Here is a 144,179-nt window from a genome sequence, read left to right on the forward strand (position 1 = left end):
GGCGGGCAGGAGGCGCATTGGGCAACTCGGGACTGGGAACGAGGGGCTAGGAGAAACAGGGGGGACACAAAGAGGCAGACGTCAGTCTCTCCACCTAGAGGGGCTCCTCTAGAGACAGGTCTAACACTGGCAGAGGACGAACTTGGCCTCTCGGCCCAATGCAGCTGTCAACATCGGACGCTGCCTTTAGAGCAGACAGGAGCACGTTTCATAAATTTGTGCTGTCTCGGCAGAGGGAAAGCACCAGAAAGCATTTTGATCCAAATAAAGAGATTTCTTCAGAAATCTGTCCTTGTGAAGTTGGAATCTCTGGGATGTGCTGTGCCTGAGCAGGCCCTGTTGCTCAACATTCTCCCTCGCACCAATACTTGCAGTTAATATTTACTGGACACACATTCAGTGGCTTCCAAGCACCAAACTTGCTTTGAAAGGTATGTGCCCCACACTGTCATGGACTCTGGGGAATAAAAAGTAAAAATGAGACATATTGCCTGCTCTCAAGAGCACACGTAGCCTTGTAAGTGTTCCTGGAGTACAGGAAAAGTCAGTCCCGCTACTTCTTGGGAAACTAAATTTGAAGGAAAAAAAAAACAAGACTCCCAAGTATTCATTATTAAAGTGGAATTGAAACTAGGGGTATCTCACAATGGATTTAATCTTAAAAAGTAGGGCTTCCCTGGTGGCGCAGTGGTTGAGAATCTGCCTGCCAATGCAGGGGACACGGGTTCGAGCCCTGGTCTGGGAAGATCCCACATGCCGTGGAGCAGCTGGGCCCGTGAGCCACAACTACTGAGCCTGCGCGTCTGGAGCCTGTGCTCCGCAACAAGAGAGGCCGCGATGGTGAGAGGCCCACGCACCACGATGAAGAGTGGCCCCCACTTGCCGCAACTAGAGAAAGCCCTCGCACAGAAACGAAGACCCAACACAGCCATAAATTAATTAATTAATTAATTAATTAATTAATTTAAAAAAATATATATATATCAGATACGTCTCAGTGCAGGTGAAATACTACATAATCCTAAACCTGAAGGAATATGTGCATTTTATGTCTTCCTTGGTCATCCCATATAAATTGTACATTCCATTCCTAATCCCCTTCATTTGTATTCTTAATGCTTAGCACTCTCTAAAATGTCTTTTTTTTTTTTTTTTTGGTTATTTCCTCCTTCTCCACTAAAATGTCAGTTCTGTGAGGGCAGGGCTGAAAGTTTTTTTGCTTTGCTGCTGTTGCTGTATACTGAGAACCTGAAACAGTACTTAGCAGTAGGTGTTCAATAAATATTTACTGAATGACTGCAACTAACAAGCATTGGATATTTTAAATAATTACTTATTTTTAAAGTGAATCCATTTCTTTTTTAAAAAAACTTGTAAATTTCCTCTGCAAATATGATCTTCTAAACACTGATTTAGATATTATTTTAGATGACTGAGTGATGTCCTCTGAATGAACAAACAAATAACTAAATGTGGAATCCAAAGGACTTCATTCTTAGTTAAGAAGTCTATTATATGGATTTCTGAAAAATGAACTAATTGCATTGCTTAATATTCAGTACAACTCACTATTCATTATTCTGAGGCTTTTTTTGTTTTAATACCTTCACTTACCATGAAACCTTCGACATAGCTCACACACACACAAAAAATACCCGTTCAGAAAGGAAATCAGGGACTTCTCTGGTGGCTCAGTGGTTAAGAATCTGCCTGCCAGTGCAGGGGACACGGCTTCAAGCCCTGGTCCAGGAAGATCCCACATGCTACGGAGCAACTAAGCCCGTGCACCACAACTACTGAGCCCGCATTCTAGAGCCCGCGAGCCACAACTACTGAACCCGCATGCCACAACTACTGAAGCCTGCACGCCTAGAGCCCATGCTCCGCAACAAGAGAAGCCACTGCAATGAGAAGCCCGTGCACCTCGACAAAGAGTAGCCCCCACTCGCCGCAACTAGAGAAAGCCTGAGCGCAACAACGAAGACCTAACGCAGCCAAAAATAAATAAATAATAAAATAAATAAATTTTTTTTAAAAAGGGAATCCAATGGATAAAATTTTATTTTATTTTTGATTCTTTTTTTTTTTTGAAGCATAATTGACTTACAACACATGTTAGTTCCAGGTGCACAACATAGTGATTTGATATTTCTACACATCTCAAAATGATCATCACCAGTGAGTAGAATTTTAAACAGACCTTTCTTTACTTGCCCCAGTAGTACCTCCAATCCACATGTTCACAGTAAACATTCAGGTATCTGCAAACTTCTCACCCCCTTCCTGAAACCAAAAAGTGGCAAATTATATTAAGCTTCATTTCCCCATTATCCGGTGAAGATTGGAGATTGTCTTCTGCCAGACTGTAAAGATAACTTTCCTTTCTGCACAGAGGCACCTTCCTGAATGTACTCCTGCAGGGAGGCCATTCTTTTTGATTCTTTAGGCTCCATCTGTTTAGAGATAATTTGTCTTCTCTATGTCCTTAGCAAGAATGATTGGGGTTGGGAGTTGGGAGTTCTCTGAGTGTCCCGGATACCAGTTAGCACCTAACTTCCCTCCATGGTGGACTTCCCTGGTGGTCCAGTGGTTAAGACTCTGTGCTTCCACTGCAGGGGGCACAGGTTCGATCCCTGGTGGGTGAACTAAGATCCCTGCATGCTGCTCGGCGCCACCAAAAAAAAAAAAAAAAAAATTTCCCTCCACGCTTTTACCAGCTTGTGCCTATCTTATTCTTTTCCACCTTGTCATTTGTCTTCCCTGCACTTAACAAAGTTCTGTATCTGACACCATCATCATCTACATGGAGAATACCACCAAGAGGATCTAGAATAGTGGAGAAGAGTATCAGATCTAGAGCCAGGCTACCTGGAGTTGAATTCCAACTTCAGTACTCACTAGCTGTGAGAACTTGGGCAAGTTACTTACCTGTTCTGCAATAGTGCATGCCTCGTTAGATTGTTGTTGTGAGGATTAAGTGAGTAAATAACACCTCGAACATGGTTTAGGCATTCTTAGTTACAGTTATTGAGATAGTCTACTATAGTGGTTAAGGGTCCAGGCTCCAGAGCCAAATGACCTGGATTCAAATCCTAGCTTTTTGACTTACTAGTTGCATGACTCATATCTCCTCAAAGTCATGTCTCATTCTCGTGTTATCTTAGATTTGATCCCATCTTGTCTATTTAAACCTGCTTGGATTGTCCTGGAGCTACTCCAAGCTCTTTTAGACTGAATTTATGGTGGTAAAGTCCCTCTCCGGAAGATGATCTGAGGATGTCCCTAAAGGGCAGTATGCAATGGCATATACTAATTACCCTTAACCTCACAAGAGGGAGATTTCTTATCATCAGAAGTGGCCAACAGTTGAATGGACCACCATGTGACATATCTAGACAAGAGTTAGATGAAATCTGTGTTGGACTAGGTATGTTGTGGATAAGATTCCCAAACTCCATGGAAAAGTGAAATATGTTAGATCTAAGATTTCTTCTGACTTTCAGTTTCTATGATTTATGAAAAGTAAGATATTTCCAATGAAAGGATTTGACAAAATTTGTATGCCTCTTTCAGCAAAGTTCCATAAAGTAATAAATGGAGTACAGAAAGGGGAAAACTCAACAGTATCTCTTTGTATTATCATTCTAATCTCTTAACCTTGCCTCCTGTCTCTTGAGGCTTCAGTGGTAGATACTTATGTACCAATTTAGGCATGAATCATACTTTATATCATATGTTTGGATATATAACATAACACGAACCTTTATCTCTGCCAGAGAGGACAGTACTGAGAACAGCACTTAACTGGGAGTCAAGATGAGTCTGAGCTACATTATGGATGTGAAATGCCAAGTTAGACCAATTTGAGTGAGTAATAGTTCAGTGATATGAGATCTGAATGACACCCAGGAGCCAAGGTCCAAGATACTATTAAGAGTGATGTGGCTAAAAAAAAAAAAAAAAAAAAAAAAAAAGAGTGATGTGGCTATTCCTGAGTAAATGTTTCCTGAAGTCTAAGAGGGTAAGATACAAATCAGAACAAGGTCCCTAGATATAAAATCCATGTTTCATGGAGAGGGGTAAATTTTAGCAGCATTGTTTTCAGTTGGCACCACTATTACCATGTCTGTTCACCTGAGCGGCCAAGGCAATGCTGTTCTACTCTGTGGAAATGTTAAGTTGGGAATAGAGGCATGGAGGAAGCTGGAAATCAGAATCCTCCCATGGTGTACTTTTCCCCCCATTGAAGTGATTTATCTGTATCTATATGTTACATTCCTAGAAAAAGAATCCTAAGGATTTTCCCTTATGTGTGTTTTTGTCTTGCTTCCTCTTGGTCCATGATGCCAGTTAAGTTCATCAGCACAATGAAACCAAACTGACAGGATAGGAGCAGATTATTCTGCCATTTTTCTAGATCTTTGAGTTACACACCTAATCTAGGGCTGATCACTCCACATTTTAACTGCCCGGGAGGTTCACAATTCTCCCAGCTCTGTGATCATCAATGACTTCGAATTTACCAATGTAACCATGCTTCAACATCAGTTATAAACCAGGCAATGACTATGAAGCAATGCCTAGTAAGGATTTGACATTTGGGCCTCTTTTTGGCATTGTTGATGTTCCTGAGAGCATCAGCCAGGACATTCATGCCTACCACTGCAGTGGCACGCAAAGATGGTGGAAACCATGTGTACATTTTTGTGCAGATGTGCTAGGGATTTAATTCTGAAGTGGAAAGAGTGTTCCGCCCTAAAACATCTCCATGGATTTAATAAATTAGATCCTGCCTCTCCTAATCTGGCTTAAAATTTGCCTATTGAGTGATTTAAGTATAACCAATGTCAAATCACACTAAATTATCCATATTATATCTTGTTCCTATTCCCTTTACCTGAATGAATTTATCAGATTTGGCGTGTTGGTTTTAAAGATGGTGAGATTCATAGCAACAAATTTAAAGAAGAGATTTCCATTCACACATTTACCCCTGATGGCTCCCCTACCCCCAGCCATAGTCATTTGAGCTTATTTTGTTTGTTTTTTAATGTTAAGGGAGCATTTTGTGCTCAGGAAAACAAAACAAAACATGGTTACTTGTGTTTAAATCAATACAAAATTTATTAAAGTTGCTAATTTCAAATTTCAATCTCAGCTTCAGTGACATCATGTAGGTAGTGTGAAATTGACCATAATGGGAATATGTACACAGTGAAACTGGCAAATGCTACATCTACCAATGCACCACTGCTAAAAATCTAACAAAACAAATCACCAAAGTATTTTAAACACTACTTACAAACTTAATAAGTCCAAAATTTTTGATTAAAACAAATTTTCTTAAACAGTGAAATACTGTTTGCAAAGCAACTCTTTTACAGCTGTGAGATTATATATATATATGTCTTTGTCACCACCCCTCACCCTGTTCCTGGCACAGATCTCCTAAAACCCTTGTAATTTCCTAATTGACAAGAGCACTAGGAACATCTTTTGTTTTAATATTTGGTCTTTGACCCTCGTTCCTAACACAGAGTTGATAAATCCATTGGAATTTCCCGGGTGATAGCAGTGTCATTAGTCACTTTTAATGAGGTAACTCTTGGTGGGCTACTGGATGGGGGCTGGCCACCAGAAAGACCAAGCCATGATTAGAAGCTTGGACTTTTCAGCCTCACTTCCCATTGTCCAGAGAGGAGAGAGGGGCTGGAAATGAAATTAATGATCAATCATGCCTACATGATGAAGCGTCCATAAAAATCCCAAAAGTACTGGGTTAGGAGAGTTTCTCTAACACCTGGTAAACACCTGCAGGTATGGAAGAGTGGTGCTCCTGGAGAAAACATGGAAGCTCCACATCCTTTCCCACATACCTTGCCCTATGCATCTCTTCCATCTTGATGTTCATCTGTATCCTTTATCTTATCCTTTTATAATAAACCAATAAACAGTAAGTAAACTGCTTTCCTCAGTTCTGTGAGCTGCTCCAGCAAATTAATCGAAACCAAAGATGGGGTCATGGGAACCTTGATTTATAGTCAATCAATTGGTCAGAAGCACAGGAGACAACCTGGACTTGCAATTGTCATCCGAAGTGGGGAGAGGAGCAGTTCTGTGGGACTGAGATCTTCACCTGTGGGATCTGATGCTATCTCCAGGTAGATAGTGTCAAAATTGAGTTGAATTGTTGGACACTCAGAGGGTGTCACAGAATTGCTTGACATGGAAAAAAATCCCACACATCTGGTGTTGGAAGTGTTGTCAGTGTGATAGTAGTGTCGGAGTAAAGAAGAAACACATGGGAGGAAGAGTTTTCCCTATACAGAGCTTTCCAATAAAAATACTACAAGTGGGGGACTTTGCTGGCGGTCCAGTGGTTAAGATTCCATGCTTCCACAGCAGGGGGCACAGGTTTGATTCCTGGTCAGGGAACTAAGATCCTGCATGCTGTGCGGATCAGCCAAAAATAAATACATAAACAAACAAACAAAAGGACCAAAAAAAACTACAAGTGGAATAGCAATTAAACATAAATTAAAATCACAAGTCTAGTAAGTCAGATTCTCTAATATATCAGGGTCTCTTAGCCATTCATACATTTAAACTAACAAAATTCATACTGACTATTATGATTACAAAAACATTACCAAAAATATTATATTATGATTTCTTCATTTTCTTGTAAAGTAAGCAAAAAAAATTAATAAACAGAAACCTCAATTAAATAGAGTTGGGAGACCAGCAGGGGGGCGCTCTCACACCCTGCAGCAACAGCAGAGCGGAACAGGAAGAAGAAAGACGCCTTTCCTGACAAGGACTCAGCCAATGAAAAGCCACGGACTCTTTGTCTACTATAGCCCTCCCAACTTCTTTCTCCCCTCGATAAAAGCATTCTCCTTTCCTTACCGCACAGGGAACTTGCATGTGGCTCGCCATGGTTGCAGACCCTGAATTGCGATTCTCTGCTGATCTGAATAAACCCATCTTTGCTGGAAAAATATCTAGCAGTCTATTTGTTTCAGGCCAACAAGTCATGCAAACAAAGCTCAATTCAGTCCACTTTGTGAGACCAATACCATCTGGGTCCTCTTCCTTGCCTGTCTCTGGCTAAACTTCCCAAGGTCAATAGGAGACAACCTCGGATCCAACCCTGTCATCTGAGAAAATTCCCACACTATCAGTTTTTGATAAATCAGTCATTTATGGGAAATCAGTCTCTTAGTCCTTAATTTTGTCTTCCTGAGGGCACGTGCGAAAGATTCTCCATTTTATCTCCTCCAGTTCTATTTTGGACTGGAATTCTTTCACACTGCCATAGCAAGTCAAATTCCTCATGTCCACGCTTGGGAGGGTGAGGTCTCTAAGACAGTGCCCCCTTTGGTCAGGAGTGGTGAAGGAGCTGGGCATGGCTGAGTGTACAGAGTGGAGACAATAACTAGAGCAGAGGAGGACTGGCAGAGCAGAAAGTAAATCACACCACATTAATCCTCTCAGTGCAGCCAGGATGCCATGTGCATGTTTATCATGCAATCGTCCTCATGAGATCATGAGATTTGCTCTCCATATTCTCTCAATTAGGCCTAACTACCCATCCTTTAGGGTCCAAGTCAGCTCAGTTCCCACCTCCTTCCTTAGTCTCTCTCCATGACTGGAGCCCCTACAGACCTCTCTCTCTTCTGACCTCGTAGCACTATTAGAGCCACTCGCCGAACTCTTCCTGGCAATGTTACTTAACTTCCCTTTGAATATTTTATCCCTTTTCTGGATTTGAGCTTGCTAAAGCCAGGGACTGTATCACATAGTATCTTATTTTATAACTCCCTCAGTACTTAAAAAGGCTTTTTACTTGGCAGTTCATGCCGTACAGAATCACTTGCACCTAACTTGGTAAACGCTTTTAGATAGCAGTGACTAACATTAGAAGATAGCCGGCTCCATTATTGTAAAATTTTTAAATTTAATCTATATTACACATTAAATCATGCCTTCTCTCCTTCTAAAATGTAACTAAACACAGTTTAAATTTAATTTTACATAGTTGGCCACAATTGTGCATGCCTAGTGTTGTATCCTATAGCCTTAGAGTGGGAATGAAGTAAGACCTTGGTAAGGTTTTGTGAAATGTGAAATAAAATAGATTCACTTATGTCAAGGGGTTTTAAAATGGAGCCAGGAGGCCATTAAAGAGGTGAACCTCACACACGGATGGAACCATGGACTTTTGAATTGGGCCAAACCACAAATATTCCAAGGACTTTGCAAGAACACCTGAAACTTGTCACAGTCATGGACCGGACTTTCCCCTCCCTCTAGTGTTAGCCTTAGCACTCAAACCTGTTTAGTCAACACTAGCTTCTGCCTCCAACTACAATTAAAATTCTTTGTAATAGAAATCTCCCGTCTTTGCCTTTAAAAGCTCCTGACTTTTACTCCCCAGCAGGACGCTGTTTAGGTTGCTACCAGAATCTATGTGACCTGAATTACAATCCTTTGATCCCCAAATCAGTTCCTTCCAAGACACAAATTCTAAACTTTCTGAAAAGATATCTCAGTTCCAAAAGACTGGTAACTCTTCTGTCACCCCCTCCAGCTCCTCAAGTCTGTCCTCCACACTTCCCCCCATCTCCCTCCTTCTTTTCCTCTTCCCTTGCTGAACTCTCTTTTTACTCCCCAAACCCTGAGGCCCCCCTTGATCCTCCACCCCCAACCTCTTTCATTCAGCCAATTCAAACTCACAGGTTTAGGGAATTCCCTGATGGTCCAGTGGTTAGGACTCCGCAGTTCCACTACAGGGGGCACGGGTTCGATCCCTGGTCAGAGAACTAAGATCCTGCAAGCTGTGCAGTGCGGCCAAAAAATAAATACATAAATAAATAGACAAACTCATATGTTTAAATTGAAACCCAATAATGAGGGCACCCTTTTAAATCTAATTTACGTAATTGGGACTAAGGTAGAATTGCTAGCTATAGCCAAAGAGCTTTCCAAGCTTACTGAGAACCCTCACCATTTTGCAAAGGAATTTAACATTGTCATTCAAATCTATGACCTTGTGTTTCCTGATCTTTATCAATTTTGAGGGAAGGCAGGCCCAACTTTGGATGCCTAAAGCTGGCTGGAATCATCCTTTAGAGGATCTTCAAGGTATCATGCCAGCTGACAGCTCTGAAGCCCAAGAAATAGCAAAATCTTTACATGAAGCCATTCCTTGGGCCTTCCCAAAACCTGTTGATTGGAATAAAATCAAAGCATGCACTCAAGGACTAACAAACCTGTGCATGACTATTACAACAGACTTGAAATTGTTTTTAAGGAAAATCCTGGACTTGTAACGGAGCAGGACCCTATGGGGCCTTCCCAGGACAGGCCTTCCCCCATATCCTCTGCTTTAGCTTGTCTCTGAAGTACCTAGATAATAGTATTTTTTTTTCTTAGAGTTCATCTCCATTTATTTCAACATTACATGTTTAATGATGACTTCAACATTATATCTGCAGTTTTAATATAAACTTAAGTAGGCTTTAATTTTTTTAAATAATTATCTATAGAACTACTTTTAGGCAGGCAAAATATGTTCAGTGATTTTTTAATCCTCAGCCATTGTCTTATTGCTCATTTTATCAAATTAATCCTTCCTGTCCCAAAGAAAATTAAGAGATCACTTTTATCTATAAATTGGGGGATGAGTTATAAAGTTTTTGTATATTATATGTTACATACATATATACAATATACATATGCATTTTATATATGTGTGTATATATGTAAAGTATCCTCCAGTTTTACAAATTTTTAGTTACAAGTCCTAAGAGGGATAGAATATATAGAGACTACTTATTAAATCTTATTTGGGAATTGCTGAAATAGAATGTTACCATATTTGCCTCCTAATAACAACAAACACCATAAAACATAACTCAGTCAATAAATGGAATTCAATGAAAAATTTAAATATTCTTACAAACCACAGAGACTGTAAATGCCAAAGAAAATCTGATGTCTATTTAGGTCAACTAAATAAACATTTTTCAGTAAATCTACAGATAAAGAAGATTTCAGACTGAATGAAAAAAAAAACCATTTGGAGGAAATTTATCTTTAAGTTCAAAAGTCACAAAATTAATCAACTGTATCAAAAATTAAGTTCAACACATTTCTTAACAAACACAAAGAATTCCATACAAGAAACTGATTATAAAATTCTGACAGGACTTCCCTGGTGGTCCAGTGGTTAGGACTCCACGCTCCGAACGCAGGGGGTCACGGGTTCGACCCCTGGTCGGGGAAGATCCCACATGCCACATGGCAAGGCCCCCAAAAATAAATAATTAAAAAAATTTTTTAAATACAGAGAAAGTAAGGAAAAGAAAAATGAAAAATAATAAGGTCTAATGAATAGTAAATATTATATAAATGAAAGCAAATAAATCATTTATTGCAATAATTTAAAAAAAGAATTCCAAAGGAACAAGACAGGGGCTATTTTAATACCAGGCTGCCCGGCAGCAGCAACGGGTCTTCCTGTTCTCATACAGGAGACAAACTGCCCTCCCTCCACCTCCAAAACTTACACACCACACCTGCACAGCCTGCAAGAGAGAAACTGAGTCATAAGGGAGCAGGGTCATCAACCTGATGACCATCAGAAGAAATGAGGCAGAGGTCTAGTTAAAACACAGAGGAGCAACACGTACAGAAAGCTAAGACATGCCACAAAGTCAACAAAATGAGGCTTCAGAGCAGTGCAAAAATGATTTTCGTGTGCTCCAGAATACTCAGCTCCAGCCAGGCTTGCTCAGGTGCCAGGTCACGATAGTACCACCACTGAATATGCCCACATGCAGGGACATCAGAACTTAAAAGAAATCCTCTAGGAATGCCTACTGGTGATCTCCTACAGCTGACTTCTCAGAGGGGAATTGAAACAGCAAGTCTGATACGGTCTCTGCGACGGTCTCTGTGCTTTAAATCACAGTCATTAAGGAAAGGTGGGGGAGCAGGTGTGTTGCCACTTATATCTCTAAGCAGAGCGTGTGGCCCGTTTTCTTGTTCCACTGGGAGTATGCCTACGATTGTCCTTTGTTTTGTAGCTTGGCTGTCCCTATTAAACGAGGACAACCCTGCATGACTAATTTCCACCCCGTCAGTCACAGAGGCCGCTGGAGATCCACGGGGCAGACCCATCATCACTGGAGGTTTTTTTTTTTTTTTTTTTTTTAAAGAATTATTTATTTATTTATTTTTGGCTGTGTTGGGTCTTCGTTTCTGTGCGAGGGCTTTCTCTAGTTGTGGCAAGCGGGGGCCACTCTTCAACGCGGTGCGCGGGCCTCTCACCATCGCGGCCTCTCTTGTTGCGGAGCACAGGCTCCAGACGCGCAGGCTCAGTAATTGTGGCTCACGGGCCTAGTTGCTCCGCGGCATGTGGGATCCTCCCAGACCAGGGCTCAAACCCGCGTCCCCTGCATTGGCAGGCGGACTCTCAACCACTGCGCCACCAGGGAAGCCCATCACTGGAGGTTTTAAACGTCAAGCCGAAGAAGGACCCAACCTTGCTGTGTGGATATAATAATATCCCCCTCACCTACAGCGCTCACAAAATCCTATAAAGCAGTCATTCACAAAGCCAGCTGTCCTCCAACGTGATAAACTGGGACCAAAATGGGAGAATGTCGCTTCTTTGTCAACACAGACACCTTTCACAAACGCTTCTGCCAGTTGCTCACAGATAACGGCTCCAGCAGGCTCTTCCCGGCACCGCCGCTGCCACGCTAGCCACGCGCACCAAGAACCAGCCGGCCCAGGAGGGTCCCTGAGGCTGTCGGTTGTGTCGTAGGGGAAGTATTTTTGCTGCAGTCATCTGAGTTAGAAGAGGTGGAAGCTGGAGTCATGGGAACAGAATTATTGCTATTACCAGCGCAAGATTTTGACTTATTTATGTTCTTAGGTTTTCGTTTCCTCGTTTGAAGTCCCTCTTTTTTCATAGCAAGTGGCCAAGGCACCCCGTGAAGTTTCATGTAGAGTCCACAAGCGTTGCACACAGGTTCACCCTCGGCGTTTCTGCGCCACAAAGTGGTGGTTGTGGTGTGACAGTTGGCACAGGACAATCCAAGCCAGCGGGAGGAAGGCTGGTTATTATAAATAAGAGGTCCCTTGAGAGAAAAACCTTGAAGTGTAATTAGGTTGACCTTCCTGGACCAAAGTGTGCTCCATCCAATACGTAAGATTCTAGATAATAGTGTTTGATGCACATTTCCTGAGTTGTTTTGCAGCTGTGAACCCCCCTTCCCACACCAAATGGAAGAACTACTTGATGACCATGAGCACATATAGCCCCAGGCCTCCTGGAGCCTAAGGACTGATAATGTTAACCCCTGTGACACCACCCTGCTGCCTCACCATCAGCCAATCAGAGAACTGTGCACAAGCTGATCACGTGCCCTGCGACCCACCCCTCTCCTGGCCTTTAAAAGTGCTTTGCCTAAATCATTTGGTGAGCTCGAGGCTTTTCAGGGCATGAGCCACCTCATCTCCTTGCATGGCCTTGCAATAAACTGTTCTCTGCTCCAAACTCCGACATTTCAGTTTGTTTGGCCTTACTGTGCGTTGGGCACATGAACTTGTATTAACAGACTCTCTTTCGGTGCAGAGTTCACTAAGGTGGTCTTTAACTCCATGTTTAGAAGTGGCCCAGAAGAAGATCTCACAATTCTAGTAAAGCGAGCCCAACTTATTTGGGGAACCATGGCAACTCCTGATTTGGTTAATTTGGCAAACCGATTGGGCCGGACTATTCAAAATTCAAATAAACGAGAGGCCACTAAAATCATAAACTTACTGCTTCAACAGCTATCAAACTCCTCCCAGAGGCTTCAACAAACTAAATCAAAGCCTTCAGACTCTAAAAATATCTGCCATTTGTGTAAGAAACGTGGCCATTGGAAAAAGAATTGCCTTAAACTAAAACACTTTAAATAATCCTCCCGTGTTAAGCCTTCAGCTTCTCTTATGGACTGAGCTTGCTCTGAGGACAAACAAGGGGTTTTCCAGTCCTTCCCCTTAATCATCTGGGTGAAACTTCCCTTATGATTGGAAATGAGCTCCTTGTCTTAACTGACACTGGAGCCACACTTTCTGTGCTCAGTCCCACCAATCCCAAACAACCCCTTCCTCAGAGCACTGAGATAATTCAAATGGTGAGAATATCTAGGAAACCCCCAATAGTTTATAAATCCCCTCCCTTCCCTTTCCAACTGGGCTCCCTCCAGGACAATCATTCCTTCCTATTGGTTGGTTCTTCTCCTGTCAACTTCCTAGAATGAGACTTTTGAGAGAAGTCATCTCTTTTTCTCAAAAGGGGGAAATTATTCTTGAGATTGACTCAGTTCCCTCAACAACTCCTGGCACTCCAAGCTCCTCAACCCTATTAGCAGTTTTTGCCCTTAGGACAAGCTTGGAAGATAACATAAACTTAAAACTCCCCAAAGAAATCCCTGAGACATTCTGGGGAAAATCCACAGCTGACATTGGGTGGATTCATTCAGCTCCCCCAATTCAAATTCAAATTGACCCTGGTAAGCTCTTCCAAGCATTAATCAATATTCTTTAAATCCTGAGGCCTTAGCAGGAATTCAACCAATCACAGAGGAATATAAGACACAAGGCCCCATAGTTCCTTGCACCAGTCCTTGTATTACACCCATTCTCCCTATTAAGAAACCCCAAGGAAGACGAGGGAGATTTGTCCAAGATTTGAGGGCTAGTTAGAACATCGTTACCCCTCATCATCTGACCATCCCTAACTCTCATACGCTTTTAATAGCAATACCTACAGAGAGTAAATTTTTCACCATAATAGACCTCTGTAGTGCCTTTTTCAGCATCCCTATGGAATCTGAAAGTCAATTTTTATTTGCTTTCACGTGGGAAGGGCAACTCTACACCTGGCTCTAGGGAAAGCCCTTCCTACTTTTCACAGATCCTAAAAATGGATTTAGTAGATGTCATTTTTTTCCACAAAGGTCTATCTACCCTCTTACAGTATGTTGATGAACTTCTCTGTTCCTCTTCTAAGGAAGCAAGTGAGCAAAGTAGCATCAGTCTCCTCAAGCCATTAGCAGCTAAAGTTCATTAGGTCTCTAAGGAGAAATTAGAAGTTGTTCAAATGCAGGTCAAATACCTAGGGTACTGATCTCAGATCAAGGACTCCTTTTAGACCCTCATAGGATCCGGTGTCTTACATTTCCAGTAGCCACAGACCAAAAGACAACTTCAAGGGTTTTGGAATCTGGCTGGATACTATGGGAACTGCATACCTGATTTTTCCTTAATTGCCCACTCTCTTTATACACTGCTCAAAGCTGAAAGACCAGATCCCTTAGATTGGGAAGGAAATGTCTTTATGACTCTCCAAAACCTGAAAAGCAGACTTCTCAGACCACCTGCTTCAGGTCATCCTAATTACCAGCTTCCTTTTTCCCTCTTTGTGTACAAAAGGGAGGGGAGTGCCTTAGGTGTGCTTACTCAAAGGCACAGCAGGTCAACACCACCCCTTGGCTATTGCAGTCAACAATTAGACCCTGTAGCCAGAGGTGTTTTCCCATGCCTGAGAGCTATTTCAGCGGCAGCAGCAGCTTTTACAAAATCAACTGAGGAAATAGTTATGGGCTGTCCACTTATCATCTGTGTTCCCCATCAATTCTTAATCACACTCTGCCTTTCTATAAGCCGTCTCACCTCGTATGAAATATTGTGACTAACTTCTCACATAACCCTTTCCTACTGCAACAACCTTAACCCTGCAAGCCTTCTCCCTTTACCTACCGATGAAACTCCTCATGGCTGTTTGACCCTGCCTGATCAGTTATTAATCCTTGGAGCTGACTTACAAGAAACCCGTATTGCTAATACTGAAATTTAAGTTTACCAATGGTTCTTATTTGAAAAATGACAAAGGAAAATATTGTGCCGGGTATGCAATCACCTCTTCCTTTGAAGTAATTGAGGAAGCTCCACTGACCACTGCTACTTCAGCTGGCATGCAGAACTCCAGGCTTTAACTGAGCTTGCACCCTAGCAGAAGGTAAAACTGTGAATATCTATATAGACAGTCACTTTGTGGTAGTTTCTGACCTTGGCACTTTTGAAACAAAGAGGATTCTTGACCTCAGGCAGGAAACCAGATTAAGAATGGAAATTGGGTGAATGAGTTGTTGGAATCAATCCAACTTCCATCTGTCCTAGTCATCGTTAAGGTGCCTGGGCATTCAGAATTAAATTCAGATAAAACCAAAGGAAATAATTTGGCTGATGAGGCTGCAAGAATAGCTGTCTTATGAGCCACCCAACCTGAAACGGTTATATTAAAGTTTGACTACATTCTGAAAGAGGATCTAATGGAAATGATCAAAGAAGCCCAAACTAAGGCACGGCATAAAGTCTTTATTGGGCTGATAATGGCTGTATTTTTAGCCCATTAACTAATTTATAGTATGGCCCCAAAAGAAGACCTGTCTTGCCAGAGTCCATGTAAAGACCCCTGATGGAAATGACGCATCAGATGACCCACTGGGCCATGAGAAATGAGACAATACTGTTGGGAAAATATTTTTAAGGCCTCCAAGGAGGCACAATTAACTTGTACTGTACATCCTTTAAAAAAACCCAGAGAAACTATCCAAACTGCCCCTGGATATTTTGATTTCCCTAAAGGGCCTTTTAAGGTATAAAAGGCTATACATTTGTTCTTGTTATGATTTGCATGTTTCCTCATTGGATTGAAGCATTCCCTTACTGGCAGGCTACTGCCTCAGCAGTTTCAAAAATATTGTTGGAAAATGTTATACCCACATGGGGTGTGCCCTCAGAACTGCATAGTGACCAGGGAATACATTTTACCCGCCATGCTATGAAACAAGTCTGTGAGGTTTGGCCTATTCTACAATGTTTTCATTGTACTTAGCACCCTCAGTCCTCTGGACTGATGGAAAGAAAAAATGGCATTGTTAAGACTCAAGTGGCAAAATTTATGCAGACCTTAAAATGGCTTGGCCTAAGGCACTTCCTTTGGTCCTTTCAATCTGAGAACTACCCCTTTTGGGAAATACAGTCTGTCACCACTTGAAGTCATTACTGGTGACCTATGCATTTGTCTCTCTCTGCTCTTGATATAGTCAACTAGTTAAAGGAGACATGCTTCAATATTGCAACGGACTAATCAGAGCCTTAGATAAAAAACATACCCTGGTAGAACAATCTTTCCACAGTGTGCTCCTGGGACACAAGGCAACAAACATCACATTCGATAAGCAGGTGGTTTTGTCTACCTGTAAAGACATCTTCAAAAAGATTCTTTTTTTTTTTTAAAGTTAAAAAAATTAAAAAAATTTTTTTTTCAAAAAGATTCTTTACAACCTAGATGGAAAGGACCATTTCAGGTACTCTGAACTAATTCTTGTCCTGCAAAGCTTGAAGGTGTTGAGTCTTGGATTCATGTTTCTCTTTTTTATTTTTTTGGGGCACGCCACACAGCTTTCCTGACCAGGGATTGAACCCAGGCCCCAGGATTGGAAGCACGGAGTCCTAACCACTGGACCACCAGGGAATTCCCATGTTTCTCATTTTCAAAAGGCTCCAGTGCCCAGCTGGACTTGTGAACTGACTAGAGAATTAAAATGAAAATTAACTAGGAAGTGAAGCCGACAACATCCGATGCTGACAGCTTTCCCATGATTCAGGACCAGGCCTCTATATACATACACACTGCTCTAACCTCATTACTAAGCCTTTCATAATTGTCCTGCTCTATTGTACTGATAAATTTACTGAGTTTGTTTGTTTTTTTTTTTCTTTTTTTGGTTGCATCAGGTCTTAGTTGTGGCACGCAGGATCTTTCCTTGTGGTGCACAGGCTCTTCGTTGTGGTGTGTGGGCTTCTCTCTAGTTGTGGTATGTGGGCTCCAGAGTGCACAGGCTCAGAACTTGCGGTGCACTGGCTCTCTAGTTGTGGCACATGGGTTCCAGAGCATGTGGGCTCTGTAGTTGTGGTGCAAGGGCTTAGTTGCCCCGGCACGTGGGATCTTAGTTCCCTGACCAGGGATTGAACACACGTCCCCTGCCTTGAAAGGCAGATTCTTAACCACTGGACCGCCAGGGAATTCTCTTTATTGAGGTTAATACTAATTCAACATTCTTGCTAAGGAAATCCTACTCAGTTGGCTGGTGGTTTCAGAATATCACTTAACGACTTCCTTTATTATGTCCAAGATGGTGACTAGTCAGCATTTGGTTGGAATTTGTTTAATGTTAGCTGAAGTTTTTACCTTCCGAGGGTACTTTTTTGGCAAATGGGAAGAGAATATTCTAGTGAACTATTCCCAAACTATAGTAACTGGAGGACATCTCTCTGAGTGCTGGGTATGTTTCCAAGGCCACAATCATCCAGATCTAAGGACACTCTAGTTATACCCATCACCAATTTCTCCTTGGTTCCCAATGCTACGATAGATTTTCAGCACTCGGCCCTTAAAATTGTCTGCAGAGTAAAACTATATGATCGGTGTCTCCACTTTGTTTTTGTTTGACCCTGCCACAAAACATTTCTCTAAAGCCCTATTCCTTTAACATTCCAACTGCCTGGATCCTCTCTCTTTTTCCTTTACCTCTGGCATGAAGCAAATGGCTGACCAAAATTTGTAAGAAATGTGATCTCACAAGTCTACGTCAAGCTTTTTGTTGCACTGGGGCCGGATGATTGTCGGCTGACCCCTTAATAGGCTGTAATGGCTGCACGGATCCACGGCTAGAACGTATCCCTAAGTTCATAACCTGTCAGTGGAAACGTGAATAACCACTCTTGACTGGGTACGCCTTTGTATGTGATTACAAAGGAGAACCATGGGCTTATGAATGTCTAGACAGCTGGCATATGACAGGACAATGCCTTTTGTGATACCATAGCATTTCACTTCAAGTTCTTGTTAAAGAAAAAAATGCAGCCATAATCTCATAGATCTAGATTTAATACCCCATATACTCTCCATTGATTACCACTGTGAAAGGATTTGTTCCTTGGACTGGTGCAGTCCATACTGACCTGTTGAACCACAGCTAAATTAACAAATTCTGCCACTTGAGGCTTGGCTCAACAGCAGTGATCCCTGGATTCCCTAGTGAGGGTTGTACTTCATTATCTCCTTGCAGAACAGGGCAGCGTCTGTGCCCTAGCCAACACCTCCTGCTGCAACTAGATGAACACTTCTGGTGAATGTGAATTAGAACTCAAAAAAATTAGGAAAACAGCACAAAACCTCTCTGTTCCCTATCAATGTTTTCAGCTGGCTGTCTTCAGCTATAGGCACTTAGATAAGATCAGGACTTCAAATATTATTTAAGATTATTATAAGAATTTTGCTATGTGTGCTTGTATTTAAACTTCTTATGCTACTCCTCACTCAGACCTGCTCCAAAACTTCTACAAACACCAAGATTGTAGTCTCTGAATGGACTGAAATGTTAGTAAGTCTTATTCACTTGAACATTCGGGTAACTTGATGAAATTCCTGGATGATGAAATTGCCTAAAGTCATTTCCTGAATGCCTCCCTGTGGCTCAGATGTGGCCTAATCCTTAGGACACCACTCCTTGACGTGGCTATTTAATCAGAGATTAAAAATTCCCCCGGAGATGGGATCTGGTTTTCTGGGAGGCGTCCAGTCCATCCCAGTGATGTGAGACAAAGCATATCTGTAAGTTGATCAGTGATGCTTTCAGAGACAAATCTGGATCAAAAGGGGAAAATATGAAATGTGAAATAAAATGGATTCACTTATGTCAAGGGGTTTTAAAATGGAGCCAGGAGGCCATTAAGGAGGTGGATCTTATGCACATCCTCACCCAGTTAAACCATGAACTGGGCCAAACCACAAGTATGCCAAGGGCTCTGCAAAAACCCCTGAAACTTGTCACGATAGTGGACTTTACACTCCTGTAGTGATAGCCTCAGTAAATCACTAGAGGGAAAAGTGACTAATGCAGACTTCCCCTTTCTGCCTTTAAAAGCCCCTGACTTTTACTCCCTAGCAGGGTACTGTTTGTGTTGCTACCTAAGTCTGTGTGCCCCCAATTGCAACTTTTTGGTCTCAAATAAACACTTTTTTTCTTGATTGTTTCCTCCCAGGTTTATTTAGTTTGACAGTTTGCAGAGCGTAGCAAACGAGAACAAGTCCAAGAAAATAGGGGTGAGATACCTTAGAATGCAGCCTGAAATCTCTTCTGCGAGAGTAATCTTTGAGCAAGGAAAATTTGTTGGCTTAAGAATTATTCAAATTGGGTTTCTTATGTCACAAATTATTTTTTTAAATTAATTTATTTTATTTATTTATTTTTGGCTGCCTTGGGTCTTCCTTGCTGCGCGCGGGCTTTCTCCCGTTGTGGTGAGCGGGGGCTACTCTTCGTTGCCGTGCGCGGGCTTCTCATTGTGGTGGCTTCTCTTGTTGCAGAGCACAGGCTCTAGGCACGCGGGCTCAGTAGTTGTGGCTCGCAGGCTGTAGAGCGCAGGCTCAGTAGTTGTGGTGCACGGGCTTAGTTGCTGCGTGGCATGTGGGATCTTCCTGGACCAGGAATTGAACCTGTGTCCCCTGCATCGGCAGGCAGATTCTTAACCACTGTGCCACCAGGGAAGTCCGTTGCATATTATCATGTTGTAAAATAATGAGTGTTACTCTTGGGCACAGCACACACAACTTCCTGAATTAATAATCTAATCTATTATACACTTTAGAAGAACTCATAATGCTTGTATTGTACTTTATAGTTTACAAGTCCTTTCATCTATTATCTTGTTTAATCCTCACAATACTGATATCAGCCCCATTTAGCAGCTAAGGAAGCTGAAGCTCAAAGATGTAGAAATCTTCCTCCAGGTTGCACTCTGACAAGGGAGGACTTGAATATAGCCCCTGGCCCTCAGGTGCCAGGGTTGTGCCCAACTGATGAAGTCTCTTGATAAGTTTTTTGCATATCTGGGAGCTTTGTTTTAAAAAAATGAAAAAAATACCTTCTTATCTTTAGCAAGTGCCCTGCATTGGTCTGAATGGTTTTTGTACTCCAGTCTCATTAGAGTTGGGGGATTTAGTTTCTTTTGCTGACCCTTGATATAGTTCTTTAGGGAATTAATTTCTCTGGCATTGTGAACTGCTTTCTTCAATACCAATTTCTTTCTTCTATCACTAATTTCTGTAAAAAGATAAAGAAATGATGACTTTTGTATTTGTGAAATGTATTTCTGAAGACTTTTTTAAGTTGGAGACATCTACTTCTGAGAAAAAACATTCGAATAAAATAATTACCCAAGTAAAACATGAAGTTTTAATAAAATCAGTAAAAACAGCTACAATTTACTAAGTACCTACCACAAACTCTCAGACTATAAGATCCTTGGGGGCAGGTACCTATCTGCCCTCAGTACCCAGAACAGTACCAGGCACAGAATAGGTGCTCAAGAAATATCAGTGCATATAATAAATTGATGCCAGGCACAATGCAAAGAGCTTTATATGCATATCATTTAATTCTGTTAAAAAACAAAATTCAGCCAAGTAGATCTGAACATCGAATTGGCTTTATTAGGCAATTCATGACCTGGGCAGCATCCCACCTGGCAAGTAGAAGGGCACTCCAGGCTTGTACAAAATGGAAGGCTTTTATAGGAAGAAGGGTGCGGAAAGGGAGCTATTGGCAAAAGAAAAAAAGGGCTGTTTTTAGGCCAGGATATCTTATTTTGTGGTCGGGGGGGTGGGGGGAGAGAAAGTCAAGGTTTTCATTATGCAGATTGCCTCTTCTTCCTCTGAGGGATGAAGAGGGCCTACATGGCAAATTACCTTATTGGTGCTGACCAGAAAATTCCAGACTGGTTGATTAAGACTGCATTTCTGGTAAAGATGGAAACTGCAATTACATTAGGTATTAAATCTAAGCTTGGCATCATGGGCTTTAGTATAAGTGATGCCATTTGGGGTCTGTGGGTTTTCTCTGTAACAATTCCAACTCCTCCCTCCTCCACCGTATACACACAAACACACAACTTAATGAAATAGGTATCTTTATCCCATTTTGCAGATGAAGAAACTGATACTAAGAGAGATCAAGTAATTTATTCAGGGACACATGGCTGATAACTAAATGGTCTCTCTGACTCCAAACTCTTAACCAGGATTCTATGAATGGAACAAAGCTGGAATGGCACAGATCAGAATATTCCATCTCCAGGGTAATATCTCAGTAGGCTCATTCACACCAGTGGACTTCAAATAGGTGTTGGGTTGCTGTATGTTAAAAGGTAATTTATAATAATATACCTATAGAAACAGTAATATATTTTCTATATATATACATTTGATTCTTGTTATTGTGGTAGTTATGTTGTATAAAGTGGCCCTGAACACTGAATTAACAGATATTGAGCCACTGTTCTTAGGGAGAATACAGGGTTAGGTTCCTGTGAGCCTTTGGTCACAGCATTTTTGTCAACCAATCAATATATAATCTTCTTTTATGTGTGTTTCAGTTTAAAGAAACATATTTAATATACGTTGTTGATTCATTAATGTTGAACTCACAGCCGACAGAGCTATAACTCATTATTGAACAAGGCTGATCTAACACACACAAGGCACATCACAGCCTTCTTGCTGCTTAGAAACACAAGACAGCACTTTAGCACTATGCTTGGGGGGCATTCTAAACAGTGAAATCAATGAAAAAAAAAAAAGAGGTGACACTATAAGGACCAGGAAAAGGACACACATGGTATGAGAGCTGAAATAAGAAGGCAGAGAGCTGCCTTATTGCACCCCAGCTGGGGATGTGCACATCAAGGAGACTCAGATTTTTTGCTGCTCTGTGCATGTTTGGGGATGATTGTGAAAGCGCCACAGTATTGATTATTGGATAACAAATAAATTTTAGTGAGTAGGAGAATTTGCAAATATGGAATCCGTGAGTAATGAGGATCTACTCTATATATGTGCTTAATATTTTCAAAGCCCTTTAAACAGCCATAGGTTAGGCACATTATTTAGCTCCATTTAAGAGGTTGTAAAACTGGGTGAATTAACCATAGAAATCGACTTGTTCCTATGTCATACATACAGTCAGTTTCATAGGCATGTGGCCTCTACACTCACACAAGTGCCAAACCTCTTCCCCCACCAAAGGGTCCCACTTGGTCTAATGTTCTGCTGTCACCATCTTGAAGTTCTCAGTGGTTTTTCAACAAGGGTCCCTGCCTTTTCATTTTGCTCTGGGTCCCACAAATTATGTAGCTGTTCCTGATCACATAGCAAGTAAACAGGTTAATAACTGGGGGGACAAAAATACTATATATTTATCCAACTGAACAAAAAAAATTTTTTTACAGTGCCTAATTAATATATTAAAGTTACCATTTATGGAGATTTGGTTGTACTAAGTTCTTGATAATGTATTAGCTCATTTAATCCTTATGACCCTCTGTAATTTGGATATTTCCATTAAATATATAAGGAAACTGAGGCCCAGAGAAGGTAACTTAACCAAGGTCATACAGTTAGCATAGCGTGAACAGGAATCAAATCTTTTTTTTTTTTTTAATAAACTTATTTTTTTTGCTGTGTTGGGTCTTCGTTGCTGCGGGCTTTCTCTAGTTGCGGTGAGCGAGGGCTACTCTTCATTGCGATGCGCGGGCTTCTCATTGCAGTGGCTTCTCTTGCCACAGAGCACGGGCTCTAGGCACGCAGGCTTCAGTAGTTGTAGCACGCAGCCTCGGTGGTTGTGACTCATGGGCTCTAGAGTGCAGGCTCAGTAGTTGTGGTGCACAGGCTTAGTTGCTCCACGGCGTGTGGGATCTTCCCAGACCAGGGCTCGAACCCGTGTCCCCTGCGTTGGCAGGCGGATTCTTAACCACTGTGCCAGCAGGGAAGTCCCTGGAATCAAGTCTTTTTGACTTCAAATCACATGCTTTTACCATTAGACTCTTGCTGTGTCTAATTTTAGTTGGCTTCAGTTTTCAGGCGATTTGTAATAAGGGTTTGATTTTGTGATCTTCTTAGTGAATCTGTGACTAAGACATCTACATTTCATTTGCAGTAAATCTAATAGGCATTTAACAAAATATAAATTAGCTCAAAAGTACATAAGAGGGGTTTCCCTGGTGGCGCAGTGGTTAAGAATCCGTCTGCCAATGCAGGGGACACGAGTTTGAGCCCTGGTCCAGGAAGATTCCATATGCCACGGAGCAACTAAGCCCATGTGCCACAACTACTGAGCCTGTGCTCTAGAGCCCGTGAGCCACAACTACTGAGTCTGAGTGCCACAACTACTGAGCCCACATGCCTAGCTGGTGCTCCACAACAAGAGAAGCCACTGCAATGAGAAGCCTGTGCACTGCAACGAAGAGTAGCCCCCGCTCACCGCAACTAGAGAAAGCCTGTGCACAGCAACAAAGACCCAACGCAGCCAAAAATAAATAAATAAATAAATTTATTAAAAATTTATTAAAAAAAAAAGTATTTGATTTCAACATGAGTCTTGTATTCTATTTATAAATTGAGTTATTTTCGTATAAAGAATGATCATCCTTATTTTTTCTGAAATTAGTGTTCGGTTAACCCAAGTTGAAAAGACTAAACACCTCTGGTAGTATATTTACAAGTCCTTTAAATATTTTAAATTTCCTTTGCAAATTTAGCATATCTGATTTTTAAGCACTTTAAATGCCTAAAAAGACAAATTTACAGGCCTAACAAGCAAAATCTTCCTAAATAGTTAATAAGACTTATACATTTTAAAATTTGTTTTAACCATAGCCAGTTTGATGTCTTCTGTACTTTTTTTTGGCTGTGCCACGTGGCTTGTGGGATCTTAGTGCCCTGACCAGGGATTGAACCTGCACCCTGGCAGTGGAAGCACGGAGTCCTAACCAGTGGATTTCCTATACTTTTTATAGTAAAATACCTTTGGATATTTACTGGGAAAGAAACATCCAAAAATGTTAATTTGGTTGTCTCTGGATCACAAGTGATTTTAATTTTTCTACCTTATACTTTTCTGTATTTTCTTCATTTCCTACAATAAATACATATTATTTTTATAATCAGGAAAAGCAACAAAAGTTCCTAAAAGCAAGAATCAATGCATAGTATCACGTTAAAATCCAAAATATATTCTCTTACTGTATCCTCTTTTTTTGGCCTTTTTTTTCCCCTGAGGAAATATCAAGACCTTAGAAAGCAATAAGAAATGGAGAGAGGTTGGGGGAGGGGGCACAGTGGTGGTGGTATTTGCAGGAGGAGAAATACCTGACTGAGGTAATCACCTGATAAAGTAACTGGAGGTGCTGGTAAATACCTGATTGTGAATCTTGGCTTCAAGGTCAAGCAGGCAATTGATAGTATTTTTTTCATTTGTCAGCAGGACAGCAAGAATCACTTGACGATTAGTTTGTCAGCATAATGGCATCTGTAAACAGAACCAGTGAAATAATTAAAAAACTTAAAGCAGACAAACATCTCCTGGAGGAGATAAACGAAAGGCGTGAATCCAACTGCTTGGTGGAAAGAAGCAATCAAGTCAGCTTACTGAGAGTTCAAAAGAGGCATTTCAATGGTGCCTACAAGTCCCTTACTCATGCCCAAATCAAAGAAACTGTTCCTGACAGTGGCAGGAGCTCTTGGGTCAAACTGAGTCCCCTTGTTCACAAGGAGAAAAGGCACTTTCCACTAAAAAGTAAGATGTTGTGGTAGGATTCCTACCCAATCGACAGGAGGAATCCAGAAATAAACTTAGGAGTTATTTCTGGGGTTGAAAGAGGTTCATATGTATTGCTCTGGGATAGTTGAAAGGCAATCTGTCTGAAGTTAAAAGCATCAGTAAACTAGGCTAGTTGATGTGAGATCTACTACAGACCAGAGATTCTCATATTCTTGTGCTTACAGGATCCCAGAGTCCATCTTCAGGCTGGCTCATTCAATAGGCTCTAGTTTGGGCCCTGGAATCTGCATTCTCAGCAGGCTAAGGTGATTCTGATGCTGATGGCCTGAAAACTGTATTTTGAGAAAACTCCAGAGGCCTCCTCTATCATCAATTTCTGTTGCCTCTGCAAAGGTTTCATGTGCAAAATTGAGATAAAATGGAAATGATTTTGATGACAAATATCAAACAAAAAGCCCTGAGAAACAATAAAATGTGGAGGGAGTTTGGGGTAGGGGTGTGTGTGGTGGTGGTATTACCTTGCAGGGGGCAGAAGAGGAACTGGTAAATACCTTAGCTGTGAATACTTGTTTCTAAGTCAAGATAAGCAATTGATGGTATTTTTTTCCATTTATTTGGAAAAAAAAAAAAAAGAGTATAATTATGTTAAATACAACCAACAAATTATTAAGTTAGATAAGAAACAAAAGAATTGCCATACTGGAAATTTAACTTCTTTGATGAGGGGGCTGTGACTTTACACTTGCTCCACACTCTTTGTACGTGGGGTAGAGAGGGCAATGCAGCATGGCCTGGAAAACTGATGTTTTAAAGCTAATCTGTAACAGCCATGTTTTTATTTTACTCAAAAAGTAACTCTTTTACAAGGAGGAATGCCTTTAGTGTTCCTAATTCTAAGAGAATCTGCACAATTTCAGCCATAAAAAAGAATGAAATAATGCCATTTGCAGCAACATGAATGGACTAGAGATTATCATACCAAGTGAAGTAAGTCAGAAAGAGAAAGACAAATACCATATGACATCACTTATATGTGGAATCTAAAATACAACAGAAATGAACCTATCTACAAAACAGAAACAGACTCACAGGTATATTGAAGCTCTCTCTTCAATCTTCCAGTTGTAGATATGGAGGCCAAAAGAGGGACAGTCTTACTTAAACTTGCCTTAAAAACAGAAGACTTGGTGTCTTAGTTAGTTTGGGCTGCTATAACACATTACCAGAGACTGCGTGGCTTAAACAACATTTATTTCTCACAGTCTGGAAGCTGAAAGTCTGAGATCAGGGTGCCAACATGATTGGGTTCTTGGAGTGCCCTCTTCCTGGTTTTCAGAGGGCTGTTTTCTTGCTGTGTCCTCACATGACAGAAACAGCTACTTTGGTCTCTTCCTATAAGGGCACTAATCCTATTCTGAGGACTCCACTCTCATGACTTAATTACCTCTCAAAGGCCCCACCTCCAAATACCATCACATTGGACCTAGGGTTTCAGCATAAGAATTTGGAGGAGCACAAACCTTCAGCCCATTGCACTTGGGTTCAAGCTCTGCCTCTGCCATTGAGAAGTCTCATGCTTTTACTCATTTAGTGTCTCTAAACCTTACTTTCTGCATCTGTGAAACAGTATTTATCCTCTCTGCCTTCAGCGTTATTTTGGAACTATGAAATGTATTATAAGATATGTGACAAATACTTATTTTTTATTTTTCAGATAACACCATATTTGGATAAAGTGCATCTACAGAGACACATAGAAATAGAATCTCTTTGATCCTTCTTCAATGTCTGTCTCAATTATTTACAAATATTAATTATAAAAGAAGCCAAAGAAAACTATTCACTAGATCACCAAGAAAACATTGTCACATAAAACATATTACACCTTCATTCCATTCCATCATTTAGACTTAGATGTTTTGAAAGAGGATTTGAGTTATTAAATATACTTTCAAAGATGGATGACCTAAAAGTTCACTTTACAGCGATCTTTTCTTTACTAATCTAAAATGTTTAGTTTATATTGTTTCTTTTCTTTTCTTTCCTTTTTTAGGGTTTTGGGTGTTTTAATTTTCTTCTTAATTCTTTTTAAAAAAATTTTTAATTGAAGTATAGTTGATTTTCAATATCATGTAAGTTTCAGGTGTATAGCACAGCAATTCAGTTATATATAAATATATATATATTCTTTTTCAGATTCTTTTCCCTTATATGTTATTACATAATACTGAGTATAGTTCCCTGTGTTATACAGTAGGTCCTTACTGGTTATCTATTTTATACATAGTATACATAATAGTGTGTATATGTTAATCCCAGCCTCCTAATTTATCCCTCCTCCCACCTTCCAGAGTTTATATTGTTCCTGTAAATCAGTGGAATGTGTTGACCAACCCCATTAATCAAGTTGAAGGCTAAAGTTTCTCAAAGTTAACGCTTGCTTCTATTACTTAATTACATTAACTTACTCTGTTAGAGCTATGATTTTGATAATTTGAGTAAGTACATACTTGAGAAGGTAATAGAAGGTGCCTACAGAGTCTTTCATCGTATGTCGTTGCCCATCCCCGAAGTGGGCATTGCTTGAATCATCTGGTGGCCAAATCCTATTTGGTTACTATCACCTCTGTGTCACTGCTGCTTGGACATCAGACTAATTTTCAAATTTTAACCTGGCTTGTGTTGTTTTCCATAATTTGCATTAATTGCCATTCCATTCCTATTAAGAGCCTATTCCATACAGCAAGCTGAGCACAGCGGGGCCTGGAACCCAGCCGTTTCTTGGCATTTGTCTTTATACCAGTGAAATATTCACCTTTTATTTGGTTGCCCTTTGCCTCCATAGAAAGCTCAGATTCATAAGCCAAAACATTTTAATACTGGAAGGGAGATGGATCAGTCATCTGGCCTAAAACCCTATCTCAGCTAGGACTACCAGGGCACAGTGTGGATGAGATTCATCAGCTCTGAGGGCATGTAAAAGAAGCCAGACCCATAGCTGAGTTTTTGTTTTTCAAGAAAACAGTGTCAAGAGCTGTGAAGGGTTAGCCTGCCACAGTTTCATGGGTATTGACAGAAGACATAAGACCCCTGATTCTGAGGTAAAGGACTTATTACTCGGAGCCCAGCAAGTAGCACAAACCTCATGTTCCTGTCGGTTCCTCTTGCCTTCCCCTCCATCCTCCTTTCCCTAAAATCCACGGCACAATATGGAGCTGTCCAGATAGACGCCACACACACAGAGGTTCTGCCTCACCGATAGACCACTGAGTTCAAGAGACCCAAACTTTGCCTGGTGGAGGACATTCTCTTTATTATACTGGCCAGTAAATAAACCTGCCCTTTTATCCAGTGGGGACATTATCTCTGTCTACCAAGGCCCTTGGCAATACAAACACCCTTGAAGAGATAGTCTGGAACAAAAGCTATCGGTGCCTCTGGCACAAGACTGCAGAAATGTGAGAGACCTGGGCAAGGAGAATGATCTCCCAACACCTAGCCACCCAAATAAAGGCTACAAATATAGCACCAACCATTCTTTGGCTCAATCTAGGATGAATCATAGGAGATAAACACACAGTAAATGAGTGTCCGGTTGAGTATAATACACTTAACGACCTTTCTAACCTCATTGCAATCCCCACTACCTCCTCCCCCCACATTTCTGGTTTCATGGAACTACTTGTGCTTTTCTGCCTTATTCTGTCAACCCCTCTTATTCTGTTCACTTGGCGAACTTTAGTTTAACTGTACAGTAGTCTCCCCACCCCGCCATCCATGGTTTCACTATCCACAGTTTCAGTTACTTGTGGTCAAACATGGCCTGAAAATATTAAATGGAAAATTGCAGAAATAAACAATTCATCAGCTTTACATTTCGCACTGTTCTGAGTAGCTTGATGAAATCTCACACTGTCCTGCTCCATCCCACCTGGGACGTGAATCATCCCTTTGTCCAGCGTATGCTGCCCATTTCTCTCTTAGGAGCCAACCTAGTAGCTGTCTCAGTATCACAGTGCTATGTTCAAGTAACCCTTATTTTACTTAATAAATGGCCCCAAAGCACAAGAAGTGCTTCCGTTTAGTGAAAAGGTGAAAATTCTTGACTTAATAAGGAAAGGAAAAAAATCATTTGCTGGGGTTGCTAAGATCTACAGTAAGAATGATTCTTCTGTGAAATCTTGAAGATGGAAAAAAATTTGGGCTAGCTTTGCTGTCACACCTCAAACTGCAAAAGTTATGGCCACAGTGTGTGATAAGCGCTTAGTTAAGTTGAAAAAGGCATTAAATTTGTACAATAAGACATTTTGAGAGAGTCCACATTCACATAACTTTTATTACAGTATATTGTTATAATTGTTCTATTTTATTATTATTGTTAATCTCTTACTGTACCTAATTTATAAATTAAACTTTATCATAGGTATGTATGTGTCAAGGAGGAAGAAATTTTCCTCTACTCTTCTAGGCAATTCTGGCTGGTCTAAGAATTAAATTGACATGAGACAGACTAGCAGGAGAAAATCAAACATTTTAATAACATGTATACCTGGGTGAGACCCAGGGAAACTGAGTAACTTGCCTGAATGGCTGAAGCCATTACCTAAAATACATCTCCAGCTAAAGACTAAAGAGGACGTTGTGGGTAGTGGTTTGGGACTTCAAATGGGAGGAAGGAATTCACATGGAGATGGAGAAGGTCCTCTAGCTAAATTCTTTTAGGCAGATAGGGGGAAGGTCAGAGGTTCTTCTTGAGTTCTTTGGGACTTGATTGTTTTCAGCTTGAAATAATCCACTTGCCAAAGAGATACATTTTGGGGTGGCAAATTTTGCTCCCCTCAGACATATAGGGAAAATAGTATATATAGGGTTCTGTGTTATCCTCAGTTTCAGGCATCCACTGGGGGTCTTGGAACTTGTCCCTGTAGATAATGGGGAACTACTATAGTTTCAATACCACCCCCTTCAGGGACCTCCCTGGTGGTCCAGTGGTTAAGACTCTGTGCTTCCACTGCAGGGGGCACGGGTTTGATCCCTGGTCAGGGAACTAAGATCCTACATGCTGCGTGGTGTGCCCCCCAATTTTTTAAAATAAATAAATAAATACCACTTCCTTCTGGAAGCCTTCCCGCCTCCACCCCCTTTCCCTTGTTAATGAAAATGTTGCCTGCCATATCAGTAAACAAAGGATGTTGCAACCATCAAGCCATCACATTACATCTGCCCTATGGTGAGCCCTGAGGGAACTCAGGATTGAAACAGGATGCACACCATCAAGCCAGCAGCCACCGCAGCCACCCCCCAGCGGTACAACCTGAAGAAGCTTAGGATGTGAAAGCATGGGATACTGGCCCCAAACAGCTGAGGTGCATATCAAAGGAATCTCAGCCTTCACTGTCCCTGTCTATACAATGAAGGCCTTTACTTCCTTAAACTATTTTTGGGAGTAAACTTTCTGGATGTTGTGAACGTTGCATCCTTTGCACTCTCTTGTGGGGACACGTCTTGAATTTTATGGTTTGAGTTGCTATTAACCTACTACTCATCAATGGCCAGATGATGGATCCTTTAAATTGGAGAAACTTCTAAACTGGTAAGTTTTTAGAGAGCTCTCATTATGAACAGCTGTTTTACTGGTACCTCTAAAAAGACAAAGTTAGAAGGTGGATTAAAAAAAAAATAATGGCTAACCTTAAGAACTCCCTTAATTTAAAACAAACAAGAAAAATAACTGATTTCGGAAGCCTTAATTGTCTCAGCTTCCCCTCAATGGGTCTTATGGATGCTAATAAAAACTTTGATTAATTAATGTTAATTAGGTTGATTAACAAGGGAATAGGAAGCAGCTGAGGGGAAAGTCAAGTGACTTCTTCCTAACAAGGTAGAAATTTTAATAGGACTCATCCCAACAGGATGGGCATCTTTTATTTTTTTGAATTTTATTTTATTTATTTTTTACACGCAGGCTCTTATTAGTTATCTATTTTATACATATCAGTGTATATATGTCAATCCCAAACTCCCAATTCATCCCACCCCCCCCAATGCCCCCACCCCACTCCACCCCCGCTTTCCCCCATGGTGTCCATACGTTTGTTCTCTACATCTGTGTCTCTATTTCTGCCCTGCAAACTGGTTCATCTGTACCATTTTTCTAGGTTCCACATATATGCGTTAATATACGATATTTGTTTTTCTTTTTCTGACTTACTTCACTCTGTATGACAGTCTCTAGGTCCATCCACGTCTCTACAAATGACCCAGTTTCGTTCCTTTTTATGGCTGAGCAATATTCCATTGTATATATGTACCACAACTTCTTTATCCATTTGTCTGTTGATGGGCATTTAGGTTGCTTCCATGTCCTGGCTATTGTAAATAGTGCTGCAATGAACATTCGGGTGCATGTCTCTTTTTGAATTACGGTTTTCTCTGGGTATATGCCCAGTAGTGGGATTGCTGGGTCATATGGTAGTTCTATTTTTAGTTTATTAAGGAACCTCCATACTGTTCTCCATAGTGGCTGTATCAATTTACATTCCCACCAACAGTGCAAGAGGGTTCCCTTTTCTCCACACCCTCTCCAGCATCTGTTGGATGTCCAGGATGGACATCTTTAGATGGTTATTAAGAAATGGAATAAATAAAAATGACATTAATGGGATTAAAACAAAGGTTTTAATACAACACCACCTGTAACAGGGAAGAGCCAATTTTGACTCTTGGGATCTGTTTCTTTGACTTTAACCTTTGCTTTTCGTTGCTTTTGTTATTATAATCATACATAGTGGCCTGCCTCAGGGAACACTGCCCCTCCGCCTGAATGTTAAACTAAAGTGCCTTTGTTCAGTTCACAGGGAGGCAGTCTGACCCTGCCCGCCTGTGAATGGCTGCAGAAAAGAAGGAATTAACACATTCCCCAGTGCTGGCCAAGCCAGGCAAAACTAATGGCCTTTTTACTTTACTTCCTCATCTCCTCCCCCTCTCTGTTCTATAAAAGAAACTGGCATCCAAACCCCGATAAGATGGTTATTTTGCGACATTAGTCTGCCATCTTCTTGTTCTGCTGGCTTTCCGAAGAATAAAGTCGTATTCCTTGCCTCAACGCCTCCTCTCTGATTTATTGGCCTGTGTGGTGAGCAAAGTGAGCCTGGACTCGGTAACACACCTAGGACTGAATGGGCCAAAGGGATCCCCTGGTGATTCCCCCAACATTAAAGGGCCTCGAACAAGTCTGCTCTATTTCCCCCAATTAAAAAAATTTTTTTAAGCCTGCAAGAAAATTACACTGAGATACCTGACCAGTAATTGCTTGGAGACAGTTAGGATAATAAATCAAGTTAAAGACTGACAAAATGGCCTGAGTCCCTTGGCTCAGTCCCTCACTGGGGATCTCAAAGTCTTTTATACAAAAATGGGTAAAATGGCTGGGGATAAAAAGTAAGTTTCTGAGACTTCTTGTTTCAGAAGATTTGTTGATGGGATCCTAATCAAGGCTAAAATTAAAGGTATAAGAGTTGATAGAATTGAGATGACAGTTTATAAAAATTGGTATATTTGGGACTTCCCTGGTGGCACAGTGGTTAAGAATCCGCTTGCCAATGCAGGGGACACAGGTTCGAGCCCTGGTCCGGGAAGATCCCACATGCCGCGGAGCAACTAAGCCCGTGCGCCACAACTACTGAGCCTGCGCCCTAGAGCCTGTGAGCCACAACTAGTGAGCCCTCGTGCCACAACTACTGAAGCCTGTGTGCCTAGAGCCCGTGCTCCGCAAGAGAAGCCCCCACTCGCCGCAACTAGAGAAAGCCCGCGTGCAGCAACGAAGACCCAACACAGCCAAAAATAAATAAATACAAATAAATTTTTTAAAAAAATTGGTATATTTGAATGGACTTTATACAAGATGGTTAGATCTCTTTTGCCTAATTAGATTGTGGGATTGAAACTGTGCCCCTCAGATTGGGACTTGAACCCGTGTCGGGACTCAAACCCGGCCAAAACCCTGATTGGGACTTGAACCCACGGTCTTTTAATTAGAATCACTCACCTGGTGTCTGGACTTACTGAAGCTCAGGTTCTTTTTGTCTCAGCACAGAAGGAATTCAGCAAGAGGCAAAGTGATAGGCAAGAAGTAGATTTATTAATATAGGACACTTGTAAGAGATGCAAGCGGGCAGGCGAGGGAGCTCTGCCCTGAGGATTAAGTGGGCTACAATTTTATAGTCAAAGGAAAGGGAGAGGGGAAAAGATCACCTTCTTCGAGTAGACATGAGGCTTACATCATTAGTTCCTCCTTCGTATCAGGCTGGAGAGTGTCTGACCCTATGAGGTCAAACTAGAATTATCAGTAGAAAGGTGGTGACATTGTTCTTCCACATAATGGCCTGGGGCATATCTTGTGCTTTTATTTATGGCTTTATAGTTAAGCAAGGCTGCTTCCTTCCACAACGTTCCAATAGCTTTCTTGAGTGATCATTAACTTACAGGGGTCTCTCAAAGTTTTCCTAGGTTTCCCTCTCTATGTATAGTCCCCTACTGGGACTTCTACGACTACCTGTATAACTATCCTACTCTATCCCTATCAGGAAAGGCATTATGTCTCACTAGGGAATGCTTCCCCTGCCTGGTATTATAAGACAGGGCACATAAATCTGCTGCTCAGGCAATATTAATTAAACATACTAAAGGAAACCAATAGGGTTACCTGAGCCCACACAGTATAAAATAAAAAATGGGGGCTAATATTCAGGGGCTAATAAAAGCAATAATGAAGGGTTTTTTTTTTTTCTCTTTTTGCCCCTAGGGTAAATTGCTAGGCCCACTCAGAAAGAGGGCCTTTGTTGTATGTCTTGCACAAACTTTTGAAAGCATGATAAATTGAACCCTAAAGTTCTAAAACATAGAACTCTTGATATCCAGTTTAGTTGGAAATCTCTCTCTTTTTTTCTGATATAAAAAAAAGCAAATTAAAGAAAATGTAGTTGGGACTTCCCTGGTGGCGCAGTAAGAATCCGCCTGCCAGTGCAGGGGACACAGGTTTGATTCCTGGTCCAGGAAGGTCCCGCATGCCACGAAGCAACTAAGCCCATGTGCCACAACTACTGAGCCTGCGGCTTTAGAGCCCATGTGCCACAACTACTGAAGCCTGTGAGCCTAGAGCCCGTGTTCCACAAAAAGAGAAGCCACCACAATGAGAAACCCGTACACCACAACAAAGAGTAGCCCCTGCTCGCCACAACTAGAGAAAGCCCGCCTGTAGCAACGAAGACCCAACACAGCCAAAAAAAAAAAAAAAAGAATGATACTATCCCATCTGATTCTTACTAGAATAAAAAAAAGATGAGAGCTGGAATAAGAAATGTTTTCTTTAGGGAGTTCCCTGGTAGTCTAGTGGTTGGGATTTGGTGCTTTCAGTGCGGAGGCCCGGCTTCGATCCCTGGTCAGGGAACCATCCTGCATGCCGTGCAGGATGGCCAAAATACAAAAACAAATAAATTAATACAAATTGAGAGAAAACAAGAAAAAAAATAGAAATTAAGAAAAAAACGGTTTAAAAAAGCTTTAAAAAAAATGTTTCCTTTAGTATGGCAGGTCACCATATGCATATGGGGGAGAAGCTCTTTTTGCCTTTCAGCTGGGGAACAGCTCCTAGAGAATGCAAAAAGAGTTGCTTTTCCAGACCAAGCGAGTTTATTCCTATTTTTCAAAAGATTTAATGTTAGAAAATCCTTGAGTAGTATTTAATATGCTTATAGGTTAGAGGAGAAAAATATGCATCTCAAAAAAATAATAAACTCAGTGAAGACGTACATATTATCCAATATCCATTTCAAAGAGTAGATTGAAAGATAAAATACTGGACTTCTCAACTGCAATCAGTTGGACTTACTGCCTCCATTCACTTATTTATTTTATTTTTTATATGTGATAGGTAAATAGACTCTTTTTTTTAAAATAAATTTATTTATTTATTTTTTGGCTGTGTTGGGTCTTCGTTTCTGTGTGAGGGCTTTCTCCAGTTGTGGTGAGCAGGGGCCACTCTTCATCGCGTTGCGCAGGCCTCTCACTGTCGCAGCCTCTCGTTGCAGAGCACGGCTCCAGACGCGCAGGCTCAGTAGTTGTGGCTCACGGGCCTAGTTGCTCCGTGGCATGTGGGATCCTCCCAGACCAGGGCTCGAACCCGTGTCCCCTGCATTGGCAGGCAGACTCTCAACCACTGCGCCACCAGGGAAGTCCTCCCTTATTTATTTATTCACGAATTTTTCTTCCAGTTTTGTTGAGATATCATTGACATACAGCACTGAAAAAGTTTAAGGTGTACAGCATAATGATTTGACTTACATACATCATGAAGTGATTATCACAGTAAGTTTAGTGAATGTCTATCATCTCATATAGATACAAAATTAAATAGAAAAAAATTTTTTCTTGTGATGAGAACTTTTAGGATTTACTCTCTTAAACACTAACATGTAGGGGCGGAGTCAAGATGGCGGACTAGGAGGACGTGGAATTTGTGTCTCCGCACAACTAGGGCACCTACCAGGCACCGGAGGGGGACCACGGACACCTAAGGGATTGGGAGTAACCCCCAGCGACAGGGTAGGATGTGGGGCATGGGGGGAGTGAAGGCGGAGGAGAAGTGGAGGCAGGACGGGACTGGCATCCCTGAGGGGTAGCTGGGGGAGGGGAAGGGATCCCACACCCGAAGGGGGAAATTGGGGAACCATTGGGAGGGCAGAGGATCAAAAGGGAGCGTGGACATGTTTCCCCTGCCCACTTGGGCCCCCAGGAACCTGCTGAGATACCGGGCCTGATCCTCTGCCCACCTAGGCCCCCTCCAGCCATGCGGGTCCTGAGGGAGTGGGAGGGAGGGAAGGGGGAGCAAAAGTAAAGGCCGGACCTCCAGGACCTACACTCCTGAGGGGTGGCTGGGGGAGGGGAGGTGTTCTGACACCCAGTGGGACCCACCCATGGTTAGGGGTCCAAAGGGGATGAGGGAGACCCTGGGGGAGACTGTGTGGGGGGCATGGAGGAATGGAAGGGAAAGCGGCCAATGCTTTCCCTGTCCACTTAGGCACCAGGGAGTCTGTTGGGCTCCCGGGCCTAATTCTCTGCCCTCGGTGCCTCCCTCCTGCCGCCCAGAGCCCGAGCCCCGCCCCTATACCCCACCCAGGGCCCTACCTCTACACTCAGAGACCCCCTCTGAGACCCCCTCCAACCGCACTGGGCCTAAACCACACCCACACACCCTCACCCAGGGCCCTACCTCCAAACTCCGGAACTCCACACTCCAGAGGCCCTCCTTTGGACATGCTGCCTCTCCCCTTCAGCCCAGGTGCTAAGCAGAGGCATCGCCTAGGCCCCGCCCCCAAGGCCTTTTCCCGGTGCCTGGGTCCTGAGCCTAGGCCCCGCCCCACACTCAAACGTCACCGCCCCACTCGCCTAGGTTCCGCCCCACCCTAAACCCCGCCCCTGCCTAAGTTCCACCCCCACCCCTAAACTCCGCCCCCATAGCCAAGGGTGTTTTTTTTTTTCTTTTTTCCTCTTTTAGGTTAGGGTTCTGTTTTACCTTGTTGATTCATTGTTGTTGATTCATTTATATTTTTATTTTTCCTAATAAATCTTTTATTTTTCTAATTTTATTTTATTCTTTACACTTTGTTATTGTTCTCTCCTTTTGGCTTGTTCCCCCTGTCCCCCCCTCCCCCTTTTTTTGCTTTTATCTGTTGTGGTTTTATTTTACCTTGTTGCAGTTGTTTCAATTATATTTTTATTTTTCCTAATATATTTTTGATCTTTCCAATTTTATTTTGTTTTTTATTCTTTGATATTGTACTGCTCCCTTTTTTCTTTTTTTCTTTTTTTTTGCCACTCCACACAGGTTGCAGGATCTTGGTTCCCAGGCTGGAGGTCAGGCCTGAGCTCCTGTGGTGGGAGCTCTGTGTCCAAACGCTGGACTAACAGAGAACCTCAGACCCCAGGGAATATTAATCAGAGTGAGGCCTCCCAGAGGTCCTCAGCTCAGCACCAAGACCTGGCTCTATCCAACTGGCTGCAAACTCCAGTGCCGGACGCCTCACGCCAAACAACCAGTAAGACAGGAATACAGCCCCACCCAGCAAAAAAAAAAAAAAGAAACGACAAAAAAATATGTTACAGACGAAGGAGCAAGGTAAAAACCTACAAGACCAAATAAATGAAGAAGAAATAGGCAAACTACCTGAAAAAGGATTCAGAGTAATGATAGTAAAGATGATCCAAGATTTCGGAAACAGAATGGAGAAAATACAAGAAACATTTAACAAGGATCTAGAAGAACTGAAGGGCAAACAAACAGTGATGAACAACACAATACTGAAATTAAAAATACTCAAGAAGAAATCAATAGCAGATAACTGAGGCAGAAGAACGGATAAGTGACCTGGAAGATAAAATGGTGGAAATAACTGCCAGGGATCAGAATAAAGAAAAAAGAATGAAAAGAATCGAGGACAGTCTCAAAACCTCTGGGACAACATTAAACGTACCAACATTCGAATTATAGGGGTCCCAGAAGAAGAAGAGAAAAAGAAAGGGTCTGAGAAAATATTTGAAGAGATTATAGTGGAAAAGTTCCCTAACATGGGAAAGGAAATAGTTAATCAAGTCCAGGAAGTGAAGAGAGAACCATACAGGATAAACCCAAAGAGAAACACGCTGAGACACATATTAATCAAACTATCAAAAATTAAATACAAAGAAAAAATATTAAAAGCAGCAAGGGAAAAGCAACAAATAACATACAAGGGAATCCCCATAAGGTTAACAGCTGATCTTTCAGCAGAAACTCTGCAAGCCAGAAGGGAGTGGCAGGACATATTTAAAGTGATGAAGGGGAAAAAACTACAACCAAGATTACTCTACCCAGCAAGGATCTCATTCAGATTCGACAGAGAAATTAAAACCTTTACAGACAAGCATAAGTTAAGGGAATTCAGCACCACCAAACCAGCTTTACAACAAATGCCAAAGGAACTTCTCTAGGCAGGAAACACAATAGAAGGAAAAGACCTACAAAAACAAACCCAAAACAATTAAGAAAATGGTAATAGGAACATACATATCGATAATTACCTTAAATGTAAATGGATTAAATGCTCCACCCAAAAGACACAGACTGGCTGAATGGATACAAAAACAAGACCCGTATATATGCTGTCTACAAGAGACCCACTTCAGACCTAGGGATACATACAGACTAAAAGTGAGGGGATGGAAAAAGATATTCCATGCAAATGGAAATCAAAAGAAAGCTGGAGTAGCAATTCTCAAATCAGACAAAATAGACTTTAAAATAAAGACTATTACAAGAGACAAAGAAGGACACTACATAATGATCAAGGGATCAATCCAAGAAGAAGATATAACAATTGTAAATATTTATGCACCCAACATAGGAGCACCTCAACACATAAGGCAAATGCTAACAGCCATAAAAGGGGAAATCACAGTAACACAATCATAGTAGGGGACTTTAACACCACACTTTCACCAATGGACAGATGATCCAAAATGAAAATAAATAAGGAAACACAAGCTTTAAAAGACACATTAGACAAGAGGGACTTAATTGATATTTATAGAACATTCCATTCAAAAACAACAGAATATACTTTCTTCTCAAGTGCTCATGGAACATTCTCCAGGCTAGACCATATCTTGGGTCACAAATCAAGCCTTGGTGAATTTGAGAAAATTGAAATCGTATCAAATATCTTTTCTGACCACAACACTATGAGACTAGATATCAATTACAGGAAAAACTGTAAAAGTACAAACACATGGAGGCTAAACAATACACTACTAAATAACCAAGAGATCACTGAAGAAATCAAAGAGGAAATAAAAAATACCTAGAAACAAATGACAATGAAAACACGACGACCCAAAACTTATGGGAGGCAGCAAAAGCAGTTCTAAGAGGGAAGTTTATAGCAATACTATCCTACCTCAAGAAACAAGAAACATCTCAAATAAACAACCTAACCTTACACCTAAAGCAATTAGAGAAAGAAGAACCAAAAAATCCCAAAGTTAGCAGAAGAAAAGAAATCATAAAGATCAGATCAGAAATAAATGAAAAAGAAATGAAGGAAACGATAGCAAAGATCAATAAAACTAAAAGCTGGTTTTTGAGAAGATAAACAAAATTGATAAACCATTAGCCAGACTCATCAAGAAAAAGAGGGAAAAGACTCAAATCAATAGAATTAGCAATGAAAAAGGAGAAATTACAGCAGACACTGCAGAAACACAAAAGATCATGAGAGATTACTACAAGCAACTATATGCCAATAAAATGGACAATCTGGAAGAAATGGACAAATTCTTAGAAATGCACAACCTTCCGAGACTGAACCAGGAAGAAATACAAAATATGAACAGACCAATCGCAAGCACTGAAATTGAAACTGTGATTAAAAATCTTCCAACAAACAAAACCCAATGACCAGATGACTTCACAGGCGAATTCTATCAAACATTTAGACAAGAGCTAACACCTATCCTTCTCAAACTCTTCCAAAATATAGCAGAGGGAGGAGCACTCCCAAACTCATTCTATGAGGCCATCATCACCCTGATACCAAAACCAGAGAAAGATGTCACAAAAAAAGAAAACTACAGGCCAATATCACAGATGAACATAGATGAAAAATCCTCAACAAAATACTAGCAAACAGAATCCAACAGCACATTAAAAGGATCATATACCATGATCAAGTGGGGTTTATCCCAGGGATGCAAGGATTCTTCAATATATGCAAATCAATCAATGTGATACACCATATTAACAATTTGAAGGATAAAAACCATATGATAATCTCAATAGATGCAGAAAAAGTTTTTGACAAAATTCAACACCCATTTATGATAAAAACTCTCCAGAAAGTGGGCATAGAGGGGACCTACCTCAACATAATAAAGGTCATATACAACAAACCCACAGCCAACATTGTTCTCAATGGTGAAAAACTGAAACCATTTCCTCTAAGATCAGGAACAAGACAAGGATGTCCACTCTCGCCACTATTGTTCAAAATAGTTTTGGAAGTTTTAGCCACAGCAATCAGAGTAGAAAAAGAAATAAAAGGAATCCAAATCGGAAAAGAAGAAGTAAAACTGTCACTGTTTGCAGATGACATGATACTATACATAGAGAATCCTAAAGATGCTACCAGAAAACTACTAGAGCTAATCAATGAATTTGGTAGAGTAGCAGGATACAAAATTAGTGTACAGAAATCTCTTGTATTCCTATACACTAATGATGAAAAATGTGAAAGAGAAATTAAGGAAACACTCCCATTTACCATTGCAACAAAAAGAATAAAATACCTAGGAATAAACCTACCTAAGGAGACGAAAGACCTGTAAGCAGAAAACTGTAAGACACTGATGAAAGAAATCAAAGATGACACAAACAGATGGAGAGGTATATCATGTTCTTGGATTGGAGGAATCAACACTGTGAAAATGACTATACTACACAAAGCAATCTACAGATTCAGTGCAATCCTAATCAAACTACCAATGGTATTTTTCACAGAACTAGAAGAAAAAAATTCATAATTTGTATGGAAACACAAAAGACCCCGAATAGCCAAAGCAATCTTGAGAAAGAAAAACAGAGCTGGAGGAATCAGGCTCCCAGACTTCAGACTATATTACAAAGCTACAGTAATCAAGACAATATGGTACTGGCACAGAAACAGAAATATAGGTCAAGGGAACAGGATAGAAAGCCCAGAGATAAACCCATGCACATATGGTCACCTTATCTTTGACAAAGGAGGCAAGAGTATACAATGGAGAAAAGACAGCCTCTTCAATAACTCATGCTGGGAAAACTGGACAGCTACATGTAAAAGAATGAAATTAGAACACTTTCTAACACCATACACAAAAATAAAGTCAAAATGGATTAAAGACCTAAATGTAAGGCCAGACACTATAAAACTCTTAGAGGAAAACACAGGCAGAACACTCTATGACATAAATCACAGCAAGATCCTTTTTGACCCACCTCCTAGAGAAATGGAAATAAAAACAAAAATAAACAAATGGGACCTAATGAAACTCAAAAGCTTTTGCACAGCAAAGGAAACCATAAACAAGACGAAAAGACAACCCTCAGAATGGGAGAAAATATTTGCAAACGAAGCAACTGACAAAGGATTAATCTCCAAAATATACAAGCAGCTCATGCAGCTCAATATCAAAAGAACAACCAACCCAATCCAAAAAAATAGGCAGAAGACCTAAATAGACATTTCTCCAAAGAAGATATACAGATTGCCAACAAACACATGAAAGGATGCTCAATGTCACTAATCGTTAGAGAAATGCAAATCAGAACTACAATGAGGTATCCCCTCACACAGGTCAGAATGGCCATCATCAAAAAATCTACAAACAGTAAATGCTGGAGAGGGTGTGGAGAAAAGGGAACCCTCTTGCACTGTTGTTGGGAATGTAAACTGATACAGCCACTATGGAGAACAGCATGGAGGTTCCTTAAAAAACTAAAAATAGAATTACCATATGATCCAGCAATCCCACTACTGGGCATATACCCTGCGAAAACCATAACTCAAAAAGAGTCATGTACCACAATGTTCACTGCAGCTCTATTTACAATAGCCAGGTCATGGAAGCAACCTAAATGCCCATCGACAGATGAATGGATAAAGAAGATGTGGCACATATATACGATGGAATATTACTCAGCCATAAAAAGAAACGAAATTGAGTTATTTGTAGTGAGGTGGATGGACCTAGAGTCTGTCGTGCAGAGTGAAGTAAGTCCGAAAGAGAAAAACAAATACTGTATGCTAACACATATATATGGAATCTAAAAAGAAAATGGTTCTGATGAACCTAGGGGCAGGACAGGAATAAAGATGCAGACGTAGAGAATGGACTTGAGGACACGGGGAGGCGGAAGGGTAAGCTGGGAAGAAGTGAGAGAGTAGCATTGATATATATACACTACCAAATGTAAAATAGATAGCTAGTGGGAAGCAGCTGCATAGCACAGGGAGATCAGCTCGGTGCTTTGTGACCACCTAGAGGGGTGGGATAGGGAAGGTGGGAGGGAGACGCAAGAGTGAGGAGATATGGGGATATATGTATGCATATAGCTGATTCACTTTGTTATACAGCAGAAACTAACACATCATTGCAAAGCAATTATACTCCAATAAAGATGTTAGAGCAAAACAAAACAAAACAAAACTAACACGTATAACATACAACAGTGTTCATTATATTTATTATGTTGTACATTACATCTCTAGTACTTATTTATCTTATAACTGGAAGTTTTTACCGCTTGACTGCCTTCATCCACTTCCCCCTCCCCGCACACCCACCTCTGGCAACCACAAATACGGTCTGTTTTTCTCTGAGTTTGTTTGTTTTTGAAGTATAATTGACCTACAACACTATGTTAGTTCCTGTTACGTTACACATCACAGTGTTGTCTATACATTTCAAACTGATCACCACGATGTCTAGTTATGATATGGCACAAAACAAAGATACTACATAGTTACTTACTATATTCCCCACACTGTACAACTCATACCTGTGACTCATTTATTCTGGAATTTGAAGTTTTCACCTCTTAGTCTCCCTACCTTATTTTTTTCCTCCCCCAACTCCCTCCCCTCAGGCTACCACTTGTTTGTTCTCTGTATCTATAATTGTTTGTTTTATATTTGTTCATTTTTTTTTTAAGATTCCACATATAAGTGAAATCATACAGTACTTGTCTTCCTTTGTGAGTTGATGACTATTTTTAGTGTTATGTTTGGATTCCTTTCTCTTTTTTGTTTGTATATTATAGATTTTTGGTTTGTGGTTACCATGAGGTTTATGTACATGTGACTCTACATGTGACTGTTTTAAGTTGCTGATTTCTTAAGTTCAAATGCATGTTAACAACTCTGCATTTTTACTCCACTCCCCCCAATGTTTACTATCTTTGACATGTATTTTTTTTGTTTTGTATACTCCTTAAATATTGAGGATATAGATGATTTTACTACTTTTGTCCTTTAACCTCCCTTTATACATGATTGATTTACTACCTTTACTGTGTATTTGCCTTTACCAATGAGCTTTTTCCTTTTGTAACTTTCACGTTTCTAGCTGTGGCCTTTTCTTTTTCATTTAGAGAAGTCCCTTTAGCATTTCTTGTAAAGCCGGTTTGGTGGTGCTGAAGTCCTTCAGCTTTTGCTTGTCTGCAAAACTTGATCTATCAAATCTGAATGAAAGCCTTGCCAGGTAGAGTGTTCTTGGTTATAGGTTTTTCCCTTTCATTGTTTTGAATATATCATGCCACTCTGTTCTGGCCTGCAGTTTCTGCTGAAAAGTCAACTGATAGCTTTATGGGAGTTCCCTTGTAGTATGTAACTTGTAGATTTTCCCTTGATGCTTTTTTTTTTAAAACACTGATTTCTTCCTTCCTCCTTCCCTCCCTCCCTTCTATGTTTTAGACACGCTGCACAGCATGAGCAATCAGATCCCCACCAGGGATTGAACCCATGCCCCCTGCAGTGGAAGCATGGAGTCTTAACCACTGGACTGCCAGGGAAGTCCCTCCCTTGATGCTTTTAATATTCTCTTTTTATCTTTAATTTTTGTCATTTTAATTACAATGTGTCTTAGTGTGGTCCTCTTTGGGCTGATCCTGTTTGAGACTCTGCTTCCTGGACCTGGATGTCTGTTTCCTTTCTCAAGTTAGGGAATTTTTTAGCTATTATGTCTTCAAATATGATCTTTGCTCTTGTTCTCTCCCTTCTCCTTCTGGGACCCCTATAATGTGAATGTTAGTATGCCTGATGTTGTCCCAGAGGTCTCTTTAAACTGTCCTCATTTCTTTTTATTCTTTTTTCTGTTCAGCATCAGTGATTTCCACTGTCTTCCAGCTTGCTGACTCATTCCTCCGTATCATTTAATCTGTTGATTCCTTCTAGTGCATTTTTCATTTTAGTTATTGTATCCTTTATCTCTGTTTGGTTCTTCTTTATATTTTCTAACTCTTTGTTAAAAACTTCTAACATCTCATTCTGTTCGTACAATCTCCTCCTGAGTGCTTTGAACATCTTTACGATCATTAACTTGAACGTTTTATCAGATATATTGCCTATCTCCACTTCACTTAGTTCTTCTGGGGTTTTATCTTGCTACTTTGTTTGGAACATATTCCTCTGTTACCTCATTTTGCCTAATTTGCTGTTTTTATTTCCGTGTATTTGGTAGATTGGTTACATTTCCTGACTTTGGAGAATTGGCCTTTCATAGGAGACATCCTATGCATCTCAGCAGCACACTCCCCTCTGGTCACCAGAGCTATATGCTCTAGGGGTGCCCCCTATGTGGGCTGTGTGGGTCCTTCTGTTGTGGCAGGCTGAGTACTGTGGGAGGTCTGGTAGTGTGGCTGGCCCCCGGTCTGGTTGGTTGACAGATGCTGGTTAGCAGGGCCAGGTCATGAAGTGCTTGCTGCCGAGTCCCAGGGGTCACAGGGCTAGTGCTGGCCCACTAGTGGGTGGAGCTAGGTTCTGGGATTGGTGGTCGTGGGGCTGAGGTTCCCAGATCTAGTGTCAGCCTCCTGGTGGATGGGCTGGTTCCTGACATGGCTGGTTGTGGGTTCTGGGGTGTCCCAAAGCTGGTGCTGACTTGCTGGTGAGTTGGGCTAGATCCTGGAGCGGTTGGCTGAGGGGCCCAAGGTTTCTCTGAGCTGGTGTCAGCCTGCTGGTGGGTAAGCTGGATCCCGGGGCTGCTGGATGAGGGGCCCAAGATGTCACAGAGCTGGTGCTGGCCTGCTGGTGGGTGGGCTGGGTCCTGACATGGGCTGGGCTAAGGGGCTGCAGTGGTCCTGGGCCTGGTGTCTGCATGCCTGTGGGGGAAGCCAGGTCTTGGGGCTAGTGCTGGCCCGCTGCTGGGCGGAGCTGTGTCCCAGGATCTCTGGCTGCAGGCCCTGGGGGTCCCAGGGTTGGTAAGATGGTCCATTGGTGGACGGGGCCCAGGCTGCAGCCCAGGTGATCGCGGGGCTGATGCACATCCACTGGTGGATGAGGCTGGTCCAGGGCCTAGCACTGGTGGGCAGGGCCATGTCCCAGGGTGACTGTGGGCTCAACGTGTCTGAAGACAGCAGGCCAGCTGGTGGGTGGGGCAGCATCTTCCCCCAGCTGGTTCTTTGGGCTGAGGTGTCCAGTACTGGTGCTGACAGGCTTGTGGGCAGGGCCAGGTCCCGGCGCTAATAAACTTGAAGGAGGATTCCAAAATGGCACTTGCCAGCACCAGTGTCCACGTGGTAGAAGCAGCTCCACAAAATTTTCTGCTGCAATTATTTACGTCCCCAGAGTGAGCTCCAGGTGCTTCCTGCCTCTTGGGGAGGCTCTCCAAGATCAGCAGGTGGGTCTGACCCAGGCTCCTTTCAAATCACTGCTTCTGCCCGGGGTCCTGGAGTGTGTGAGATTTTGTGTGCGCCCTTTAAGGGTGGAGTCTCTATTTCCCACAGCCCTCTGGGTCTCCAGAAAGTAAGCCCCCGTGGCCTTCAAAGCCAAACATTCTGGGGGCTCAACTTCTTGGTGTAGAACACCCGGGCCTGGGGAGCTTGATGTGGGGCTCAGGCCCGTCACTCCTTGAGAAAAACCTCTGCAGTTGTAATCATCCTCCCATTCATGAGTCACCTACCTGGGCATATGAGTCTTGACTATACCACGTCTCCGTCCTTCCTACCTGTCTCATTGCTGTTCCTTCTTTAGTTGCAGAAGATCTTTTCTGCTGGTCTTCTGCACTTTCTCATCAACAGTTACTCTGTAAATAGTTGTAATTTTGTGTGCCCACGAGAGGAGGTGAGCTCAGGGTCTTCCTACTCTGCCATCCCGGCCCCTCCTCAGAGACCTTCTCCATTCACTTATTTAAAAGATATGTGAGAGCATATGATATTGCAAACCTTGTTGCAAGACATGTAGAAGATGCAAAAACAAAAAAAGTATTTGTCCTCAAAAGGTTTGCAATCCCTGGAGGTGAAAAACATAAAGTAACCCTAGTAAAAAGGAGTTATGTGTTATAATGTCATCAGACTGGTTTTACAGTACTTCATTCTTCCTTTATTATAGTACTTCTCACATTGCTTAGAAATTTGTCCACTTGTCTATCTTCTTTAGTAAACTATGAACTGAAGGCCAGAACCATATCTTATTCCTCTCTGTAGCCTACGGACCTAGATTAATGGGTAACCTAGAGGAGGAGCAATAACTATTTGTGTAAAATGAAAGAAACTGATGAATAAATGAAGAAAATGGGTAAGCAATTTAGAGGGCAAGGATCATGTCTGGCTGGGGTGATTGCGTAGGGTGAAGTCATTTAAGTTGGATCTTAAAGGATTTAAAGGTGAGAGTCTGAGAAAGGGAATGGGAGCAGGAGGAGGTAGGAAACAGGCAAAAGAAATATAGAGTTGAAAGAGAGATCAGAAGTCCAGTTTTAATATAACCTCCCATTAAATGTGGGAATTTCATCTGTCATGATGCTGATAAGTGGTTAAGTATCTCATAAAGCGTTCTATTGTGCTTCTTAGATAGTCTAGTTTGATTTGGACAATCTGCCCTAGAACTAGTTTTGATTATTCTATAAATGAATTCATTTCAAAGTATTGAAGATTATGTAAAATCACTTGGCTTTTTAGGAAGTTAACTTATTTCTCTGGCAGGTACTTTTTCCAGTATTTGCTGCTTATATAATTTAACAAAATTAAATACTCATGTTTTGGTATGGATTGCAATACCTTGTAAACTACACATAAGATTTTTTCTAAAAAATTGTGGTAAAGTACACATAACATAAAATTTACCATCTCAAGAATTTTTAAGGGTATAGTTTAATGGCTTCAAGCACATTCATACTGTTGTGCTACTATCACCACCATCCACTGGACTCTTTTCATACCAGAGATTTTTAAAACGTAAAAATATAAAATATTATTGCATGCAAAAAAGTCAGATACATTTTTAATAGAGCTATGTACATTTTAAACATGTGACAAAAGTCAGACTGGAACTTAAAACCAATTTATTAACTAAACTGTGGGGCTTGGTATTTAATGGTCATTGCACGAACCATGGGCCTTATAAGTCAAAATCTAAGATTAATATAAAAACCTTGCACATTTTTCTCTTAAAATGAGAGATAATTCAAAGTACTAAAAGTTCAATTTTGCAAACCCAGAAAAGATAAGATTTCTGATAGTATAAGAAACTAGACGCTCTCCTTTCACTGGATAAATCCTGTGGGAAATCAAACAGGTGGTAAAGGATCAAACTTTAGCCTATTCCATGCCATCACAGTAGCACTTATTTCTTACCTGTGGGAGCCACCCTTGCCAGAAGAAATGGTTTCAGTTCATTTGGTGGTTCTATTTAACAGGGCAAAGTAAGAAGCAGTGGTATTTCCCAATCTCCTGCTAGGACTCCGTTAATTGAAAAGCAGTGCAAGGTAGAATTAGAACCCAGGGTTTTAGGATCTAAGCCCAGTTTTACTTCTAAGAAAAATATTTCTCTAAAATTATAATCCCGATACAATGGCTTCTTCAGTTCAGACTCTTCATCAGAACATTTATTTTTCTCAAACAGTGCCCTCTGCAGTTGATTTTGTTATGAAGCTATTTCGGGAGCAGGTACTGAAGCTTGGGAAATAGTTTCAATGCGTTCTGTGTTGTCACTTCTATAACTTCCTCCACTGAGATCCCTTTCACCTGGGCAATATATTCTGCTGAAATGGAAATGTTTTGGGGCTCATTCCGTACCTGAGACAGACAAAGCAGACATTAATCAAACATGACACTCAAGAGAAGCAATCCTTGAAGACTGTAGATAAAAGAGATGAAAATGAGTTGGTAAAAAGAACTGATGAGCACTTTTTTTTTTTTAATGGGGGTGAGGCGAAGCTGAGGAAAAGGCCCTGAGCTTCAGCTTGAAAGCTAAGGCTACAACATTAACTGTAAGTCTATGCTGCTCCTGAAAAGAGCCCTGGGGTATTACCAGTCGAGGTCCCAGCACCTAGCATATGAAGCAGTCTGCACAAAGTGGACACTTGGTGACCTGCCTGACTGATGAATTAACTGTCCTTTGGTTTGTTCCTCAAGTGAGTGCTTGCAAAGGTTGCTTGGCCATTTCACCTCACAGGCTACATTACAGTTTGACTCAAGTAATGCCATGGCGTCTGGAAGACTACATAGATTATGTAGTCATATTTCACTGATTTTAAGATGCATTTCTCCCCTAACTTAACATCTCTGAAATTGATATATATTTTACTGACATTCAGTGGCATGTGAAAGTATAATTGGTAGTGTTTTTTTCCTTAATGGTCACAAAACAGTGGTACATCTACAATCAGTGGCATTTAGATTTGATGAAATATATTGTTTTTATTATTAAGTTATCTACTCAGGATGATAATGTTCAGAGGAATAAGATAACTGTTAAGGTTAAAAAATAACCTTGATAATGTAGCCTAAGAAAACAATGAAAAATGTGCACCAAGATTTAGGTTCAAGGACATTCATCATAGTGTTTATAATATAGTTGACCCCTGAAAAACATGGTTTTGAACTGTGTGGGTCCACTTATACATGGGTTTTTTTTCAATAAATACTACAGTACTACACAATCCAAGCGTGGTTGAATCTGTGAATGCAGAACCATGAAAATGAGGGCTGAATCCGCAGATCCAAAACTGCAGACGTGGAGGGTGGACAGACATGTATTTTCCATGGTATGGGGTGGGGGTGGGGGGGTGGGAAGGGTGTTGGTACCCCTAAGCGCTTCTTGTTCAAGGGTCAACTGTACTGTGTTGGAAACAAACAACCTAAATGACAGTATCAAGTTAAATATATTGTGGCACATTCACACACTAAAATTTATATACTTATTAAACACGATGAGGAGAAGTATATTTATTGACATTTACATGTGTTCACCACATAAAAGCAAGTTATGAAATGATGTGTTGAGGCTAATCCTGTTTTTATGAAAAAAATATTATGTGTACATATATGGACATAAAAAAGTGTGGAAGGACATAAGCACTTTCATTTATTTAGTGCTTGTTGTAGGCAAGGTTTTGTTCTAAGGTTTTCATGGAATTTCTCATTTAATCCTCACAATAACTCTGTTAGATAGGTACTATTATTATTAGCATCCCTTTTTTACAGATAAGAAGGGATCCTAAACAGTGAGTAAGTAGCCCAGCTGAGGTTTAAACCTGTGCAACCTGACATCAGAGTTTATGCTTTTAACCACTATACTATAGTGGTAACCTTTCAGTGGTAGATGGTTCTATTTTCTTATGATTTTCTGGGTTTTCTATTTTTCTAGAACAAACACATTTTACTTAACAAAAAGCATATTCAGTTTTTTTTTTAAATTTTTACTTTTTGGCTGAGCTGTGCGGCATGCAGGATCTTAGTTCCCCGACCAGGGATTGAACCCGTGCCTGTGTACTTCCTCTGCAGTGGACGTGCAGAGTTCTAATCACTGGACCGCCAGGGAATTCCTCAGTTTTAAAATTCATTTATTCAATAAATGTTTTTGAGTACCTACTATGTGTAAGGCACTATGCCAGAAACCCACAATTTATATCAAATCATCTAAATACAAACATAAAACTGAGTTATAAGAGCATTTGAAATTCATTTCTGTTTAGGGTGAAAAAGTAGGTCTTTTTCATCCTATTTCACACTAACCAGGAAGGCAATTTTGTACCATTCTGTCCTACACTCAAACAAGAAAATAAATGTGGTTATAATCCTCTATTCTCTCATTCCTCTTCTATATTCTTACAAGAGCTGATTTATAAAATTATGTAACTAATTGGACATTAATTAGCAAAATAATCATAGTTTATTAACAATTACATCGCTACTGCTCCCAAACCTCTTACTCTCAAGTGCCAGTCCTCTGAATCTGGGAGGCATGGAGACAGCTCTGATGGGCAGTCAGGGGCACTTAGTAAGCTACACAGTGGTAGGTGATTGTAATAGGCACTACTGTCTTCCTTTCAGATAATTATAATTTATAATGGTAGCAATATTTAAAATATGATTCTTTGTGGCCTACAATAACAAAATGCACAGCAAAGATCACATTAATAAATCTATGACTATATCAATACATCCTTGTACTGAAAGAAATTGAGGCTTATTTTAACATGCTAATTAAAAGAAGAAAAACATTTATTGAGCATCTACTATATACCAGACACACTAGGCACTTTCATATACATTACTTCATTTAATCCCCACTGTAATACTTCAAAGTATTTTACTATTATTTTACCTATATTTTATAAATGTAGAAACAGTTTCAGAGAGATTAAGGAACTTGTCCAAAGTTACACAGCTAATTGGTATCAGAGACAGGATTTGAATCCAGGCCTTTCTGACTCTAGACACTAAGCTTTTTACTATACTGGTCTGGATTTCAATATTACATAAATTAGGACATGACCCATATCAAATAATATTCTTTGTAGCACAACAGTCATATTTACAAAAGACTTGAAATTAAGTCAATATAACCTTTCAACCTAGCATTAAAGTAGGATCCCATTGTATTTGCACTGGAATGAGAAACACAGCTAAACTGAAAATAGTTCAAATAAAAGATACAATCTAAATAATGTAGAAATCAGAAAATCATTTACCTTTTTTTCTGGTCCTAGTGCAGGTGAATCTGTTTCCAAGCAAATCGAAGTTAAAGGCAACTGTTTCACAAGCTTCTGCTTCTTAGAGAAAAGAGAAAGCTAGTAAGTTTAAAACATGAGAAGTAAAGATTAAATAAGGAGCATTAAACCCACATGTCAATGCATACTACTCTGCAAGAATCTAAAATTCATGCTTTAATACTCAATTAATAAATGTTCACTATGTTCTCATCATTCTACATTAATGGTTAGATTTAAGAAGAAACATTCTTTGCCAAAAATTATCTGAAGCCTCTAGGAACCCAAAGAGTAGTAACCAAGAGCAAAAAATGAGGTAACATCCAGCAAGAACCCAAACATCTGATATCATATGCCTACTGAAAGATCCAAGGAAGAGTGACTTCCTTGGTGGCACAGTGGTTAAGAATCCACCTGCCAACGCAGGGGACACGGGTTCAAGCCCTGGTCCGGGAAGATCCCATATGCCATGGAGCAACTAAGCCCACGAGCCACAACCACTAAGCCTGCACTCTAGAGTCCATGAGCCACAAGTACTGAGCCCACCTGCCACAACTACAGAAGCCCGCGCACCTAGAGCCTGTGCTCCGCAACAAGAGAAGCCACCCAATAAGAAGTCCGTGCACCATAATGAAGAGTAGCCCCTGCTCCCCTCAACTAGAGAAAGCCCGCACGCAGCAACGAAGACCCAACACAGCCAAAAATAAATAAATAAAATTTTAAAAATAAATAAGTAAATAAGAAATTTCTCTACAAATGATAAAAGTAGGAAAAAATAAAAGTAATCATGGACTATCAATTAACATGACCTAATTGACATTTCTAGAACTTTCCACCTGAAACCATATATAAGGCCCAGTGTCCCTGTATTTTGAAGTAAACTGCTTTCGCTTTAAGTCTCCCAGGCCTCCCCTGGGTTTCAAAAGGCTGGTTCAAGAGTTAGTGATTAGGGGGCTTCCCTGGTGGTGCAGTGGTTAAGAATCCGCCTGCCAATGCAGGGGACAAGGGTTCAAGCCCTGGTCTGGGAAGTTCCCACATGCCACGGAGCAATGAAGCCCGTGTGCCACAACTACTGAGCCTGCGCTCTAGAGCCCAAAAGCCACAACTACTGAGTCCTCGTGCCCCAACTATTGAAGCCCGCGTGCCTAGAGCCCGTGCTCCGCAACAAGAGAAGCCACCGCAATGAGAAGCCCACGCACCGCAACGAAGAGTAGCCCCCGCTCACCGCAACTGGAGAAAGCACGCACGCAGCAAGGAAGACCCAACGCAGCCAAAAATAAATAAATAAAATAAATAAATTTTAAAAAAAAGAGTTAGTGATTAGGAAATGTGAAGATGTAGGAGCAATGAATAGCTGTTGGGTCAGAAAACTGGTAACAACTTAGACTATGAATTCGCCACATAGCAGAGTCACCAAATTCCCAGTTCCCTGAAAGTTATAGATAGAGGCCTGACACACACTCCTAAGCTGTTGTTACAGGAAGCAGACTCTCACCAGATGGAAACTGCTGACCTCAAGCATGTAGACCCCAGACCAGCTGAAACCAGAAGATTGATGATGCTCAAAACTTCACCTTGATGCCAACCAATTCGAGAACTGAGCACAAGCTGCTCACATACCCTGCAGCCTCCTCCCTCACACTGCCTTTAAAATCCCTTTTCTGAAAGCTATCAGAAGTTCAGGTCGTTTGAGCATGAGCTGCCCAATTTTTTGTGAGTGGAAGTTTGTTTTGATGATATCCAATTTATCTATTTTTTCTTTGGTTGCTTGTGCCTTTGGTGTCATAGCTAAGAAACCACTGCCTGATCCAAGGTCACAAAGATTTAGATCTGTTTTCTTCTAAGAGTTTTATAATTTTAGCTCTTATACTTAGGTCTTTGATCCACTTTTGAGTTACTCTTTATGTAAGTATGAGATAGGGACCTAAGATTAATTTTTGCAGTGAAACCAGAATAGTATCACAAGTATATAATAAAAGTTCATATTTTAAAGTATATTTCACAAAGTGTAAAATGAGGTTTAATGAAAGAATTTACCTGTCCACTTCTTATGATAGAAGGAGGAATTGAGAAGAAGTACCCAGCTTTTACTCCTTCCATGGCTACAGATGGCCGACCATCAAATGCATGCAGCAACACTTTGTCAGCACCTCTCAAAAATTAAAGATAAATCACAGTTCCATTTTATTTCCTTGATGAGAGGTTTTCCCACCAATCAAATTGAACAATACAGATTTTAAGTAAATGTCGGTCACTATAAGGTTCTATGATTTCTAAAGAGTAGATAAACATACAGTGTTCAACCAGTAGAATAAAAATATAGTAAATTCTTAATCTTCAGAATAAAATTAATAAATACAATTGAGCAATTATTTAAACTTCCTATACCATCAAAGCTTCTCCAAAAGTTTCTGAACTGTCAAATTATTGTTCCTAATAGGTTTTTAAGCAAATTGTCCTTAAGAAGGATGCTAGTGAAAGAAGAAATGAGAAAATAAATGACTCACAAATTCAACACTCAGAGTTAGTTTCACAAAAACCATCTCCAGTTCTTAAGGGATGGCTGCTCAGCCTGCACAAAAATCATGTTCTCGGTGAATCCAGGGGGATTCAGTACTCACCACTGAGAGATACAGTGCTTTCTAGTTGTAGGCAATTATGTTTACTTCACTATTTGATACTGTTGGTAGGTGTGACATTTCGTGGGTTACTACCGTGAGTTCTGAAATCAAATTAGTGGGTCACGACTGGCCAGTGTGTGCTTATATATTTGTGTGCATAACACACGCACGCACACATATCTATACACACATACATACAGATGTGCTGCTTCTTAAACTTTTGTCAGTTCTCTGTATGTGTATATACTGAGTTTTGAAACAAAGTCAGTGCCAAAAACAGTACGTATATGTATATATTGAGTTTCAAAATAAAGTATATTTCTTACCGTGGATAGCACTTTAAAAATTTGAAAAGTAATCCTATGCGAAGTATTTTTTCTTTAGGAACAACTGGTGAAGATGACAGTGCATTTTATATAAGATGGCCACAATCTGTATAATACCATTTTCTAAAGCAGCAGCCATAAAACATGCAAAACAGTAACTCAATGTGATCACCCTTCTTTGCTTTGTTTTTTCCTCTCTCACACAAGCTGATTAAAATGTTGGAGCTGCTAATTTTTAAATTAAGTCATTAAAGTTACTTGATCCAATTTTTCATTTGCTTTATCCTGGCCTGATAAACATCATAATCACACTGAAAACCTTGTAAATAGTAGGCTGACTTGCAAAACCATCTTAGTTGATTTCCATCTCTACCCTTGACCCATTCCCTTCCCTTTAAGAAATCAAGTAAAGCATGGCTTGTTCTATGAGAATATGGACTGGAATTGTCAAACTTAAACATTAGGCACATTTTTCTCAGGAACCTAAATACCTTGCTCATTTAAGAGGCTGATGGTGGGTCTTCCAGCTGAACGTGAGTGAACATTTCTGGTAAACAACAAAAAAATTCCTTTTGAGTACTTAATATGAAATTATTATTTTTGTTATATTAAAGCAATTCAGAGAAAAAGAAAAGTAGAGCTCAATTTCAGGAGAATCATTACTTAATTTGCTCTGTAACTATTAATATAGAAAGATGATAATTAACCTACAAAGGCAAATTTAGTCTTTTGGCTAATTGGACCTGTCTGATTAGGACTTGTCTTTGCTCTTCCTTCTGTTCATCAGTGCCAGCAATTCTGGGGGAGAAATCTAGTCCAACCTATAACAGAAAAATAAAACAGAATTACATGTTTATGGTTTAATGAATCCCAAAAGACATATTATAGAGCAGTACCGTCCAAGAGAAATATAATGGGAGCCATACACACAAGCCACATACACAACCTTACAGTTTCCAGTAGCTACATTAAAAACACTAACACGAAACAGGTGAAATTAATTTTAATAATATATTTAATCCACTATATCTAAAACATTATCAATATTATCATATAGTCATATTATTATATCAACACATAATCAATAAAAAAATTGAGTTATTTTACATTCTTTTTTTGAGGTACTGAGACTTTGAAATCCTCAGTGCATTTTATCCTGATAGCACATCTCAATTTGGGCCAGTCACATTTCAAGTGCTCAACAGCTACATGTGGTAACCACATTGGACAGTGAAGATTATAAATGAGTGCTTCCCTTGATTCTATTCTGGCATGCATCGCGATAACCTAGATTCTGAATATAAGTGCTATTCTTATCTTTTATCTTTAATTATAAGTGGAATTACCAAGTGATAAGATGTTTCACAACTGTAAATTATTTAATAAAAAATGTTCTTTAATTATAAACTCTAACCTATTTAAAGTATGCTTGTGTATACTATTTTAACTAACCAGAGACATAACCCTATGTAAGCAAAAGGAAAAAAAGAGCAAAGTATATTGAAATGTTAATAGTTTTCTTCCATTAACATAAGCCCATGGGGAGGCTTCTATTGTTTTATCCCTAAGTGCTTTTGCTTATTGAGGAAGTACTGACAAGTTATTATTCAGCTGAACAGGGTGAACATAATTATCCAAGTCTGTTATAGTCACCAATACTGAATTAAGGACTATTTTCATCTATCACATGAAAGTCTGGATTAGAAATCATTTGATCAGCTAGTGGGTATTTACCTCTCCAATTGCCAACAATCGATCCTTATAATTCTCGATAATGGGCAAAGCTACATCCAAATCCTAGAATGAAAAATAAGTAAATTTATTAAAATAGAAGAAGGGTATTTTACAGGCTTTGAATAAACACCTATTATATGCCAGGCACTATGCTATACTGGGTCCTTTACATAGTCAATACCTTTAACCAGTTGAGGAACTAAGAATGTAATCCTTCTATAATGGTGAGTACTTCTGTCTGGAAATTTGAGTACAAACATCCCACATCCATTTAGGTTACAAGAACATGAGTTCCTTTTTAAAAAAATATTTATTTATTTATTTATTATTTGGCTGCACCGGGTCATAGTTGCGGCATACAGGATCTTCACTGCTGCGTGCGGGATCTTCATTGGGGCATGCAGGATCTTTTAGTTGTGGCATGCGGAATCTTTAGTTGCGGCAGCCAAACTCTTAGCTGTGGCATGTGGGATCTAGTTCCCTGACCAGGGATTGAACCCGGGCCCCCTGCATTGGGAGTGCAGAGTCTTAGCCACTGGACCACTTGGGAAGTCCCAAGAACATGACTCCTTATGAAGATTCCCGCTTAAACCCTGCCTTCTGTTTAGGAGGCATTTCCTGGCATTTAGGAGGCGTGAACTGGATTTCCTGGAACAGCTGAGCAAGAGAGAAGAAAGCCACCAGGTGGTCACCTTTGTGAGTTTTTGGGAGTGCACTGCTATGTTCTCCTCTTAGGGTACTGATGGCTTGTAAATTTTTAATAGTGATAATCCCATACATCCTTTGCACTATTTTCACTGATTTCTTTTGTCTTTATAGTCCTGTGTAGCCTACTTTTGTCCTAAAGGTTCAACAATATACATACTAAATATCACAAATATGTTGTTTGCCAACTACTGAAGTAACTGTGTACTGTTAGTTTCCATATTACTATTTCCACTTAAAAAGAAATCCCCCTGTGAGCGATCCCTTTAAGACAAGGAAAAGACAAATACATGGAAAATTTGCTTCTAGATATTTTAAGTCTAGGATTTTAGTCTCAGAATATGTAAATTCAAGGTACTTCTAGTGAGGATAATCAGAACAAGGGAGAATTAAGAAAAGGGAGGTAAACCATATGGTAGAGGAAGAAGAGGAGATTTTATAATTATACCTCAAGAGAGAGAAAAGAAGATGAGGAAGGCTAAATCAAGGCCTTAGACATTCCAGTAGACTCAATGAAGAATTAATATTGTCATGTGGAGCTAAGAGTATATAACCCTAAATACCAGAGAAGATGTCTGGCAATAGCTGAGTAGGTCAAAGTGTCAGGCAAAGATTTTCCATATCAAACATCCAAACTACTGTGTGTCTGTGGGACCTCAAAGGGACTGGAGAAGTTGGAGAGATTACTCAGGAAATGTTTGATACTTAGAAAGTCTTCAGTCAGAAAGAAATTACACATTTGGATGAAGACCAGATACAGGGAAAAACTGCTTCTTGGAATATGTATTATCTATAAAAAGAAGCAAAATAAATTTACAATGAGACTGTTCCAATTCCTCATGAAATATTTTGGAAGTTTCTGGCAAGTCAGGTATAGTAAATAGAAATTAATATAATTCATATCACAGATTCAATACGTGTAAATGTATGTGTGGTCTTTATCATTTTAATAGATGTAAAAATATCTATAAGGACATTCATAGGTCTAAATCTGACTTCAGTTCTATTCCCACTTCCTCCATAAAGTTTCAAGTTCTTTAACAGCTAATGGTTCTATTGTGGGGTTTTAAAATATCCTATACCTCTATACTCTATGACTGGGAATACTACAACTAAATAATTATTCATGATTTACAAATGAGGAAATTGAGACTTGGCAAAGTTAAGTGCCACAGATCACAGAAGCCAGTAGGCCAAGTCTCTCTGACTTCAAAGCCCATGCTGTTTCCACTATGCTATTGAAAGAAGAAAGGAGAGAGAAGGAAAGAATGGAAGAAGGAAGGGCAAAGGGGAGGGAGGAGATGAGATTTATTCTGAATGATTTAAAATAATTAGAATTGATATTTTTATTAAAGAAAATGTTTAGTCTTCAGAACCTTTAGAACAGGGGTCAGGCGTGTAACCGAAATGAGTGAAGTGGGTTAAGTAGGGACAGGAGCCAACTGGACAGCACATGCCCTGCCTGGAGGGGGCAGTAGCTTGTAGACAGTGAATTGTGATTCCCCAGGGTATCCCAGGGGCTTAAATTCTGCCTGGTAATAATATTTATTGAATGAGTTAATTCAGGAATATGCTGAAAGATTTGTGTGATGCTAGGCAATTTTCATTTTATAAACCAAGGTAATTTAATGAATACTTACTATTGTACATACCTACCTTTGTACCACATGGTAGGAGCTTGTAATCTAACCACGATGGGAAAAATAAACTATTGTGGCGACTACAAGCACATCAGGAACAAAACTGCTTAACTCTGGTCTTTTCCAGCGGGCTATCTTGAGATTTGCTGAGTTCCTGTCTGCTTTGAGAATCTAGATTTACCTGTATGTTGTTGGTATTTTATTTAGTTTTGTAAGTTAAATAGTCCTATCAGTTCTACATTCATGCCAAAAATATGCCAAATCCACTCCCTTCTCTTCATCTCCACTGCTACCACTCTGGTCCAATCCACCATCGTTTCTCACATGGACTATTGCAACAGTCTTTTAACTATTCTCCCTTCTTCCTTTTTTGCCCTCTTCAAAATTGATTCTTCACACCATTGCCAAGGGGATCTTTTCAAAACAGAAATCACATCTTGTCTCTCCTTACTTTAAATCCCCCACTGATGTAAACTACAATCCAACAAGGCCCTGGATGAGGTGACTGGGGATCCCTGCCCAATCCCTCTGACCTCACTATTCCTTCCTCTTCCATCTAGTCACATCAGTCCTCTTTCTATTTCTTGACCACATCAAACTTGTAACTACCTTAGGACCTTTGTGCTTCATTGTTTCCTTTGCCTTCAACACTCTGACCCCTCTCTTTGCATGGCCAACTGCATTTAGGTTGCAGTTCAAACGTCACCTCCTCAGAGAGGCCTTCCTTGACTACACAATCTAAAAACCAGCATCCACAATCCCCATCACATAATCTTGTTTCATTGCCTTTAAAGCACTTAGTTCATGTATCTAATTATTGACTGCCTTCCCCAATCCAGAACCTGGCTTCTGTGAGAGGGATTTTACTCTATAGTGCTTAGAACAGTGTTTGAAATATAGTACATGCTCACTAAACACTTGTTGACTGACTACTGAAATGAAGGACTGTTAGTATAAATCTCTACATAAATGAAAGAAACACTGTCCTGCTATCATCCCCAACATTTTGGGAATTGCAACTCTCTGGCAATTTAGCTAATTTTATCATATCAACAACTCAGGAAATCTACAGGATATTTATTTTTACCTGAAGTGAATTAAAAGTAATTTTGTTTCAAAATACGTAGAACTACCTTGGGTATCCTAATGTAGGAATACAGATTTATTATTATAAAAAATGATAGTCTTCATATCTTAATTTATTCATAGATAACAAAAAGTCTTTACTTCTTCAACATGGGGCTTTCAATCTCATTATGCAATAAAGCACTCAGGAAACTGTGCATCTCCCTGATGCTGAGTCAGGAGACAAGTCTGAAATATAAGACATATTGACTACTGTGAGTCAGTGAGATCTTGTGGGTAGGAATTTTTTTAGAGAGGGTATAAAAGTAATGCAGTTTAACAGATCAAGAGCACTCCTATAGGGATAGTTCAATGTTCAAAGAAGACACTATGTACTTGAACTCATCTGTTCCCTTATAGTACCGCATCTATGAATTTGTATCTTTCTTTTTCTGGATATTTTATCACTTTTTTTTGCCAAAGCAATATGACAACATGATAAAAAATATGAAAACAAGGTGCTTATAACTCTACCAGACCATCACAACGAGTATAATTTCTGTACTTTTCTCTCTAGTCTTTTCCTTATAGAATATATTTTTACATGGATGTCACAGTGAATAAACCATTTGGTATCCTGCTTGTCTCCCTACACTATACTGTAAACATTTTCCATGTTGCTACATAAACCTTATAATCCACACTTTCTATAGTTATATTTAACATTGTAGCATTATATTTAACACTGTATAAGTTAACTAGTTATTTATTTATTTCCTAACCTCTAGGCTATTTCCACTTTTTCCCTATTTCAAATAACTGCTGTAGCAAACATCTTTGTGAAAGAAGATAGAATTTCTTTCTTTTGGATTATTGCCTTATAATATTAATTTGAAAGAGGAGGAGTACTGGGTCAAAAGATATTATGATTTTTTATGGTTCTTGTTTTATAAGACTGTTACCTTTAACGTGACACTTCTTTGGTCTTCTGGTGAAACTCCCTGAACTGGGTGAACACCCAAGCATGGCAGGACAAATCCATTATACCTAAAAATGTAGAACGAATTAAGAAAGCAGAATATTAGACTAGGAGACAAAGTTACTCTGAAGAACAAGTAGGAAAGAATTTTTTTAGGGCTATGTTAATGTGATTGTTTTTCTTCTCATTCTCTTTAAAAACTGATGATCTTTGATATTATAAATATGACATCATAACTGCATCCTTACTAGCAACTCTTTCTAATTCTTAATGAGAAGTAACACCTTTCTGAAAGCTGCATAATCTTTTCAAATTCTCCTGAATGTTCAGCAACCACCACAAGAGCCATAACATTGGCCTGCAACAAAAATGAATAGAATAGTTAGAGTCTCAAACAATATACATACAATATAATTAAATAAAAATTTAAAGTTTTCTGTGCTTTTAGTTATCCTTGCTCACTCACACTCCATCAATATAATCATAATAGCTATCACTGAGTAGTTACTATGTTTCAGGTATTACGTTCAGTGAATATAAATATTACCCCCCATTTAATCTACATACTCCTATGACATAGGCATTGCTGTAATCCACTGTATAGATCAAAAGACAGAGTTTTGGATGGAGTCAAATAACTTGCCCAAGATCACTAGCCCTGTGTAACTCCAAACCCCATACTCCTAATTAAGCTGCCACAGTGAAAGATGGCTGTATGTAAAAATGGCAACCATTTCTGACTATCACTTTTGGGGAAAACCACAAAATGCTAACTTCATAAACACTTCCAAAGATTAATAATTTTTTTCCCCACACAAATCAAACTGTTTCAGAAAACTTTTATAATTTCTCCAAGATCTCCAGAATAATGTTAATTCAAGAACTGACAGATAGACCAATTTGTTCCATATTGCTGGTAAGCATGGTGGCTGTGGGAATGTGTTTTGGATTCAGACTATCTTGTCTACATCGCTTACTAGTCGCGTGTCTTTGGACAAGTTAATCTCTAGGCCTTAGTTTCCGCATCTATAAAATGGGTAATGGTTGGCTATAAAATAGTAGCTTCCTCAGAAGATTGCTGTGAAACATTAAATGAGATAATGTACAGGATGGGCTTAGCTCAGTGCCTGGCACATAGTAAACAATAAATTCTGTTTATTATTAACTTATTATTATTGAAGTAACAACAACATAGTATAACTAAATTTCAAGCTGTTTTGATCAAAATTAGGAGAAAAATAAAAACAACGAAAAAAAGGGCAATTATAGATATTGGCTTACTTTCTTGGCTTTCTCCAACACATCATCCAGATCCTAAAATAAACATAAGTAATCACAATCATTTTAGATGGATAAGGAAGTGTCCTTTGGCTGTGTATATCAATGTAGTTGAGGCACCATAAAGAATGACAATGATGGCAAGGAACAGGGTGGTGGAATGTGAAGAGCCTATGCTGACCCTACCTCCCATTTACTCTCTCAGTAAAGTGTGGCTTCTGTTCCCACTCTACTAAAACAGAAACTGTTATTGTCAAATATAAAAGACACTTCTCTGTCTTCCTACTCTACCCCTCAACAGCATTAGAAACTCACTTGTCCACTCCTTCCTTCTTGAAATATTTTCCACTCTTGGCTTCTGCAAATCCTCCTCTCTAGCTGGCTGCTACTTTTCAGTCTCCTCGACTGGCTCTCTCTTCTCTATCTGATTTCAGAACCCTATGCTTCTCTCTCTGACTCACCTTAAGTACTCTTATTACTATACTCATTATGCTAATGAGTCCCCAGTTTTTATCTCCAGCCTATAAATCTCTCCTGAACCCAAGATTCACATTTTAAAATGACCATATGACATCTCCACTTGGATGGATATTAGTTTTCAACATGTGCGGAACATAACTATTTTCTCCTCAACAAACCTATTCTTTCTGCCTGCCCTCTCCAACCTCAGTTTTCCCTCATCTCAGCACCACCACCTCTCTACAGCATCCTCAAGTTGTCCCTTTCCCTCTCTTTCCACATCCAATTCCTCTGAGCATGTACTACAGATTCTATCTCTAAAATATACCTTGAATCCATCTGCTTCTCTCAAACTCTCCTGCAACCACTATCTTTAGTCTAAATACTGCAAAAGCTTCCAAGCTGGTCTTCTAGCTTCCATTCTTGTTCTCCTCTGTCCATTAGCCACACATCAGCAAAATGGTTTTAAAATGGATTATCAGATCTTGTCTCTCTCCTTAAAAAACAAAGCCCTTTACTGGATCCCCATTGTGCTTCTAATGAAATGCGAACTCCTGCCTCACGAATCCTCTGCAAACCTCTTCGGTCTTGTTTTAAGCGTCTCTCTTTTTAGCTCATCAGGCTCCACCCAGCCTTTCGGTAGCCTGAATGTCCAAATTCTGTCTTGTCTGGAGGCCTGCAACCCGCCTGCTTTCCTCACCACCATGCACTCACCGCTTGGTCTTTCCAGCACCAATTTAAGCTTCACCTCTTGATAGGTTTTTCCCCTAAAATAGACCCCGCTCTTCTTTATTATTAGCCTCTAGTTTCCAATGTAGCGGGTAAAACACCTTGAAATTACGTGTGTGTGCGCGCGCGCTGGTTTTTGTTTGCTTCGCTCCCCTGTAGAACTGGAGCACGCGGCGTGCGGGAGTGAGCCCGAGTTTCGCGGACGGCGTCCTGGGGAAAGTGGATTCTCTGCCCGGAGCTGAGAGGCTGGTAGGATAAACAGCCGGGCCAAGGCGGGGTAGGGGGAAGGACTCCAGTAGCCGGTAACAGCAAATAAAAGCCAAGTGGAGATAGAGGGCTTATGGATATTCGGGATGGGAAAAAAAAAATCACTGTGAGTGAGATTAAATAGGGAGTAAGGAGCAAGTCGCACAGGACCACAGACGGGGGCCTGGGAGGATTTGGGGCTTCGCTCTAAGGGAGGAGAACAAGGGTAGTCTGAAGGGAAAGGATGGGGGCCTCCCTGCTCCCACGGGCCCGACCTCGCCCTCACATACGTGGTCAAAGTCCGGGGCGGAGAGGTGGCAGTGACAGTCCACCAGCCCTACGCCCACCGCCCCCATCGCCGCAGCCACTGAATCCCTCGACCTCCCCGCGGAGCCTCAGGCGGAACGCTGCTGCTGCGGGCCGAGTTTCCGGCCGGACGTATGCTCCTTCCTCCCGGGGAACCAGCTCTTCCGCTCCCAGAGTTCCCGCCCACAATTCAAGTTGGAAAAATGGAGGGGGCTGAGTCGGTGGCCCTTTGTCCTCCACGGGACGTGGAGAGAGTGGCCGGGACAGACGATGGAGCCTCGGTCTTTGCCACCTCCCGAAAAGACTTCCGGGTGCGCTGCACCTCGAAGCGGGCCGTGACGGAAATGCTAGAACTGTGCGGCTGCTTCGTGCAAAAGCTGGGGGACGCGCTGCCAGAGGAGATTCGGGAGCCCGTGCTGCGAGATGCGCAGTGGGTACGGGCCCAGTCTTGTCTTATCACCCCCTGTCTCCACACCCCCGGTCTCAGTGGTCAGAAAGAGCGCACAGCAGGCTTCGGCAGAGTTAACGGTGCCCCACGCTTGGTTAGAAGCAGCCCGGGACACGGGAGGGAACGAAGTAGATGCTAGAGGCAGCTGGGTATTGTTAATTACTTAGACCAGTGCTGTCCGATAGAAAATACAAGGCAAGCCATGTATGTAACTTGAAATTAAAAGTAAGAAAAAATAGGTGAAATTAATAACATTTATTTAACCATGTCCAAGATATCGTTTTAACTTGTAACAATTAAAAAATGAACGAGATAGTTAAATGAACGAGATAGTTTACATTCTTTTGTTCATACTAAGCTTTTCAAATCTGTCTTAAACTTACAGCTCATCTCCTTTCCTACGAGCCACATTTTAAGGCAGCCATCAAGTGGCTAGTTGCTCCCCTATTGGAAGGTGCAGACAGAGACTGCGAAATTCTCTAGGAGAGGGTAATCTTGGAAGTCAGTCAGTCAGTCACCAGGCTAGCTTTTGGTCTTTCCTTTTGTTTGTTTTAGAACATCTTGTGAAGAGAGCGAAAACTTTTTCCCTACAAGCCTAAAGTAGATAAGGAAGCTGTCTTGCTTATAAACTTCAGTAAGATCACACACTGGCCCTTATAATACATTTCCCCTTCCTTTCTTAAATATTTTGCAAAGCCCTGAAGAAGATAGTTTTTTTGGGAAAGACACAACAAATTGAGGGATTTGTGCCTGTCAAAAGGAAGCACACAATCTATTTATATTCAGGAAAAAAAGTTAAAATGCTTATAATGCAGTACAGTTTTGAGTGTGAATGACCACAGTGCAACCAAAATAAAGGTTAAATGGATGAAGAATGAACATTCCCTGGGTTGTGATTCTATATTCCAGTGTTCTGTACACTGGCTCTCATATCATTCTCTCCTTGCAAGCAAGGGAAGAATAGAGACATACCTGAGGACATTTTTAGTAGTTTCTTGGGAGAAGACTGTTTTGTTGTGTAATGATCTTAGAATTTACCCCTTTCTAGGAAGTGCTAAGGTGCTTAGAACATTTAATTACCTTACAAAAAAGAGGAACTTGGCTTAACCTATTATACCTTATTTAATGGATGAGAAAGTGGATTAGAAGATAAAAGGTGTGAAACTACCAAGGGAATTAACTTGTTTTACTATAATTAAGAGAGCAGATAAAAGGCAGAGACTTTAATTATGTTGACATCTCTTTATCTAAAACCACATAATATAGTATTATCACATTCTTTTTTGTGATAGTTATTTTTAAATTTATTTTATTGAAGTATAGTTGATTTACAGTGTGTTAATTTCTACTGTACAGCAGTGATTCAGTTATATATGCATTCTTTTTTAAAAAATTTTTATTTATTTATTTTTGGCTGCGTTGGGTCTTTGTTGCTGTGCGCAGGCTTTCTCTAGTTGTGGCGAGCAGGAGCTGCTCTTTTTTGCAGTGTGCAGGCTTTTCATTGCGGTGGCTTCTCTTGTTGCAAAGCACGGGCTCTAGGTGAGCGGGCTTCAGTAGTTGCGGCACGCGGACTCTAGAGTGCAGGCTCAGTAGTTGTGGCGCACGGGCTTAGTTGCTCCGAGGCATGTGGGATCTTCCTGGACCAGGGCTCGAACCCGTGTCCCCTGCGTTGGCAGGCGGATTCTTAACCATTGCGCCACCAGGGAAGCCCCTGCTACTTTTTTTAATATTCTCTATCACAAATTCTGAAATTGTTATTTTGCCAAAATGTTTGAGTTCAGTATTTAAAGTTATTTTCAATGACTTGACTATTGTGACTTTATTGCAGACTTTTGAATCAGCTGTGCAAGAGAATGTCAGCATTAATGGGCAAGCATGGCAGGAAGCTTCAGACAATTACTTTATGGGTATGTGATTTCGCTTTGTCCCTCTGTCATTCATTTCTGAGTTATTTTTGTGGCTAGTTTTATTTATTAATTTAATTTAATTTTATTTTATTTTTGGTCGTGCTGCGAGGCTTGCAGGGTCTTAGTTCCCCAACCAGGGATCGAACCTGTGCAGAGTCCTAACCACTGGACCGCCGGGGAATTCCCTCTAGTTTTATTTTGAGTGCTAATTCTTAATCCCCATTTTCAGTGTCACTTCTTTTAAAATTCCTTTAGTGGAAGACTTCCTTTGCTGGAAAAAAAGAGAAAACTAATCTAGAAGACTATTGAGGTCATAAGCTGAGGCAAGCAACGTAGTGGTTACTGTGATCCTTTATATTGATATATACTATCTGGCATTCCCAACAAGACTTTCATCTGATTAAACTTCAAAAGTACCCTTGTCAGTAGCTTATTGGAAAATACTGTAGAACTATCCCCAGATGAAGAAACAGGTCCAGAGAGTCCCTATGCTTAATACTTTATAAATCAAGTTGTATTTTTACAAGTGATCCTTTGAGTAGATAGTGAAGTGCTCTTAGAAATGTGAAGTTAAACTATAAAAGTACCATGTAAAGGATGAGGTCAGTATTTGTAGAAACCTCCTTAATAAAACAGAATATTTTCCTGGTCTAGAGCAGACTAGATTGTACCCTAACTAATGATGTTGACATATCTAAAGAAATAAAAGTTTTAATAGAAAATGGTTAGTGTAGGAAGGTAAAAATATAGTAGAAAAAGAATGATCAGTGTGGGAAGAGAGGCAGAACTCTCCAGCAATGTCCAGGAGAAGGGCTGCCCCGGTAAGAGGACTGGAGTGTCTTGTTGGTCCCCATGGTGATAGTACGGAGATTTGACCAGCATAGATTGATATCACTGCTAGCTGTTCAGATTAACCACTTATACCCTTGAGTTTATTCCAAGCCCATCAAGTAATTCTCTGTGGCTATAATTTTTCTCCTCAACATTAAGATAATTCTTTGCCCAGAAGACTTCACTGTTTAATCCTCGGCATTAATCCTCTTCAAAGTCACCAAAGTTCACTTTCCGGTTTATATATTAAAATGGAAAAAATAACATCAGATTTTCCAGATACTATGAGTGATTGCCAATTAGTGGGGGAGGGGCAGTGTATCAGAATCACCTAGGAGTATTTTCAAACTACACAGCTTCTACTGTGTGTTTATCTGACTCTTGTTCTTTGAAGTCACTTTGGAATTGCTTTATTGTTTGGTCCAGACTGCCTTCAGCAATATGATTCATCAGTTTATAGATTACCATGTATTTTCTGACAGGTTGGCAGCCTGGGTGGATGGCTCTGAAGTGTGGATATTCTCTATCCCTTTTCCCCCTTATAACTCTGAGGGGAAATAGTTGAGAATACTACATTTTTACCTTCTTTCAAGGGCACTTGATAAATGGCAGACACTATGCCAAATTCCAGGAAATAGATGAAAAGATATGGTTCTTACCATTTAGGAGCTCATCATTAAGGAAAGGAAATGGACAAAGAATCACTATTACTCTTTAGGAAGTGGGAGAAGACGTAACAGTAGGTTGTTGTTAAAGGAAATGCATTTAATAAGTAAGCGTGTGCTAGACAGAAAGGAGGTAGGAAGGACATTTGGAGCAAAGAGAAAAGCATATGCAAAGGCACAAAGGAGTGATATGTTTGCAAAATGTCAGCAGTGAATTGGGAAAACTAATGACAGATGTGGCCAGAAAGATAAGTTGGGATCAGATCACAGAAAGCCCTGTAGGATATGCTGAGGAATCTGCACTTTATCCTGTAGGTAATAGGAAGCTGGTGAAGGTTTTTAAAGTAAAATTACAGTAGTCCTTTCTTATCTGAGGGGGATGTGTTCCAGGACGCCCAGTGGATGCCTGAAATCTCAGATAGTACCAAACCCTGTATCTACTATTTTTTAAAAAATTTTATTGAAGTACAGTTGATTTACAATGTTGTGTTAATTTTTTCTGTACAGTAAAGTGACTCAGTTATACATATATATGTATATTCTTTTTCATATTCTTTTCCATTATGGTTTGTCACAGAATATTGAATATAGTTGCCAGTGCTATACAGTACAACCTTGTTGTTTATCCATCCTGTATATATCTATGATAAAGTTTAATTTAGAAATCAGGCGCAGCAAGAGATTAACAGCTATGACTAATAATAAAATAGAACAATTATAATAATACACTGTAATGAAAGTTATGTGAATGTGATCTCTCTCCCTCACTCTCAGAATATCTTATTGTACAAATTTAATGTCTTTTCCATCCTAACGAAGGACTTATCATGCAATGTGGCTGTAACTTTTGCAGTTTGAGGTACGACCACAAAGCTAGCACAGATTTCTTTTTCCTTCACAATTTCATGGATGGAAGATTTATTCTTACTGTCGATCTTAGCAACTTCAGCATACAATTTTTTTCCTTTATTAAGTTGTGAACTTTCACCTTTTCATTTAACGGAAGCACTTTACAGCTTCTCTTTGCCATATTTGAATTGCCAGCATCACTACTCTTGTGCTTTGGGCCCATTATTAAGTATCAATAAAATAAGGGTTCCTTGAAAACAAGCATCACGATACTGCAGCAATGGCTACCAAGCGACTAATGGGCAGGATACACTGGACAAAGGGATGATTCAGGTCCTGGGTGGGACAGAGCAGGATGATGCGAGGTTTTCATCATGCCACTCAGAATGGTGCACAATTTAAAAGTTACAAATTTTCCATGTAATATTTTCAGACCATGGTTGACCGTGGGTAACTGAAACTGCGGAAGGTGAAACCACAGGTAAGGGTGCACTACTATAACAAGAAAAGGCTTGTGTTTTAGAAAGCTAACTGTTGGCTGTGTGGGGGACAGATTGGAGAAGGGAGAAATTCAAGGGAGAACCTCTAAGACCTTAGTACGTTATTGCAGTAATACACCAAAAGGTGGCGAAGACTTACCCTAAGAAAGGAGAGAAGAGGATGGGTTCAAGAGATGTTAGCAGGTAGAATTAATAGGATCTGTGTCTGATCTAATACATAGAATCAATAAGTAAGCTTCACAAGGGCAGAGGTTTTCGTCTGTTTTGTTCATTGAGATCATTGTGCAAATGAGTGAATGAATAAAAGAATGAATGAATGTGCAAATGAAACCAACTTCCTCCCTGCCCTTCTACCCTGAAAGGACTTGAATTCAGAAGGCCGGACCTGACACATTTAAGAATTAAAAGATAAGTTCCTTGAGAGCAGGGATTATATATATTTTTTCTCATCACTATGTTTTCAATACTTGGCTTGGCACACAGTACATGTTTGTTAGATTAATGACAAGTTCTTCCCTGCTCAAATTTATACATTTCAGTTTTGTAGCTTTATCATTAGGTGGCGCTAAGAAACCATTTTCTTCTCTACATGGAAGATTTAGCTGGGAGACTTGTTTTTTTAAACTGATTGTGAAATAGTTACAATATTCCTTTCACGCTAGTGATTGAACTTTTTAAATAATAAATTAAAATATAGGGAAGACTGCTCATTTAAATGAGTATTCAAAGTAAGAAATGACTATATTTTATAATACTCTCAGAAGAAGTAATTTAATTGGACTTAGTGAATATTCTTTTCACGAATGGAAGACCACACATGATATATACCTCATTAATCTTTATGATATATATGTTTATGCTGATGTATGTCAGCAGTGTCTCAAAATGTTCTCAAAATATGTAACGTTTCAGACTTCTCCCTAATGAAGCTCTACTCAATAAAATAAATAGATCTATTTCTATCATAGACTTTGACATAGCAGAACACAAATGACGTAAGACCAGTTAAGCTGAGGACCTAGCTCTTTAGTATTTTTAGCTACTTAATATTTGCTACTTTTTAAAGTGATTTTCAAAATAAAGTTGATGTATCCCTTGCATTAATTTCATCTGGGGTGCTTAATTTCTGGGCCCCATTCCAGAGAACTCTACTAGGAATCAAAATTTCTGCACTTCTCCTTACCAAAGAGTATGTACTGTATGATTTCATTTATATAAGATTCTAGGAAATGAAAACTAGAATATAGTGACAAAAATTTGATCGGTGATTGCCTGGGGATAGAGAGCAGTTTGGGAGGAGCAGGAGGGAGAGATTACAAGGGAGCATTAGGAAACTTTTAGGGGTGATGGTTGTGTTCATTATCTTGACTGTAGTGGTGGTTTCAAGGGTATACACATATGTCAAAGCTTATCAAATCATATACTTTAAATATGTGCCGCTCACTGTATGACAGTTACACCTCAATAAAGCTGTTTTTTAAAAAGTAAAAAGAAATTTCTGCACTTCTGACAAGTTCCCCAGGTGATTATTCATTCTTTCAGAGTTTGAGAATCAGTACATTTGACTCTTGAACAACTCAGGTTTGAACTGCAAGAGTCCACTTATACAGGGATTTTTTTCACCAAATACAGTACGACACCATTTGTAGTTGGTTGAATCCACAGATGTGGAAACTCTAAAGTTTCCACAGAGGGCAAACTATAAAGTTATGCTTGGATTTTTGACGGCAAGGATGGTTGGTGCCCCTAACCTCCACGTTGTTCAAGGGTCAACTGTACTTTAAAACATAGGAAAGCAACTGATAAGATAGCTTTAGCCAAATCGAAGAAACTCTGAAGTCACCATATCTTTTACGTTTTCCTACCATTTATCCAGTTGTGTCTGTTTCAGATCTAGCTACTCCACTCACTGCTATTGTCACGGCTTTGGTTCAGCACATGATAAAGTCAAAACTTGTTAGCATCCCTGATGTTAAATGTTCTTTACAGTGTGGCTCTTCTATATATTATCATCCTTTTTTCCTTATACTTTAACCTGCAGCCATTTAGATCTTTTTCTGTTTCCTAAAGACTCTTTGATCTTGCAGATACTGTTTTCTCTGCCTCAAATGCATCTCCCTATTATTTTTTTCCCTACCTTTTTTTATGCAATGGATTTACATTTACATTTCAAGTTCCAAATCAAATGTTATTTTCTCTTTAAAGTCTTAAATTCCCAAGGCAGAGTTAGTGTTCCGCTGTTCTTTGTCCTGACAGCATTTTGTTCATACCTCTACTGTGTGTATTCAGTTGTTTTGCAGTTGTATGTCTGTTTCTTGCAGTGAACCATGAGCTCTTAGAGAACAGGGATTATGTTATGTTCATCTTTGTATTTTCTGATTTAGACTTGGCTTCCCATAGGGGCTCAGTAAGTAATCGACTGTTCAATGAATAAATGAATCAGTTACCAAAGTGGGGCATCCATTAACTTGCCATATTTGTTTTCCTTAAATTTTGTGTTTTCTAAATTTAGTTTATTATGTTACATTTTCATATAGAATATTAAAAAATGTGTTTTAAGGAATTTTTTGATATTATTTTTCCCTTGAAATAGATTCTGATATCAAAGTCCTTGAAGACCAGTTTGATGAAATCATAGTCGATATAGCCACAAAACGTAAGCAGTATCCCAGAAAGATCCTTGAATGTGTCATCAAAATCATAAAAGCAAAACAAGAAATTCTGGTAAGATGATTTACCTTTAAAATAGTAAATTTTATGTAATGTCTATTTTACTACAGTAAAAAAATTAAAGTATGAGATCCAAGTGGAGGTAAATGACATTTTGTTTTCTTTGTCTTTCCTGCCTCAGTTACTACTGTTTGTCTCCTCCTAAGTCACACTAGGTTTTGAATACAGCTGATGATAAAATAAAATAGAATTTGAAGATGGAAGACTGACAGTGACTTAATTCTGAGGCCAGGAGGGAAAAAGAAATGTATTTTTTAAGCCTTTTCCTTCTATCCGTCATTTGTATTTGGCACATTATTTGTATATGTTTATGTATTTTGGAAGACCCTTTAGTTAAATCGATGATGAAGATTGACTACCTGTTTTATAACACCAAAATTTGCTTTATGAATTGTGTATAATTTGTTTTGCTCCAGAAATCATGATGAGATGGAAGTAGGTTTGCTGGGAATGGCATTGCCTCCGGAGTGAGACATACATGTTGCTTTCGATTGTGCTTTACTTTTTGTCATTAGTTTTTGAAATTAGCATACTTTCACATATAAATTTTCTAGTTGCTTTCCTTTCAGGAATTGTTTTAGAGAGTGAAGACAGGTACTTTCTCTAAAACATTTTAGTTATCATTCTGTGAGAAAAAAATGATTATAAGCAAAATTTTTCATTTTTTTCTTCCATAGAAGTCAGTCCTCCAAGAAATACCCCACTCCCTTTGCCTCATCCACTTTTAAAGTTTCCTCGGGAAAAACATTCAAAATGTATTTATTTTCCAGCATCTCCCTCTCTATTACTACCCTTCCTCCCCCACCAAAAGCTAGTAATCAGTATTGCATAAAAGAAAGGAAGTTGGCCGGCCTAGGTGGGGTACTGCTGTGGAAGTTTAAAATTGATGCAAAATGGATGGGGTGAGGATACTAAAGACAGCTTTTTTAAAAAACAAACAAACAACAACAACAACAAAAAAACCTTTTTGGCTCCTGCTACTTTGGGCAAGAGAAAGGAGAGACATTCTTCGCTTTCTTTTTTCCTGAATTTTGGATCCTGTTCTTATAGTTCTGCTATTGCAGTCCCAGTGTATCACAGGATATGTAGGTAGGCATTAGTGTGCTGATGTGGTAGTGGCCTGGCCACTTTTTAAAACAGAGTTTCTGTGGGAATATGAGTTCTGAGTTCTAAACACTTGTCTTAAAATGAACTTTTGAAAAACAGTCCATTCATAATTTGAAAACTACCTGGTACTTTATAAACACGAGATTCCATCTCTATGCCTCTAATTTGCTTGATTGCTTTTCTCATGCATTTTTTTTTTCCTGGTTTTTTTTTTTTTTTTTTTTGGCTGCACCTTAGTTCCTTGACCAGGGATCGAACCCTGACCCTCAGCGACAAAAGCGTGCAGTCCTAACCACTGGACCACCAGGGAATTCCCTCTTATGCTTTTTTATGGTGCTATATCTTAGTGTATGCAGTAGGTGGCAATACTATAAAAGGTATAATTCAGACTTAGTTTGATCTTTTCTTCTTTTCTCCTCCCTTCGCTACAGATTTTCAGGATCTAATTTTGGGGTTTTTTGTTTGTTTTTATTTTTTTGTGGGGTTTTTTTGGCAAAAGAATGGTACTACTGACTAATAATATATTTGCTTGCATAAACTGAAGGAAATGTTTGTATGAGGCTCTAAGTTGTTAAATTAAATCTGTTTTATTTTATGTTTAGAAGCAATACCACCCTGTTGTACATTCATTGGACCTAAAATATGACCCTGATCCAGGTGAGTCAGTGTTTATGGTAAAAGTGAAGCATGAGCTTGTAATTTTCAGGAGTTCCTGATACTCTTAAAGGTTTCAGCATCAAGGTTATCTTCCCTTTGATGCTCTAACTCACTACCAGTCATCAGTGTTTAAGTCTTTTTTTCACTTAGGATTATAAGAACTTGCTCTAAACCTTCCAACTCAGAATCTCCAGGGCTAGGACCCAGGAAGCTGGACTTTTATTAAGCACTCTCCTGACCTAGACTATTATAACACCTTGTCAATCTCTAACTTCTGTTATAATACCCTCCCATCTCTAATGCTATTAAACCATCCATTCTTTGCATTACAGCCAAAGTTATACTATTAAAGCACTCATGGTGTCTCTCCTCAGTGTGATAACCGTCACTGGTTTCTCATCATTTACAGAATAAAATCCAACAAAAATATAATGTTGAACTTAAGAAGAGGTACATACACTTGTTATGCCTTTGACTTCAATTCTGTGTCCACTTAGGTGCACCCTCTAAATCACAAAGAAATAAAATTTATACCAATTTTGTAAATCCAGCAATAGAACCGACTTTGCTAAAAATGTGGATCATATGTATTTTTAAATGACTCTATTCTCACATTTAAAAATTTCTAGCAGTTTTCTTGAGACCTTTTGAAATTTGCCTTTGGTGCTCAAGAGTACCATTTCTGAAGTATCAGTAAAACAGTTAAGACCTTCATTTATTTGTATGGGATTTCTATACTTATGGCTTTGAGTACCTCGCCCTTGTTGAATTCTGATTTACTTTCTAACATGTCCCCTTGCCCTTCTTAAGTGTCCCAAGCCAATGGGATAAACTGAGAGGGGGAAGTAAAGATACTCTGAAATTGGTTAAAATCACAGCACTCACTGTATTTGATAATAAAAATTGACCTAGGACCTAACACTTAATTGTCATGGTTCACTAAAAAGGGTTAGTTGCCAAAATGCAGTGGTTGACATATACTTGTTTTGGTTTGAACAACAAAAAAATAATAATTGAAAAATGTGTTATCACAATATACTCAAGTATTACTTTTTAACTATAGTTAATTCGCCAAAGAAACTTGGTAACCTTTTTATCTTAGGAGGGAAAACCGGTTTATTTAAATGATCCTTTGACGGTCTACATGATTTTCTTCCTACCATTCCAGTTATGTAGTATTAGTGGAAAAATCTTCTTTGTCATGTGATTCTGACTTCACAGTTAATCAAATAATTAGAATCTATCTTTTGGATAAATTTTGAGATTTTTGTCATTATACATTTTCATAATGTTTATAAGCTTAGAATAGCAACAGCTCTTTAAGCACAGCAAAATTAACTTACAGTTTTATTAGCTGAATGTCCTTGAGCAAGTCACTTGAAACTTGTGACTTGGGCAAGTCACAGGTTTCTTTATGATGAAGTCTACATAGCCTGATGCTTTAGGTGTGAATTCCAGCTCTGTCACTAAATGTTATAGAAATGTCCTGCCTACTCATTGAGGTTGTTATGAATCACATGAGATAAGGGGGTCTATAAACTGTAACTAAAATATATAAGTAGTAGTTTATAAGGAGATGCTATGTAATAATAACCCTATTATAAATCCTATCCCTGGGCTTCCCTGGTGGTGCAGTGGTTAAGAATCCACCTGCCAGTGCAGGGGACATGGGTTTGAGCCTTGGTCCGGGAAGGTCCCACATGCCGCGGAGCAACTAAGCCCGTGTGCCACAACTACTGAGCCCGCATGCCACAACTACCGAAGCCCGTGCTCCACAACAAGAGAAGCCACCACAATGAGGAGCCTGCACACGGCAATGAAGACCCAATGCAGCCAAAAATAAATAAATGAATTTATTAAAAATAAATAAATAAATAAATCCTATCCCTTTTACAGTGGTACACCTTATAATACTACATAGCTTATAATACATTCAACTGATAAAATCATATGAAATTAATTAAAATGGCTTAGGAGAAAAGTGTAAAGCATAAATTTGTATAGAAGTTAAAACTCTGAATAAGTTACATGGGAAAACTTTTTAGGGAACTTCTTGGAATTTTGTTTGTTATTAGAATATTAAGTGATATCAGGCTCATTTGAAAGCTGACACTTTTGAAGAAGGCTGTCTAGTTTTCAAAACATGTTACTTAAGCAATGTATATAACAATTATTTGGCATAGTTATGTTAGTAACTCTGGGGGATATGGAGATAAAAAAGATTCTCCCCATAAAGAGCTTATGTCTGAGTAGAAATAAGAGATGAACATAAAACAGGATTCTTTCATGCTCTCCAACTGATTCCATTCCCGGTTTTCCCCATCCGAGTAAACAGCACCTTCACCTACGTACTGCTTTAGTGAGAAGTCAACCTTGATTCTTTCCTCTCCTGAACTCCTCATCTACAATCCATCAATAAGTCCTACAAATTATTCCTTTGAAATATAATCTCACGTTCATCCACTTCTCTTCACCTCTCTATTATCACCTCTAATCTAGGTCACCATCACTCTAGCCAGGATTTGTAGAGATGCTTTCCTGAAGGTCTTCTGTTTCACTCTTACTCTCTTCCAATCCATTGCATACACATCAAGCAGAGTTGACTTTTTAAAAAATTCTTTGAAATATTTCAAACATATAGAAAACATGGAGTATAACATAATGAACATCTTTGTACCTACCACTTATTTTTTTTTTTTCTCAAAATTGTGTTTATTTATTTATTTATTTATTTTTGGCTGTGTTGGGTCTTCGTTTCTGTGCGAGGGCTTTCTCTAGTTGTGGCAAGCGGGGGCCACTCTTCATCGCAGTGCGCGGGCCTCTCACTATCGTGGCCTCTCTTGTTGCAGAGCACAGGCTCCAGACGCGCAGGCTCAGTAGTTGTGGCTCACGGGCCCAGTCGCTCCGCGGCATGTGGGATCTTCCCAGACCAGGGCCCGAACCCGTGTCCCCTGCATTAGCAGGCAGACTCTCAACCACTGCGCCACCAGGGAAGCCCCCTACCACTTATTTTTAAGGGCTATTCATATTTTGCCAAACTTGGATCAGACCTTCTAGGAATTAAAAGGTATGGATACAGTTGAAACTTTCTTTGTACCCTTCACCATCCCATTCCACTCCCTCTTACTTCAGAAGTAACCACCATGCTCAAGGTTAGTGGTTCCTTCCTATCCATGTTTTTATGCTTTTATTGATACTTTATCAAGGTATCCATAAACAATGTATGGCATTTGTTTTAAAATTTTACATAAATTGTATCATACCAATCATATCATTCTGCAACTTATTTTCCCCACTCAATATTTTATACACACATCTCTTTATTCATTTAGTTTCTAAATAATATTCCTGAGTATGAATATACCTCTGTAAATCCATTCCTCTACTGAGGGACACTTAGTTTCTTTTTTTTTGGCTGTTATAAACATTACAATGAATATTTTTATACCTGTGTCCTTGTAAAGTGTAAATATGTCACAGATTTTCTGGGGTAGATTTCTGAAAGCAAAATTTCTAGGTCCACAGGGCTTGTCTCTGTTTAGCTTTATTACATATGAGCTTTACTACCCTTCCAAAAGAGTCGTATCAGTTTACCGTCCCACCAGCAATGTTTGAGAGTTCTTGCTTCTCTACATTTTGCCAACAATTATTACCGTCAGGCTTTCTGTATTTTTTTTTTTTCTGCCAATTTGATGGACATGCGGTAGTATTTAAAGTGAGGTTGAGCATCCTTGAATTGCCTATTTATATTCTTTGCCTGTTTTTTGGTTGGGTTATTTGAATTTTCCTTATTCATTTCTAAGAGTCATATACACAGGCACATGAATGTACATGCACATACACATTATGGATATTTGTGTTATAAGCACTGTAAATATTTGCTCTAAATTTTTGGCTTGTCTTATAACTTTATAATGACCTTTTATATATGTTTACATAAGTTTTAATGTAGTCGGATTTACCAGAGTTTTTCCATTATAAATGCTCTTTCAGTGTCTTTAAGTGTCTATCTGAATGACATAAAGATCCTTTGTTATTTTATTTATAGACTTTTGATTATCATGTTTAGGACTTGAATACAACTGAATTTTTAAAAAAATTTTATAAGGAAGGGATCTAATTTCTACTGTACTGGTAGCCAGTTGTCCTAGCATCATTTATTGAATAGTCCATCTCTTTTCCACTGCTTTGTAATGTCACTCTCTAATATACTAAGTTTCCGTGTATTTGGGGGTCTGTTTCTGCGCTCTGTCTCTCTTTTTCTTTTTTTTTTTTTTTTTCTGGCCACGCGGCTTGTGGGATCTTAGTTTCCTGACCAGGGATTGAACCCTGGCCCTTGCCAGTGAAAGTGTGGAGTCTTAACCACTGGACCACCAGGGAATTCCCCCGGATTCTCATTTTAACGTTATTGGTTGACTTGGCTGTCTCAGCACCATTACCACACTTTTTAAGTTTCTGTAGTTTAAAAGAAGACTTGATATCTTGCAATTTCTTCCAAATTTTGTTGCCTGTTTTTGGCCCTTTACTATTCCATAGGAATTGTTAGGATCAACTGTAAAATTGCTTGAAAAATCTTATTGGGATTTGATTGGAATTGCATTTAATTTATAGATAAATTTGGAGAGAAGTGCCACGTTTACAATATATGTCTTCCCATTTGTGAACATATTATATCTCATTTTGGGTTTTTCAAAATGTCCTCCAATAGTGTTTTATAAACACATGTAATAAAGATGTTTATAAGAGTGCTGCCTGCTTGCTATGTTGAAAACAGTGTTATTTAAGGGACTGGATCTGATAAGATATTCTGTAATGCATGTAGAGAAGTGTTTAAAGACATGTAATAAAGATGGTTTTAAGAAAAAAATAGTATTTTATAAATTTCTCCACATAGGTTTTACACATCTTTTATTTGTTCCTAGATACCTTTTTGTAGCTATTGTAAATGGTAACATTTTGGGATTACACATTGTAATTGAATATTCCTGGTGTTTAGGAATACCGTCGATCTTTATTTGCTGAACTCTTATTAGTTCTAATTATCTAATTTCAACTAGATTTTTAAAAATGTAGATAATCATATCATTTGCAAGTAATGCTAGGTTTTATCTTTTTCCTAACTTTATACATGTTCTATTTTTGTCTTATTATTACATTGATTAGAGCCTCCATTATAAATATTTAGGGGGTGCGGGAGAGATAAATTAGGAGTTTGGGATTAGCAGATACAAACTACTACATATAAAATAGATAAACAACAAGGTCCTAATGTATAGCACAGGGAACTATATTCAATGTCCTATAATAAACCATAATGGAAAAGAATATGAAAAAGAATATATATATATATGTATAACTGAATCAGCTTGCTGTACCCCAGAAACTAACACAGCATTATAAATCAACTATACTTCAACAAAAAATTTTTTAAGGAAAAAAACCCAAAAACCAAAAAAAAAAACAACCTCCAGTGTAATATTGAATACTAGTAATGATAGTGGCCATGATATATATATATTTTTTAAATTTATTTTATTTATTTATTTTTGGCTGCGTTTGGTCTTCGTTGCTGCGCGGCCTTTCTCTAATTGTGTTGAGCAGGGGCTACTCTTGGTTACGGTGCGCGGGCTTCTCATTGTGGTGGCTTCTCTTGTCGCGGAGCACGGGCTCTAGGCGTGCGGACTTTGGTAGTTGCAGCATGCGGGCATTGTAGTTGTGGCTCGTGGGCTCTAGAGTGCGGGTTCAGTAGTTGTGGTGCACGGGCTTAGTTGCTCCGCGGCATGTGGGATCTTCCTGGACCAGGGCTCGAACCCCTGTCCCCTGCATTGGCAGGCAGATTCTTAACCACTGTGCCACCAGGGAAGCCCAGTGGCCATGATATTTTAAAATTATGAATAAATGTTTAATTTTATTGAACACTTCTTTTGCATCAACTGAGATCATATACTTGTTTGACCAACTTTATTGAGGTATAATTTACATATAATAAAATACATCCATTTTATGCATACAGTTTGAGTTTTGACAAATGTATATAACTATGTAACTGTGACCACAATTCAGATATAGGATTTTTCATCACTCATGAAGTTCCCTTGTGCCCCTAGATCGTATGCTTTTTTGTCTCTAACTCTGTTAATATGGTGAGTTAACAGTGACAGATTTTTCTGATGGTTATCTTTGCATTCATAGAGAAAACTCCACTTCCTCATTAGTATATTTTTTCTTTTATACACTTGAATTAAATTTACTTATACTCTATACCTGTATTTTATTTAGTATATTAACCTATAGTATATTTGCATCTGTAGTCACACAAAAAATAAACATGTGTTTTAAAACATACTGAACCTATTTGCAGGGCAGGAATAGAGATATAGATGTAGAGAACGGATGTGTGGACATGGTGGGGCAGGGAGGGGAGGGTGGGACGGGTTGGGAGATTGGGAGTGACATGTATACACTACCATGTGTAAAAAAGATGGCTGGCATGAGCATGCTATAAAGCACAGGAAGCTCAGCTCGGTGCTCTGTGACTACCTAGATGGGTGGGCTGGAGGGTGGGGTGGGTGGGAGGTTCAAGAGGGGGGATATAGATATACATATGGCTGATGCACTTCATTGTACAGTGGAAACTGGCACAACATTGTGGAGCAATTATCCTCTAATAAGGAAAAAAATAATAATAAAGCAGGTGAACTTTAATGAAAAAAAAAACAAACCATACTGTCCCTTTCCAGTTTTGTCATCAAGGTTATGCTGCCCTCATAAAACAGTTTCTAAATGTTAGAGATTTTTTGTTCTTTGAAGAGTTGATAAGGTTCATGTATAAAACTGTGAGCCTGGGGTATGTATGGGGGTAAGTTTGACTTAACTGATTTAGTATACTTAATGGTTATTGATTTCTTCAGGTTTTAAATTTTTTTCTTGAATCAATCTTGGTAATATCTGTTTGGAAAATAGTCTCTTTCATCCATGTGTTCAATATGTTGGTATGAAACTGTTTGTAGTAGTTGCTTGTAATTTAAAAAATTTGTTCCACATACGCTTATTTCTTAATGTCGTTTGTTTTGGCTGTCTTTTTTCTTGATATCTTGCTGTAGATTTCTTTGTTTTTATTGGTCTTCCCAGAGAGTCAGCTTTTAGTTTTGCTGAGTTTCTCTATTGTTTTTTACTTTTCTGGTTCCTTGAGTTGTGATCTTATCTTTAGTGTGGTCTTCCTGCTTTCTTGAGTTTTCTCTGTTATTTTTAGCTCCTTGAGTTAAACACTTAAGTTTACTTCAGTCTTATTTTTTAATAAATATGTTTAAGGATACAGATTTATCACTAAGTCCTGCTTTAGCCATATCCTCGAGGCTTGACATGTAGAACTTTCATAATTCAGCTCTGAATATTTTTTTGTTTCCAAATATAGGAGTTTTACTATTTTCCCTCTTTTTTGCCATCTATCATGTTGATAGATTTTTCTTTATTCTCTTATTTTCCTTTTTTCTGGTTTGGAAGCTATATGCTATGCTTCTTTTCCTTTAGTGTTACCTGTAAAATTTTAGCATACTATAATTCTAAAATTATCTGACACAGTCGGGAGTTATACAGTATTTCAAGTCCCCTCCTGGGCAAGAAAAGGACTTTATTACACTTTACCCACTGAATAAACACACCCCTCCCCGTTTTCCTTCTTTGTGTCTAGAACTTTAGTTCTTCTCTTGTTAAAAAACACTTCAGTAGCTGCTACTCTTTTGCACTCAGTGATTAATTAAATTTATAGCAAAATGTTCCAAACTCTCTGATTGTCATGGCTTCCTTCTAGGTTTACTACTCTGTTGATGGGTTCCTTAGGTACTTTGAGTAAAAGTCTGTGGGCGGTAGACTCTTAGTTTTTATTTCATGCTCTTGAATTTTGTTTTATTTACTTTCATTTACCATATGGAATATATTACATCATTATCTTTGACACTTATTTTTTTCTAGTGGCTTTATTGAGGTACAATTCATATACTATCCCATTCACCCATTTAAAGTGTGCAACTCGATATTCACAGAGTTTTATGCAGCCATCACCATAATTAATTTTTAAACATTTTCATCACTTCAAAAAGAAACCCCACATTCTCCCCCAATCTGTCATCCCTCTCCCCTGGCCCTAGGCAACCACTAATCTGCTTTCTATCTCTATAGATTTGACTATTCTAGACATTTCTTATAAATCAAACCATGTAATATGTCATCCTTTGAGAATGGCTTCTTTGAATTAGCATGTTTTCAAGGTCCATGTTGTAGCCTGTATCAGTATTTCATTTCCTTTTTTTTGCCAAAGATTCTATTTTATGGACATATGACATTTTATTTATCCATTTATCAGTATATTCTTGAGTTTCTGCTTTTGGTTGTTATGAATAATTCTGCTATGAACATTTGTGTACAAGTTATTCTGTGGACATATGTTTACAGTTCTCTTGAGTGTATATACCTAGGAATGGGATTGCTGGATCATATGGGAACTCTATGTTTAGAGGAACTGTTGAACTGTTTTCCAAAGTGGCTGCACCATTTCACATTTCCACCAGCAGTGTTTGAGGGTTCCAATTCCTCCACATCCTCATCAGCTCTTGTTATTTTCTGTCTTTTTGGTTTTTTTTTTTTTAATTGGAGTAAAATTGCTTTACAATGTTATGTTACTTTCTGCTGTACAGTGAAGTGAATCAGCTATATGTATACCTATATCCCCACCCTCTTGGACCTCCCTCCCCCCCTTCCTCCCCCCATCTAGGTCATCACAGAGCACAGAGCTGAGCTCCCTGTGCTATACAGCAGGTTCCCACTATCTATTTTCCCCATGGTAGTGTATTTATGTCAAACCTAATCTCCCAATTCGTCCCACCCTCCCCTTCCCCCGCTGTGTCCACATGTCCGTTCTCTACGTCTGTGTCTCTATTCCTGCCCTACAAATAGGTTCATCTGTACCATTTTTCTAGATTCCACATATATGCATTAATACATGATACTTGTTTTTCTCTTTCTGGCTTATTTCACTCTGTATGACAGACTGTAGGTCCATCCACATCTCTACAAATGACCCAATTTTGTTCCTTTTTATGGCTGAGTAATATTCCATTGTATATATGTACAACATCTTCCTTATCCATTCATCTGTTGTTGGACATTTAGGTTGTTTCCATGTCCTGTCTATTGTAAATAGTGCTGCAGTGAACATTGGGGTACATATGTCCTTTTTTTTTTAAATTTTTTTTTTTGGCTAAGTTGGGTCTTCGTTGCTGCATGCAGGCTTCTTCTAGTTGCAGTGAGTGGGGGCTACTCTTTGTTGTGGTGCGTGGACTTCTCATTGCAATAGCCTCTCTTGTTGTGGAGCATGGGCTCTAGGCACACAGTCTTCAGTAGTTGTGGATCAGGGACTCTAGAGTGCAGGCTCAGTATTTGTGGTGCACGGGCTTAGTTGTTCCGCGGCATGTGGTATCCTCTCAGACCAGGGCTCAAACCTGTGTCCCCTGCATTGGCAGGTAGATTCTTAACCACTGCGCCACCAGAGAAGCCCTATGTGTCCTTTTGAATTATGGTTTTCTCAGGGTATATGCCCAGTAGTGGGATTGCTGGGTCATGTGGTAGTTTTAATTTTAGTTTTTTAAGGAACCTCCATACTGTTCTCCATAGTGGCTGTATCAATTTACATTCCCACCAACAGTGCAAAAGGGTTCCCGTTTCTCCACACCCTCTCCAGCATTTATTGTAGATTTTTTGATGATGGCCATTCCGACCGGTGTGAGGTGATACCTCACTGTAGTTTTGATTTGCATTTCTCGAATAATTAGTGATGTTGAGCCTCTTTTCATGTGCTTCTTGGCCATCTGTATGTCTTCTTGGATGAAATATCTATTTAGGTCTTCTGCCCATTTTTTAATTGGGTGGTTTATTTTTTTGATATTGAGCTCCATGAGCTGTTTGTATATTTTGGAGAAAAAAACCTTAGTCCATTGCTTCATTTGCAAATATTTTCTCCCATTCTGAAGGTTGTCTTTTTGTCTTGTTTATGGTTTCCTTTGCTGTGCAAAGGCTTCCCATTTGTTTATTTTTGTTTGTATTTTCATTATTCTAGGAGGTGGGTGAAAAAAGATCTTGCTGTGGTTTATGTCAAAGAGTGTTCTGCCTATGTTTTCCTCTAAGAGTTTTATAGTGTCCTGTCTTACATTTAGGTCTTTAATCCATTTGGAGTTTATTTTTATGTATGGTGTTAGGGAGTGTTCTAATTTCATTCTTTTACATGTAGCTGTCCAGTTTTCCCAGCACCATTTATTGAAGAGGCTGTCTTTTCCCCATTGTATATTCTTGCCTCCTTTATCAAAGATAAGGTGACCATAGGTGCGTGGGTTTCTCTCTGGGCTTTCTATCCTGTACTACTGATCTATATTTCTGTTTTTGTGCCAGTACCATACTGTCTTGATTACTGTAGCTTTGTAGTGTAGTTTGAAGTCAGGTAGCTTGATTCCTCCAGCTCTGTTTTTTCCCTCAAGATTGCTTTGGCTATTTGGGATTTTTTGTGTTTCCATACAAATTGTAAAAATTTTTGTTCAAATTCTGTGAAGAATGCCACTGGTAGTTTGATAGGGATTGCATTGAATCTGTAGATTGCTTTGGGTAGTATAGTCATTTTCACAATATTGATTCTTCCAATCCAAGAATATGGTGTGTCTCTCCATCTGTTTGTGTCATCTTTGATTTCTTTCATCAGTGTTTTATAGTTTTCTAAGTACAAGTCTTTTGCTTCCTTGGGTAGGTTTATTCCTAGGTATTTTATTCTTTTTGTTGTGATGGTAAATGGGATTGTTTCCTTGATTTCTCTTTCTGAGTTGTTAGTGTATAGGAATGCCAGAGGTTTCTGTGCATTAATTTTGTATCCTGCAACTTTACCAAATTCATTGGTTAGTCCTAGTAGTTTTCTGGTGGCATCTTTAGGATTTTCTATGTATAGTATCATGTCATCTGCAAACAGTGACAGTTTGACTTCTTCTTTTCCAATTTGTAGTCTTTTATTTCTTTTTCTTCTCTGATTGCCGTGCCTAGGACTTCCAAAACTATGTTGAATAAGAGTGGTGAGAGTGGACATCCTTGTCTTGTTCCTGATCTTAGTGGAAATGCTTTCAGTTTTTTACCATTCAGTGTGATGTTTGCTGTGGGTTTGTCATATATGGACTTTATTATGTTGAGGTAGGTTCCCTCTATGCCCATTTTCTGGAGAGGTTTTATCATAAATGGGTGTTGAATTTTGTCAAAAGCTTTTTCTGCATCTATTGAGATGATCATATGGTTTTTATTCCTTAATTTGTTAATATGGTGTATCACATTGATTGATTTGTGTATAATGAAGAATTCTTGCATTCCTGGGGTAAATCCCACTTGATCGTGGTGTATGATCCTTTTAATGTGTTGGATTCTGTTTGCTAGTATTTTGTTGAGGATTTTTGCATCTGTGTTCATCAGTGATACTGGTCTAATTTTCTTTTTTTGTGATATCTTTGTCTGGTTTTGGTATCAGGGTGATGGTGGCTTCATAGAATGAATTTGGGAATATTTTTCCCTCTGCAGTTTTTTGGAAGAGTTTGAGAAGGATGGGCATTAGCTCTTCTGTAAATGTTTGATAGAATTCACCTGTGAAGCCATCTGGTCCTGGACTTTTGTTTGTTGGAAGATTTTTAATTATGGTTTCAATTTCATTATTTGTGATAGGTCTGTTTATATTTTCTAGTTCTTCCTGGTTCAGTCTTGGAAAATTGTAACTTTCCAAGAATTTGTCCATTTCTTCCAGGTTGTCCATTTTATTGGCATATAGTTGTTTGTAGTAGTCTCTTGTAATCCTTTGTATTCCTGTGGTGTCAGTTGTGATTTCTCCTTTTTCATTTCTAATTTTACTGATTTGCATCCTCTCTCTTTTTTTCTTAATGGGTCTGGCTAAAGGTTTATCAATGTTTTTTATCTTTTCAAAGAACCGACTTTTAGTTTTACTGATCTTTGCTATTGTTTTCTTCATTTCTGTTTCATTTATTTCTCCTCCGATCTTTATGATTTCTTTCCTTCTGCTGACTTTGGGTTTTCTTTGTTCTTCTTTCTCTAGTTGCTTTAGGTGTAAGGTTAGGTCGTTTATTTGAGATTTATATTATTTCTTTTTTTTTTTAAAGATTTTTGTAACGTCTTTATTAGGGTGTAATTGCTTTACAATGGTGTGTTAGTTTCTGCTTTATAACATAGTGAATCAGCTATACATATACATATATCCCCATATCTCCTCCCTCTTGCGTCTCCCTCCCACCCTCCCTATCCCACCCCTCTAGGTGATCACAAAGCACTGAGCTGATCTCCCTGTGCTATGCGGCTGCTTCCCACTAGCTATCTATTTTACACTTGGTAGTATATATAAGTCCATGCCACTCTCTCCCTTCGTCCCAGCTTACCCTTCCCCCTCCCCATGTCCTCAAGTCCATTTTCTAGGTCTGCGTCTATTTTTCTTATTTCTTAAGGTGAGGTTGAATTGCTATAAGTTTCCCTCTTAGAACTGCTTTTGCTGTGTCCCATAGGTTTTGGGTCGTCGTTGTCATTTGTTCTACGTATTTTTAAATTTTTTCTGTGATTTCTTCAGTGATCTCTTGATTATTTAGTAGTGCACTGTTTACCCTCCATGTATTTGTGATTTTTACGGTTCTTTTTCCGGTGGTTGATTTCCAATCTCATAGCATTGTAGTCAGAAAAGATGCTTGATACGATTTCAGTTTTCTTCAATTTTCCGATGCTTGGTTTGTGACCCAAGATGTGATCTATCCTGGAGAATATTCTGTGTGCGCTTGAGAATAAAGTGTATTCTGCCACTTTTGGGTGGACTGTCCTATAAATATCAATTAAATCTATCTGGTCTATTGTGTCATTTAAAGCTTGTGTTTCCTTATTTATTTTCTGTTTTGATGATCTGTCCATTGGTGTAAGTGGGGTGGTAAAGTCCCCTACTATTATTGTGTTGCTGTTGATTTCCCCTTTTATGGCTGTTAGCATTTGCCTTATGTATTGAGGTGCTCCTATGTTGGGTGCATAAACATTTATAATTGTTATATCTTCTTCCTGGATTGATCCCTTGATCACTATGTAGTGTCCTTATCTCTTTTTTTTTTAACAGATTTTTTAAAACAAATTTATTTATTTTATTTATTTATTTTTGGCTGTGTTGGGTCTTCGTTACTGCGCGCGGGCTTTCTCTAGTTGCGGCCAGCGGGGACTATTTGTTGCAGTGCACAGGCTTCTCATTGCGGTGGCTTCTCTTGTTGTGGAAGATGGCCTCTAGACGTGCGGGCTCAGTAGTTGTGGCTTTCAGGCTCTAGAGCACAGGCTCAGTAGTTGTGACACATGTGCTTAGTTGTTCCGTGGCATGTGGGATCTTCCTGGACCGGGGCTCGAACCCATGTCCCCTGCATTGGCAGGCGGATTCTTAACCACTGTGCCACCAGGGAACCCCCTTCCTTATGTCTTGTAACAGTCTTTATTTTAAAGTCTGTTTTATCTGTTATGAGTATTGCTACTCCAGCTTTCTTTTGATTTCCATTTGCATGGAATATCTTTTAACATCCGTTCACTTTCAGTCAGTATGTGTCCCTAGGTCTGAAGTGGGTCTGTTGTAGACAGCATGTGTATGGGTCTTGTTTTTGTATCCTTTCAGCCAGTCTCTGTCTTTTGGTTGGGGCAGTTAATCCATTTACGTTCAAGGTTATTATCAATATGTATGTTCCTATTACCATTTTCATAATTGTTTTGGGTTTGTTTTTGTGGGTCTTTTTCTTCTCTTGTGTTTCCCGCCTAGAGAAGTTCCTTTAGCATTTGTGGTAAAGCTGGTTTGGTGGTGCTGAATTCTCTTAGCTTTTGCTTGTCTGAAAAGCTTTTGATTTCTCTGTCGAATCTGAATGAGATCCTTGCTGGGTAGGGTCATCTTGGTTGTAGGTTTTCCTCTTTCATCACTTTAAGTATATCCTGCCACTCCCTTCTGGCCTGCAGAGTTTCTGCTGAAAAATCAGCTGATAACCCTATGGGGATTCCTTTGTATGTTATTTTTTGCTTTTCCTTTCCTGCTTTTAATAATTTTTCTTTGAATTTAATTTTCGTTAGTTTGATTAATATGTGTCTTGGTGTGTTTCTCCTAGGGTTTATCCTATATGGGACTCTCTGTGCTTGCTGGACTTGGATTATTTCCTTTCCCATGTTAGGGAAGTTTTCCACTGTAATCTCTTCAAATATTTTCTCAGACCCTTTCTTTTTCTCTTCTTCTTCTGGGACCCCTATAATTCGAATGTTGGTGCGTTTATTGTTGTCCCAGAGGTCTCTGAGATTGTCTTCAATTCTTTTCATTCATTTTTCTTTATTCTGCTCCTCAGCAGTTATTTCCACGGTTCTGTCTTCCAGCTCACTTATTCGTTCTTCTGCCTCAGTTATTCTTTTATTGATTCCTTTTAGTGTATTTTTCATTTCAGGTACTGTGTTGTTCATCTGTTTGTTTATTCTTTTGTTCTTCTAGATCTTTGTTAAACATTTCTTGTATTTTCTCAATCCGTGCCTCCATTCTATTTCCAAGATTCTGGATCATCTTTACTATCATTACTCTGAATTGATAGGTAGGTTGCCTATTTTCTCTTCATTTATTTGGTCTTGTAGGTTTTTCCTTGCTCCTTCATCTGTGACATTTTTTGTCATCTTTTTTTTTTTTTTTTTAAGTGGGATTGTGTTTCTGTTTTACTGGTTGTTTGGTCTGAAGCTTCCAGCACTGGAATTTGTAGGTTGTTGGGTAGAGCTGGGTCTTGATGCTGAGATGAGGACCTCTGCAAGACCTCACTTCGATGACTATTCCTTGGGTCTGAGGTTCTCTGTTAGTCCAGTGGTTCGGACTCAGAGCTCCCACTGCAGGAACTCTGCCCCGACCTGGCTCGTGAACTAAGATCCCACAAGCTGTGTGGAGTAGCAAAAAAAAAAAAAAGAGCAAAACAATAACAGAGTAAACAATAAAATTAGGTTAGAAAAATAACAGATATGTTAAAAAGAATTAAAAAATTAAAATATAGAGGAAACAACAACTGGAAGGTAAAACAGAACCACAATAGTATAAAAGAGGAGAAAAAGAAAAAGAAAAAAAAAGCCGGAAAGGGCCTTGGCTGTGGGGGGTGGGGCTTAGGCAGGAACAGGTTTAGGTGGTTGGTGGGGCCTATGCTTAGGACCCATAGGGCAGGAAAAGGCCCTGGGGGTGGGGGTGGGGCTTAGGCTTAGCAGGAGGGGCCCAGGCCCTCTGGCCTTGGAGGGCAGAGGACCAGGTCCAGGGCCCCAGCAGGCTCACTGGGCCTGAGTGGGCAGGGGAAACGCTAGGCATGTCCCCCCCAATCCTCTGATCCTGGAGGGCCCCTCCCCGTTGGCCTCCCTTCTTCTTCTCCCCCCTGCCTCCCTCCTATTCCCCTGGGACTCATGTGGTGGGAGGGGACCCCAGAAGGCAGGGGATCAGACCTGGAAGCCCAATAGGCTTCCCGGGACCGAGTGGGCGGGGGAAACGCCTGTGGCCCCTCCCCATCTGCCTTGCCTCTTCCTCCCCCTCCCTCCTATGCCCCTAGGACCCACGTGGCCTGGTGGGGGGCCTTGGAGGGCAGGGTACTCAGCACTGGGAAGCCTGCTGGGTTTCCCCTTATCCTCTGGTCCTGGAAGGTTCCCCCCAACACTGTCTGCCTGTCCTCTTCCCCCTCCTCCCTCCCTCCCAGACTCTAGGACCCATGAGGCTGGAGGGTGCCCCAGAGAACGGAGGACCAGGCCCGGGAGCCCAGCAGGCTTCCTGGGGCCCGAGTGGGTGGGGGAAACACCTGCCACGCCTCTGCTTATCCTCCAGTTGGAGGGCTTCTCCCACCCGCCTCTCCTCTTCTCGCCCCACCTCCCTCCTATGCTCCTAGGACCCATGTGATCTGAAGGGGCTTTGGAGGGCAGAGGACCCAGTGTGGGAGCCCTGCAGGCTTCCTGGGGCCCGATTGGGCAGGGGAGACACTATGCACGCTGCCCCCATCCTCTGAGCCCCTGAGGGTCCCCCCCAGGTGTGGGAACCCCTACCCCTTCCCATCCACCCTTCAGTTGTGCTTGTCCTGTCCAGCCTCCACTTCTCCTCCCCCCCCTCACTCTCCCTTCGTTCTACCCAGTCGCGGGGGTTCCTCCCGTCTCCTTGGGCATCGAGGTCCCCCACCAGCATCCCTGTTTTTTTGATTATAGCCTTCCTAATGGGTTATTTATCTTTTATTGTTTAGTTGTAATGTCCTTTATATATTCCAGGAACTAGTCCGTTATCAGATATATGATTTGCAAATATTTTCTGCCATTCTGTGTGTTGTCTTTTCACTTTCTTGGTGATGTCCTTTGAAGTACAAAAGTTGTACTTTTGTACTTTTGTACCAGTTCATGTTTTTCCCTTGGTTGCTTGTGCTTTTGGTACCATATCTTAGAAACTATTATCTAGTATAAAGCCATGAAGATTTATATTTAAGGGTTCTCTCAAGAGTTGTATAGTTTTAGCTCTTACATTTAGGTCTTTGATTCATTTTGAGTTAATTTTTGTATATGGTGTGAGGTAGGAGTCCAACTTCATTCTTTTGTATGTCTATATCCATTTGTTTCAACACCATCTGTTGAAAAGGCTATTCTTTACCTTATTGAATGGTGTTGGCACCCTTGGAAATCAGTGAACTGTAATGTGTGGGTTTATTTCTGGATGTACAATTCTATTTCATTGATCTGTATATCTGTTTTTAGGCCACTATCACACTGTCTTGATTATTATAACTTTGCAGTATGTTTTAAAATCAGGATGTGTGTCTTCTAACTTTGTATTTTTTTTTCCAAAATTGTTTGACTCTTCTGGGTTCCTTAATATGAATTTTAGAATCAGTTTGTCAATTTCTGCAAAGAAGCTAGCTGCAATTTTGATAGGGACTGTGTTGAGACTGTAGATTAATCTGGGAGTATTGCTATTTTAATATTAAGTTTTCTGATCCATGAACAACAAATATCTTTCCATTTATTTAGATCTTCTTTAATTTCTTTCAACAAAGTTTTCTAGTTTTTAGCACCTCTTTAATTACATTTATTCCCAAGTATTTTATTCTTTGGTTGCTAATGTAAATGTAATTTTAAAAATTTTCAGTTTGTTCATTGCTACTGTATAGAAATAGAATTGATTTTTGTATCTAGATCTTATATCTTACAACCTTGCTGAACTCGTTTATTAGTTCTAATAGTTTTTTAGTGGATTCTTTAGAATTTTCTATATAAAAGATTATATCATGTCATCGGCAAATAGAGATAGTTTTACTTCTTCTTTTCCAACCTGGAAGCCTGGTATTCATTGTTGATGAGAAGTCTCCTGAGAGGCTAATTGCCATTCTTTTATAGATAATCTATATTTTCACTCCTGATTTTTCAGAATTCTTTTTGTATTCTTAATGTTCTGCAGTTTTACCATAATGTGGCTAGATGTTTATTTTTATTTACGTAGCGTGGTGCTTGAGGTGCACTTTTTTTTTAAACATTGAAAGCAACTTCATTGCTTTTTCTTGATTATATATAAATGCATTCACATTCCAAAAGTGTTAAAAGCGTAAGAAACAAATTTAAATCACACAAAATTATGTACTCAGGAGATAATCACTATTAACATGTTTATAGCCAGTGACCAAGTATTATAATATATTGTTTGAGGCTACACCTTCAATCTACCTGAAGATCTTGCTGCCTTTACCTTGAAAATATATTCTGAATCCAACTACTTCCTACCAAATCCATCTCTACTGCTCTTGTCCTTGTCACTGTATTCTCCTAGTGGGACTGCTACAGTAGTCTCCTCACCGGTCTCCTTCCATTTCAGTTTGCCACACAGCGGATTCTTTTTAAAGCATAATCAGATTAAGTCACCCCCTGCTTAAAAGTCTCCAGCGGCTCCCCATCATACTTCCCTTGGTCTCTCTGACCTGGTCCCTGAGTGCTCCTCTTATTTCATCTCTGACCCTGGTTTCTTACCACTCTCACCTTTGTTTACTGAGCTCCAGCTACACTAGCATTCTTTCTGTTTCACCAAGAATGTGCCAAACACACACTGGCTCTGTGGCTTTCACACTTGCTGCTCCCCCGTTCCTATCTGAAACTACCTGCCTCACTCTCGCTTCATTCAGCTCTCTGTTCAAAGTGTTACCTCATCAGAGAGGTCTTCCCTGACAATCTGTGTCAAATCCCCTCCTGAACCCCTTGATCATACTCTATCACTTTAACCTGCTTTATTTCCCCCACTACTTACTGACATTATGTAATTTCTGTTCATTTTATTGTCTTCATCCCTTCCCCCACTGTATTGTAAACTCCCTGTGAACAAGGACTTCGTTTTGTCCACTTTTGTATCCCCTAGCTCTAAGATCATTATCTGACATAGTACACTCAGGAAATATTTATGAAATAAGTACATAATTATACATGTTCTTTTTAAATTAAAAAAAATAAGGATAGCATTTTATTTTTTGTTTTTGGCCTCCTTTCTCCTTTCCCATCTACTGCTCCTTCAGATATCCAACATTAATCTGGTATGAATCCATTTATTCATTTTTCTCTTCTCATATAATCATATAGAAATACATATGTACTAGACATTTGGGGAGCATAATTTATTTTACAGAAAATTGATTTATGTATTCAGATTATCTACACCTTACTCTTCTAACCTAAGTATATGGGAGAATCCTGCAATTCAACTGCCATAGATCTAACATTATTATTTTAAACTGTGTTATATTTTTATAATTAGTTTTTGTTTTGTTCTCTTAATAAATGTAAGCCTAATATAAACTTCTGAATAATCAGTGGTGTCTATATAGTAGAAGATGAAAGTCCACCATACTTGTCTTCCCAAGTCTCTCTGATGCTACACACCTTCAAATAGATAACTACTGTAACTGTTTGATATGTCTAATTTTAGATCTTTATCAGTGCATTTGTATGTGGGCAGATAGGCACAGGGAGTTTTGAGTTATTTATTTTTTATATATAAGTATTATACAATATATTACATTCTGTGATTTTTTTTCACTCAACTATGTAACATATAGTTCAGCTCTGTGCTGCTTATTGGTAATTTCTTTATGTTTTTGTACACAATTTTATTTAAATAGATTATACACGTATTTATTTTGGTTTTGGGTAGGGCGGATTTTTTATTTGTTTTGCTTGCTTCCTCTTTCTTCTCATCTTCCACTCAGATCACTGTGTGTACTTTCAATCTGAGGACTCCCATCTTCTAGAAAATCTTTAACATAATATTCAACTTTGCTTCTTTATCACTTTTTCTATTTTTGTAGTATTCTTGTTTTTATTTCATAGCGTATTTTTTTTTCTGTAATGTCTGTTATGATTTCCTTTAGCTATTGGAGGATCCTAAACCTTTAAAAATCATTTTCAGATTGCTCTATTTTTATTCCATCTGCAGCAAGTTCCTCTCCTTGACATGGGTTATAGTGGCTGTCTTTCATGGTTGTAATTTCTTCATGTATTTAAGAATTTTGCTTAGGAAGTGCTTCTTGACTAAGTTTTTCATGTGCTTATTTTCTTATTGCTGCTTTCCCCTCTTCCTGTCTAGTAGTTTTGTGGTTTCCTTCCGTCTGGCCCCTGAACAGTCCCAGGCTAGAACCGTATCTTAAATTGACACCGTGGGGCCCCTGTTCCACTGCAATATTGGAGACAGTGGATCTAGTCACTAAGTCAGCAGGCAGCTTAATCTAGGCCTGGGCTTTGAGGTATTTTCTGCTTCCCATCAACTTCTAGTGTAGCTCTAAGTATGCTGCAGCTCCTCACAGTGGTTAATGTCAGGGTTTTTTTGTTTTTTGTTTTTTCCAGCCTCCTTTTCAGGGTAGGAAAACTCCATTTCAGCCCTTGGTTTGATTGTGAGGCCGACTCTCCCCATTTCCTGCCCCTCTGGAGCACTTTGATCCCCTTTTATCTTGTGGGAAGCAAATTCCTGGTTACTTATTGCCTACCTACCATCTGCCTACCAGTGGATCTGCAACTTTAGCCTGACTTACAGCTTTTTCTCGTCTGCTTTTTTCTGGTTCAAAGAAATGTTTACTTTGTATATACTTTGGGATTTGTTTTTTTAAATTTTCTATATTTATCCAATGGTGTTTTGGACTAAGGTGGGGAGTTTATGAACTTCCAAGACCAACTTGAATAAAAATCTAGGATACTCTTAAAAACACAAATCAACTTTAATTCCTTTGCTTAAAATCCTAAAATCTTCCAATTTTAAAAAGTATATAATAACAAATTGGAAAAGAAGAAGTAGAACTGTCACTGTTTGCGGATGACATGATACTATACGTAGAGAATCCTAAAACTGCCACCAGAAAACTGCTAGAGCTAATTAATGAATATGGTAAAGTTGCAGGATACAAAATTAATGCACAGAAATCTCTTGCATTCCTATACACTAATGATGAAAAATCTGAAAGAGAAATTATGGAAACACTTCCATTTACCATTGCAACATAAAGAATAAAATACCTAGGAATAAACCTACCTAGGGAGACAAAAGACCTGTATAAAAAAAAAAAAAAAAGTATATAATAGACTTCAAACTTCTCAGCATTCCTTTAAATGACCTGGCCCCTCTAAATACATTTCAGGCACTTTTTGCTGTTGCCCTAGACCCCATCTTTCAGTTCTTTGAAAGTGCCTCACTTTCACATATGCTTCTTCCCAATGCTTCTTTTTTTTTAAAATTGTTATTGAAATATAGTTGATTTACAATGTTGTGTTAGTTTCAGGTGTATAGCAAAGTGGTCTATATATGTGTGTGTGTGTGTATATATATATATATATATATATATATATGTTCTTTTTTAGGTTCTTTTCCATTGTAGGTTATTATAAGATAATGAGTAGAGTTCCCTGTGCTATACAGTAGGTCCTTGTTGGTTATGTATTTTATATATAGTACTGTGTATATTTTAATCCCAAACTCCTGATTTATTCCTCCTATCCTTTCCCCTTTGGTAACCATAAGTTCGTTTTCTATGTCTGTGAGTCTGTTTCTGTTTTGTAAATAAATTCATTTGTATCATTTTTTTTAGATTCCACATATAAGCAATATCATATGATATTTGTCTTTCTCTGTCTGACTTCACTTAGCATGATAATCTCTAGGTCCATCCATGTTGCTGCAAATGGCATTATTTCATTCTTTTTATGGTTGAGTAGTATTCCATTGTGTATATATACCACAGCTTCTTTATCCATTCATCTGTCAGTAGACACTTAGGTTGTTTTCATGTCTTGGCTATTACAAATAGTGCTGCTATGAACATTGGGGTGCCTGTGTCTTTTCAAATTATAGTTTTCTCCAAATAAATGCCCAGGAGTGGAATTGCTGGTAGCTCTATTTTTAGTTGTTTAAGGAATCTCCATACTGTTCTCTGTAGTGGCTTCACCAATTTACATTCCCACCAGCAGTGTAGGAGGGTTCCCTTTTCTCCACACCCTCTCCAGCATTTATTATTTGTAGCCTTTCTGATGATGGCCATTCTGACTGGTGTGAGGTGATACCTCATTATTGTTTTGATTTTCATTTCTTAAATAATTAGTGATGTTGAGCATCTTTTCATGTGCCTGTTGGCCATCTGTCATCTTTGGAGAAATGTCTGTTTAGGTATTCTGCTCATTTTTTTTTAAATACATTTATTTATTTTGGGCTGCATTGGGTCTTCATTGCTGCTCGCGGGCTTTCTCTAGTTGCGGCGAGCGGGGGCTACTCTTTGTTGCGGTGCGTGGACTTCTCATTGCAGTGGCTTCTCTTGTTGCGGAGCACGGGCTGTAGGCACGCGGGCTTCAGTAGTTGTGGCTCGCGGGCTCTAGAGCACAGGCTCAGTAGTTGTGGTGCACAGGCTTAGTTGCTCCGCGGCATGTGGGATCTTCCCGGACCAGGGCTCGAACCTGTGTCCCCTGCATTGGCAGGCGGATTCTTAACCACTGTGCCACCAGGGAAGTCCCTGGGCTCATTTTTTGATTGGGTGTTTTTTTGTTTGTTTGTTTGTTTTTGATATTGAGCCGTATGAGGTGTTTGTGTATTTTTGGAAATGAATCCTGTCGGTCACATAGTTTGCAAGTATTTCCTCCCGTTCCATAGGCTGTATTTTTGTTTTGTTGATGGTTTCCTTTGATGTGCAAAACCTTTTAAGTTTAATTAGGTCCCATTTGTTTATTTTTGTTTTTATATACATTACTCTTGGAGACAAATCCAAAAAAAACATTGCTGTGATTTTTGTTAAATAGTGTTCTGCCTATCTTTTCCTTTAGGAGTTTTATAGTATCCAGTCTTACATTTAGGTCTTTAATCCATTTTGAGTTTGCTTTTGTGTGTGGTGTTAGAGAATGTTCTAATTTCATTCTTTTACATGTAGCTGTCCAGTTTTCCCAGCACCACTTGTTGAAGAGACTGTCTTTTATCCATTGTACATTCTTGCCTCCTTTGTCATAGATTAATTAACCATAAGTGCATGAGTTTATTTTCCCCAGGGCTTCTAAGGTTGACATCTTCTCAATTTTTCTTTCTCATTTAAATGCTGCCTCCTCAGAGGATCTTCCCTAACTACCCTAAGTAAAATAGCCTCTCTCCAGTTCTCTATCATAACCCTTGTTTATTTCCTTAATATCATTTGTTATGATATGTATTTGTGTGTTTCTTTATGGTTTCTCACAAAGCTGAAAGCTTCATGAGCTTTTTACTTTGTGTTTGCATTAAACACTATTATACTATTGTGTTTGCTTCATGAGCTTTTTACTTTGTGTTTGCATGATATAGTATCATGCTCAGTAAATACTTACTGCCTGATTATTATTCACCCATCCATTCAGCATATTTATTGAATGTCTGCTATATGCCAGAACTGTTCTCACTGTGGAGGATGTAATGGTGAACAACACAGACAGGGTCCTTGCTCTGTGGAGCTTATGTTCTAGTGGACGAAGAAAAGTATCAACAAATAGAAAAATAAATAAGTAAAATCAGTGCTGGGGGGTGTGTTTAGGTGATGGGAAACACTTTTCTGAGGAAGCAGCAAGAAGGAATTTACCTTGTGACAATCAAGAGGAAGAACTTTTCAGTTAGAAGAGCTAGAACAAGGTTCCTAAGTTAAGAATGAGGTTGAGTATAGAACAAGAGACCACTGAAGCTGTGGTGGAAGAAATAGAGGGAAACAGCATTACAGGATAAGGTTAGAGACTAGGCTGAGACCAGGTAACACAAGCTAGGAGTTTGAAAGTATGTGGTACCTTAAGACAGACGCAACTCTTCAGTATTGAAGGAGCTGGTGAGGTGCATGTGGGAGTGGTTGCGGAGGATTACATACCTGCTACCTAGCAGGTGTGTTAAACAGATGTGTTTAAATTGTAGCAAAGTGTTATCTTCCAGAAAGTCATAAATCACTGCTTAGTTTTTGGTTTCATTTTCACCAGGGATGCTACTTTTTAATTCATGGTTCTTATTCATGCCTTTGGTTACCCCTTTAGAAACTAGTACAAGCCAGACATCCTCTGTTATGCATGCTTGCTCATACATGCTCATAAAATACAGTGGAAATAGAAAGGAAGCATTCAGTTAATGCTTTTTTGCTGAATTTCTGAATTTGTGCAGGCTTTTGGAATTTCATGTTTCCTAGTTTAGTCAGTGCAGTGACCTGAAAGCAAAACAAGGTTGATTACTCAATCTTTCATTTCCACTTTTTCATTTCCCTATGTTTTAGAAAGCAAGTGACTAGGGAAGGCAGTGTACTCAAGGGTGCGTAACTTCCACATTTTTAAGAGCAAACTTTTTAATATCTTTGTAGCAATCTTTTAATTAACTATCTACTAATAGGATGAGTTTTCATTTGTCACTTATAAGCTTTTGTGATCCTATTAGTAAAACTAATCATTGCTTCCGTATCATCATCATTTTTTAAAAGTTATTTGAAGTTTTTCGATGAGACTCCCTTTTAATTATTTCCTGTCCTTCTCTAAACATGTAGTGATGACAAGGAGCTATTTTAAGTTTCTCTGTAGTAGACTTTATGATAGTTCCAGTTCTTTTGCTGACCCTACAAGCAGAGGACTTAGAGGCAGTTCCTCTTCTTTCCTAATAATGACTTGCTTAAGCCACTGCCGGAATATTTACAGGTAGTCACCCACTTACATTTCAGACATTCATATTTTATCTGAGCTTTGGAATTTGAATTGTATTTCCCCCCTGAAAAAAAATTTACAAATGGTATTATAAATGAATAAGTTTCTAGGCTACCCTTTAAAGATCTGTGTAACCTACAGTGTAGCTGAAATATCAATACTGCACATTTATGATGAAAAACATTAGGAGAATCACATTTCAGATGCACATTAGTTCTACTACATGATGTTTAAATAGGAGGGAATAGTTTGGATTCCTAAACACCTTTGTTTGTGGTGAGAGGATGAACAGTGGTGCCATGAAGATGTTCCCATCGAGGCTATGGAGAGAGCCACTGGGAACGCTTCTGGAGGAAGCCCATCCCCATCTCCTGCATGGCAGGGACCAGCCGTCTGCATGTGAGACATTCTTAAGTCAAATGGGTGTATATCAGGAGTATCTGTATGCTCTTACTAGTTACAAAAAGTGAAAAATTCATTAAAAAGAATCTTAAGTGAGGGATTGAAAAGTTTATATATTTTGAAATTTCCTAAGCAGATGTTAATGTTGATAAATGCTTTTTTGATACATTTACAGACATTTCATGTTTAGTGATATTTAATTGTGTGTTCCCCCCCCCCCCACCTTGTGGTTTTTTTTAATCTTCGTGTGTTTTGGGACTTCCCTGGCAGTCCAGTGGTTAAGACTCTGTGCTTCCAACACGGGGGCAGTGGGTTCGATCCCTGGGTGAGAGATGAAGATCCCACATGCCGCACGGTGCGGCCAAAGAAAAAAAATCTCTGTGTGTTTGGTTTTATTCCTAAAATTATTGATGATCGTTAGTTTTCAAAGAAAGGAATTTAATTCACTTAACTAAAAAGAAAGAAAATGGTACTGTAATGTTAACAGTTGAAACAAATTTAACTCTAGACTTATTCTACTTTTAATCCTTTACCAGACATAATTTATTTTTACTTCAAGAGATTTTCATTATATTGGAGCTAATTTTTGATCATTCTTCTGAGTATAGTATAATTCCTGGCAAAGTGATATTTTGGAAAGTTATGTATAGAATACAGAAGAGCATGTGCTGTGGGTTCTAATTCTATTCAATGTTTATTCAGTTATTCATTCAGTTCAGATACATTTCTCAGCCCTCAACAGCTTCTTTTTCCCTATCTATAAAAGGAGGCTGATGAAACCTGCTTGCCTCAGAGTTGCTAACGTTATTACATAAGATTGATTGGCAATGTATGACAGCCCATAATACTACAGAAATGGGCTGTCGTAGGATCAAGTAGGGAAAGCTTTCATGCCATTGTGTTTCTTTTCCCTGAACTCTCCTTTTCATAGCCAGGTTTCTCAAAAGAATAATCTACACACATCAGCTTTACTTGTAATCTCTAATTTTTGTCAGAAATAATCACTAGTATTTAGCATTGATATTGTTATGTTAAATGTTCTTCAAATGAGTCAGGTAATCATACTATGAGTATATTTTCTTTCTTGAACATCTTCCCATCCCCCTTCAGAATGCTTTATTTTTCTGTTTGCTTTGTTTGCTGTTGTGTCTTTCACTAATTCTTTCCCAATCACTTCAATAGAACTGTAAAATTTCTCTCAGTATAGTAAACACTTCCATCAAATGGTTATCCATCAAATCCATTTTTAAAACCCTTTCCTTTTTTCTTGGAGGTACTCCTCTGGGAGCCTTTTGTCTTCCTAGTCTAATCTGGACTGTTTGCTCTCTAGGCCTGCTGCAAAGCTTTCATCCTGTCTGTTCCTTTCCTCATCATCCTGGGAATTTCCTTCTTCTCTGTTTTGGATCATGTTTCCTGGTTCCTGTGTTTTCTTCTTTCTTGATTTATTCCCTTGTTTTGGTATAGCACATCCTCTACCACCCACCTCCTATTCCCACTCACCCCCAGCCATCCAAATCCTCTTAGTCTAGGCAACTCTCTTACAACATCTATGAAGTTTGTGCCTCCATAGCATACTTTATCATAGCCTTGGTCTGTCATACTTATTAAGCACCTACTCTACATGTCAGGCACTGTGTTCAGCACTAGACCATCCACGATTAAGAGAATGAGGTTCTTGTTCCCAGGGAAATTCTGCAAGGTGAAAAAGAACACCATGGTTCTCACTGGAGGCAGTACTGCCCCCTTGCGGCCCTTTGAAAAAGTGGGGGGAAGTTTTCTGTTACCACAGTAATGGGAGGGTACAAGCTGACATTTTGTAGTCAGGGGCCAGGAATACTAAATGTCTTATAAGTGCAGCACAACTTTAGAATGTTCCACCAAACATTCATGTGTGAAAATCTGTTCATAGTTATCCAAGCCTGGGACCTAACTCCATTTTACACACAAACCCAAACTACTTGGTGCTTTTTATGTTGTCTTTGCTTGTGCAACAGATGGAAAACAGCTACTGTCCATCATTGTGGGTTTATAGAAGAAACATTTTTTTAAGTAGCATGTGTTTATAAAAAAAGTTAAGAATCCCTTGGATGATAGAGTCATGCAATAGCAATGAAGAAGAAAATGATTGCCTTACTCTATACATAAAAGTAAGAACTTTCTAGAGTAAATGTTAAAAAAAGATTCTGTTCATTATTGTGTGTATGTTTGTATATACTGAGCTATAATATACAGTGCACAGCTTGATGAATTGGTAAACACACGTACACATTAAGACATGTAACTACCACCTGGATCTAGATAGAGTGTCTGCATAGTTGGGAAACATAGGATAAACTTATTTTTAAATAGTATGTTACATTTTCAAATAATGTGCCCATTGTATTTTCATGTGTACAATAAATTCAGACAAAGTGTCCAAAAAATCTAGAAACATCAGGAAAATATCCTATTACATTTTTTTACATTTTAGAAGTTGGACCCATTGTTTTATTTTATTTTATTTTTTAAACATCTTTATTGGAGTATAATTGCTTTACAATGGTGTGTTAGTTTCTGCTTTATAACAAAGTGAATCAGTTGTACGTATACGTATATCTCCATATCTCTTCCCTCTTGCGTCTCCTTCCCTCCCACCCTCCCTATCCCACCCCTCTAGGTGGTCACAAAGCACCGAGCTGATCTCCCTGTGCTATGCAGCTGCTTCCCACTAGCTATCTATATTACATTTGGTAGTGTATATATGTCCATGCCACTCTCTCACTTTGTCGCAGCTTACCCTTCCCCCTCCCCGTATCCTCAAGTCCATTCTCTAGTAAGTCTGTGTCTTTATTCCTGTCTTGCCCCTAAGTTCTAAATGCCCTTTTTTTTTTTTTTTTTAGATTCCATATATATGTGTTAGCATACAGTATTTGTTTTTCTCTTTCTGACTTACTTCACTCAATGACAGACTCTAGGTCCATCCACCTCACTACAAATAACTCAATTTCATTTCTTTTTATGGCTGAGTAATATTCCATTGTATATATGTGCCACATCTTCTTATCCTTTCATCTGTTGATGGACACTTAGGTTGCTGCCATGTCCTGGCTATTGTAAATAGAGCTGCAATGAACATTGTGGTACATGACTCTTTTTGAATTTTGGTTTTCTCAGGGTATATGCCCAGTACTGGGATTGCTGGGTCATATGGTAGTTCTATTTTTAGTTTTTTAAGGAACCTCCAGGCTGTTCTCCATAGTGGCTGTATCAATTTACATTCCCACCAACAGTACAAGAGGGTTCCCTTTTCTCCACACCCTCTCCAGCATTTATTGTTTGTAGATTTTTTGATGATGGCCATTCTGACTGGTGTGAGATGATATCTCATTGTAGTTTTGATTTGCATTTCTCTAATGATTTATGATGTTGAGCATTCTTTCATGTGTTTGTTGGCAATCTGTATATCTTCTTTGGAGAAATGTCTGTTTAGGTCTTCTGCCCATTTTTGGATTGGGTTGTTTGTTTTTTTGATATTGAGCTGCATGAGCTGCTTGTAAATTTTGGAGATTAATCCTTTGTCAGTTGCTTCATTTGCAAGTATTTTCTCTCATTCTGAGGGTTGTATTTTTGTCTTATTTATGGTTTCCTTTGCTTTGCAAAAGCTTTTGAGTTTCATTAGGTCCCATTTGTTTATTTTTGTTTTTATTTCCATTTCTCTAGGAGGTGGGTCAAAAGGGATCTTGCTGTGATTTATGTCAAAGAGTGTTCTGCCTATGTTTTCCTCTGAGAGTTTGATACTGTCTGGCCTTACATTTAGGTCTCTAATCCATTTTGAGTTTATTTTTATGTATGGTGTTAGGGAGTGTTCTAATTTCATTCTTTTACATGTAGCCGTCCAGTTTTCCCAGCACCACTTATTGAAGAGACTGTCTTTTCTGCAGTGTATATTCTTGCCTCCTTTATCAAAGATGAGGTGACCATATGTGTGTGGGTTTATCTCTGGGCTTTCTATCCTGTTCCATGGATCTGTATTTCTGTTTTTGTGCCAGTACCATACTGTCTTGATTACTGTAGCTTTGTAGTATAGTTTGAAGTCAGGTAGCTTGATTCCTCCAGCTCTGTTTTTTTCCCTCAAGATTGCTTTGGCTATTCAGGGTCTTTTGTGTTTCCATACAAATTGTGCAATTTTTTGTTCTAGTTCTGTGAAAAATGCCAGTGGTAGTTTGATAGGGATTGCATTGAATCTGTAGATTGCTTTGGGTAGTAGAGTCATTTTCACAATGTTGATTCTTCCAATCCAAGAATATGGTATATCTCTCCATCTATTTGTATCATCTTTAATTTCTTTCATCAGTGTCTTAGAATTTTCTGCATACAGGTCTTTTGTCTCCTTAGGTAGGTTTATTCCTAGATATTTTATTCTTGTTGTTGCAATGGTAAATGGGAGTGTTTTCTTAATTTCACTTTCAGATTTTTCATCATTAGTGTATAGGAATGCACGAGACTTCTGTGCATTAATTTTGTATCCTGCTACTTTACCAAATTCATTGATTAGTTCTAGTAGTTTTCTGGTAGCATCTTTAGGATTCTCCATGTATAGTATCATGTCATCTGCAAACAGTGACAGCTTTATTTCTTCTTTTCCGATTTGGATTCCTTTTATTTCTTTTGTTCCTGATCTTATTGGAAATGGTTTCAGTTTTTCACCATTGAGGACAATGTTGACTGTGGGTTTGTCATATATGGCCTTTATTATGTTGAGGTAAGTTCCCTCTATGCCTACTTTCTGGAGGGTTTTTATCATAAATGGGTGTTGAATTTTGTCGAAAGCTTTCTCTGCATCTTTTGAGATGATCATATGGTTTTTCTCCTTCAGTTTGTTAATACGGTGTATCACATTGATTGATTTGCATATGTTGAAGAATCCTTGCATTCCTGGGATAAACCCCACTTGATCATGGTGTATGATCCTTTTAATGTGCTGTTGGATTCTGTTTGCTAGTATTTTGTTCAGGATTTTTGCATCTATGTTCATCAGTGATATTGGCCTGTAGTTTTCTTTCTTTGTGACATCTTTGTCTGGTTTTGGTATCAGGGTGATGGTGGCCTCATAGAACGAGTTTGGGAGTGTTCCTCCCTCTGCTATATTTTGGAAGAGTTTGAGAAGGATAGGTGTTAGCTCTTCTCTAAATGTTTGATAGAGTTTGCCTGTGAAGCCATCTGGTCCTGGGCTTTTGTTTGTTGGAAGATTTTTAATCACAGTTTCAATTTCAGTGCTTGTGATTGGTCTGTTCGTATTTTCTATTTCTTCCTGGTTCAGTCTCGGAAGGTTGTGCATTTCTAAGAATTTGTCCATTTCTTCCAGGTTGTCCATTTTATTGGCGTATAGTTGCTAGTAGTAATCTCTCATGATCCTTTGTATTTCTACAGTGTCAGTTGTTACTTCTCCTTTTTCATTTCTAATTCTATTGATTTGAGTCCTCCTTTTTTTTCTTGATGAGTCTGGCTAATGGTTTATCAGTTTTGTTTATCTTCTCAAAAAACCAGCTTTTAGCTTTTATTGATCTTTGCTATCATTTCCTTCATTTCTTTTTCATTTATTTCTGATCTGATCTTTATGATTTCTTTTCTTCTGCTAACTTTAGGGTTCTTTTGTTCTTCTTCCTCTAATTGCTTTAGGTCTAAGGTTGTTTATTTGAGTTGTTTCTTGTTTCTTGAGGTAGGATGGTATTGCTATAAACTTCCCTCTTAGAACTGCTTTTGCTGCATCCCATAGGTTTTGGGTCGTCGTGTTTTCATTGTCATTTGTTTCTAGGTATTTTTTTGATTTCCTCTTCGATTTCTTCAGTGATCTCTTGGTTATTAAGTAGTGTATTGTTTAGCCTCCATGTGTTTGTATTTTTTACAGATTTTTTTCCTGTAATTGATATCTAGTCTCATAGCATTGTGGTTGGAAAAGATACTTGATACGATTTCAATTTTCTTAAATTTACCAAGGCTTGATTTGTGACCCAAGATATGATCTATCCTGGAGAATGTTCCATGAACACTTGAGAAGAAAGTGTATTCTGTTGTTTTTGGATGGAATGTCCTATAAATATCAATTAAGTCCATCTTGTTTAATGTCTCATTTAAAGCTTGTGTTTCCTTATTTATTTTCATTTTGGATGATCTGTCCATTGGTGAAAGTGGGGTGTTAAAGTCCCCTACTATGATTGTGTTACTGTCGATTTCCCCTTTTATGGCTGTTAGTATTTGCCATATTGAGGTGCTCCTATGCTGGGTGCATAAATATTTACAATTGTTATATCTTCTTCTTGGATTGATCCCTTGATCATTATGTACTGTCCTTCCTTGTCTCTTGTAATAGTCTTTTTTTAAAGTCTGTTTTGTCTGATATGAAAATTGCTACTCCAGCTTTCTTTTGATTTCCATTTGCATGGAATATCTTTTTCCATCCCCTCACTTTCGGTCTGTATGTGTCCCTAGGTCTGAATTGGGTCTCTTGTAGACAGCATATATATGGGTCTTGTTTTTGTATCCATTCAGCCAGTCTATGTATTTTGGTTGGAGCATTTAATCCATTTACATTTAAGGTAATTATTGATATGTATGTTCCTATTACCATTTTCTTAATTGTTTTGGGTTTGTTATTGTAGGTCTTTTCCATCTCTTTTGTTTCCTGCCTAGAGAAGTTCCTTTAGCATTTGTTGTAAAGCTGGTTTGGTGGCGCTGAATTCTCTTAGCTTTTGCTTGTCTGTAAAGGTTTTAATTTCTCTGTCAAGTCTGAATGAGATCCTTGCTGGGTAGAGTAATCTTGGTTGTAGTTTTTTCCCCTTCATCACTTTAAATATGTCCTGCCACTCCCTTCTGGCTTGCAGAGTTTCTGCTGAAAGATCAGCTCTTAACCTTATGGGTATTCCCTTGTATGTTATTTGTTGTTTTTCCCTTGCTGCTTTTAATATTTTTTGTTTGTATTTAATTTTTGATAGTTTGATTAATATGTGTATTGGTGTGTTTCTCCTTGGATTTATCCTGTATGGGACTCTCTGTGCTTCCAGGACTTGATTAACTATTTCCTTTCCCATGTTAGGGAAGTTTTTAACTATAATCTCTTCAAATATTTTCTCAGTCCCTTTCTTTTTCTCTTCTTCTTCTGGGACCCCTGTAATTGGAATGTGGTGCGTTTAATGTTGTCCCAGAGGTGTCTGAGACTGTCCTCAATTCTTTTCTTTCTTTTTTCTTTATTCTGCTCTGCAGTAGTTATTTCCACTATTTTATCTTCCAGGTCACTTATCCGTTCTTCTACCTCAGTTATTCTGCTATTGACCCCTTCTAGAGAATTTTTAATTTCATTTATTGTGTTGTTCATCACTGTTTGCTCTTTAGTTCTTCTCAGTCCTTGTTAAACGTTTCTTGTATTTTCTCCATTCTGTTTCCAAGGTTTGGGATCATCTTTACTATCATTATTCTGACTTCTTTTTCAGTTAGATTGCCTTTTTCCTCTTCATTTGTTAGGTCTCATGGGTTTTTACCTTGCTCCTTCATCTGCTGTGTGTTTCTCTGTCTTCTCATTTTGCTTACCTTACTGTGTTTGGGGTCTCCTTTTCGCAGGCTGCAGGTTCATAGTTCCCGTTGTTTTTGGTGTCTGCCCCCAGTGGCTAAGGTTGGTTCAGTGGGTTGTGTAGGCTTCCTGGTGGAGGGGACTAGTGCCTGTGTTCTGGTGGATGAGATTGGATCTTGTCTTTCTGGTGGGTAGGCCTACATCTGGTGGTGTGTTTTGAGGTGTCTGTGGCCTTATTATGATCTTAGGCAGCCTCTCTGCTAATGGGTGGGGTTGTGTTCCTGTCTTGCTAGTTGTTTGGCATAAGGTGTCCAGCACTGTAGCTTGCTGGTCGTCGAGTGGAGCTGGGTCTTGGCGTTGAGATGGAGATCTCTGGGAGATTTTCGCTGTTTGATATTACGTGGAGCTGGGAGGTCTCTTGTGGACCAATGTCCTGAACTTGGCTCTCCCACCTCAGAGGCACAGCCCTGATGCCTGGCTGGAGCACCAAGAGCCTGTCATCCACTCGGCTCAGAATAAAAGGGAGGAAAAAAAAGAAAGAAAGAAAGAAGAAGATAAAATAAAATAAAGTTATTAAAATAAAAAATAAAATGTAATTATTTAAAAAAATATTTTTAAGTAATTAAGAAAAAGAAAGAAAGAAGAGAGCAACCACACCAAAAAAGAAATCCACCAATGATAACAAGCGCTAAAAACTCTACTAAGAAAAACAAAAAACAAAAAACAACAACCAAAAAAACGGACATACAGAACCCTAGGACAGATGGTAAAAGCAAAGCTATACAGACAACATCACACGCAGAAGCATACATATACACGTTCACAAAAAGAGAAAATGGGGAAAAAAATATATATATCTTGCTCCCAAAGTCCACCTCCTCAATTTGGGATGATTCGTTGTCTATTTAGGTATCCCACACATGCAGGGTACATCACGTTGATTGTGGAGATTTAATTCACTGCTCCTGAGGCTGCTGGGAGAGATTTCCCTTTCTCTTCTTTGTTTGCACGGCTCCTGGGGTTCAGCTTTGGATTTGGCCCTGCCTCTGCGTGTAGGTCGCCTGCGCACGTCTGTTCTTCGCCCAGACAGGACGGGGTTAAATGAGCAGCTGCTTTGGGGGCTCTGGCTCACTCAGGCCGGGGGGAGGGAGGGAGGGGTACGGATGCGGGTCGAGCCTACGGCAGCAGTGGCTGGCATGACGTTGCACCAGCCTGAGGCGTGCTGTGTGTTCTCCCGGGGAAGTTGTCCCGGGATCACAGGACCCTGGCAGTGGTGGGCTGCACAGGCTCCCGGGAGGGGAGGTGTGGAGAGTGACCTGTGCTTGCACACAGGCTACTTGGTGGCGGCAGCAGCAGCCTTAGTGTCTCATGCCCGTCTCTGGGGTCTGCGCTGATAGCCGCGGCTTGCGCCCATCTCTGGAGCTCCTTTAAGCAGTGCTCTTAATCCCCTCTCCTCGCGCACCAGGAAAAAGTCTCTTGCCTCTTCGGCAGGTCCACACTTTTCCCCGACTCCCTCCCGGCTAGCCATGGCGCACTAGTCCCTTCAGGCTGTGTTCACGAAGCCAACCCCAGTCCTCTCCCTGGGATCTGACCTCCGAAGCCAGAGCCTCAGCTCCCAGCCCCCGCCTGCCCTGGCGGGTGAGCAGACAAGCCTCTCGGGCTGGTGAGTGCTGGTTGGCACCGATCCTCTGTGCAGGAATCTCTCCGCTGTGCCCTCCACACCCCTGTTGCTGTGCTCTCCTCCGTGGCTCCGAAGCTCCCCCGCTCCGCCACCTGCAGTCTCCGCCCGTGAAGGGGCTTCCTAGTGTGTGGAAACCTTTCCTTCTTCACAGCTCCCTCCCAGAGGTGCAGGTCCCGTCCCTATTCTTTTGTCTCTGTTTTTCCTTTTTTCTTTTGCCCTATCCAGGTACGTGGGGAGTTTCTTGCCTTTTGGGAGGTCTGAGGTCTTCTGCCACCGTTCAGTAGGTGTCCTGTAGGAGTTGCTCCACGTGTAGATGTATTTCTGATGTATTTGTGGGGAGGAAGGTGATCTCCACGTCTTACTCTTCCGCCATCTTGAAGCTCCTCTCCTAAATGTCGTGGCTGTAGGTAGGAGGCCTCAGTTCCTTGCCACATGGCTCTCTCCTTAGGGCTGCTTGAGTGTCCTCATGACATGGCAGCTGGCTCACCCCAGGATGAGTGATCTGGCACAAGGTGGCCATCCCTGGTTTCGCATCAACATGATCTCAGGCGCAAACCTCCTTCTTTTTCCATTTTGTCTTTAAGTTACTTGTTGAAACAACCAGCCCGCGGTCCCCAGGACTGTCGCAGCTTTGGCTGGTGGGGCCCCTCCAGAGCCGGCCGGACCCATTGTTTTAAATTTTACTTGAAAAGGTAATTTGCGGTTGAAGGAAAAGATATTGAGTATATTATTTGCAAATGTAACTAGCACACATTTATCCTGCTTCCCCACTTTACAGACGCTCTGTACCCAAAAAAGTTTACTTACATTCCTTCCTGGTCAGTATTCTGCTGCTATCAGAGGTAACCGCCATTCTGACTTACATCATCATATTTCTTCAAATATTCTTTCTATCTCTGTTAGTTTACATGTGCAGGAAAGGTAAGTTGAACTAAAAAGAAACAACTATTTGCAACCAGTTACATTTTATCAGTCAAATTATGAAATGTTTTAGATCCAGTTACAACTTTCATACTCCCTTTTTTCAAAAGATGATGAATTACTTAGAGCGTTGTGTGTAGAACAAAGCTAATGGGAAATATGTAATAGAAGATTTGAGAGTCCTTTTAATAGAACCAAATGTTACTGAATTAATAGAAGCACACGAAATGTAGGAATCTCATTTTTTTATTAATAAAAATGATTTTTAAATACTTCCTGTTATTGCCACACTAAGTATTAAAAACTATTTTTGTACAGTGATAAGAAATTATGTGAGTATTAAATTTTTAATTCGATTTTTAGATTGCTTGTCTTTACTCTTACTCTGAATCTATCCACAAAGGTCCACCACATATCTTCTCTGTAGTTTCTCATATTTCTGTTTTTGTCTTATCCATTCTCTATTGCCCGCCGCCTTTCAACAGTGTGATCTCTGAATTCTTTTTGAGTTGATGTATATACTGAATGTAATCTGAATTATGGTGAATTTCAAAGTAGGAGATATATTTTCTGTTGGATTTAATCTTATACTTTCCCATGTTTTAATGTAGGGAATTATTTTGATATGACACTTTTAATAAGGCCATCTCATTTGTAGATATATTATACTTCCTAATTTTCACCATTTTAACCTCCTGTATTTTGTCTTGGTATGTTATCCACACTCTTAAGATTATTTCCTCCTCCTTGTCATATTCAAATAAATCTAGTCTGTTATTTCTCTGATCTTTTGTTTTCTATATAGAATAGTCTCTGATCTTTTGTTTTCTGTATAGAATGGCTTCTAAATATAAATTTTCTTAAATCCAAATGTACCCAGTATATATAGGTACAGGCATCTGAGTACTTCATTACATTTTTTTGATATGGTTGGATCTGAACATATTAAATATGTTAAATAATACTCTATTATGATAAGTATATATGTCTATATTTCCATTTATGTGTGTAGAAATATCTATGAAATTTATTTTAGAATAGCAAAGGGGACTTTACAAAATACGTTTTAAAGGGGAAGGTTAGATCCGATAAGGTTGAGAAACACTCTTCTAGACAAGTTAGTGCAGTGGAGTCTTCCAGGTATTTTACTGGAACTGTTCAGGACCCAGTGGGAGCCTGTCACAGGGGAATGGTCAGTTCAGGCAGGGAGTGGAATGTGTGGCAGTGATCATGGAAACTAGAGACTGCCTGGGGCAAGTTTGAGCTGATTTTGAAAAAGTATGACTTGTTTCTGTATGTTTCCATGTGTCTCTCTCTTTTCAACTGAAAGTTCCTTGAGGGGCAGAGACCATTTTTCCTTACTCTGAGTACCTACTGCTGGTATTTGTCCATGGAAAGTACATAATAAATGTTAGAAGAATGGGCAGCTCCACGCAGGTGTGCAAGTTTGATGAGGAGAGAATGTGGGCCTGGCTGGAAGCCAGATTGCTACAAAAGTACTGAAGGTTGGATCATTTATTTGCCATACCCAGGGGAAATTTTAATAATTGCCTGAGTGCTCTTGGGGGAATCTCCCCAAATTGTAAAAGAATTGAAATTAAATTAGCATATTATTTTAAGGCAAGGGTCCTGAGAGTATAGGAGGCTGTGAACTTGGAGAGGAAAAAAATTACATTGTTATTTTTATTAACCTCAAACTGAAATTTAGCATTTCCTTCCATTTTGAATGCAGGTAATGGTGGTAGTATTAGCAGTACCTGTAATTTTTTTTTTTTTTTTTTTTTTTTTTGCTACTGGAAGCCACAGATATTTTCAGTTTCAGTTGTTGCAGATACCTCGCAATATTGTTTATACTCATTATTTTCTTATTATGGTAATTAGACCTGCCACTCGATCTTTTTGTTTAAATCATTAATAAAGAAGCGCCTATATTACCTATTACATTTTTTAAGTAATTATATTTTTAAATTATATTTTAAAACATTGTTCTGAAATTCTAGAGTAAGCAAAACTAACGTATAATGATAGAAATCAGATGAGTGGTTGCTTCTTGTATAGAAGATTGGGAAAGGGGCACAAGAAAACTTTCTGGAGTGATGGAAATGTCCCATGTCTTTGGTGTACATTTGTCAAAGGTGATTGAATGCTAAACTTAAGTTATTCATTTAACTGTATGTACATTATACCTCAATTTAAAAAATAAATACATTAAAAAATATTCTGAGAAGGGGTCCACAGGCTTCACCAAATTGCCAAAGAAATCTCTGGGAACAAAAAAAAAGGTCAAGAACCCTTTTTCTGAGGCTATCATGTTGCCTTTGCCTTTGCCTTTCTCCTTTAAGTGCCTGTTCTCTCAGTTCCTTTTTTTTTTTTTTAATTAATTTTTATTGGAGTATAGTTGCTTTACAATGTTGTGTTTTTACTGTACAGCAAAGTGAATCAGCTATACATATACATGTATTCCCTCTTTTTTGGATTTCCTTCCCATTTAGGTCACCACAGAGCATTGAGTAGAGTTCCCTGTGCTGTACAGTAGGTTCTCATTAGTTATCTATTTTATACATAGTATCAACAGTGTATATATGTCAGTCCCAATCTCCCAGTTCATCCCACCCTGCCCCTTCCCCCTTGATATCCATGTTTGTTTTCTACATCTGTGTCTCTGTTTCTGCTTTGCAAATAAGATCATCTATACCATTTTTCTAGATTCCACATATATGCGTTAATATACGATATTTGTTTTTCTCTTTCCGACTTACTTCACTCTGTATGACAGCCTCTAGGTCCATCCACGTCTCTACAAATGGCCCAATTTCGTTCCTTTTTAAGGCTGAGTAACATTCCATTGTATATATGTACCACATCTTCTTTATCCATTCATCTTTCGATGGCCATTTAGGTTGTTTCTGTGTCCTGGCTATTATCAATAGTGCTGCTATGAACATTGGGGTGCATGTGTCTTTTTGAATTATGGTTTTCTCAGGGTATATGCCTAGGAGTGGGATTGCTGGGTCATATGGTGGTTCTAATTTTAGTTTTTTAAGGAACCTCCAGACTGTTCTCCATAGTGGCTGTATCAATTTACATTCCTACCAACAGTGTAAGAGGGTTCCCTTTTCTCCACACCCTCTCCGGCATCTCTGTTGCCTTTGCTATTCATTTTCTTTTTTCTAAATGTGTTCTCACTTTTTTGAGCTAAGAAAAGTCAGAAAAGAAAAAGAGCAGCAATGAAAGAAATTCTTTGCTTGGCTTATTTGCCAATCTGTTGAAGTCAGTAAAACTGTGGCCTTCCTAACATAGTTATATACTTGCTTAGACTTTAAGAAATTTCTAGTGAGAACTACTCTTCTAAAAACTAATTTGTAGATGATTTCATAATGGAATGATTTTCTTATCTCCAGTTTCAACTTGGAGTTTTAGTAGGATTTTTATACAGAGGTTATCATTGAATATGCAGTTCTGTTATGAAGTAGGCCATGAACATTTGTAACACAGATTGGAAGAAAAGAAAATGTATTAGGAATCAGAAAAGCATCGAGTGGGGCTTCCCTGGTGACGCGGTGGTTAAGAATCTGCCTGCCAATGCAGGGGACACGGGTTCGAGCCCTGGTCCGGGAAGATCCCACATGCCGCGGAGCGACTAAGCCCGTGTGCCACAACTACTGAGCCTGCGTGCCACAACTACCGAAGCCCGCATGCCTAGATCTCGTGCTCCACAGCAAGAGAAGCAACCACAATGAGAAGCCCCCGCACCTCAATGAAGAGTAGCCCCCGCTCGCCGCAGCTAGAGAAAGCCCGCGTGTAGCAGCAAAGACCCAACGCAGCCATAAATAAATAAACAAACAAACAAATAATTTTTTAAAAAAGAAAAGCATTGAGGAAGTAAGGAAAGAAAAATGAATGTTACTGATAATCTATTCCACATTTTCTTTTTCAGAAATTCCATCTAGATGTCCTTGATATATAATGTGACTGTATATTCTAAGTTCAAATATGTTTTACTTTTATAAAATTCAGAGTACTACAGATACCAAATATTAGCCTATATTTATTTTAAAATGTGATAGTGCTTGAAGATGTTAAACATAGTGGTAGATAATATGCAGAACAAACATTAGGTTCTTTTTTAGGGACACACAGTGTTAAGACTACTCATAGTACAACTCTTGTCTATCATTTTATTTTATTTTTAAAAAATTATTTATTTATTTATTTATTTATTTATTTTTGGCTGCATTGGGTCTTCGTTGCTGCATGCAGGCTTTCTCTAGTTGCAGTGAGCAGGGGCTACTGTTTGTTGCAGTGTGCAGGCTTCTCATTGTGGTGGCTTCTCTTGTTGTGGAGCATGGGCTCTAGGCACATGGGCTTCAGTAGTTGTGGCTCGTTGGCTCTAGAGCGCAGGCTCAGTAGTTGTAGCGCACGGGCTCAGTTGCTCCGCGGCATGTGGGATCTTCCCAGACCAGGGCTCGAACCCGTGCCAGGCAGATTCTTAACCACTGTGCCACCAGGGACGTCCCTGTCTATCATTTTATACTTATAAGCATAAGTTTTTCTCTGCTATTCTAATATTTTCACGGTCTTTTTATTTATCTAGATAAACTTAATAGGACACTTGTTTTAATTAGATTACAAAGTATTCTAAGAAAGATTGAGCTAAGGTGAATAGTCCTAACAGATTGTTGTCCAGATAGCATCTGCATGGCTCTTATGACTTGGTATTAGATAAAAAGCCTAACATACTGTTTGACGGTTTCTTTGCAGCCCCTCGTATGGAAAACTTGAAATGCAGAGGAGAAACAATAGCTAAGGAGATCAGTGAAGCCATGAAGGTAAAAGCTACATACTAAATTATAAGTGAATAACATGTGTGGCTAGGTGTTTGCTTTTAGCATTCATAGGTGTTTTAGTCTGTTGTAACAGGAATTCTCAGTAGTCTTTTAAATAGATCTTTAATGAATTTATTAAGTGATAGTAACATTCAGAATAACTACCATTTATTAGGCACCTACTATGTGCCAGTATTATACCTGGCTTCTTTAAAGGTTGGTTATATTTTTGAGTTCTGAGAGTTAGCAATCCATCAAACAATTCTGGATAATAATACCAGTTAACATTTAGTCAGCATTTAGTATGGATCAGGCACCATCTAATTGCTTTACATGTATTATATTTCCTCATTAATCCTTACACTAACCCTCTGAGATAGGTACTGCTACTGTTTTACAGATAAGGAAACCAGGCACAGAGGGGCTAAGTAGATTGCCCAAATAAATATTGTGCCAGGATTTAAACCCTAGATGTTTAGCTCCAGAGCCTATACTCTTAACCACTATATTATACTGTGTTGACGCAAATAATCAATAAACAATATACAGTAAGAATAGAAGAAGAGTTTTATTAGAGCCAAACTGAGGACTATAGCCCAGGAAACAGCTTCTCAGTAGCTCTGCTGGGACTGCTCCCAAGGGGTAGGGGAGGAGTCAGGATATATGAATTTTTTTGGCTGGAAAAAATGTGGTCAAGGTTACAGCTTGGTAAAAGATTACTGCTAACCACAAAGAACGGACATCTCAAGTAAATGAATTCAGGATCTTTTCTGTGTATGGGAAGATGCAAGAATCTGGGGTCATTGAAATTCATCCTTAAATATGCATCTTAACTATCTAGAAGCCTGTACATCCAAAGCACAGAATGCCTGAATTCCCCTGAGGGCTCACTGTCTTGGGTGGCTGCAGTGGGTTGCAGCTTAACCCTTTATGTAAGTGGATGATGAACAAATTCTTTTCTTTAATGATGAAAGCAGATGTACAATGTATGTTTGACAGGCCACAAGACAGGCTGTTTCAGTTAGCATAAAGTTCAGGCTAAATCATGTATAAGCCAGAGTGATTTCCCCATACCTCAATATGTGAAAATTTCTTCCATCAACTGCATATCCAACTTGGAGTTTTAATATTATTATCATAAAATTGTTTATATTATTGACATTTATTTTGCCCAAACAGAAAATATTTAGATTTCTAGTACATGAAAATTATTTTAAAACTCCTTCAGAATCTCCTCTGTTTTGATCATCTTCTGTAACATTCTTTTGTGGTTTGTACTTATGCCATGATTTTCTGGTACTCACACTTCTCTCATAACATGTTCTTAATCAGGAGTTGGCAAACTGTGGTGGGACAGGGTAAAATCCAGCCTGCCACCTGTTTTTGTAAATAAAACTATTTTGGAACACAGCCATGTACGTTCATTTACTTATTGTCTGTGGCTTCTTTACATTACAACAGGAAAGTTGAATACTTGCGACAGAGATGTAAAGGCCCTCAGAGCCTAAAATGTTTACTGTATGGCCCTTTACAGGAAAAATGTGCTGATCCCTGCTCTTGATAATTAAGATTTCTAAAATACTTACTATCCTAAAATATGGAATTTCAGACATTAAATTTTAAACTCTGAAATTCTGTTACCTCTTATTTTGCCAGAGTTTTATTTTACTACCAGGCATTATAGGAACAGAACATATCTTTTTAGTTTTAGCTTTTTGTTAAAATTCCTCAGCTAAACTGGTATTTTAAGGTAAAGTTGAATATCTATGACCTAAAAAATTAGGTTTTAGAAAAAGCCTTGACCTGAAGAGTTAAAATACTCAAGTGGTTGTGTCTATCTCTGTGTGTTTGCGTTTCAACCTGAGATTAATGTTAAGTATTACTGTTGTTTGTTTTTAAGTCCTTACCTGCATTAATTGAACAAGGAGATGGATTTTCCCAAGTTTTAAAGATGCAGCCTGTTATCCAGCTCCAGAGAGTCCACCAAGAAGTGTTTTCCGGTTGTTGTAGGAAACCAGATGTTAAACCTGAGAGCTTTATAGCACAAATAGAAACCACACCAGCAGAGACTTCTGCTAGGAAAGACACTGACTTGGTACTGAGAAGAAAGCGAACTGAAGACTGCCCCCAGAGAAAATGGTATCCACTGCGGCCAAAGAGAATCAGTCTTGACACATAAACTCTTTTTGTTTATCTTGGGAGTTGAGATTAGGCACTATCAACATTTAGATTCCAGCTTAATGCCCAGACCGGACTTCATTTAAAACAACAGATAAGTAGTGATTCTTTTATACAAATATAGTAGCTCTGTGCTGGGGTATGATGTAATATTGTATTTCTTTCCTCACCTTTGCATTGATAGTCAGTGAAAAGCGTATTGTTTGAATATTGGCACAAAGCCTGTCAATGGTCATTAAGAGTGCAAACTTTTACTGTCCTTGAATACCATCAACACTTGGCTGCCTTACAGCTTTTATGGAATTTCAGAAGTAACATATTCCATTGGGTTTCCTGGATATACATCTTTCTTTTAAAAAAAGAGCTGTGTGACAGTTGTCGTTATTTAAGGGCTGAAAGTCATCATCAGTTCTGCACAGGAGCAGATGCAGTCCTCCCCCACCCCTGCAAAGCAGTTTGATTTATCAAATTAGCGTGCAGGTGACAAGACTGGCTCTGACTTTGTTACTCTAAGTTCCGCTAATTTGGATTTGTGGGATTAATTTTAGGATTTTTTGTTTTGTTTTGTAAGATAAAGAAGATGATTATTTGTGTACAAATTTCTCTTAGAAATAAAAATTGGCATGTAGCCAATGTTTCTTACCCACACTTTTGTTTTCCATAGATCTCTTAACTTTTAAAACATAATTTGCCTTGGAACTAATAGTTTCGTTTCAGGATTTCTCATTGTTCTTTGTAAATGACTCCAGGTCAAAAATATATATCAGATTAATACATTAAACAAATTGTCATTGTGGAATAAATATAGATGCAATCATACTGAACTATTTTACATTTAAGAATGTTTATATATCAAGTATATAATCATGGGTAGAAGTCTGAGAAAGCTATATTGCCTATACTTCTAACATTAACTGTAGTTTCTTATCTCTTATTGTGTCTCTTACATTGATACAATGTAGGCAGGGTCATCTAATTTGCCAGCTGTTTCCCTATTAATGACTGAATACCTTCATTCCTTTGCAGAGGAATTTACTAATCACGAGGCTGGAAAATCCGTACTTCTCTTGTTCATTATGTCTTATAATCATAAAAATCTAAATGTGACAGAAAATCTGTCTCAGTGAAGAAAACTTACAAAGCTACTTTATCGCATTCTGTATTTGAATGTTACAACTTGAGATCTGTATATTTGTACACAGCAGTGTGTTTTTTATTAAAATAATGTACAAAGACTTCAACCTTATACTGTGTATTTTAAAAATTAACTTATTTATTTATTTTGGCTGCATTGGGTCTTCATTGCTGCGTGCGGGCTTTCTCTAGTTGCGGCGAGTGAGGCTACTCTTCGTTGCGGTGCACGGGCTTCTCATTGCGGTGGCTTCTCTTGTGGAGCACGGGCTCTAGGCGCGCGGGCTCAGTAGCTGTGGCTCACGGGCTTCAGTAGTTGTGGCTCGCAGGCTGTAGAGCGCAGGCTCAGTAGTTGTGGCGCACAGGCTTAGTTGCTCCGTGGTATGTGGGATCTTCCCCGACCAGGGCTCGAACCCGTGTCCCCTGCATTGGCAGGCGGATTCTTAACCACTGAGCCACCAGGGAAGCCCCTGTGTGTTTTTAAGAGTTGTCTCAGGCCTTCTTGAGCTCAGGTTTAGTTAGATGGTAGATCAGCACCTTGCATTTCAGAACATACTAAATTTCACTTTAAAACTGTTTTGAGTCTACAGAATATTGCTATACAAATGCAGTGCTAACTTTTTCATAGTACAGAATTCTGTATGAGTAATTTCACTTCAAAAGCATGCAGACAAAAGAATTATTGTTAATTCTCCTAGATTAGATAATTGCATTGTGTTTACATAAGAAAATGTCTCCCTTTTTTAAGAGATTCATATTGAGATACATAGAGTTTAATGACTTGATGTCTTAGATTTGTTTTGAAATATGTCAGCAAAGAAAAAAAAGGAAAAGGAATAGATTAAGCAAGTGTGGCAAAAATCTTGATAATGTTGGATCTGTGTGAGGCTCTAATCTTTCTACTCCTGGGTCTGGAAATTTTTGTAATTAAAAAAAAGTTTTGTTGTTTTTAAAGTGCTCAGACAGGCAGCTGAAACTTTTTTTGGGGGGGGGGGGGTGGGAATCGAACCCACACCCCCTGCGTTAGAAGCACAAAGTGTTAACCACTGGACTGCCAGGGAAGTCCCTGAAACTTGAAATCTTTCAGAGAGCCCCAACTTTCACTCCACAGTTATATCAGAGTTACAAATGAAATACCATTAGGAAAGAAAATATATTAGCATTATTAACTAAGATAAACATGGCTGATATCAGTAATAATATTGATAATATACATTTTTAAGAAGAGAAATTGAGTTTCTGCATAGACCGAGAACTAAGCTAGCTAAGGTGATAAAAGGTCAGAAAGTTTATAGTTGCAGGGAATGTTGAAGGAAAGAATAGAAAATCAAATATTGACCTACCTATGGTAAAAAGAAGGCTGGATTGGATGGAGTCTTAAAATTTCCTTTCAACAAAAACCAGAGCCAAACAAACAAAAAAACACAACATGGAAAGGTTAAATCCAGTTCCACTGGAGAGAGACACTTAAAGCAGCTGGTTTCTGAAAACAGTGAAGGAATATCTGTGTTTTCCAAACTTCAGCCATTAGAAACTGTATTAGTCGGTTTGAGGTTGCTATAACAAAATACCACAGACTGGGTGGCCTAAACAACAGAAATTTAATGTCTCACAGTTCTGGAGGCTTGAAATCCATGATCAAGGCAAATTCGGTTTCTGGTGAGGTTTCTCTTCCTTCATGCATGCATTGGGGGTTGGGGGATGTTGGTGTCTTTTCTTTCTTTTTTTTTTTTAAAGTAAGCTCTTTTTTTTTTTAGTTGATTGATTGATTGATTGATTGATTGCTATGTTGGGTCTTTGTTTCTGTGCTAGGGCTTTCTCCAGTTGCGGCAAGCGGGGGCCACTCCTCATCGCAGTGTGCGGGCCTCTCACCATCGTGGCCTCTCTTGTTGCGGAGCACAGGCTCCAGACGCGCAGGCTCAGTGGTTGTGGCTCACGGGCCCAGTCGCTCCGCGGCATGTGGAATCTTCCCAGACCAGGGCTCGAACCCGTGTCCCCTGCATTAGCAGGCAGATTCTCAACCACTGCGCCACCAGGGAAGCCCGGTGTCTTTTCTTATAAGGACATTAATCTTATTAGATCAGGGTTGCACCCATATAACCTCATTTGACCTTAATTACTTCCTTAGAGGCCCCATTTCCAAATACAGCCACACTGGGGGCAGGGTGGGGGCAGGGTTAGGGCTTCAACCTATGGATTTTGAGGGGAAGCAAACATTTAGTCCATAACACTAGATAAGAGAAATCTTTTCCTAGACCTCTTTCTCTGGGTCTTTATGGCTTGGGCTGCATAGAGAACAAAGCCAATGAAATCAAACTTTTAATTTGCTTCAAAATGTAGCTATCTCTAAGAATGAGCTTGTTTGACTTCTATTGAAGGCCTTGGTTTTTCCCTACACACCTTCATTCATTTGTTAATCCATTCAGCAGATTCCTGTTAGTCACTACTCAGTTCAAAAGTCAGAGAGATTCAGAGCATAGTCTCTCAGCCAGATCATCTGCATTCAGATTTCTGCTCTCTTGTTATTAAATAGAATTGGGCAAGTTGCTTAACCTCTCTGCACTGCAGTGTTCTCATATGTAACATGGGTGTGATGATAAAACCCACCTTATAGTGTTATTATGGGAAGTAAATGAGTTCATAATATAAAGTCCTTAGACTAGTATTTGGCGCATAGTATACATAGTAAGCATTCCATAAGCATTATTTATTTATTTATTTTTAAACAGATATCTCTTATAAATTTATTTATTTATTTATTTTGGCTATGCTGGGTCCTCGTTTCCGTGCGAGGGCTTTCTCCAGTTCCGGCGAGCGGGGGCCACTCTTCATCACGGTGCGCGGGCCTCTCACTGTCGCGGCCTCTCCTGTTGCGGAGCACAGGCTCCAGACGCGCAGGCTCAGTAGTTGTGGCTCACGGGCCCAGCCGCTCTGCGGCATGTGGGATCCTCCCAGACCAGGGCTCGAACCCATGTCCCCTGCATTGGCAGGCAGACTCTTAACCACTGCGTCACTAGGGAAGCCCCATAAGCATTATTATTACTTGGTTTGACAAAGGAAGTGAAAACACCCGTAGGATAAAACTTGTCTTCAAGAATCTCATATTCTAGTGAGGAGAACAAGCGTGTGAACAATGATCGTGCAATGCAGCAAATGCTATATAAATGTGTGTGGAGGGAACTTTGGTGAGAAGTCATGGAAGTCTTTATGGAGGAGGTGACATTTGAACAGTCTTGAATATTTTAGGCAAATAATCAGGGAGGAAGATTCCTGGCAGCCTGAGAGAATTTTTTTTAATTTAATTAATTAACTTATTTATTTATGGCTGTGTTGGGTCTTCGTTCCTGTGCGAGGGCTTTCTCTAGTTGCGGCAAGTGGGGGCCACTCTTCATCGCGGTGCGCGGGCCTCTCACTATCACGGCCTCTCTTGTTGCGGAGCACAGGCTCCAGACGCGCAGGCTCAGTAATTGTGGCTCACGGGCCTAGCTGCTCCGCGGCATGTGGGATCTTCCCAGACCAGAGCTCGAACCCGTGTCCCCTGCATTGGCAGGCAGACTCTCAACCACTGCGCCACCAGGGAAGCCCCAGCCTGAGAGAATTTAACAAAGCAGGTGGTTGTGAGGGAGCGTTGTGTACTGGAGGACCATCAGGTAAGTCTCTCTATGTGGGTCTTGTTTAAAGAGGCTTGCTACAGGTGAACCTGAAGAGAGAAGCAGGATCAACTCTTCAGAATTTTGTACTTCTTAGAATTGGTGATGAGGAGCCATTAATTTCAGCAAATGAGGGGAAAGGAAGTGGAAAGCCATTGAATCCATTTTCCTCCTTTTGTAGCATTTACCCCAAAATAGCAAAAGAAAGAGAAACACACGCATCTTTTGATGAAACCAGGAGATATGTTGCCCCAAACCTTAGCATATGAAGAAGGAAAGTGTATGGAGGAAAGAGAAATGAATTAGCAGATCAGAGGAAGATCAATCCTAAGTGTCTGCAGAGAGATGCACTGATAAGAGAAATCCAGTTTTCCCCCCCAGAATCTCTGAACAGTTGAAGAATGGAGGACACTACAACACCACAAAAGGCTGAGATGAGATGGAGGAGCCTGAAAAGGAGATTGTGTCCTTATCCCCTCCAATCACTGTCAGTAATTAATCTTCACCAAAGGAATTTGTTTTCTGAAAAACTGAAGTAAAGATGCCCTGGAGAGAAGGGTGAAACTCAGTACAAAAAAATGGGCAAAATGAAATTCTGCACTGGAATGATAAGACTTGAAGTTCCAGAATACTGGCAGCCTGGCTCACACATCTTAGATGGTCCTTCTTTAGAGAAACTGAACAACCCCCAGAGAAAAGAGTTATAGACAGTGATATTTGGAGGTCCCAAACCACATTTCCAGCTGGCCAATCCAGTAGCTCTACTTTAGTCTCTAAGCCTCACATAGAGCTTCTAGAAACATTTTTGTATGTATTTTACTCTCAAAAATGAATAGACAGGGACTTCCCTGGTGGTCCAGTGGCTAAGACTCCATGCTCGCAATGCAGGGGGCTTGGGTTTGATCCCTGATCAGGGAGCTAGATATCACATGCCACAACTAAGAGTTCGCATGCCACAACTAAAAGATCCCGCGTGCCGCAACAAAGATCCTGTGTGCTGCAACTAAGACCCGGTGCAGCCAAATAAATAAATGTTTTTTAAAAATTAAAAAAAATGAACACATAATGAAAAACAGGAAGCAACCCAAATATCCATCAATGGTCGAATGAAAAAATAAGTTACGGCATATACACATAATGAAATACTACACAGGAATTTTTTTTAAAGGTGAAATTACTGATACACGTAATATGGATGAATCCCAAAGACGTTATATTGAATGAAAGAAGCCTGGCTTGAAAGAGTACGTACTGTGTATGAAATCACAGAATAGGCAAAACAAATCTATGGTGGTAACCTGTGGGGAAAGAGGAATTATTAACTGGGAATGGGCACAGGGAACCTTTCTGGGTGACAGAAATGTTCTATATCTTGATCTTAGTGGTGCTCATATTGCTGTATACATGTGTAAAATTTCATTGACCTATACACTTTAATTTCTGCATTTTATTTTATGTAAGTTTTATTTTAAAAAATAATAAACACACAAATGGAAATTCGCCAGACATTTGAAGGAGGCCTCCAAATGCAGAGACCAAAAGACTGTGAGTCCCACAAAGGCAGGAATCTTTGTATCTAAAATACGGAGTACCTAAAATAGTGCCTGCAGGGCCCATGATAGTTTCTTAATGCATATTGGTTAACTGAAAACAACACAAACACCAAAGGGAAATTAGGACCTCAGAAACAAACAACAGATAAATACAAAACAGAGTTCAGAATAATTACTGCTCTCCCAGAGATAAGAGGAGATAACTGCATCCATTCAAAAAATGCTATTAAAGAATTTAGTAAACAAGAAAGAGTTCTCAAAAATTAAAAGTTGAAGTGTAAAAGTTGAAATAAATTCAGTAGGAGAGCTGAAAGATAACATGAGAATTTCCCCAAAGTAAAACAAAAAGATTAGAAGATGGCAAATTAGAAAGCAAAGATAAGAATAAAGAGAATAAATTTAGAGGGCCAATGTCGAATTGATAACCTTCCCAGAAAGAAAGGGCAGAAAAAAAGGAGTCAAAATTATCAAAGAGGTAACGCAGTTACCATATGACCCAGCAATTCAATCCTGAGGTCTAAACCTAAGAGAACTGAAGGCATGCCTGTGCAGTAACTTGTACATGAACATTTGTAGCAGCAACCCAAATGTCTTATCAACGGACAAATGGATAAATAAAATGTGGTATATCCAATTGATGGAATATTATTTGGCAATAAGAAGTACAGTACATGTTACAATGTGGATGAAACTTGAAAACATGCTAAGTGGTAAGTCACAAAAGACTGTCTTTTGTATGACACCATTTATATGAAATGTCCAGAATAGGCAAATCTATAGAAACAGAAAATAGATTAGTGGTTGCCTAGGACCAGAGGAAGGGAGAGGGTGGGAGGAACGGGCAGTGACCACTAATGTGTATGAGGTTTCTCTCAGGGGTGATGAAAATGTTTTATAGCAGTGATGGTTGCTTGGTGAATATACTAAAACCCATTGAACTGTATAGTTTAAGTGGGTGAATTGTGTGTTACGTGAAGTGTATCTCAAAAAGAGAGTAAAGAAATAGGAATAATACAAGAAACATTCCCAGATACCAAGACTCCAGAGGATGAAAGCTGAGTATTCAACACAAGGAATGAAAAAAGACAAGAAACAAAAAACAAACTCACACCCACCAAGGCACATAACTGAGAAATGTTAGATAAAGAGAAGTTCCTAAAAGCTTCCACCAGAGGAAAAAGATCATAAAGATAAGGGAATTGGAATGGCATCAAACCACTAAATAACAATCCTGAATCTAGAAGTCTCTGGAGCAATACAATCTGGAAATTCTCAGTATAAGTGATTTGCAACCTAGGACTCTATACCCAGCCAAACAATCAAGTGTGAGGTTAGCTAAAAGCCATTCTCAGACATGCAAAATCTTAAAAAAAAAAAAAAAAAAAAATTACTTCCAAAGCATCCTGTTTGGGGACACTTCTAGAGGATGTGCACCACTACAAAGGGTAAACCAAAGAAGAAACCCATGGGCTCTAGGAAAGAGAGGCTACAAGATAGCAGCCAATTCAAGTCCACAGGACACTGTTCAGCAGATCTGGAGAAGAGTCCAGTCAGACCAGGTTGGAATATGAACATGTAAGACTCCAAAAGAGAGATTTTGGGGAGAAGAAAATATAACTGACAACATGGAAAATTTTACAGAAGAGGTATTTTATAGTATTCAGATGTTCAAAGAAACAAATCAAATCAATATCAGGCAATTATTCACTACAATAAAAGCAGAAAGTTGCACAAGAAAAGAAATGTAGTAATAGTTGGCTCCACAGTGAATAATATTTATATAGACATAATAATGTATACTCCAAATCTGAATTCAATAAAAAATCGAGACAGTTATATTGGGAGGGCAAGAGGATTGGGAATTAACAATGAGTACAGCATGAGTACCGGACATTCAGAACAGACAGTGGTCAAAACACTGGAGCAGGGGATCTGGAATGCCCGCTTATCTGCTGGGTCCTGGGGAAGTCCAGGGTTTCCCAGGATGGGAACTGGAGCAGCCAGGGTGACAGCGATAGGATGCTGAGGAAGCTTCTGTACCAACCAGTACAGAAGTTCATTTTGCAGTGTTGAAACAACTCATACGTTTGTAACTCTGACCATCTGAATATCAGCCACGAAGTGGGAATGTTGGGGAGTGAAATCTTTGTCAGTGCAAAGTGTCTAAAATAGCCGACTCAAGAGATAGCCGGAGATGGATATTATTCAGTAAATGCCAGAAAAACACAGCTAAAAGAATGGAAGTAGCTAACTTTGTGGATGAATCTAAGTGGGAGAAGTGGACCAAGGGACTGATATTTTTTGTTATAACCCTTATAGATTTGATTCTTTAAATTATGTGCATATAATACTTGCATGAAAATAGATTTGATTTTTAAATGATTTAAAAACTGTAACACAAATGCAAGTGAATATGAATTGTCTTTGGCACTATCTTCTCTTCTTCCTATCATTGAGAATTAAGAAACGAATTGTACCCCAGAGGCTCTTTCAGCCGTTTCAGTTCCATTATCTCAGTATATTTCAGATAAGACTGTTTTTAGCTGTCAGTTTTGGTTTCTTTGGAGTTGCCCCCTGCCCCCTGCTCCCTGCTCCCTGACCATTTGTTCTGCAAACAGATTCTATTATCAAGCCTCTGTGTACAAAACTGAAGAAAAAAAAAAATCTTTCTAGAGAACCACTAAAGGGTTAGTGGGGATTTTATATGAAAGGATTTGGGAAAATTAATATTATATTCATTTGAAGCTTCAGGGTTAAAGAGTCCTCCTATAATTCATTGCTGTATCTCTAAGTTGTTTGTACCCAGTGGGCCCTCCACTAATATTAGTTGAATGAATGAATGAATGATTTCATATTGCAAATTTCTAACTTTTCAGTTTCCCTGTATCACAGTCTCAGGCATTAATGACCTGTGGTATTCCTATTCTTTATTAATTGAGTTTAGAAGACAGTCTTCCTAGCGGGAGGCAGGGGAGTGGAGTGGGGAGTAGGTGGGTAGCTGGGGGATTTCAAGTCCTGAAGGCAAATCACTGGGAAACTCCCCTGAATTAGAACTCTGGAGTCTTCTGGCTACTACCATTGAAGTCTAGTCCCTGTATCCCTGAGGATGTCAGAACAGAGGAGGGCATACACACCCCTCAGACTGACTCCCTGGTGCCAGCAGATATCTTTGCCCTCTGGCCCTCCTTTCCTTTGGCTACTAGGTGGCCTGGGGGAGCCAGGTAAGGAAACCTGGCTCCTCTGGGTCTCCTGCTCCAGCCGATACCTGTGACTGTGAAGGCTCAGGCCGACTGTATTATCTCACCTTGACTAGCTTCATTTCAGAGACTGTCTCCCATGCCTTGGAGCTCATACCTAGTCATGGGTTTTAAGGCCTCCGTTGTTGCCCACACATGTGGCTCTGTGGCCCACGTCTTCCGCCATGATGGCACTGGAGCTTTCTGTCCATTTCTGCTTCTGGCGTCGTCTGGATGGGAATCCCCTCCACCAGTCCGTAAGTATCTGAGACTTGGGCATTTCATTCTTCTGGTTCCTTCAGACTCTTCTGAGGTTTAGTTCCTCCATGAAGCAGCCGGGGGTTACCCTCGCCCTTCAGGGCTCTTGCTGCTTGTATCACCTCAACAGCGCCTGGATCCCCCCATCCCTGCCCTTTGCAGCGCCAGCTGCTTCAGTGACTTTTCCCGGGTTAGAGTTCCTTTGTTCCTACATTTGAAGCTCCTTTTCTTTTGAGCCATTTAACACCTGAGCGTCTCCACCAGAAGTGTAGGTGGGAAAAAGGAGAAGTGAGGCTTTGACCTGCATATCTTGCTTCATTTCCTTCCCTGTTGAAAATAATGTGGTGGGAAGAAGGTTCAAATAAGTGTGGGCATGAATTCTCTCTGATTTGTCATACTTTACACATGTCACGTCTGCTGCCCACCTCTGACCCTGTGAGGGTGTGGAAATTAGGGAATGACAGGGTAGAGTAATAACATTTGACCAACTTGTAGGACACCTCTGGGCCAGGTCCCACACATCCCAGCTCCAGAGCCTTATGATCTTTCCCAATCACATTCCAAACCATTTTAAAATCGTTTTCCACAATCACACCTTCTTTTATTCTACAAATACTCAAATAGTGTGCTAAGAGGTATGGCTATACACGTGTAAACCAAGGCACAGACTCTGCCCACAAGCAATCTGCCATTGGTCATGGGAGACATCAGTGGCAGCTGGGAATTCAATGGGGTGACAAAAAGGAGCAGAAGGAAAGGGCCAGCAGTGGAGTGGGGGGGATGGGACTTGTACTGTTGCTAGGGTTCCAGGCTCCCAGAGGGAAGCTGAGAGTAAAACTCATGTGTTCTGAGACTTCTGTGGAATTAGCTGCTTGCAAGAAATTGTTTTGTCTGGTTTCGAAAACTTAAGATGTAGCACTAAGAAATTCCTGTAATTTACTGGCAAATCTTAATACTTTCTGCGATTTCTGTTTGTTATAAGCCCAATCCAAGAATTCCTCTTTTAAAGGAATTTTTCAGATTTAACAAATGATTGCTTCTCCAGAAATAATCCTTAAACGAATCCTCGTTTCATTTGTCTTTCACACTCAAGAGGAACAAAGTTCAAAAACATAAATCAAGGGACTTCCCTGGTGGCGCAGTGGTTAAGAATCCGCCTGCCAATGCAGGGGACACGGGTTCGAGCCCTGGTCTGGGAAGATCCCACATGCTGCGTAGTAACTAAGCCCGTGAGCCACAACTACTGAAGCCCGTACGCCTAGAGCCCGTGCTCCGCAACAGGAGAAGCCACCACAGTGAGAAGCCCGCGCGCAGCAACGAAGACCCAACGCAGCCAAAAATAAATAAATAAATAAATGGGAAAAAAAACCCATAAATCAATATGTGTTCTCTCTGCCTGGGTGATGGACTCTGGCCACCCCACCCCCGACTTCCAACACTCCCAGGCTTGCCCTCCCTGAAACATAGGACTTAATCTGCTGGGGGCTCTGCCCTGGAACCCCCTTCCTGCCTCCCAGCTGTTGTCGGATCAGAGAGGGAGGAAACAGAGGAGGAACAAGACAAGATGTGGCATCAAAGGGACCATGATCAAGTTTACTCCGTGTTATCTGTGAAGGTGTCACACTCTCCAGAGATTTCCTCAAATGGCTTACAAGATGTGCAGATAAGCCTGTGGTTCCCTTCACTATTTAATACATCAGATCAGAGCCTCAGAATTCTCAGAAACCATTTTTTCCCCCAACACAACCCCTTTTCTCTTTCATACCTCCCTTTAAATATGATTTGAAAAAATTGTTTAAACCAACCCACGATGTTACAGTGCAGCAAAATTGGGTGAAAGGCCATTAATAGAATGAATTATAAAATTGTTTAAAGCAACATATTTTTGTTTTTTAGTTTCTTTATTTTTTAAGGTTTTGGGTTTGTTTTTAAACAGTTTTTTTTTTTTAATTTAATTTTATTTATGGCTGTGTTGGGTCTTCGTTCCTGTGCGAGGGCTTTCTCTAGTTGCGGCAAGCGGGGGCCACTCTTCATCGCGGTGCACGGGCCTCTCACTATCACGGCCTCTCTTGTTGCAGAGCACAGGCTCCAGACGCGCAGGCTCAGTAATTGTGGCTCACGGGACCAGTTGCTCCGCGGCATGTGGGATCTTCCCAGACCAGGGCTCGAACCCGTGTCCCCTGCACTGGCAGGGAGATTCTCAACCACTGCGCCACCAGGGAAGCCCTGGGTTTGTTTTTAAAGTAGCATATTTTTGTTTGTGTTTTAGTTGTTTTATTTTTTATTAAAAAAATTTTTTTGGTTTGTTTTTAAAGCAACATATTTTTAAAACGAGCATATAAAGAAACCACTTGGGAATTCCCTGACGGTCCAGTGGTTAGGACTTGGCGCTTTCACTTCGGGGGCCGGGTTCAATCCCTGGTCGGGGAAATAAAATCCCGAAAGCCGCATGGCTCGGCCACAAAACAAAAACAAACAAACAAACAAACAAAATCCACTATATGCCCAGAATTGTACAAAAATGCTTTCCTATAAATGTTTAAATATAACCGTATCAACTTATTTGCTGAAGATAATAGTAGTAAAATACTAATAATCACTATGCATTCAGTGCTTCCTATGTGCAAAGAACATGCTAACAGCTTCACATGAATCATCTCATTTAAACCTTAAAACAATGCGCAAGGTAGGGGCTGTTATCATCTCCGTTTTCAGGATGAGAGATAGAGGTGAGAGAGTGTACGCGCCCAGCCACCTTCCCGGGGGGCTCTGCAGACTGTACACAGTGTAGCGAGGTGGTGTGACTCCAAGCTCCACCTCCAGCCTCTCCCCATGATACACAGCAAAGGCCCCTTGCCCTGGGTCGCAGATGTCCTTGCCATTACACCACAGCTCCCTTGCTGGCTTTTTTTTTTTTTTTTTTAATGATATATAGCAACATACAGTAACAACAAACATTTCTAAATTTCCCAGGAGTTAATGAATAGCTAATATTCCCAGGTAAGAAAAGCATCTAGGAAATAACGAAAAGTGGTTTAAAGAAGTTGATTATCTTAAGAAGATTACATATACTTTTGCTGTTAATTGCTTGGAAAATATACATCATCATAGCCAACCATTCCTTCAGGGCGAGAAGCTAACAGTCATGCCTGTTCAGTATTACAGTTATAAATTCTGAATTGTGAATTAATAAGGTTTCAAAGCAACTTCCAGACAATTGAGTCATCAAGTTTTTCAGAGAAGTGCGTGGCACACATTTAATTCATTGTCCTCTTTGGTGACATGTTTATGACATTAAATTATAAAAGAGGGACGGTCCCTGGCAGTCCAGTGGTTAGGACTCTGTGCTTCCACTGCAGGGGGCACAGGTTTAATCCCTGGTCAGGGAACTAAGATCCCACAAGCCGTGTGGTGTGGCAAAAAAAAAAATAAATAAAAAATAAAATAAAAGAAATAATTTTAGTTGACTGGTGCTCCAAATTGTATCAGTTTTCCAAATGTATATACTGTCTGTTATAAGGATAATGTTTGGAAAACAAACTGACTTAGTTTCATTTTCCCAGTTAAACCTTGTTGCCTCCTGGTCTTCCATGTTTAAGGCTGAGTGCTGAGGCTTTACTGCCCCCCAGTAATGAGGAGGGAAACATTGGCCCCACCTGGAACAAAGGACTGTGGAACAGCTGTGAGTCTTTTTTTAAAATTTATTTTATTTATTTATTTTTTGGCTGTGTTGGGTCTTCGTTGCTGCACGCGGGCTTTCTCTAGTTGCCGTGCGCGGGCTTCTCATTGCGGTGGCTTCTCTTGTTGCGGAGCACGGGCTCTAGGCGCGCAGGCTGCAGTGGTTGTGCCTCGCCGGCTCTGGAGCGCAGGCTCAGTAGCTGTGGCGCACGGGCTTAGCTGCTCCGTGGCATGTGGGATCCTCCCGGACCAGGGCTCGAACCCGCGTCCCCTGCATTGGCAGGCGGATTCTTAACCACTGCGCCACCAGGGAAGCCCCAGCTGTGAGTCTTAAGGCAAGTATGAGCGCCACATTTTTTTTGGTAGAGAAAAGGATTTTCTAAATTCCATTAGCCTCCATGTAATACATTAAGAGTCAGGTCTGGTGGACTAGTTATAAGCACAGTCTAGGAGAGAAGGGAGACCAGGAACCTTTGTTCATTTTGTCCCCAGTGAACTGTTGGAAGATGAAGAGGATGAAGCTGGTAGACTCAGAGCCTGACTCCTTCTCTTTGGGTAGTGGTCTCAGACTAGATCGAAGGGACTCCAAGAACACATGAACGTTAGCATCAGATGCTCCCCTCCAAAAACAATCCTGTTGGTGATTTTGTGTGATTGCATTAATTTTATAGCTTATTTTTAAGGAAGATGGACAGATTAATTCTTATTTAAGAACTTGGTATGGTCTAGTTTTTGTAAAGGCCTATTGCTGCCATAACTCTGCTTGATTATTAAATTTCTAAGCCCTTGGTCTATTAAAGTATCTTGAAGCCACTTTGGAACACCATATACTCCTCTCCTGTTTTCAGGAATTATAGGGTGTTGTTGTGGTTTGTATGTTTGTGTGTTGTTTATCAATTGCTGTATAACAAATCATCCCCAAAATAGTGACTTCAAACAACAACCGAATGTTTACCTGCTCACAGTTCTGCAATCTGAGCTGGGCTCAGCTGGATGGTTCTTCTGCCGTTCTTGCTGGTGGTCACTCATGTGGCTGCGTTCAGCTGGCATGTTGGCTGGAGGCTAGGTTCAGCTGGGACCTGGGATGGCCGAGCATCTCTCCCTCTCCCTATAGTCTCAGTGCCTCTCTCTTTCCAGATGGACTTTCCACGCAATTTCTCCAGCAGGGTAGCTGGACTCCTCACACAGTAGCTCAGGGCTCCTCAAACCACAAAAGCAGAAGTTTCCAGGTCCTCTTGGGCTTAAGCCTGGAACTGGCACAGCATCACCTGTACTATATTCTATTAATTAAAGCAGGTCCCAGGCCAACTCAGATTTAAGAGCGGGGGGGATGGGGGCTCTACAAGGGCATGAATGCTGAGAGGCATTGTTCATCATGGGCCACCACAAGTCTTAAATTTTTTCAATGGGCACTATATCCCCAGTATCTAACCCAGTGCATGGCTCATAATAGGTTCTCGGTAACATCCATTGAATGACTACTACTGAAGCATCTGGCTAATGCTGCACATATAACCAGCACCCCTGGAATATAGAAGTTCAGGTTCTGAAGGCAAACTGGGCAGCTACCTGCAAAGTCACACCTATAGCAGCACCACTTGTTTGCTGATGTGTTGGGGTGTGCTGGGGTCATTTGTGCATCCACAAGACACCGTCCTACTTCTCAAAAGGCATCAGCTATTATGACATCCTTCCTGAGAATCTATTCAAACCACACATTAGACAGTAAATAAATTGCAGCGTTTACATCCTGTGGAAACAGAGGGGACGTTCTTTGAGGAGAGTGGTTAGTGCGCAAGGAGACCAGCGATTTCGTTGCTCTAGTTAGTCGAGGAAGGTTTCCTGGAAGAGGTGGTTTCAGGAGCTCTATGAATAATGCGAGAAGATAGAGGTTGATGGGGGATATTCTGGGCAAGTGGTATGGCCTTAAAAAAATCCAAGACACAAGAGTAAGATGGCTGAAAGGAGTGGCGAATAACTGTTTGCAAAGAAGGAAGGGCCAATTTGGGAAGGACTTTGATGGAACAGTCCGGGCATTGCCTGCAGAAGTTTGGCAGTGCCTGGAATGTTTCTGCAAAGGTTGAGCATTTACTGAGTCTGAGACTCGCCGTTCCTCCACTGCTCAGGCCCCCACCCTGTCTGGCTTCCCAGTCACTTCTAGAGGGGTTCAGATCAAGGCACAGAGGCGAACATGTCTGGATCCCTCAGGTTCACAGGTCAGGGTGCAGCCAGGCACAGCCTCAAAGCCACCATGTTTAAAAGCGGCTTCCCTGGAAAGAAACATGGAAACCAGGACAAGGCAACCTGGGAGAGCCCCAGTTACCTAGAGCTCTGTGCCATATTGAGTAAAGCAGTCCCTATGAAGCCAGAGCTCCTTGAAGAACATATCCCCAGGGCTTGCCCCCTGCCAGGGAACACACTGCAAGGGGCAAAGTGAGGTCCCTCAGACCTGTTCTTTGTGGCCCTTCCTTTCGTCATGAATGTGGGAGGAAGTGACCAGGAAATGGGTCACTTATTTATTTTTCCTGCTTGATCCACCACCCCCGAGAAACCAGCAAATTCCTGGAACCGCCTTTACCGTTTGTGACTCTTATTAGCAACCACACTCTTGAGTCAGATAGCCAGTAATGCTTACTAAATATTTGCTGTATGTAGAACCCTAAGCCAGGCTCCATGAGAAGATGCATAAAGTCAGAAGTGAGAGGAAGGCCCCAAAGTCATCTGATCTAGCCCCCCTGCTACCAGGAAGGAGAATAACCAAGTCAACTAGTTGTTAGGAAAATATGCCTTGCTCACAGCCTCTTAGAAGATTCCAGAGATACCTCAACACTTTGAGGTATAAATAAAATAATTGGAAAATGAGACTCAAATGCCAAAGAGAAAGACAGTTGATCGATTCACCCCAGAGAAGAACAGGTTGACGGTGCAGTGGTTCAATTAGTTCTGTGGAAGATTCTCAGGCAGAGGAGATAGGCCAACACTTCTCTGCCTCTGATGGGAAGAGAACAAGAGGAAATGAGTTTGAAGAACAGCACGTGGAACTGAAATAAACATGAAGAACTGCTGGCCATCAGCAGTATTACGTCCTGGAATACTGAGGGTGGGTGGAGACTCTTCATAAAAAAAAAAAAATCTTTCAGGTATAGTTTCCCCAAACAGGAACCAAAAAGGATCTAGAACAATCTTGCCAAGGTCTTTCAATGTTATCAGCAGTGGTCACTGAGTAGAGGGATTACAGATGGTAACAATAAATTAATTATTTTAACCAGTTATTAATTAAATATATAATAGTTTATTATTAATTATCGATAAGTATTACCATTGTTATTTCCTAATTTTCTATTATACTTGTTTCATTTTATAATAAGATAAGAATCTCTATTTTAAAAAGTTTCTTCTGGTCTTCTGTGACTTACACATTTATAGCTCACTTTTTAATAAAAACTGGAATTGCTTGGTGTATGAAATTGCACACGTGTGAGATATGAAAATTACAGCTACTTTTATGTATGTAAGTGTATGAAACTTACCTGGAATTTTCTACTTTAAAAATAACATAGTATATTATCTAGATTTGTTTTTTTTTAAGTTCTTTTATATTATACAGTCTACTGAAACTTCCACCTTGCTTGAAGAAATGAAAGGTTTTTTTTTTCCTTTCAGTTTTGTTGAGGTATAATTGACATACAGCACTGTATAAGTTTAAGGTGTAAGAAATAAATGTTGGAAACTCAGTGGAGTGTTGTCCATTTCCATGCACAATAAAACAAGTCAGAATTTTAAAATACACTTTTCAGCTGTTTTGCTATTGTGAGAATAGTTCGTCTGGCATGTACGTAGAAATCACTTCATAGCATGAGTTAATCAGTATTCTGAATAGTTCATTCTTCCAATTTGTTGTACAGGTGATATTTCTGCTCAACAAATTGGAAGTTTGCCTAATGTACCACTTGTGGTGAATTTGGTCACTGGAGATGGAATTTTAACAGTGTTCACTATGTGAGCTAGAGTATTAATAAAGGAGAAGCACTTTGCCTACAAGCCAAGACATAGATGTAAAGAAACAGCAAGACAGTCCTGGTCTGAATCACTGATGAGAGGCCACCCACTGGTTTCCCAGATGTGTGCATTTTGATACCAAGCCACCCATCATATGACAGATGTTAGAGCACAGTGGAAGAGGGCAATCACTTCCAGTTGGAATGATCAAGAAAGTCTCCATAGAGGAAGCATTTGAGCCATATTTTAAACGTAAGTAGGGTTTGGTTGACAAAGAGCACTCCAGGCAGAGGGAATGGCATGGGCAAAAGTGTGCAGGCAGGGACCATCTTAGCTGGGGCATACTGAGGCATTGACATAGCTGGATTTGTTAAGTCAGAAGTATGCCACGAGCTTTAAATGTTAGGTTAAGGTTTAGGGTGGTATTCGTCAGAAAGTGGGGAGTCACTGGAGGCTTTTGATCTAAGTATGTGTGTAATTGCTTGTGGCACTGTGCCAGGTGGAGATATACAAGGAGACTTACCCAGTGACATATTCCTGGCTTCTCTATTCAGATGCATCAGCAGGGTTCGCTACATATGTAAAAACAGAAACAAAAAACAGAAATGAGAGGAAAAAGCAATAGGTTTGAATAATTGGTAAAGTCTCAAATACATGTTTTAAAAAGTGAAATTTGATAGAGACACAGATGTAGAGATCAAACATGGATACCAAGGGGGAAAGGAAGGGTAGGATGAATTGGGAGATTGGGATTGACATATATACACTATTGATGCTATGTATAAAATAGATAACTAATGAGAACCTACTGTATAGCACAGGGAACTCTACTCAATGCTCTGTGGTGACCTAAATGGGAAGGAAATCCAAGAAAGAGGGGATATATATATATGTATAGTTGATTCACTTTGCTGTACAGTAGACACTAACACAACATTGTAAAGCAACTATACTCCAATAAAAATTAATTTAAAAATAAGTGCAATTTGGGAGGAAGGAAAATATTTAATTCATCCTCAATCTTACTAGAACTCAGGGAAATGCAGATCAAGACCACAATACAACAGCGTTTTCCACCTCCTAGAAAGGCAAAGATTTAGATATCTGATGATCTATAGGATAACTGGATAAAAATCAACAAGGATATAGAACTCAGCAATACCATCAACCAACATGGTCAAAGCAATATTTATAGAACACTCCACCCAACAGCAGCAGAATGCACATTCATTTCCAGTGCCCATGAAACATATACCAAGTTAAACTATATCCTGGGCCATAATACTAACCTCAACAAATTAAAGAGAATTCAAACTATACAGAGTATATTCTCTGAGTATATTGGAATCGAACTAGAAAGCAATAACAGAAAGATAACAGGAAAATCTTCGAAAACTTGGACTAAACACTACTAAATAATTCACGAGTTGAATAGGAAATTGCAAGGAAGTTTAAAAAATACCTTGAACTAAATGGAAATGAAAATACGATATATCAAAATTTGCTTGACACAGCTAAGTAGTACCAAGAGGGAAATTTACAGCACTAATGTCTCAAGCTTTCACCTCAAGAACCTAGGAAAGAGCAAAATCAGTCCAAAGCAAGCAGAAAGAAGGAAATAATAAATAGCAATGAAATTAAAAACAGAAAAACAACAGAGAAAACCACAGAAACAAAGAGCTGATTCTTTGAAAGATCAACAAAATTGACAAGCCTCTAGCAAGACTGACCAAGAGAAAGAAAAAAGAGAAAACACAGATAACCAATATCAGGAATGAAACAGGGGATATCACCTGAGAACCTCCAGGCTCAAAAGAATAATAAAGGAGTATTATGAGCAATTACATACACAAAGATTTGACAACTTGGATGAAATGGACTCATTCCTTGAAAAACATGAACTACTACAACTCACCCAATACACAATAGATAATTTTAATAGCTTTATAACTATTAAAGGAATTGGCTTCATAATTTTAAAACTTATAAAAACTTATAAAAGTTTTTATAAACTTATAAAAAAACTTATATAAAAACTTATAAACTTATAAAAAAACTTATAAAAAACTTATAAAAAAACTTTTATAAACTTATAAAAAGAAAACTCCAGATCCAGATGGTTTCACCAGAGAATTCTACTAAACTTTTAAGGAAGAATTTTTAAAATTTCTTTAAAGAAATTGTTTTTTAATTTATTTTTTATTGAAGTATAGTTGATTTACAATGTTGTGTTAGTTTCAGCAAAGTGACTGAGTTACATACACACATATATATTCTTTTTACATATATAATAGTCTTTATACATATATCCATATTCTTTTTAAGATTCCTTTCCCATATAGGTTATTACAAAATATTGAGTATAGTTCCCTGTGCTATACAGTAGGTCCTTGTTGGTTATCTATTTTATATATAGTAGTGTGTATCTGTTAATCCCAAATTCCTAATTAATACCTCCCCTCCCCTTTCCCCTTTGGTAACCATAAGTTTGTTTTCTATGTCTGTGAGTCTATTTCTTTTTTGTAAACACATTCATTTGTATCATTTTTTTAGATATAAGTGATATCATATGTTATTTGTCTTTTTCTGTCTGACTTACTTCACCTAGTATGATAATCTCTAGGTCTATCATGTTGCTACAAATGGCATTCTTTCATTCTTTTTTATGGCTGAGTACTATTCCATTGTATATATATGTACCACATCTTTGTTTTGTTTTTTTTTTTTTTTACCACACCATGTGGCTTGCAGGATCTTAGTTCCCCGACCAGGGATTGAACTAGGCCCTTGGCAGTGAAAGCTCAGAGTCCTAACCACTGGACCACCAGGGAATTCCCTGTACCACATCTTCTTTAGCCATTCCTCTGTCAGTGGACATTTAGGTTGCTTCCATGTCTTGACTATTGTAAACAGTGCTGCAGTGAACATTGGGGTGCATGTATCTTTTTGAACTATGGTTTTCTCTGGATATAGACCCAGGATTAAAGCAGAATTACTACCAATTCTATACAATCTCTTCCAGAAAATAGAAGAGGGGACATTTTCCATTTTATTTTATGAAGCTAGTATTACCCTGATACCAAAACCAAAGTCAGTACAAAATAAAGAAAAATACAGACCAATAGCCTTCATGAATATAGAAAAAAACAACAAAATATTAGTAAGTAGAAATCAGCAATACATAAAAATGAATTACACACCATGACCAAATAGAGTTTATTCCAGGGATACAAGGCAGTTTCAATACTTGAAAATCAAGCAGTGTAATCCACCATATTAAAAGACTAAAAAAGAAAAATCACACAGTTATATCAGTTGATGAAGAAAAAGCGTTTGACAAAATTCAACACCAATTCATGATAAAAACTCCCAGAAGAATAGGAATAAAGGGGGACTTCCTCAATTTGATAAAGAGTATCTACAAAAAAAACTACAGCTAACATTACAGTTAACATGGCGAAAGACTGAAAGCTTTCTCATCTAGGATCTGGAACAAGGCAAGAAGGTTTGCTCTCACAGCTCTTATTAATATTGTGCTGGAAATTCTAGTCAGTGAAGTAAGGCAAGAAAAAAAAAGCATACAGATCAGAAAGGAAGAAATGAAACTGCCCTTATTTGCAGATGACATGATTGTTTACATAGAAAATCCCAAGGAATCTACAAAAAATTCCTGAACTAATAGGTGAGTTCAACACGTTCACAGGACACAAGATAAACTGACAAAAATCAAATAAACACATGAAATTAAAAATACAATACCATTTACAACCACTCAAAGAAAAAAGAGAGAAATAGGTGTTTTAATCTAACAAAACATGTAAAGGACTTGAATGCTAAAAGCTATTAAATGATGATGAAAGAAATAAAAAATCTAAATAAATGGAGAGACATACTGTGCTCATGGATTGGAAGACTCAACCTGGTAAAGGTGTCAATTCTCTCCAAATTTTTATATAGGTTTAATGCAATTCCCGTCAAAATCTCAGCAAGATTTTTTTGTAGATATACACAAGATTATTCTAAAATTTGTATGTGAAGACAAAGAAACTAGAATAGCTAAAACAACCTTGAAAAAGAAGAAGAAAGTGGGAAGAATCAATCTACCAAAGTTCAAGATTTATTATATAGCTATAGTAATCAAGACTGTGGTATTGGCAGAGAGATAGATACATATGTAAGTAGAACAGAATAGAGAACCCAGAAATAGACTCATACAAATATGCCCAGCTGATTTTTGATAATGATGCAAAAGCAATTCAGTGGAAGACAGATAGCCTTTCCATTAAATGGTACTGGAGCAGTTAGATATCAATAGATTAAAAAAAAAAAAGAACATCAACCTAAGACTCACACCTTACAGAAAAATTAACTTAACATGGATCACACACTTAAATATAAAATGTAAAACTATGCAACATTTAGGGAAAAAATAAGAGAGAATCTTTAGGATCTAGGGATAGTTAAAGAGTTCTTAGACTTGATACCAAAAGCATGATCCACAGAAAGAAAAATTGGTAAATCTGACTTCATTAAAATTAACAATTTCGTTCTGCAAAAGAACTTGTTAAAAAATGAAAAGACAAGCTTCAGAGTGGGAGAAAGTATTTGCAAACCGTATATCTGACAAAGGACTAGTATCTAGTATACATGTAGAGCTCTCAAAACTAACAGCAAACCAACAAACAACCCAATTATAAAATGGATAAAAGACATAAAGAGACAGTTCACTGAAGAACATATACAGATGGCAAATAAACACATGAAAATATATTCAACATCATTAGCCATTAGGGAAAAGCAAATTAAAACCACAATAAGATATCATTACACATCTATCAGAATAGTTAAAATAAAAAACAGTGACAACAGCATGTGCTGGAGAACATGCCAAGAAACAATCTCACTCATATATTGCCAGTGGGAATTTAAAATGGTTCAGCAAAGTGGGAAGCGGTTGCATAGCACAGGGAGATCAACTCCATGCTTTGTGACGACCTAGAGGGGTGGGATAGGGAGGATGGGAGGGAGGCTCAAGAGGGAGGGTATATGGGGATATATGTATACAAATAGCTGATTCACTTTGTTATGCAGCAGAAACTAACACAGCATTGTAAAGCAATTATACTCCAATAAATATGTGAAAAAAAATTAGACTTTTCTCTTAAAAAAAAAAAAAAAAAAAGGTTCAGCCACTCTGGAAAACACTGTCAGTTTCTTTAAAAGCTAAACATTCACCTGCTATATGACCCAGCAATTGCACTCCTGGGCATTTTCCCTGAGAAGTTAAGACTTATGTTCACATGAAATCCTGTATACAAATGTTTATAGCAGCTTTATTTGTAATAGCCAAGAACTGGAAACAACCCAGGTGCCCGTCAATGTGTGAATGGTTAAATAAACTGTGGTACATCCATACCATGGAATACTACTTGGCCACAACAACAGCAAAAATGAACTATTACTGATCCAGGCAACAAACATGGATGAATCTCCAGAGAATTATACTGAGTGAACAAAAGTGACTCTTAAAAGATTATATACTGTCTGACTGTGTTTATATAACACTCTTGAAATGAAAAAATTATAGAAATGGAGATTTCTATACCAAAAGGAAATATGGGTGATCCTTGCGGTGATGGAAAAAATGTTCCGTATCTCGACTGTATCAGCGTCAATATCTGGTTGCAGTATTGTACTATAGGTTTGAAAGGTTTTACCACTGGGAGAAACTGGGTAAAGAGCACGTGGGATCTCGTCACAAGCAAATCTACAAATATCTCAAAATAAAAAAGTTTAATTAAAAAAGCAACAAAATGATAAAATTTAGGATAGTTAGGGTAGGGAGAGGAATGGAATAGGGATGAGCATAAAAGTAAATGAAAGTGATTGTCAGTGTTCTGGTTTTTGGATTAGGTGATGGGTTTAGAGATGTTTGCTATATTATTAATAAATAAATAAGTAATAAATAATTAAAAGAAGTCTATTCATGAACCAATGATGACAGAGTACAAGGAACCAAGAATAAAGGTTAATCCAATTTTGGGTACCTGAGGTTTACTGGAGGGAAATAAAAACTAGCTCAGCTCCTTTTGAGAAGCAGACTTTGGGCAGCTTTCTTACACACACCTAAGGGTCTTTCTGCAGTCAACAAGCCAAGAGCACAGGCAATTGTTAAGAGAGAAAAGAGAAAAGAGATTTCTTGAAACAGCCCCAGAAACCCATCTCGAGTGTTTGGGGGAATACCAAAGGTATTATTCTCTTTCTAATGAAGTTTACTGTGGTGCTAGTGGAAAGTCATTCATAGTTTATTCATTCAGCAGATTTGTGACCAGTGTGTGCTAGGCACAACAAGAAGTTGGAGATGCCTCCAAGGAAATTACAAATTAGTTGTAGAAAAGTGGTCGGTCCTACAGGAAATGAGTGAAATTATTTTTTTAAGTGAGTCACAAATGTCTTATTCATTGTTTTAAAGACAAAAATGAGCAATCTCTTCAGATACTAGGCTATTATAATTCCCATGGTATGCCATAATTTAGGGTTGCCCTAAATTGTACTAGTAGTGCATAACTAGTTAAAACACTATTTTACTATCAGTAGATGTCTTTTCATACAAAACAAAAGTGAAGGAAAAAAGAAAAATTAGTTACTTAATTTTTCTGTGAAGTATGCTAACATGATGCTTCTGTAAGTCATTAAGCACACTCACATCTGCCTTGATGGTCTGTGCTGGACCTTCTGCGGGGGCAACTCTTTTAATCCAAGTGCTACTTGCCCCAGTGCAAATGTTCATTATATATGAATCAATTAACCTTTAGTCAGTGCATGCTCTGCCTGAGTTTGAATGCTAACTCTGCCATTTTTCTTGGTAATCTGGGCAAGTTTCTTAAGCTCTCTGTGCTTCAATGCCCTCATTTCTAGGGCTGTTTATTCCTACAGCTAGGCACTGGGTTGGGGAGTGGGGACAGAGGGATACATGAGACATTGTCTTTGCCCTCACGGGGTTTCTAATCTAGTAGGGGAAGACAGTAGGGAACTAATATATGAATAAGAACTGGAAAGACACACCAAACTGGTGGTGGAATTGGAGGTGATGATCACGTTCAATTTGTCTATAATAGTTGAATCCCTTCTTTTTAAAACGAGAGTCCCGTCATGGATTTCTTATGAAAATAAATGTTTTTTCAAAACTTCCTAAAGAAGTTGAGAAGTGGAGAAAAAAAGGATTTGTAGGTAATTCTGATTGTCAAGGAAAGTCTTCATGGAGAGAGAGATGCTTAAGCTACTTTTGGAAAAGGGAGTAGATGTCCAACAGGCCAACTGGGTTGTTAGGGCTGGGAAGGGGATGTGTGTGGAAAAAACAAAAGGGAAGCAGAAGGACAAAAGCCGTAGAGAATGGAGACATCTTGGTGTGGTCTGGAGGACCCCAAGCAATACTACTGCATGTGCATAACAGGTGAGGTGGGTCAAGGGGGAAGAGAAGGCTGGAGAGGCCAAGCGGAGTTGCTGTGCTTCATCCTAGTGACAAAGGGGAGCCAAGGAAAAGTTTTACATACAGGAGTCACGTGACAAATTTGCATTTTAAAGGGACTAGAGGCCATCATGGATGAGAGCAGGAGAAGGAAGGCCTATCACAGGGCAGTTCTATGGTCCAGAAGAAAAAGGATGTGGGGGAGGGAGAAATGTAAGGAGGGAGGGATTCCAGAGATGTTTGGAAACAGGAGCAGACATAGATTTACGGTGAAACTAGTGAAGGGTAAGCTTAGACCCTTCCCAGGCCCTGGGAGGGAGAGGGGTCATAGCCCCGTGTTCATGTGGTGATATGTTTTTGTAGAATTTGCAAAAACTATTTTAACTGTAATAAGTTAAGACTTGAATGATCTTTTTATCCTCTCTATAAAAATAAGTTTCTGACGCACTGTTATATGCTTTTGATCAAAGAGTATGCAGCCGAAAAATATTTGAGATAAAATCATATGGAGTATATTAGCCATTAACAAAAAATAAGTATGCCATTTTCTGAATTTTTTTCACATTTGTGGTATTTTGTTAAGATTTATTTTCTCACTATAATTACATCTTGATTTTAATATCCAAGTTTGAATTATTTTTCTTTTTTTTTTTTTTTAGAGAAAATCAATTTTTTTTTTTTTAATTACACTATACTAGGTGTGCTTTATTTATTTATTAATGGCTGTGTTGGATCTTCGTTTCTGCGCGAGGGCTTTCTCTAGCTGTGGCAAGCGGGGGCCACTCTTCATCACGGTGCGCGGGCCTCTCACTATCGCGGCCTCTCTTGTTGCGGAGCACAAGCTCCAGACACGCAGGCTCAGTAGTTGTGGCTCACGGGCCCATTTGCTCCATGGCATGTGGGATCTTCCCAGACCAGGGCTCGAAACTGTGTCTCCCACATCGGCAGGCAGATTCTCAACCACTGCGCCACAAGGGAAGCCCTGAATTATTTTTCTTAATGTGGGTGCCCCAAGTGGTGTCAGTTTCAGGCCTCACAAACCCTGGATCAACCCTGATGTAGCCTTAGAGATTGACTGGGGGTGGGGGCTGTGGAAGATGCCCTCATGCTCTCTGCTGGGCAACTGGGCAGCTGTTGGCCCAGACTGGGGGCCAGGGCACACAGAGGAGTGTCTTTGGGTGGATGATAAAGTTAGTAGGGATCACGTGAGGCTGAAGTGTCTGTGAGATATCCCGGAAGAGAGGCCCAGGAGGGAGGTCTCAGTGCAGAAAGACAAATTGGAAAGACCCAGAATTAGAGGAGCCAGGCCAAGGATGGAGGGTGGAGCTCAGGGCGCCATGACCAGGAGTAGGTGGAGCTGCAGAGATGAGACAGAGAGACAGAGAAAGGCAGATAGATACACAGACAGAGAGAACAAGGATATAAAACCCAGTCCCTAAATTTTCCAGCCTCTATTCCAGAACCTTCTTTGGCATCTGGGCCAAAGTCACTCACTGGCACCCCACCACAAGTAACTTTCTTTTTTCTGTCTCCTTTTTCCCCTTTTCTCCTTTGGCCTTTTCTTTTTTACTCTTTCCTTTGTCAGTGCCAATTCTACAAGAAGGAATAAGATAACAAGCTAACATAATGAGATTAAGGATTCTTCCCAAATCTTTTCCCCACTTTTAGGGCCATAGAGCTAGAGCCTAAAATTCCACATTTGTTCTGGTCCCAAGCTCTGAGAACTGGAGGGTTGCTAGTGTAAGTCCTGGAGTCTAAAGGCCCCCAAACCAGGAGCTCCAATGTCCAAGAGGTAGGAGAGGATAGATGTCCCAGCTCAAGAAGAGAGAAGGAATTTGCCCTTCCTTTGCTGTTTTGTTCTGCTGGGCCTCAACAGATGAGATGATGCCTGCGCATATTGGTGAGGTGGATTTTCTTTACTCAGTCTACTGAATAAAATAGTAATCTCTTCCAAAACATCCTCACAGACACACCCAGAAAAAATGTTTTACCAGCTATCTGGGTGTCCTTTCCCCTAGTCAAGCTGATGCATAAATTAACCACCACAATATGCCAAAATATTAACAAGAATTATCTCTGGTGGGTGATTGGATAATGGGGAGTCCTTTTTCTTCTATATGCTTTCCAATTGAGTCTAGATTTTACTATCATGTATGACCAGAATAAAAAAAAAAATATTAAAGGTTATAAAAGTTAGCTGGCTGACTATTAGGTGCCAACTACCTGCCTACCTCTTCCACAATGTTGACAAAACAAGGCTGTAATTAGGAAAGTAATTCTCTTATTCTGAAAAACAAAACAAAACAACACAAAACAAAAACCTACAACAAATTACAAATGTAAAAAACTGACAAATACCAAAAATATCAGAAAAAAAAATTAAGAAAAATACCATATTTTTATTAATTACCTTCCTGACATGCCTTTATAATACTTTTTTCTCACCTTTTAAGTGCACATTTGTTGTTCTTTTCATAGACAATGCTTCTGTAATATCATTTTCTGTTAGACCAGGAAGATAATTCAGTCCTTCCATGTGATAGATAAAATCTGATAAAAAATATTCAGATAATTTCTTTCAGCCTCAACAACGTACTGGTAATTGTCATATAATTTTTTAGAATTGTTGTCAGATTTGGAAAAAAATCTCTAAATTTGTCGATGTGTGAGTTGTAATATTTCAAGACATTTCATGTTTCTTTTCCATTGATTCATCTTAAGTATTCTTAGAACTGATGACATTCATTAACCAATTTGTTACCGATGTCCTCATTGTACTGGCATATTTTCCTTATCAATGTCAATATTTCACATGAGAGCAGCAAGAATTGTAAATGTTTTTCCTTCGTGATTATATAATGTACTCTACCTCATTATTGGATCATCAGACAATCCAAGAGCCTGTTCATTGTTTCCATTTGACATTATCTTTTCCTCTGAATGAATTACTGCTTCCAGTATAATCTGAAATGTGTTGTTATAATTTGCTTATTGATGTCAGAAAAATTTCTATTTATTTTAATTACTTATCTTTATCTCTTTTTTACATTTCACTAATTTTATGTATCTTTTCCTCTCAATTCTTAATACATAAATGAATTGATTTTTAAAATTATTTATTATTTTGATAGAAATAATAGTTGATATACAATATTAGGTGAGTTTGGTGTACAACATAGTGATTCGCCATTTAAATACATTACAAAATGATCATGATAAGTCTAGTAACCATCTGACACCACACAAAGTTATTACAGTATTATTGTATATATTCCTTATGCTATAAGTTACCTCCCTGTGACTTGTTTACTTTATAATTGGAAGTTTGTACCTCTTATTCCCCTCACCTCTTTCATCTAACTCCCCACCCTATACCTAAATGAATTTAGAGATGAGAAAGAATAGTGTCCTCCCTATAAGAAAAAAATCGGAAGTCTGTACTCTTTTTTTCTTTTTAAGATTTTTTTTTTTTTTTTGATGTGGACCATTTTTAAAGTCTTTATTGAATTTGTTACAACACTGATTCTGTTTTACGTTTTGGTTTTTTGGCAGTGAGGCATGTGGTGTCTTAGCTCCCTGACCAGGGATTGAACCTGCACCTCCTGCATCGGAAGGCCAGGTCTTAACCACTGGACCACCAGGGAAGTCCCTGTACTCTCTTGTATTAAAAATGTTCCAGAAGATATTTCCAAATAGCAGTTAAAATGTCATATTCAAGCTTTATCAAATATATCACTCCCATTAACAAAGAAAAAAATCCCTTATGGTACATTTATTATTGTATAAGCTGTATGGTTGATTTCATTCCTGGCAGGAGAGAATGCTATTTTGACTAGACATAAACAAAAGCTGAATCTTCTGCTTACCATTTTACACGTGTGATGATCTGAAGAATTTTCAGAGATTAGCTTCTGGGGCTGTACGTTTCAAACCTATTTTCTCTTCCACCACTGATGTAAGTTTGGTGCCTGGCAGTGTAGGAATGTTCATGTCTCAGTACAACATACCTTGTCAGGTGAGTTAGCGTGGAGGGCAGTAGGAATATTCCTGGAAGCCATACAGTAAGCAATAATAGGACTTGACAGAAGTGACTGCAAACCACATCCCTGTATCCCAATATAAAAATATGTCTCTGATTAAACCTTCCCCCAAATGCCCACAACCACTTCAATACCACCAGACTTGAGGGGACTGAGGGGAAGTTGGGGTGGAAAAGAGACAGTGGTCTTAACCATTTGTGGTTGAAATATCCCAGTTTTGCAAATTTTATTACAACCAATCACCATGTGAACACGTTACCAGGGCCCCTTCTGGGCCTTGAAAGGAACCTGTCCAAGTGAGGAGCCTTGAAGCTTACGCTCACTGACTTCCTGGCAAATTGGCCTCAGCCTCCCTTGCTCTCAACATCTTCCAAGCCCTCATCCACGCTCTCCTGGACTGTTGCCATCACCTCCTCTTTCTTCCCTGCCCCTTTCAGTCTGTTCTTAACACAGTGCCCAAAGAGATCCTGTAAAAACTTAAGTCAGATCATGTCACACCTCCGTTCAAAAGCCTCCAACGTTTTCCGATCTCAATTCCAGTAAAAGCTAATAGTCCAGGTGGCCCTGCGTGACCTGGTCCTTTGCCTTTCTGACCTCACCTCGTGGTATCCAGCCCTTCCTTACTCCACTTCAGTCTCCTACAGTTTCTGGAGTGGCCAGACGCAGTCCCGTGGGGCTCTTGAATTTGCTGTTCATGGAGCCTGGACAGCTCTTCCATCTCCTTCAGGGAAACCTTGCTTGACCTCCCCTCACAAGTCCGTTTCTCGTCCCTGCTTTATATTTCTCCATAGACTGAATCACCATCTAAATACTGTTTTGCTTTTTTTGTTTTTTTAGTTATTTTATTTTATTTTTTTTAACAGCTTTATTGGAGTATAATTTCTTTACAATGGTCTGTTAGTTTCTGCTGTATAACAAAGTGAATCAGCTATACATATACATATATCCCCAAATCTCCTCTCTCTTGCGTCTCCCTCCCACCCTCCCTATGTCAACCCTCTAGGTACTCACAAAGCACGGAGCTGATCTCCCTGTGCTGTGCGGCTGCTTCCCACTAGC

At 39.4% G+C, this 144,179-nt stretch overlaps 3 protein-coding genes across 11 annotated transcripts; 2 read left to right on the forward strand and 1 right to left on the reverse strand.

Moving 5' to 3' along the window:
• Positions 1 to 24,487: 24,487 nt before the first annotated feature.
• On the forward strand, positions 24,488 to 25,942 carry SPATA45 (spermatogenesis associated 45). Its single transcript, XM_036825171.1, has 2 exons — positions 24,488 to 24,761; positions 25,869 to 25,942. The coding sequence occupies exons 1-2, from the start codon at positions 24,488 to 24,490 to the stop codon at positions 25,940 to 25,942; spliced, it is 348 nt and encodes a 115-aa protein (XP_036681066.1).
• Positions 25,943 to 46,659: 20,717 nt separating this feature from the next.
• On the reverse strand, positions 46,660 to 62,728 carry TATDN3 (TatD DNase domain containing 3). Of its 9 annotated transcripts, none has more exons than XM_036868543.1 (10): positions 62,592 to 62,728; positions 60,871 to 60,903; positions 59,874 to 59,947; positions 59,573 to 59,657; positions 55,201 to 55,263; positions 54,178 to 54,287; positions 53,958 to 54,013; positions 52,557 to 52,669; positions 50,502 to 50,576; positions 46,660 to 47,601 (listed from the first exon to the last, which is right to left on the reverse strand). In XM_036868543.1, the coding sequence occupies exons 1-10, from the start codon at positions 62,655 to 62,657 to the stop codon at positions 47,458 to 47,460; spliced, it is 819 nt and encodes a 272-aa protein (XP_036724438.1). In that variant the 5' UTR covers positions 62,658 to 62,728; the 3' UTR covers positions 46,660 to 47,457. The 9 variants fall into 9 exon arrangements, with proteins under 9 accessions (XP_036724438.1, XP_036724422.1, XP_036724412.1 ...); XM_036868527.1 differs by having other exon boundaries at positions 50,502 to 50,582; XM_036868517.1 differs by having other exon boundaries at positions 50,502 to 50,600.
• Positions 62,725 to 115,343, forward strand: NSL1 (NSL1 component of MIS12 kinetochore complex). Its single transcript, XM_036868504.1, has 6 exons — positions 62,725 to 63,041; positions 64,884 to 64,962; positions 70,401 to 70,531; positions 72,247 to 72,301; positions 111,865 to 111,932; positions 113,830 to 115,343. The coding sequence occupies exons 1-6, from the start codon at positions 62,742 to 62,744 to the stop codon at positions 114,106 to 114,108; spliced, it is 912 nt and encodes a 303-aa protein (XP_036724399.1). The 5' UTR covers positions 62,725 to 62,741; the 3' UTR covers positions 114,109 to 115,343.
• The last annotated feature ends 28,836 nt before the right edge of the window (positions 115,344 to 144,179 follow it).

Source organism: Balaenoptera musculus, chromosome 1 (assembly GCF_009873245.2).
Source record: "Balaenoptera musculus isolate JJ_BM4_2016_0621 chromosome 1, mBalMus1.pri.v3, whole genome shotgun sequence".
NCBI lineage: Eukaryota > Metazoa > Chordata > Mammalia > Artiodactyla > Balaenopteridae > Balaenoptera > Balaenoptera musculus.

What these genes read in the sequence shown, in the direction of transcription:
- SPATA45 (XM_036825171.1), top strand. Translation starts at nt 24,488, where the DNA reads ATGGCATCTGTAAACAGAACCAGTGAAATAATTAAAAAACTTAAAGCA. An exon ending in AAGGCACTTTCCACTAAAAA is followed by an intron (nt 24,762 to 25,868) that starts GTAAGATGTTGT and finishes TCAATCTTCCAG; the next exon opens with TTGTAGATATGGAGGCCAAA.
- TATDN3 (XM_036868517.1), bottom strand. Translation starts at nt 62,657, where the DNA reads ATGGGGGCGGTGGGCGTAGGGCTGGTGGACTGTCACTGCCACCTCTCC. An exon ending in AAAGAAGTGTCACGTTAAAG is followed by an intron (nt 55,264 to 59,572) that starts GTAACAGTCTTA and finishes TTTTCATTCTAG; the next exon opens with GATTTGGATGTAGCTTTGCC. An exon ending in CAGCCTCTTAAATGAGCAAG is followed by an intron (nt 52,670 to 53,957) that starts GTATTTAGGTTC and finishes AATTTTTGAGAG; the next exon opens with GTGCTGACAAAGTGTTGCTG.
- NSL1 (XM_036868504.1), top strand. Translation starts at nt 62,742, where the DNA reads ATGCTCCTTCCTCCCGGGGAACCAGCTCTTCCGCTCCCAGAGTTCCCG. An exon ending in AAGCAAAACAAGAAATTCTG is followed by an intron (nt 70,532 to 72,246) that starts GTAAGATGATTT and finishes TTTTATGTTTAG; the next exon opens with AAGCAATACCACCCTGTTGT. An exon ending in AGATCAGTGAAGCCATGAAG is followed by an intron (nt 111,933 to 113,829) that starts GTAAAAGCTACA and finishes TTTGTTTTTAAG; the next exon opens with TCCTTACCTGCATTAATTGA.